The sequence below is a fragment of the Cygnus atratus genome, chromosome 2 (genome assembly GCF_013377495.2).
Source record: "Cygnus atratus isolate AKBS03 ecotype Queensland, Australia chromosome 2, CAtr_DNAZoo_HiC_assembly, whole genome shotgun sequence".
Lineage (NCBI taxonomy): Eukaryota > Metazoa > Chordata > Aves > Anseriformes > Anatidae > Cygnus > Cygnus atratus.
In genome coordinates this window covers 146,969,273-147,091,168 of record NC_066363.1, presented here as the reverse complement: position 1 = coordinate 147,091,168, position 121,896 = coordinate 146,969,273, and the positions used below count along the sequence as shown (strand labels likewise).

General features: G+C 39.3%; 3 protein-coding genes across 12 annotated transcripts in view; all 3 read left to right on the top strand.

Annotated features, from left to right (window-relative positions):
• The first annotated feature begins 586 nt into the window (after positions 1-586).
• Positions 587-14,497, top strand: DSCC1 (DNA replication and sister chromatid cohesion 1). Of its 2 annotated transcripts, none has more exons than XM_035556335.1 (9): positions 587-864; positions 2,336-2,504; positions 4,034-4,168; positions 6,983-7,073; positions 8,859-8,997; positions 10,221-10,273; positions 11,495-11,652; positions 12,209-12,357; positions 13,163-14,497. In XM_035556335.1, exons 1-9 carry the CDS (start codon positions 692-694, stop codon positions 13,269-13,271), a joined length of 1,176 nt encoding a protein of 391 aa, XP_035412228.1. In that variant the 5' UTR covers positions 587-691; the 3' UTR covers positions 13,272-14,497. The 2 variants fall into 2 exon arrangements, with proteins under 2 accessions (XP_035412228.1, XP_035412229.1); XM_035556336.1 differs by having other exon boundaries at positions 617-864; positions 11,498-11,652.
• Positions 14,498-15,708: 1,211 nt separating this feature from the next.
• Positions 15,709-73,087, top strand: TAF2 (TATA-box binding protein associated factor 2). Of its 4 annotated transcripts, none has more exons than XM_035556338.2 (26): positions 15,729-16,454; positions 17,950-18,004; positions 18,800-18,960; positions 25,499-25,617; positions 26,891-27,032; positions 27,403-27,634; positions 28,385-28,569; positions 29,139-29,252; positions 30,580-30,679; positions 32,307-32,392; positions 36,950-37,085; positions 38,642-38,796; positions 40,383-40,497; positions 40,597-40,706; positions 41,345-41,410; positions 42,757-43,009; positions 46,445-46,585; positions 47,924-48,034; positions 49,644-49,837; positions 50,320-50,459; positions 54,586-54,655; positions 56,178-56,287; positions 58,576-58,805; positions 61,482-61,634; positions 62,043-62,148; positions 71,438-73,087. In XM_035556338.2, the coding sequence occupies exons 1-26, from the start codon at positions 16,402-16,404 to the stop codon at positions 71,701-71,703; spliced, it is 3,603 nt and encodes a 1,200-aa protein (XP_035412231.1). In that variant the 5' UTR covers positions 15,729-16,401; the 3' UTR covers positions 71,704-73,087. The 4 variants fall into 4 exon arrangements, with proteins under 4 accessions (XP_035412233.1, XP_035412231.1, XP_035412232.1 ...); XM_035556339.2 differs by having other exon boundaries at positions 15,747-16,454; positions 25,502-25,617; XM_035556340.1 differs by lacking the exon at positions 61,482-61,634 and having other exon boundaries at positions 15,709-16,454.
• A 36,508-nt stretch (positions 73,088-109,595) lies between these two features.
• ENPP2 (ectonucleotide pyrophosphatase/phosphodiesterase 2) overlaps positions 109,596-121,896 on the top strand; it is a 58,627-nt gene continuing 46,326 nt past the window's right edge. For 2 of the 6 annotated variants that reach the window (XM_050708757.1, XM_050708753.1), the window contains exons 1-5: positions 110,145-110,177; positions 110,473-110,575; positions 116,391-116,546; positions 118,712-118,837; positions 121,220-121,280. In XM_050708757.1, the coding sequence (XP_050564714.1) occupies positions 110,145-110,177; positions 110,473-110,575; positions 116,391-116,546; positions 118,712-118,837; positions 121,220-121,280 (479 nt within the window). Of the gene's footprint in view, positions 109,733-109,917; positions 110,036-110,144; positions 110,178-110,275; positions 110,376-110,472; positions 110,576-116,390; positions 116,547-118,711; positions 118,838-121,219; positions 121,281-121,896 lie in introns of those variants that run through there. The other 4 variants (XM_035556237.2, XM_050708752.1, XM_050708754.1 and 1 more) reach the window with 4 other exon arrangements.

Genomic DNA, 121,896 nt, shown 5'->3' with positions numbered 1-121,896 from the left:
TCAGTTAGCTAATGGACACAATGCCAGAGAGGAGAGGCACACTGCCAGGCCCAGCGTTAACATGCCCTGCAGTAACACCTCGCTGAGCCCAGAAGGACCAGGTGGTCCTGGGTGAGGTGGAGACGTGTCAGCCTCTGCTGCTCCACAGACAGGACCAGTTCCCAGTATTGGTGAACAGCTGTCTCCTGACCCTTTTTTTTTTTTTTTTTCTTACGCTTTAGGGTTTTTCTTTGTGCTACAACATGAAACACAGCTGGAGCTCAAATCACAAGGGTTACACGAGCTGAACTTGGCGTGTCATGGTCTTCCCTGAGGGACAACTTGGCCACAGGAGAACTGGGTGCTTGCCCTCAGCAAGCTACCGGACCCCACAGCATGAGGGAAGGAGCACGAGTGGGTGACAACGAGCCATGGGGCAGCTGCTCCCCCACAGAATCGAGCCTTCCCTCGGACACTGTGGTAAAATAGGACATTTTATGCATTTGTATGGCATTTTATAGGCAGAGAGAGAGATTTTATTGCAACCAGTCAGATACAGGGTGGGTTGAGGTGACTTCCCTTCAGACCCGCCCGCCCCACCGATCACTCCGGACGCAGTTCAACCACAACCACAGCATCAAGCCACCGGGCGCAAGGCGCCGGCTGCTTCCCGCCTCTCGCCGCTGCGAGCGCGGGCGGCCGGGCGGGCGCCATGCGGAGCCGGGCGGAGGTGGAGGCCACGCTGCGCACCGCCAAGCTGAGCCCCGCCGAGCTGCTGCCGGCCGCGCAGTGCCTCAGCTTCGGGCCGGGGGCGGCCGGCGCCGGGGAGTGCTGCCTGCTGCAGTTGGAGCCCGGCCTCTGCGCCCAGCTGGAGGCCGGGGCCAGGTACCGCTTCCCCCTGGAACGAGTGGGGTTGGGGGGGGTGGGAGGCAAGGGGGGAAAGTAAGCTGCGTTCTGCCCCCGGTCCGGTCAGGGTAGCTGCTTTAGTAACAAAAATAGCAAATGTTTCCTAAATTTGCAGGGTGTTTTGTTGGGGAGTGTTTGCTCCTTTTGTTTTCTTTCTTTCCATGTGGAAAAAGTAGGTTTAGGGAAGAAATGCTGCTGAGATTTTAGCTGGAACAGTGAAAGGATTGCTGCCGGGCATCCTAAGGCAGACACCTAGAAATTTGGAAATCCTAAAAAGAGTCCTACAGACTTTTGAGATGTTCCTGCTGGAGCTTGAGGTTGAGCTGAGGCAGCAGAGCACCTCAAAACCCCACAAACAGGCCAGTGAAGGAGGCTTTGCCGCGTGTTGGGGTGGTTTTGTGACACTCTGTACCTCGGCACCAACACCAGAGAATTAAGTTTTTGAGATGGTTTTAAAATGTCGTCGTTTATCAACTGCAACGCTAGCCATATAATAAAAATGTTTTAGATGATACAACGTTAGAGCTCCCCCTTAAAAAAAAAGGTCCTCAGAGATGCCCGTCAGTGAGGCTGTTGGTGCTGGGTGGACAATGGCTGGGGTGCCAGTGGTTGGGGGACCACTCGGGGCATAGCTGGGCTTTGTTCACACATGCAAGCTTTGGGAATCAAAATTAGCAGTTTGATTAAATTGAAACTGAGCACTTAATTAACTGAGCACTTAAAATCAGTGTAGCCTAGGTGAGCTGTGGCCCTGCTTTGGTATTATCATGCCGTCGCTAAGAATCTCCATGTAGTCAAGTATGTGAGCTGAAGAAGGGGATTTGCTTTAGATTCTTTATCTGGAAATTTTATAAAGTCTATTTGTTGTTGTTGTTCTGTTGTTGTTTTTTTTCTTTGTGTGTGTATGTGTTCTGTTTTTCTTTGTGTGTGTGTGTTTGCTGCCTGGAATCAGTTGCAAGAAAATATATAAGTTTGTCTGAGGGAGTTATCTGAAGGACACTGCCCAACAGACAATTTCTACTTGCTTCTTGTTTCACAATGGGCTAATTCCTCAATAAGGAGCAGCTCTAGCTATAATCTGTTTTCTGGGGTTAGTGAGTTGGTTCAGATGTTAAGCATTACTAACTCAATGATTCGGGGGTTTTTGTGTGAGGAGGTTGGGCTGTGGTCTACGTAAAAGTCTACGTAAAAGCCTTGAATACCTATCTTTCAGAGTGGAAAAACTCAAAAAAGGAGAGGTAAAGACATAGTGTTAAGATATTTTAGATAAATTGATAATTACAACTTTACATTTTGGTATACTGTGACTGCTGCTACCAAATAGAACTGCAGTTTATAGTGGCTTTACCAATGTTTAAATATAAAGAAAAAAAATCACGTGTTTAATAGGTGTTCATCCAGAAATAGAGGTAAAAATACATCTTTATTTTTGTGCTTTTTTTTTTTTCAGCCTGGTAATCCGTGGTGAAAAGGATGAACAAGCAGTGTTGTGCAGCAAAGATAAAACTTACGACATGAAAATAGCAGATACCTCAAATATGCTGCTGTTTATTCCTGGTTGCAAAACTCCAGAAGAGCTGAATGCAGATGAAGCATCTGGCAGTGTTATTCATTCACAGGTATGCCTTTCTGGATTTTTGTTTGTTTGCTTTAATTCTCTAATCCCGTATTCTCCATATTTTTTTGTATTTTATACAGGAGGCTTATGTGAAACCCTGGGTAGGATTCAGTTGCCTAAACATAGACTTCCAATGCCACTTTAGATGATTTGTGGTCTTGGTCTAGCTACAAGCTGCCATTCCAGAAGGACATGGATCCCCTGTAGGTTCTTTGTATATCCATCAGTCTCAGGAGGATGTCTTCATAAACACACTTTATACACAGGGGGCACTCTGTACCTTAGGGTGTCCAAAATGGCTCTAGGGCCCTCGTTTAGGCAACCAAACTTTATCCATAATGTATGATAATTATTGTTTCTAAGAAGTTCAAACTCCGGTTTATTTTGAGTGTATAGTAATTACTTATGGTAGGTATTAAAAGTTTTCAAAGAATATCTGATTTCTTAGTGTTAGCAGCTCTTCTAAAAATAAGCTGTTTGTAAGCTGATTCTTATGAAAGCTTTCCCCAAAAGGCAGATTATACCATGTCACACTTGAACATTATTTTTTAAACACAGAAATATATTCAAAGGTTACTCTTTTTCAACTAGCATCTGGAAAGATTTGTTGGAGCGGATGATTTTGGAGTTCTGAGTTCAAAGAATTCATTGTTCTCTGCTCCTCTGAAGTGTAGTTAATAAAGTTCTACCAAAAAAATAGTTAGGAAGACGTTGTTACTAGTTCATTATTTGCTGTAATGGACATAATGACATCATTGAAGAGTAATCCTGTATGTCCTTGGATGAACATAATAATCAAAACATCACAATTTCTTTTGTGAAGTCAGCATTATTTCAAAGTTCAGGGGTCTTTTTGTTGTTGTATTTTTAATGGTGAGCTCTTTACCAAATAAATAAATAAATAATCTGATAAAGCGTTCAGATTACTCTGAAGGTAAAGATTATTAGATAGTATTCTTGAATCAGTTACACCTGAGCTTGTTGTTGGAGACTTTACATCTGTGTGTTGAATCAGAGTAAGACATAGAGATGTTCCGTTAGCTGTACGAAAGTGTAGCCTACTATCTCATTAATGTCTGTTTTACTTGAGCTTAATGATGGGATGAGTCATTGGGATGATTAAAAAAACCAAAGTAGATCCCAAAATGGGAAGAATCAGAGAAGATGGAAACAGGGTAATACAGGAGGGCTTTTATGGCAGTAATATAGCTTAGCATTAAGGGGAAATATTGACAAGGATTGTGCAGGATTATATCCCATCATGACAGCCTATCATTTATATGCAGAGATGAGCTGGTCCATTTGTCATATGCACTACAAATATTTTTTATCACACAACCGTGGACTTCTGTTCTTTGCTTCTGGTGGTAATTTTCTGATGGAAAATATTATGGTGATGTTTCATTCACCTGTTAATAGATTTTTTTTTTTTTTTCTCAGTGACTTGATTAAAACTTTTTGCTGAAAATGTTTTGGTAAGCTCCTGTGAATCCAAGTGGTACGTTAAAATGTCTGTGTATTTTCCTGTAGATTGCTGGCTTCTCCAATAACTATTGGGAGTTGCGGAGATGTCGGCCTAAACTGAAGAAACTGAGGAAGCTTCTAATGGAAGATCCATATGAAGGACCAGATAGTGGGAAAGATCAGACTTCAACAGTGTCACATGTAAGTCACTTTCTTGAAGTTGGTAATGGGCAAATAAAAGTAAAGAAACATTCTTAACTAGAAAAACAGCTTTGATGTTTCACAGTGCTGCTTCGAGTTAATTTTTTTAAGCCTACTACAAGTTGGTAATTATTAGCACTTCTGCTGACTCACAGGTAAGCTATCAGCTTTTCAGTAAGAAAAGGACGGAAGTAAGTAAGGAAGGACACTGGAAGAGGCTGGCGATTTCCCTTTTTATGTGGAGAGTTGCTTGAATACATGCTTCTGAACTTTCTCAAAACTCGGGGAGAGGTATAGGACTGTTAAGGTATAATACGGTTTTTCTTTCTCTGGGGCTGTCACGTATGACATGCTGTGTCTGACCTAAGTATGAGGTCCAGGATGCCCACATACAGGTCATCGGCCGATCAGTAGTTTATGATGACAAGGAGGAACAGGGAGTAGCAGAGAATGACAAAGATGATACAAGGCAGAGAGTGAGACTGACACTACAAGAAGGGAAGACACAACTAAAATTTTGTCCTGCTCCCCTTTTATGTTTCCAGGAAATCCAATTTAAGATCAAAATAACGGAGATAACTGCACCACCGCGTGTGCACACAAACAGATGGTAGCTTAGATGCATTTAACACTGAGGGTTAGTTGAAGCTGATGTTAATAAACCATCTGTGTGTGCTTGAATGTACAAACATAAGTGTTACTTTTTTTCCTTTAGAAGTTCTGCTTCTTTTGATTTACAGACTAATTTCTGAACTGTTATAGAATTGTTCACCCAGCATTGCCTTCTTGATCTTTCATTTTCCCACAAACTGTTCTAGGAAGGGATGTCAGAAGGAAAAAGGCTTAAATTATCAATGCTTATAATTTCTAGACAAAGGCTAGCAGCATAAAAAGACGTTATACGCAACAATATATATTGATAATATTAGATGAATGCCATAAAACCATGTCACTGTCTTTCCAAACACTAGTGCTTAGTTTGAAGACTGATCTGCATTTGTTTTGAAGGAGAATGTTTCATATATCGGCTTACTGAAGAGTAACTGGATGTATCAGATAAATGTAGACAAATTTCATCTATGCCATTGATGGAACTGTAAATGAATCAAAGTTCTCTATGGGACTGCTGCTGACTGGAATCCCAAATAATAGTGTAAAGATTTCCACTTTGGTGTTTGCTTACACTTAGTGTTTTCCGGGTGTTGGCAACAAATAAGCCACCTTTAATTTGTTTGAAAACAGATTGCTCAGTTTTAGTGGTTTAATGTGAACTTCTTATAGCTTTCAGTTGTCTGTACTGTGTCATACATGGAGAACCGTGGAGCCACTGGATGTGGAGCCAAGGAACCAGTAGCATTATAAGAAAGTACTGTAAGGAAGCCTGGCACATCGTGATGTGATTTAGCAAACTACATGAAAACTTAGAAACAAGCTAATACACAGCTTGCTCAGGATGTACCAAGTCAAAATCCTGGATTTTACAATGAAATGGCAAGGCATACTCAAATGATTGCGTGTGTCTGAGTTAATGTATTTAATGTGTTCCCTATCCTTAGCTGGAAATGGCTGCAATGGCCGCGATACTAACCTATTTCCTTTTATGTTTGCAAGGGTGATGCAGCTGATAAAAGCATCCTAGCTGAGAGCAGTGATTTCTTAAAAAGGGTGAAGTGATAGCTGGTAGAGTGCTAGCCTGGCCTCAGTGGACCAAAAGTGAAGAACTCCTGTGCAGGATGTTAACTGAATGGCAGTTTTGAACTCTCAAACACCCGTACTGGTCTGGGGATATATTTGCTCTGAAGTGCTGTCAGTATTTATTTAAGTACTGCTTAACAGGGCAACCCCTTGCTGCAATACTGTTGCAAGTTCAGCGCTGCGTAGCTTAATGATGCTTCAACATGCTGTCTGATGGGAATGGCATAGCAGGAAGAGGAGGCCCTTCTGTATTAAATGCTTTCCTAACATACAGGGTATGTTCCAAACTTAGTGTTGGCTTGTTCTATTTGTGTTCCTGTAGCAAGTACTTCAATCCAAATATTGTTTTTCTGATAGCAAATGTTCTTAGGCTATAATCAACAAAATTCTAATATTAGCGTTAATTAAAAAAGACTTGTCAGGTGAATAAAGGAATTGGTTAAGCCCTGTTTCCTATGGGCTTAGGTCTAGTGTTCTTTCCCTTTACTTTACTCCTCACGATACCTTCTGTTCCTCCCACATCTCGTAGATCTTTACTGGTATCCAGAGTGCCCTCCCTTTTCACAAACTGTTTTCCAAGAAGCTGCGTGTGCTGGGCTGCTTCTGTGCTATGTCTGCTAACTGGCTGGCAGACATCAAAACACAACACGTAACTCCTGAGGTCACGCCGGGGGCTTCTCCTCAGTGGAGGTACTGAGTTCTGACCTCCAAAGGGGATGAGAGATTTTGAGTCTCTGTAAACTTGTTCGAATATCACAGATTAAAATGTAATTTAATGAAGACAGAACGCATTCCGTTTTCATTCTTGCTGTGTTGCTTTACTTCCGATGCCTAGTTTGACATCCTAGTTTGACAATCCAGATGCCTTCTGAAGCTAGTTTGACATCCTGGGAATATGTATGCATGGCACAAAGGCTTCCCCGTAGTTAGGCTGTTTTTTATATTGGATAACCCTTTGAGAAACTGTTGGAAGTGACAGGAGAAGTGTCAGAGAGCGGTAAGCCTTAGAAATATCGATCTTCCAAGTCTTTTATTATTTCGTATAATGCATTTAGCATAGTTGATGAAACAAAGATGGAGTAAGGATAACCTGTTCTATCCTTTTTTTCCTTGTTGCAGTATACAACAGAAGATTTGTTAAGTATGGTTCAAGCAAGTGAAGAAGAAATAATGCACCAGTTGCAGGTTTTAGATGCCTGTAAAATTAAAGGTATTTGTCTCTAAAGAATATTCTTTACTCATGAGGAAATAACCCTGCTTTTTCTCCCAAAATATCTTTTTTCTCTAATAAGATCTTTTCATTCCATACCCTTGTCTTTCTGCAAGTTAGTTCAAGGTCCTAAAATCTGCTTCCTTATTTCTTATATCCTCTGCTGCTATGAAGGTGATTAAAAAGGTAAAAGTGGGCAGGCATCAGCCAGGACAGTTGAACAGAAACAAAAGAGGTGGAGAGTACACAAAGCAAGTTGCACAGTGCGACTGCTCAGCGCCCACTGACCAATGCCCAGCCAGTCTGAAAGCAGTGGCAGCCCCCCCACCCACTGACCCCAGCTTTACTGCTGAGCGTGTCATCAGATGGTGTGGGATGTCCCTATGGTCACTTGGGGCCAGCTGTCCTGGCTGTGTCCCCTCCAGCTCCTGGGGCACCCCCAGCCCCTCGCTGGCAGGGCAGCACGAGGAGCTGGGGAGTCCTTGGCTCTGAGTGAGCGCTGCTCTGCAACAACTGAAACAGCGGTGTGTTACCAGCATTATTCTCATCCTAAATCCAAAACGCAGCTCCATACCAGCTGCCAGGAAGAAAATAAACTATCCCAGCTGCAACCAGGATACCAGTGTAGTTCCTTCTTTAATTCTACAGGCACTGTCACCAGAGTTTCCCACCCATAGCATGAATATCTTTTGGGTGGTTGCCCCCTTCATGGATGAATGAGTACAGCTTTCCGCATTTCTAGAGGCAAAAATAGTTGATCTGTAGGTATAGCCAGCCCTTTGATAGTCCTTTCTTCCTCCCAAACAGGGCTTATTTCAGAAGTCTCTGTGCTATGCAAGGTAAGGTTGGAGCAAGTGACTTTAGGACAGCTCTTACTTGTCCTGTACTTGGCAAAGTCCAAACCCTCACCTGGATGCCAGGTGACAGCAATCCTAGAGTCATAGGGTCATTGTATGGGGTGGAGTTTTCAGGTCCAAACCTCATTTTTAGAACAGCGACAACTTGGAGCAGGTTGCTCAGGAATTCACCTGTTGGGTTTTGAGCATTTCCAAGGACAGAGGTGGCACAATCTCTCTGTCCAGGCCGTTCTGGGCTTTGACTTTCTGCAAAGTGAAAAAAAATTGTTCTAGTACCTGGCTCCATTGTCAAAGCTTGTGCTTGTTGCTTTTTGTCCCACCCCTGAGCACTGCTTGGAAGCTTTCTGCTCCATCTTCTCTATAGTGTCCCGTTAGGTAGTTGAGGACAATCTCACAGGTAACTTTGTCATTTTACAACTGCATGGCGCTGTTGTACCAGGTCTGTGCTTTGTCTCTTCTGGTTTTCTGTGCTCTTGGCTGGACCTGAGCTGACACTTTGCAGAACCAGTGCAGTCAGTTCTGTTCATGCAGTTCTGTGCTTGAATAATTATTTTTTCCAGGTCTGATTCATCTCAGGATGAAATCAGTGTCTTTGTATCTGTGGCAGTTAATCTACATAAACAGCTATGAAAAATTGAATTCATTTTATTGCTCCTTTACATTTGATCTTACTGTTCTGCGCTTACTCTTACATTTCACAGAATCACAGAATTGTAGGGGTTGGAAGAGACCTCAAGAGATCATTGGGTCCAACCCCCCTACCAAAGCAAGTTCCCTAGAGTAGGTTGCATTTGATCTTGGTCAATCCTCTGTAGTTCGTAAAGGTGTGACCGAAATGTCCTGCCTCCTGTAACATATCATCAGGGAAATAGAGTTAAGGTGTTAACCTTTCCTTCTAATGCTGTTTTGTTCTTTTTCTGTTTGGCAGGATATTGGAGGATTTTAGAATTTGACTATGAGATGAAACTCTTGAATCATGTGACTCAGCTGATAGACTCGGAGTCCTGGTCTTTAAGTAAGGTTCCCTTACGTACATGTCTTGAGGAGCTTGGACCTCTAGAGCCCACGTAAGCAATTACTTTTGGTCCTTAAAATTGTCTATAATCATTATTAGTTAAATCACTATTAATTATTTATTAGAATTACATTTTTATAACTCTAATTTTCAGTTACCAGAGTGTTAGTGATAAACTTTCTTTGGCTCTAAAATACAGAAGGGTATTAATAGTTCTCTGCTGTATTTACCCAGGAAAACACTACTGTTAGCGTTTTTGGAGGCACGGATTAGCTCCAAATGTAGTGTCTCGCTAGGTTGCTGATTGCTTATAAGTCACAACCATGATTTGTCTCCTTATTTCTTTTAAGTATGTTTTTGTGGCCAGACCCATAGACTGCTATTTATTATTGGTATTGCTTGAGATGGGTTAGGGTTAGGAGAAAGAAAACTTTTGCACCATTCAATTGGCTGCACTTATCTTTTTTTTTTTTAATTACAGCTGTTATTAATTCTACATAATAGAGAAGTAATGGGAATTTTATTTCTTTGTGCATACAGTGTGATTTGGGGATTACAAGAGATCGTGTTCTGTTGTTTAGACAGCAAGTTTTGTAAACTGATTTTAGTGTGTATTGGTAGTATACACGTACAATTGTAATTGGTTCAAAAGTAGAAACAGAATCACAGAATGATGAGGGTTAGAGGGGACGTAGGGAGTTCATCTGGTCCAACCCTCAGACGTTACTACTGAGTTGTAACTGATAGAAGTAATGTGTACTTAAGCCTAAAGTTGCTGACCACGTTGAAATACTAGTTTTGAAGCTATAGCTAGCCAAAAATGTTCAGTTTCTCTCGTCTGTGGTGTCTCGGTGCTGTATTTCTGATGTAATACTGAATTCAGTTCGTAAGAGCTGACTTTTAGGCTGACATCAGAAGTCATGAAATAATTTAAGGTTACCATTTAAACAATCTCAAGTTTGCAGTAGGGAGTGTTTTTATGTTTATTTGGCTTGCAAAAAAAAATAATTAAAATTTGCTTTTGGTGTTATATCTGCAGTTAGGCTATAATGTCCCATCCTCCATTCTCGTTTTTTTTTTTTACTGTACTTGTTTACAACTTCTTGGTAACTGTTTTTATTATGTCCTAATGAAACTGGTTAGGCAAACTCAGAAGAACAGTTCCAAGTGTGTTCACAGATATTTTTGAAACTGTATTGGTTTTGATCTAAATAGGAAATGGTAACATACAAAGGCAAAAGCAAGTTATAAAGTTTTTTTTTTTCTCCTCTCCAGAGAGATGATAGAACATATTCTTTTAAGCTATGGAAGGAAATACACCGATGATGGTAAGGTTGGAAAATCACGTATGTTTGAATTTTAAAAATAAAACAGTTACTCTTTAGTAACTGAAGATTTTGCGAGGATATTAAAATATTAATTTGCTACAATTCCAGTAAAAGGAGGAAGCAGACAGTGAACCAAAAAAAAAACACAGTAAAATTGTTAAGAGAAAGGTCATAGGAAAATGGACTGTTGAACTATATGAGACACTAGAGAAAACTCAGGAACCAAAAGAGGTACCTAAAGTGATCTATTAGGTGTCTACCAGCAATACTTTTTGTGACTGAAGACAGATTGCTTCTAAAATTCAGATGGAATTTCTCTTATATTCCATCTAAATATTCCATTGAGAATTTATATTCCACTTTATAAACCAATTTATATTCCACTAGGAGGTCTTGGATGTCATGTGTTTTAAGCAAGTAGTTGTGCTGTTGCAGACAGTCCATGGAATGTGAATTTGGCTTGCCTGAAGTAGACACTTAGACTGAGTCCCCTGAACTGCACAGCAAGATCCACTGATTGTATTGCCTACCTCTCCACTGCTTGTCTCACGTGCATACATCATAGTTCAGTGCCTTCACCTCAATTATTCCCCATAGCTGTCGTCATCTCACCTTTGACTGAAGTACACAGGTGAGCAGTTGTAGTGATACAGATTGTCTTTTTAGTGTATTAAGGCATGTTGACAAAGAATAGTTTTGAATTACAGGGAGTGCAGATGACTGAAAAGGTGGAAGGTAGCGTTCGTGCCTGACGTTCAGAGAATTTTAGCCAAGAAAATGAAGATAGATTCTCTTTATTTCCTTTGTCATACCATAATATAAAGATGATTAAGGAAATCAGTTTTGTTTAATTGTTCAACTACTGGCAGCAAACGCTAATACAAGCCAGTAGGAATGAAAACTGTAGGAGAAAGTGTCCCTGTGGAGAAGGGAAAAGATGATGATGGCGGGGGGAGGTTGCAAATATAGTGAGTGATACGAATGAATGCAGCAGCCAGACAGTGCTGCACACACACCTAATAATCTGCATATTTGTTCTTCAGAAAGGGAAGACAACAATCATTTTTCTGAAGTAATATGAAGTCAGGTTACTCCCCCAGAAAAATAAAAACAGAATAGCTGGTTTGTAGAAGACTGTAGAACAGAATGGATATTTGAGGCTGTTCTCTGTTCTGTTATCAAAAAGCAAGAACCCACCGTACTGTGTCTTTTGTTTCTCAGCAGGGGAGGTTTATTTTGAAATGCGTGAAGATAAAATATGCAGAGCTATAGCACAAATGCTTTTGCAAAATGCAGTTAAATTCAATCTGGCGGAGTTTCAAGAAGTCTGGCAACAAAGTGTCCCTGAGGGGATGACAACAAGGCTTGATCAACTTAAGGTAAAAACATAAAGAAGGGAGGAGTCTTCCATGAGTAGGCACAGCTGAGTGTCACATCTAGATGTTATCAGTTGCTGGGGATTGGTTGTATTATTTCTGCCAGCTTTTCAATACTGCTTCTGACATCCTCTGTGAGTGTCAGTAGTGCGGAATCACGATGATTCAGGCTTCTGTAGGTCTAACGTGTTTCTCTATTTGAAGAGAAGTTGCAGCTGTACAGTTAATACTGGTAAAGTAACTAAAGCAGAAGCTATTGTAGACTAGACTGTAGTGACAGCCTCTACAGTGGCAAGCACTAGGAAAATCCTTTTGCTGAAAGGAGACGGGGAGGTGTCAGAACTTGATAGGTTTCCCTTCCCTTCTTGTCATAAAGGAAATGATAAATATTCCCAATAAAAACAGCACCATTATGGTATTTTTTTAGTTTGCTGCTATCAGTGCAGTTCTAGAAGACTTTGGAGATGCAGAGGGCAACTCGTTATGGATTGTTGCTAGAACGAATTAAATTAAATTGTTTTGGTTTATTTAACATTTTCTCTCTGATGCTGATATACAGGGCTTGGCTCTTCTGGATAAAAACTCAAGACCAGAGACCATCTTCCTGCTAAAAGTAGAAGACTTACCTGAAGATAATCAGGAAAGATTCAACAGCTTATTCAGCGTACGGGAAAAGTGGACAGAAGAGGATATAACCCCTTATATACAGTAAGGATACATTAAAATATGATTGCATTTAAAAAAAAAGTGAGGCAGAATTATCATGATATAAATAGTGTTGATATTCTTCCCTTTTTGCATGGCTGACTTCTTATCAGCTATGACTGCCTTAGTACTTACATTTTGTTTTAAATTACTACAAGTTTTGTATGAATAATATCCCCTCTCCTGGGAGCTGTAGCTATATTTGTTTTTTAACTTGTTGATCCCACTGAATTTAAACAGGAGATAATTCTGACTGACTTGATTGAGGCAGACTTAACTTAGAGGATAAATATCCTGAAATTTATAGTTAGTCTCCATATTTACAACTGAAGAACTACAGAGCAGTAGAGCTTTGTATACTGGATCCTTTGCTTTTTTGTCTTAAACTATAATACTATCTGGAAGGCCCAGTCAGGATACACGTGAGCAGATGTAGATGATAAACCAGATTTAACTGCATTAATTCTTTAGGAGGATCTCTAAATTTACTCTAACTTTAATAACTAGTTAAAAAACTGTTTTGCTAGATTGCAAGCTCTCTAGAGAACAGTGGTAATAATAACAAACAAAAAAAAAGAACTACCAAACCCAATTCCTTGTTTCTCAAGTAAATCGTTTTTTTTTTCCTGTTGATTAAACTTCACAGTTCTAAACTTCAGGTAAGCATTGTGACAGTAACTCTTATGCTTTTTTTTCCCCCCAATACCTTAATCCATCTTGTTCTTCCTGTATTTACAAGCATTTCACTGAATCATTGTGTGTGAGAACACCTCTAATATCAGTATCATCTGCCTCATTTCCTTTGTAGAGACTTATGTTCAGAGAAGCAGACAGTTGGTGCACTTCTGACAAAATACGCTCGCTCCTCAATGCAGAACGGTGTTAAAGTTTATAATTCCAGAAGACCCATCTCATAACAAACACTGTTTTAAAAACTGAGACTTCTGAATGGAGTAACAGTGAATGCTGTTTCATCCTGCCTTCTGGGGGAAGGAGTTGTCAAATGTTATGTGGCATTCTTGAGTTGAAGCAGCTGAGTTTCTTGAACAAGTTCTGTTTTCTGCACAGCTATGTAGAATGTAAGGGGGGAATTTGCCTCTTCTAAAGCATAGTGTCTGCAGCCTGTTCCCACTTTACCTTGCCCACCTTCTTTTTCCTTTGCATTATAGTTATGCCAGGAACTACTTTTTGAGTGTACTTTAGCTGTCTATCCGTAAACCAAAGACTACCGTTAAAAATTAAAACCTTATTGATAATAATTGAATTAACTGTATCACATACATTTCAACAGCAAAACAGAATGCTTAATTTTTTGTCCATTATTGAGCATTCTTAAACATGCAGATTTTGTTACTGTGTTGACATTTGGAGTACTACGTGCCTTGACAAGCTCGTGAATGAGTTATTCCTGACTGAGGCTACGCTGGTCATTCTTTTGGAAACTGGTTCTTTTGTAGTCATACCTTTGTGAATAAGATTGGCGCAAACCCTTGACATTTTAACACTTGGCAAAATTGCCTTTTAAATATTACAAAGAAAATATCGCATAACAATCAGGTTTGTAAAATCAAGCTTGAAGATGTAAGAGACTTGTTTTGTGAAGTTCCTATAAACTGCTGTTAGAATGTAGTTGATCTAAAATTCGTCTTTTACAGAATACTACCTTTGCTTTAAAAAGAACTTGTAAAACTTTGTAATGGGACTTTCTAAAATTTTGGTAGGGAAAGTAACTGCACATAACAATTGTGCCTTGAAAACATTATGTTTTGAATATTACTTTGTTTGGAACGATGAAACAAACAGAAATTTGCTATGATATTTGCCATAAAATAGAGTGCCTGAAATCGAAGTTTCTTGATTATTTAAAAAAAGGTTTGCATTAGTCAGTGAACCAGTTTAGTATTAAATATTTTTCAAATATTTTTAACTGAACTATTGTGGTGTTTGGTTTTTTTACACAACAATTTTGCTGCATCATACTCAGATGTAAGGTATAAAAAATCTTGGAATATATAGCTTACTAAATGTATGGTGAGCAGTGGAGAGAGAAAGAAGCTAAAAAGTGTAACTACTAAAATGGATTTTGCATCCTTGGGATTTTGTTACAGATTAAAAAAGTTGAATAAAAAACCTACTTGATTGATTCCCTGTGTTTCGCATTTCTGTAGTGTACACGTGTGCTGTTGGCCCAGCTCCACTGAGACTCAGCTGGGCTTGCTTCCTGGAAGAATTGCCTTGTTCACTGTTTGGTTTCAAAAGCTGTGGCACTTTCTGTTAATAGCACCAGAAGGTTCCTTCTCAGAGTTGAACAGCAATATGAACTTCAAAGCCTTTGAAATAACTTCAGTTGCATCATTTCACTTCTTTACTTGAAACGCATAAGACAATTAGGAGGTTTGTAATCTGTGCTAGAACAGCCTATATTTAAACTGGGTCTTGTTTGTGAAATGAATAAGAATTTAAGTATTACATGAGTAGTGCTGTATCATAATACTTAGGGTAATTATTCAGTTTTATATAAATTGGTTTTCCATGTGAGATTCAAAATGAGATGATGCTTTCTGAATTTCAAGAACTGCTACTAAAAAAAGGTGAAAAGAATAAATAGCTTCTTTGATGTAAGAGCTTGCTTCAACGTAAAATAGATGAAGCAAAACTTGCTTATAATAGAACAAATATGGAGAAGGTTCATGGTGTGTCCTAATAATTCTAACTAAAAGCCCTCCACAGTACCAACTAGAGCATGAGGGAAGAAGACAGTGCCAGGAAATCATTTGTTTTGCTCTGTGGCAAGGTTTCAGCAGCATTGTTATTATCTTAAACTGTTTTTTGATTCAAAAGTGAGGACTGCAGTGTTTTGTTATCTTCCTGTTAGTGTTTGTCGGGTATGCCATTGAGTCTGGCCCTTGAGTAAATTAAGTTCAGGTACACTTTGTGCATTTCAAGTAGATTTAAATGTCTGTCAGGCACTGGCGCTTCTCTAGTGAAAAAGCAAGAGGTTTGCACGCAAGCAGCCAGCACGTTTTGGGGGTGATGCTGCTGGCTTTGTGCAGCTGGAGGTGTGACTGGAGGCCGGGCAGGTTTGGCAGTGACAGCTGGCACCTCACTGCTCCACAGCCGTCCCTGCACCTCACAAAGCTTCCAGCCAGCATCACCTCGCTGCGGATTTACAAGAGAGGAGCGAGACAACAGCTAAAGGCGCTGTTTCTGTTGAAACACACCCCACACTGCGGGTCGGAACCAAAAAAAGCCCGACCCTTCATGACTGAAGCGTGACGAGCCCTGTGGTGAGCAGCACAGCGGGAAAGCCGCGAGCGGGCGCCGCCATCTTGCGGGGCAGGGCGAGCCGCTGCGCACGCGCACGCCGCAGCCGCGGGGCTTCTGAGGGTGGGGAGCAGCGCGCATGCGCGCTAGGCCATGCCCCGACTCCCCCCTTACTCTTCTGGGGTTATTTCTCGAGTTTTATTTTCTTCATTTTTATTATTTTTTCCTTCGCTTATGGCCGTTTCCGACGGGCATTGCGGCGCCGTTTCGGAAAACGAGCTGCCTTTGCGTTCGCGGAGGGAGCCGGCCGTGACCTTTCAACCGGCGGGGGTTAAAGGCTGCCGACAAAATGGCGGCCGCTGCTGAGGCGGGGAGCGGCGGGGCGCGGCGGCGGCGCTGCTGAGGGGGCACAGCCTGCAGCCCCCCGGCTCCGTCCCGGCCTGCGGGGCTTCCTCAGCCCTGTCCTCACCGCAGAAGGGTCCCTGGGTCTCGTCTTAGCTCCGTCCCTCCTGTGGGAAGCAAGCAAGCGGCGCCCCCGGAGCGGTATCGTTGTGTGAGGGGTGCGTGTGTCGCCTCCGGGAGGCTCTGCGGGAAGGCTGGATGCTGGTCGTGGGCTAACCGTGCTGCTGGCGCCGGCCGAAGATGCTCGACTCCGGAGGCGCGGATCCGCTGCGGAGATGAGCGCTCCGGAGCGGCGGGACACGACGAGAAGAAGGGCCCATCGAGCGGGGATGGTGGTGATGGCGGTCTGACAGCAGTGTGTGCTTAGTGCTGCTCTTCAGGATGAATAGGAAGAAAGGAGACAAAGGATTCGAGAGCCCGAGACCGTATAAATTATAAGTATCCAGTTTTAAAAAATTGTTATGCTTGAGGCCGACGTGCATTTTGAAGCGGTCCTCAGGCTGATCAGTAATTGTCCACCTGAGAAGGTTGGAGCTATGGCTTACAGCGTAGCTTGCTCTCAGAAAATGCATGTTGTAGGGTTATGTCTAACTGTGTGATCTTGTAGCCAGAGTCTGTAAGCCCCCAGTCTCACCATACAAACATACTTACCTTGTGCTCTTCAGAGCTTAGAGATCTTTCCATGCAGCATCAGCACTACAGATCATGCCGTCAAGTTTCATTCTTCCTGCGGTGTCAAGCCCTTTTAGTCTTGCAGGCCTTTTCTGTATACGAACCCAAGTACATTTATAAATAAAAGCAAACATTTGTGTCAAGCAAATTATTATTTTTACACGGTTGTTATTCTGTTTGTAACCTAGCTGTAAAGAAATTGGTTGCAGATTTCAGAGGATCTTAGCCTTTGTTTTATAAAGAAATCATGGAATTATTAAATCTGCAACAGAAATGTATTTTTAAATAGAATTACAGATAGTATCATACACATTTTAATGTGTATGTAGGCAATTTGAATTCATCATTGGATACTGGCTTGTATCATTCTCTTGTAGGATTTTTTTTTATTAAGCTATGTTGCTGGAAGCCAAGTCATTTTTTAATACGCAGGGTACTTGAGTATGTTCATATAATGCGTGACATGGCGTAAAAGTTGCATTATTACAAGGTTATGTCTTGAGTCAGTACTCTGAAGTGCTGTGAAGATCCCATCTAGTACAGAAAAAAATTAGTGATAACTTATCAAGTTTTAAAAAAGTTGGAATTATTGTTTTATCTCTCATTTGTAAAATGAGTTTTATTTACCAGTGGGTCTAATACACAATTCAAAACTTAAGTAAATGCATTTGACTTGTTTAAAATACTATCTTGATTAATTTATTACCATTATTTTAAAAAATATTTTTATACTAATAGTAAAAATGCATACTTATATTTTTTTAATGTTTAGTACCCGCTTATATGAATTATGTATGAGAAGCAACTTCCCAGATAGATGTTCCACACGTTTCTGATCGCAAATGTTATGGCTGCATGCCATTTCCACTGCTGTGCATCACTAAAGTGTTAGAACTTGATTTCAAACTATTAGTAATACCATATTTTTACATACTGTTAATGTGATGTTCAAAAGCTGTGCTGTTATCTTTTTCTGTTATTAGTAATATTTGTTCTTATACTACACTTTGAGTTTATTGCAACTTTTCTGACCTTGCATGCTACATATACTCATTATTTGTTTTGGACCACTTATGTAAGAGACTTAGACCATCATTAATTCTCCTTTTACAAGTATATGCTCTATGTAGAATGTATCTATATATACATACATACCGTATGATCTCTCTGTTTTTATAAATGGGTTGAAATATTATTTAAAATACTTGTAATTGTGCAAAACCTTACTTATTTTAAATTATTTTTTTCTTCCAGCACGACTCACCAGGTAGTTTGTATCAACAACATAAATTTTCAGAGAAAATCTGTTGTAGTAAGTATTTTTTTTTAATAAAATATGAAAGTAGAAATGGAAAGCCTGGATTTTCTTCGTGATTTTAGAGGGAACAACTGCATGCATAAGCTGATTGTGTTCTTCTGCTTCTTTATATTTTATGCTTTCTCAACTGGTGCTTTTCATAAGTCTGTCGTTCCTAGAGATGCCTAAAATAAGATGCCTTGTAATAGTGAATACTTGAACCTCTGTGGGGAAAAGCTTTCAAAAAGAAAGAAAATAGCATTGCAAAACAACTTGCAATTAAGAATTAACTTTTAACAGCATTAGTTGGTGTTAAGGATGGAGTTATAGCATTTAGTAGCTTATACGTGAGTTCGTTGGAGGCTTGAAGAGCGACGTCCATGATTTTGGGCCTCAAGTTGCCAAGGCTTTTTGTGAATTTAGATGTGTGAGTACATGGATTCTGCTTAGGTTTTAAGAGTCATTGTCTCAAGCTTAGATGGCAAAACCTAAAACATGGTGATGGAAGAAAGGGTGGTAGTAACTTGAAATCTAGTCAGTAGAGGCAAATAATTTCCAGGAAAATAAGTATTTTGAAGTTCCGTTTTCTATCATTATTTATTTATTTCACAACTGGGGAAATTCACCTGTTAAATGATATGAAAAAAACGTATTTAAACATCTACAAGGGGAAAACAATTTCATTTTTATATATAACATCAGTTTTTACCTGTGATTTTCCTCTGAAAATGCATTAGATTTTTTTTTAAATATCTTTACATTGTGAACTGATAAAGACTTTATAGAAGGCTTTGATTTGTGTTTTCATAGGGTTATGTGGAACTGACAATATTTCCCACGGTTGCAAACCTGAATAGAATCAAACTGAACAGTAAACAGTGCCGCATTTACAGAGTAAGAGTCAATGACTTAGAAGCAGCTTTCATCTATAATGATCCAACGCTGGAGGTGTGTCACCATGAGTCAAAGCAGTAAGTGATGTATTTAAAACCTTGCAGATGCAGTGTTTTCTCTTGTTGTGAAGCATGACTTATTTTATACTGGCTAGTTTTACCTGGTGATTTCCTAATAACAACATAAGTTTCTATCAAAACAATTAACTTTTGTTATGGTGACTTATTTCTGGGAAAGTTTTTTGACTATAACTTTGACTCTTAGGTTATTCTTTAGAATTTCTTTCTCTAACATTTCTTTGTATGGTTTTGTCAAAGTATCACTTTTTTTTTTTTGTAAGTACTTTATGGGAAAGAAGTGGTAGGATGCCACTAGTGGTCTCAGTGCTTTCGGAAATTGTCCTTCTGTGTTTGGATTTTTTCCCCAGCAAGAGAATATCTTTGGCCGAAACGTTTTTCTTTGATAGACTTCAGATATAAGCTTCATCTGTGGACATCTTATGTGCTCGTTTATTTAAAGAGAAAATGGTGACGTTATTGTGCCAATAACATTTGTTCATACTCTCGTAGAGAATGTTTTACAGTGGTGTAACAAAATTCATACGAGAGTTGCATGTGATAGGATTGACCTTTTTTTTTTTTTTAAAACTTCAGCACAGTTGCTTAAATCACTTAGGTTGCAGCAGTGTAATATTATGTAGACAAAAACTATTATGTTAAAAATGATGATAAAAATCAGAACAATTTTGCAGGACAAATGATCATGTGTAATGTCAGATTTGGGTGGTCCTTCCCAGTGAATATGGGATCAAAGTTCTTAAATGTTTCCCAGTATTTCCCAATTTCCTAACAAGTTTTTGTAAGCAGTGTTTCTTATGTTACTAATATCTCCAAGTAGTTTTTCGTAGCATTAGTTTATTACTTTCAAACAAACTGTAGGAATAAGGCAAATCATGCAACTGTATAAGGTTAACTACTGGATTTCTAAATTAAGATGCTTATTACTATCTGTCAGACAGTTTTTGTATACCCTGGTGTCCCCAGAGTGATTGCTCTGAGAGATCTCCTAGCCAAGAAGATGGAGAAAGCTCAGTAAGCAGCTTCAGAGGTGATACCACCTTCGTTAACTCACGTGCCTGATGAAGACAGATCTGAACTAGCTAACCTACAGTTCTGCTGCTTAGATTTGTGTGAACAGTGACATTCTCGAACCGTGTAGCTAGATCTATAAGAGGGTTGCTTGTTGCCTTAATGACTAGAGTCTTGGAGATGTTATTATCTTATTTTTCAGGTTAAGCCTGATTTTTAAATTCTGTGAAAGCTAAAGTATTAGGATATCTTTTATTCTTACGTTACTGGGGTTCAAGTGCTATTTTTTTGAAGAACTGTAAAATACCCTGAGTTGGAAGGGACCCACGAGGATCATCAAGTCCAACTTCTGGCTCTACACAGGACCACCCAGAAATCAAACCAAGTTTTATACCAAGTTACCCATCTTTGAACTTGAGCTTCTTATTTATGATGCTCTCTATTCCTGTATTCATCATGTATGTAAGAGTTTCAGGAATTCAGTTTGCTAATGTAACGTTCATTTATGTAAGACACTGATCTAGATATTGGAGTTCTGAAATGTTGTCCTGATGCTGAACCACTTGAGTCTATTAAGCAGTTCCTGTCAGTTTTGTGACTTGATTTTGGTGGTGTTGGTGCTGTTATTAAGTCAGAAATTTAAAATCCTCATCGGGTGAAGCAGGGTAGATTCTAATTGTTCTGAAGAGCTAGAAGGTAAACCTCAAAAATTTAAAATAACCTCAATCAAACGTTCATTATTTATTAACATCATAGATTAGGGTCTAAGTCCTAAAACGTTATCAATACTATAACTTGAAAATTTGAAAGAAGTTTCAGATTTTCTCACTATCTGTTATTGAAGAGCAAGGTTAAAAACATACAGTTTTCCACTTGTTTTGAGGAAATGATACGGGAAGAAACTGATAAAAATCTGATCCTTTTGTTCTTCAGTAAGAGAACATAATGGGTAAATGTGTTCACAAAGTTTATTCGTCTTTACTGAAACTTATGTTCATGTTTTCACATTTTTTTTTCTGGTTGGTTTGGTCGAATGCAGTTTGCAGAATCGTTAAAGGACTTTTAATTTAAAGCACTCCATTTGTTTTTTTTAAGTAAGGGATCGGGAGAGATACCAGTGATAAAATTCTGAATGACATGTAAGGACGAGGCATGCGAAGTGAAACACTCACATAGGGTGAGAGCAGCCTGTGCTTTTCACTGGTGCAGGTTTTTACATTGCCATAAGAACTTGCAGAAAGTCTCTGTGTTAAATAGCTCCTGTGTTATTCATAGATTTGAAAGACAGAGGTCACCAAATGTTCTTCACAAACTGCTAGGATGCCTGATTTCTTTATCTCGGAAGTCAAAGACTGCATATTTTATGAAGTATTGTGTTGAGATGTGTATTTTTTTCACTGAAATAAATGGTCACGATCTGGTATCGAGCACGGTGGTAGCTAAGTTTTGATTAAATACAGCATTGTGCTCTTAAGATCATGAACAAATTCAAGAAATCTAAAAATTCTAAAATTTGTACAGCCAAAAAGAATTTGTCAGTAGCTTTCTTCTACCCTTCATTACAAGGAACTGCTTCTAGAAACCATTGTGGTTTGGCCTTTGGATCCAATCAGTTTTTTGCTCTGCTGAGCGTCTAGAGAAAATGTCGTTTGTACCTGTGTAGACAAACTAGGTATATCAATTTCAAGCACAACACAGATTAGTCATCAGATTTTGTTTCTAATGTTCCAGGGATAGTTACTTTTTGCAGGGCTTTCTTTAGTAGTCTGTTAAACTAGTAAATGTGAAATTAAGATGTATCTTGGCGACCTGTTTATTTAAAATCAATAGATTTAAAACTTTACTCTTTCCTGTGATGTGTAGCAAATAAAAAATTAGTTTAACCGTTAAGGTTTTCTGTCCAAATATTTTCTAGTTTTTGATGATGCTTTTGGTTTGTTACATGTTGATTTCTAAAAGAAAAATATAAACTATGTAGAAAAAGTTTTTACTTTAATGGGCACGTTCTTACCTTCTTTGTCAAAGGTAAAATATTTTAAAGACCTCTTGCTCCACCAGTTAGCAACAGAATTCAATTAAAAATGAAAAATCCTGTATTTAAAGCCACTGTAATTATTTCTGTGGGAAGACTTGCTCCAGCATCTATGACTTGAGATGTTATGTTCACTGATATGAGGTGAAGGTCAAGTGAAGTGGTTAAACGTTTGTTGTTTATGTTGTACAAATTTAGGCATGCAAGAACTTTAAGAGGGTTGAGAAAGTCAAGATTAAAGAGAGCTTTATCTATGAAATACAATCAAAGCCAGCTGAAATTGTTTCTGTCTCTTGATGAAGAAATTCTCTGCTGTTTTTTTTGTGTGACATTTTTTGTCAGATCAGTTTTGTGTCTAAATCTGGAATTCAACTTTTTTCAGTTCAAGTAATACTTCTGTTTTTTATCTTCTACTGCAAAAGTTATGGACATGCTTTCTGTCACTTTACAGTTTTGGTGTGGTAGAAGGTGGAACAATTTTTTTTAATCTTTTATATTGTCACTTCTGCTGAGTAACAAAAAACTCACTAAAAAGATAATTAGAAGTTAGTAAGTTCTGTAGAAAATGTTAGAAAACTTTAATGAGTACATTAAGTATATTTTCAGCTTGGATATCATTGCTAGTTTGTCCATGGGTCCCAAAACACCATTGAGATAACACTCCCTTTTAAGTGTTGTATGTCAGTCTTCAATCTTGTAATTTCTTCTTGAGTCTTCAGGACATCACAGCTTTTTGATACTGGTATAGATGGATTAGCTTAAGAAGGTCAGTTTCTACCTGACTGAACAGAAGTTAGGTATAAAATAGGTATAAAAAAATGGCATAGTTTTTCCCTGTGTACACAAGGTGGCAGAGAATCCCGTTTAGCTCATACATTTAAGGAGTTGGAAATCTTGCAGAGACTGCTTCCAACCTGCAAACAGTGTTGGAGCATGTCTGCTTGGGTCTCTTAGGACTGTTGCTGTACCGTTAGACACCTCTGTTGCCCCCTTCTTCCCTCTTTTCCTTGTAAATTGTCACTCTCTTGACTCTGTCAATATGAGAAAACCCCAGTAAACTGTACGTTTGCACAGCATAAAGTTACGTAGCATTGCTGCCACTAGTAGGAGAGATGCTATAAAAAGTTGACGTGGAGATATTTGGAATTGATGAGTAGCTTTAAAAAAAGTCTCTACGAGATCCCTTCAGTCAGTCAACAAGCATGCACTTGGGCTGTAATTAGCAGGCTTTTGGGTCAATTCTGATAATAAAACGTGTCTCTACCAGGAAAAAACATGAATGCATATTACTTTTTCATTGTCAATCTGTGCTTACCACTAGGAAAACTTACGTTTATTTCTTGGGCTGTAACTTTTGGCTTGTGCTCTGTTTTTGTTATAATGGCCACATCCAGTTTATTGAGAATAGTTTAACCTATGAAAAGATTAATTCGTGGTAGCAAGTCTTTAATGGATTCCTTTTACAGTGAATCACCCCTTTGAACTGGAACACTTCGCAAAAATAGAAATATCGGAATAGACTGTTTCCCATTAAATGTTAAGCCCTGTGGAGTCTACCTTTTGTGTCATAAAATCATAACCTTTTCCTGTCTACGAACCCACTGATGTTTAAAGTGTAACCACAAGTTCATCACGAGACTCAAACTTGGAAAAAATTCTTACAGATGTATTAGAAAGGAGTCCCCCAGAACCAGTTTACATTGAAATGAAAAACTTTGAGACTGGAGAATCTAACAGAAATGTTACTGTTGTTTTCTGTAGCTAATTTCTTTTAATTGCTAAGATAGTTTTCAGCCATACAGTATTTTTTAAAGACCTTTTTTCCAGTGATAATTATTTGCCTTCTTAGGATACTGTTTCAAGTCAGCTTAAAGCTGCATCCCTTGGGCTGGTCCTGATGTCCCTGCCAGTCTCCCGTGCCTCAGCATAAGCACTTCTCTGAGCCCTCAGCGTATCAGATCAGGGAGCTAGACCAACCCAGAGCAGACTGCCAAAAAAGACTGTTTTTTCCCCATTTAGCACTTCCAGTCGCATCACCGCAGGGTCACGTGAGCTATAGTATCCTTAATGAGGGAGGAAGCAGGAATGAGTGGCAGAGATGGGGACACAGAGCATCAGCTTGAGTTTCAGCTGGTTTGAATTGTTCTGGAACCATAATGAAAGTTACAGCAAGTTCAACCTTGTGTTTTTAAAACTTGTTGGTGTTACACTGTATAATAATACCCTATCTTTAGGTGCATTTCAGCTATGAAAAAAGAAATCACGGCTATATATTAAAACTTGTGATTTGGGTGTTTCTGTGTTAACATGCTCCCATTTACTATGAATGTCCTATTTTCAGCAGCTTCCAAGCAAAGTAGACAAGTTTAGTGCTCCTGACATTCCCAGTCATGGTCGTGGTGCCAGGGAATGTGTGCGCTATTATTGCCAAAGATCAAGAATTGCATGAAAATATGTTCTCAATATATTTCATTACTTAGCTACGTTTTTCAGATGGGGAAGGCAGGGAATATAACTGTGGCATTTGACTTATCTAGACTTCTAGGATGATTCTGGCATAGTTAATTACCCTTCATTCTTCCAAGTAAGGTACTGTAATTTGGGTTGAACGCTGTTTTCTCTGTGGGTGGTGAACAGAGAGTGGTTAGATGAAAGAAAGTAAAATCCTGAAATGAGATCATGTCTGCTCTGCGTGGACTTCAGATTCCATGGAAGGATGGAGCCCACAGCCACAAGTTAATTCACCCCATTGTGGTGCAGCAATGCCGCAGATAGCATTATGCTTGATTGCAGCTCTACCCCCAGAGTTGCCGGTTTCTCCCGTGCTACACAGCTAAATGCTCAGGATTCTTCTGAAAGGAAAGGTGATGAGTAACTGAAGCACTTTCACCTCGGGTAGAAATCTTCAAACGTTTGAAGAACTGCGTTTACTAGAGGGTTAGAGTTAAGATAGATGTCATGCCCGTGTTTTACAGAGTTTAAAAATCCATTTTGAAAGAGTATGAAAGTTGTAGCATAAAGATGCAAAAGCGAGGTCATTACTGATCTTGATGGTGAATCTTCTGGTATCTGAATATAATAATACTGAATAATAATAAGATAGCATTCTGCTTGTATCAACTACGACAGTGGACACATCCATTTTCTTGCTCATTTCAATAGAAAACAGTTCAAAGTCACAACTGAGGTAATGGTATTACTTTGGAATGAGACATGCAGTCACTGAACAGCTAACAGTCACTTAAACAGCTGCAGCCTGACTACAGAAATTTGTGTCTGCATCCTAAATACATGAATGACTGTAACTTTTTAAAAATTGTTTCTGGGGGCTAAAAGATGCTTTTCCTTTTACCCCCTGCTCCTTTAAAAACAGAACAAAATACTTGATTAAACATGCACCATGAAATTCCGTATAGAAATCATATCGCTTTAAAAGTTGTGGGTTTTTTTGTAGCTCAGCGTGTACTTTAAGAATTAAATGGCTATTTCTGACAGGAGGAACCTCAACTATTTTTCCAATGCCTACGCTGCCGCAGTCAGTGCTGTGGACCCAGATGCTGGAAACGGCGAACTCTGCATTAAGGTTCCCTCGGAGTTGTGGAAACATGTTGATGGTAAAGTAAAGAGACCATATAGCGTAAGCTTAACTTTAAGATGCCACAGAACTGTTAGCTGTGAGTTTCCATAGGAAGATACTAGATTTAAATAAATAGAAATAGCATTACATTATTTTATGAGATGGTGATTACTGTTTTCTTTTTCCTCACACATCTTTCCAGCTGAACACTGAAAAATACCTTCATGCTTCTTGGTAGTATGGAGAAATAGTTGCAACACCCTTTACAAACAAACTGGGGTGGTCATGAGCTCAAAAGTATACATGAGGATGTGGGCATAATGGAGTAAATTAGGTGCTAAATTATAACCATTTAAAGCTGCTTACAATATACATGAGTCAACAAAGAAAATAATTTATAAGGATCTGTCTGCTTACATGTTGTTTATAAAGCTATGTTACTTTCAAGAATGGTTGTTTTAAGATCGATTCCATAGTGACAAGGAGATGACTTTATAAACTGAAATACTAGATCCCAGAACAACTGTTCTAACAAGTCACTCTCCAGTTAATTTCTTGTGTTCATTTTCTTACATGGTTTTATCTGTTTCTCCTGTTGATTTGTGGGAACATGGAGGAAAAATCAACTGTCAGGAAGCTGCATCACGCAGTGTTGTCAGTTACATCTTACTGGGAAAGACACTTGTTATTTTAGTTCTTGTTTGTTTCTGTTGTGTTACTTGCAAGCCTAGAAGGTTATATTCAACAGGTATAGTTTTTCTTTCCCAAGTTTGAATGTTAAAATATGGTGAGACTTGTTGGCTAAATTTCACCATATGCTTGAATTTCTTTTCTTGCCTATCTATTCATAGGTGAGATTTCTGTGAAACTAAACCAAAGCAAAGACACTTCAGTTACAGGAAAAGCTTTAACAGTAATAAGAGGTTTTAAGAAACTGCAAATGACAATAACACGTCTTTTAAGAATGTGCCTGTTATGTGCAGTTTTTGTAAAGAATTATTTCAGCAAGGTGCAAGTGAGATCATGGTAAGGGTGTAATAACTGTATAAAGATTCTTTACTATCCAGGAATAGGGAGATTAAGTGTAAATCCAATTGCTGTTTTTTATCAATTAATAAAAATTCTCATAAATTCAAATTCTGTAAGTTAAGCCTAAGAGGCCTCAGTTTTGTAAAGTGAACCTGTACACCCATGAGAATGGAAGTAAACACATCATCTTGAAAGACCAATAGGCTAAAACTGAATGATTATTCTGAAATAACTTTCATGTAAGTTATGTATTTACTCTAATTTCTGTCTTGGTGCTGCAGAGTTAAAAGTCCTAAAGGTGCATATAAATTTTTCTCTGGACCAGCCAAAAGGAGGTCTTCATTTTGTGGTACCTAATATGGAGGGCAGCATGGCAGAAAGAGGTGCTCATGTCTTCTCATGTGGTTATCAAAATTCTACAAGGTAAGAACACTGTCTTTGAATGCCAGACTACATTTCCTATTTAATCTCAAAGCGTAGAAAATACAATTTCCCTGAGTTCTTGTAGTGTTGAACATTCAAAAACTTAACTTGTGCTTGAAAGGAGTTCACCAGTGTGAAATAGCATCTAATGATTAGTAGTAATAAGGATTTCTAGTCATTATAGCTCAGCAGGAGGTAGTGGCAAGGAAATTTGCAATGCTCTGTAAAGTCAGTAATACATACTGCCGTGTAGTGGGAGTATGTCAGCATTCACAATGTTTAAGGATGTAGTTTGGAACCTGAGAGAAAAATCGTCTGTGCAATAGAAGCATAATTGTTAACCATTTTTCCCCCATCCTGATTTCCCTAGGTTTTGGTTTCCTTGTGTTGATTCATATTCTGAGTTGTGTACCTGGAAACTTGAGTATACCGTGGATGCTGCAATGGTGGCCGTTTCAAACGGAGATTTGGTGGAAACTGTATATACCCACGATATGAGAAAGAAGACTTTTCATTACATGCTGGCTATTCCAACTGCAGCTTCTAACATCTCCCTGGCCATAGGACCTTTTGAAATACTTGTTGATCCATACATGCATGAGGTAATTATGTTCAGAGAGGTCTCCTTTTTTTGTAAAGAGCTAGTTACTATTTTGATGTTGATACCTGTGTATATTGATCAAATATGGGTATGTCTAGATATTGTCTCTGTCTGTACAAATATATAGTAAAACTTGTCTCATAATGCCTGTATTTAAATTTTTCCAAAGTAAAGCTTTTGAATGGGTACTAATTCCACTTATGCCTGAATTCATCGGGCTGATTTAGTTGGAGTTGTTAACAACATATATCTCAAAATAGGTTTAAATCCATCCTGTTGACAGTAGATGAAAATAAATTCTACACGGTTAACTAATCTTCTCAATGAAGTTGGACACAGGGTTTGCGTTTGTACCAGATTGTTGAAGTCCAATGACTTAAATTTACAGCTGTAGTTTCAGATTGGGTAGGGATGGACCTGGGAGGTTACCAGGCATAAAGACTCCCCTTTTGAAACCATGATAGGAAAATACTCGGAAATAGTTATGCTTTATTTGATCCAAAGGCAAACATTAGATTTTTGTCATCAGTCGTGGTATTCTGTTAAATTTTACTGGTGGGAAATGCTCATTTGTGAAAGATAATAGCTGTTTAAAAAAAAAATCAGTCATCACATCAGTTATCACAGCTTGAAAATACTGTTGTCTGTTAGATTTGTGGCAGCTGTGTTTTTGCTTATTTTTCTGTTGCATAACAAACTTGATATTTATGAATATATTCATCAATCCCATACCAAATTTTTTCCTTTGTAGGTGACTCACTTTTGCTTACCACAACTACTCCCATTGCTCAAACATACCACATCATACCTTCATGAGGTATTTGAATTTTACGAGGAGATTCTTACCTGCCGCTATCCGTACTCCTGCTTCAAGACTGTTTTTATTGATGAAGCGTATGTTGAGGTAGCTGCTTATGCATCCATGAGTATTTTCAGGTTAGTATTTGAGAAAATCACACTTTCTAAATCCATGAGCTTAGAAACTCTAGGTCCAAGACTGTTGAGAAATAGCTGATGCTCCTTTTATTTTTATAGCCTGAGTTTTGGGCTCCCTCGTTTGAAAAAGCTGGGTTTTGTTGACATTACAGGCTTTTAACGCCATTTCCAATTACACATATTATAGGGAAGTTGGATTTGAATCTTAAATTGGCGGAGGTTTTCTTTCTGAACGCCATGCATGAAATATTTGAGATTGACCTAAGTGCAGATGTTCAATAATGTTTTTGTTTTCCTTCAGCTGAGGGAAGGTACCATGAACCCAAAAGAGTTTCACCAGCTCAGTTACTTTGACTCTACAGAAAAAGTTGTGTATATATATGCAAATAGCACGAGATCTGTCTAGATAAAGGTTATTAAATAAAGATGTTAATATCTCCTTGGAAAGCTAGTGAAAGAATTATTTTATTTGTTTTGGCTTTTAAAATAAGGTCTTTGTTTTGCTGTTTTGTATTTTTTTTTGATTTTGAGCTTGTGCTCATATTGTGTTACTCTCTTTTTATGTCCAGCACAAATCTCTTGCACAGCGCAATGATTATAGATGAAACTCCACTGACGAGGAGGTGCTTAGCACAGGCCCTGGCCCAGCAGTTTTTCGGATGTTTTATATCCAGAATGTCCTGGTAAGTACTTTACGTTTGTACTCTCTAGAAAATGGGGGAAAATTAGGAAACTGAAACTTTAATGTGCATTTTGTATTTTAGCAGAAGAATAAGTGAAAAACTAGCTGTAGAAGAAAAGGAAGAGTAATAAAACCAGCTCAATAAATGAAAATCCAAGAGGATGAGGGGTTTTTGTTTTTATTTTTATTTGAAAGAGGAATATGAGATATAGGTTCAAAAGACTGTAGTGGTTGAACATGTCTTCTCTCAGAGGTTATTGTTACTGACTGTCATAGTGTGCTATGCCACCTGTAAATTTATAGAGGAGACTCTTGTATCATCAGTGAATTTCTGTCAGATACTTTGGATGAAGAAATGTAACCTGCACAGGAAGTACTTGTTGAGCAGAGAAGTAATAAATAATGGAGAAGTACAGGAGAGGGGAATACAGGAAGTAGTGCCAAAGGGACAAATTCACTGGGTTGGTAAACTCCCTGTAACTCCATCCCTCAGAAGATCACCCACAGTTGTCTCATGTAATTCTGATCAGTATTTATTTTGAAGTCTTTTGCATACACTTTATATTTCAGGCACAAGGGACTTACTACTTTTTTGTGGCAAAAGTGTATGTTCCAGAATATTCTTGGCTTTTTAAAAATAAAAAATAAAGTTAATTGATACTTACACTAGTAGAATTTCTCTTTCTCTGATGCTTATTACCAGTCTGTAACCATGGTCAAGACGGTTTTGTCTCTTGACTCCCTTTTGTGTTCTTCTGTTTACCTTCCTCATCATTATGGATGTTCATATACCTCATCAGATGACCTACCTGTCATTTTTATGCTTCAGATTCTAGCTCATGTTCATGGTCTGGTTTTTCCCCGTGTTTTTCTCTCTTTTAAAGAAGTATCTAAAGAGGTAATTAAATGAGTGTCCACCAGATTGTGAGATATGTACTTTGTCCACTTGCTCTCCAAATGTTCTCCGTTGCATTGATATGGTTATCAAGAAATAAAGATAATCATGCTAATCATGTAGATTAACAGTTGTTTTAACTTTCGTTATCTATCCACTCCTACCGTGTTTCTATTTCAGTTGAAATAGTTTGCTTTTATGTTTTAATCTGAGCTTCTGTGGTACAAGTTCAGTTTTCACTGGCTTTTCAGTTTTATCGGTCCCACCTAGGTGCCAAGTTACGTAAATGGGTTCACAGCTCATCAGACCTCTGTTGACTTAGAGAAGTTATATAACTTGCTGAAACTTGTGGCTTTTTTGAGCTGGTCAAAAATACCATCCCTTACAAAATACCTTCTGAAGTGCCGTAATTCATGCTGCTTTCTTATTATAGGTCAGATGAATGGGTGCTGAAGGGAATCTCTGGTTATATTTATGGCCTTTGGATGAAAAAAACCTTTGGCGTTAATGAATATCGCCACTGGATTAAACAGGTAATAACAGTAACATTTTCTATACATTTCAGACATTTCAAATCAAAGATGGAGTATGAAAACAGAACATAACATAGTTTTGCGTTACAATCTAAAGATACTGTAACAAAACAGGGCTAAAATATTTTTACTACTTGCTGCAAGGAGAAACACCAAACATATTAGCCAAAATATGTTTCCATGACTGGCTTACCAATAATAATTTTCATTGTTTCTCTCTGCAGTTAGTTTTCCTATTTTTCTTTTGATTTTTGTTAAAAGACAGAAAAGGCCAAAAGAAAAAGAGTACATTTTTTAGCACTCACAGCGGAATATGGGATTCATGAAGAGGTCTGTTTGGTGAATTAATGTTGCTATACTGTGATGGCCTTTCCTATACCTCAGAACAGCTCTGATGTTAGAGTGGATCAGTAGTGGGTCAGGTATCTTTTTAGCCTCATTTAAGTCCTAGCTTTATAATAGGCTTTTGATGTCCGTGGTGACAGTTCCTTATTTCTATTAAGATTTTTGTTTTCCATTGAGAGTCACCTATCTTGAAAAAGAAAGTTCTGCCTATAGCTTACATTTCTAAATGTAAAGCAGTGAGACGGGGACTTATTAGCCATAATGGCAGCGAGTCCTCGTTCTTTGTCAGTGACATTCATTCGTAGAAAGATCTTCCTCTTCTTTCTCTTGTCACATTTTCTTACTGTCCTTCTTTTCCAAATCGGAGTCCTAACCCCATGGGGCTTCATTTACCTACCTTACTCACACAGGGACCCAGTATGCTATCCTTATCTAAGATGTTTATCTCAGTCCTGTGTTGTGTGTGCTATAGAGAACAACAAAACTGGATGTCTTAGAGTCCAGTGCTGCATTCAGGGATGTTTCTGAGTATTAATTGCTCATGTTCTTTCCCTGTGGGTTAAGTGCTTCCACATAGAACTGAGAGGTGCTGCTTTCACAGCCTCCCATCCCGCTTTGAACATAATATTTCATATGAAAGGGTGCCAGTTGATACAAATCAATACATACAAAAATGTCAACACTTGGGAGCTCTTTGTCCAACATCGGGTTGCAGTCAGACAACAATTTACTCTCCCTGTGCTAAAACCGACCCGATTCGATCCAAAAGCCATGCTGACTGTTGGATGATAGTGAGCCCACGCAAACATCCTGCCTTGAAGTGTGCTTGTTAACATGGGCACAGCAGCACACAAATTCAGACACAGAGCCTGCTTCTGTCTGCATTGGACATAGTTCAGGGTGAGGTGAGCTTTTATACTTCGCAGTCTACTGCGTTGGTATAGCCAGTATTACTTTGCACTGCAAGTAAATGGTGAACACTTAACTTCCATTGGTCAGAGGAAACTTCCTCAGTGAGCAGTAATATTCTTTAGGTATGTTATAGGTAAATACCGTTGTGTGTTGACCCCCTATCCAGACCCAGAACAAGTATTAATTGCTAATTTCTACTATTTTATTATTGCTTGCCATGCTGAGGAAGGTCTCTGATTTTAAAATACTAGTTTGCGTTTGTAAAAAATGTTTCTTTATGAGGTATGGCTTGAACAATGATGTTAAAAGTTTTCAACTAATTTCTGTACTTTCCAAAATTATTCTCACTTATGTATGTTGTACTTTTTAGGAGTTAGATCAAATAGTGGCGTACGAACTGAAGACTGGTGGAGTTCTGCTGCATCCAATATTCGGAGTAGGAAAAGAGAAAGACAAGTATGTTTATTTAAGCAGCAAGTCATTACAGGGTATGTTTTTATGGGGCCGTTAATATATGCCTTGGGTGTGTTGTGCGGCATAAGGCCAAAGGCTGAAGAACTGCAGCTGCCCAAGGCATCTATTACCAGTCTCATAAAGTACATCTTGAGTATATTGGGTCACTGTTGTTTTATTTTTCTTTCACTTTAAATCCTGAAGGGAATAAAGTACAATGAATGTTTTTAATACTGTTATGAAACTACTTTTTAGTAAGAGGATGAGAGTGAAGATGGAGCCAGAATTTTGGCCTGAGCTATTTATAGAGTGGTTAGTAATCTTTAGGCTTTTTAAGGTATTATCAGTTTTCTTTTTCTTTGCTGTTTTTGTGTCCACTGTCAGTTACTACCTTGCAATCTTGCACGAAAATTGTCTTATCAATTGGGGGGAAAAAAGTATTAGATCAGTTGTCTATGAAGCACCACTGATAACTGTGAACTGGCTGAGCTGGTATTTTCATTAGTAACTGTAGCTTCAGTAGTGCTAGCTTAGGAATTTTCTCCTTGCCTGTTTTGTGGTACTCCTGTACTACCCACTCAGTAGCGTTGGTCAAAATTGGAAATTTTGGAGATTGAAAAGCACTACCAGAAGCCAGATCAGTAAGCTGGTCCAGGTGTCAGTGACACATTTTTGTCATGTTTTCCTTATCTTGGATAAATTAATCTAGTTGTGACACAGCCTTACAAACAGGTGCTCTTTGGAAACCCATGAGCAGCACATGCAAAACAGGTTGAGAATGTGCAGATGGAGTGGCAGAATATATCAGCTTAAGTTCTTACTGCAGCAGAAGCCCCCCTGTTATGAAAATCTGACCTAAATTGTCTGCAGCAGTGGTTCTCTTACTTTTGAGTACAAATCCTGTTGTTTGTTTTTTTTTCTCAATTCAAAATGAAAACTCTGCATTTAAGATTGAACCAAGTATACAGATAACCCACTTAAATATGAGTAATGATCTGGTTTAGGGAGAAGAATAAAGAAGAAAATGTTTTTTCAAATCAGGAATAGGAGACATTGGCCAGTTTCCCAGCCAGGTGAATCCTCAACAACTGCTCGTGATGGATTTTGATTTAGTTCGCTGTCCTTTTTCAAAGCGGTGAAGCAGACAAGTACCTAGGTGGTCTTGTTGCATATACCTCTGAAAAGCAAGTCACAGCTAATAGCATCAATTTTAGGTATCACATTGGTCATGACGTCCTTTTTTTCTTTCTTTCTCTTAAGGAAAATATTGGGTAATGAGTTAGGTCTTGGCAGTCTTTTTAATTGGCAGCGTTACAATTTGGCAGCGTATTCCCTCACAGAGAAACTAAATCTAGACTAATAGGATCAGAATAAACTATGGAAAAAGGCTACATTAATATAAATGCACTATAAGAAAAGTTACTTTGTAAGTGTTAATTTTAGTATTTAATTGTATTTAAACTAGAACTGGAGCCAAATAATGGACCGATTCCTGTTTAATCCCCTTAAATGTATGTTTCCTCTGTGTGATGTATCATTGTTAGACATTGTCTTCCCATGTGTATTTTGCTGCTTCTCTCTATTATAGCTTGATAATCGTAACATCACTTAAATATAAATTACAACTTGCTGTTTCTTATAGATTGCAAAGTTTCCTTGTACATAAATTAAGTATGTGTTCCTGACTCTGGGGAATGGTTCGTATTCTGGGAGGATATTTTCATAATGGTGATGTTTAGAGCATTTTTCTTCAACATATATTTTGCATTTCTTCATTCTGGTTGTTATGATAAGGTTTCCTGCCAAGCGTATTTGCATTAAAGCAGTCCCAATTCATAATAATATGAAGAAAAATTAGGTTGGATAATAATCTAATTTTCACCTGAATTAAAATATGGAAAGAAATCATTGGAAAAAAGTAACTTTTCAGATGAATTAATTTGTGTACAGAACAGCTATCACAAACTCTTTGTTTATATATGTACTGCAATACAAACACTGCTCTAGAATTTTGATTTTTTGAGAGAAAATCCCGGAGCCTGGGAAAATGAAGGAACGGAAATTGCAGGTTAACTGCTGTGTGGGTTGAAGCTTCAAAGTGAAGTGTTGTGCTTGTTACCTCTTCATTTTGTGTTCTTGCATTTTTGGTTTTCTTCAGTCTTTGATTGTGGTGGTACCACCCTGCTGTAAAAAAATTAAAAGCCTCAAGAAGTGTATGTGGATGTATTTCAAGTGGAAGAAGCAGATTGACAGGTTTGCACTGAATGACTGGATTGTGCTCAAGAGCATGAGGGTTATAAATTTCCATGGAAGAGCTACTAGCTTGCTTTTCACTTTGACAAAGGTCCTAGGCCCATATTGCTAATTTGAATTCTTACTTCTTGCCAATCCAGTAACAGCTTTAAAAGTCTAACAGTTAAAGAAAAATACAATGGGAAGAAATGTATTAAAACTGAATGAACTACAAAACGCAACTCTCAAATGCAATCAACCTGGTTTCGTTTGATTTGCAGTTAAATAATGTAACCAGTGCCGAAATCAATCAACGCTTAGTGAATTTAAGAAGGCCAAGAATGTGGGTCCTGGCTTGGTTATAATTTTTAAGAAAAGAATTTTACCAAAGTCAATCAAGTGTATAATTTGAAGCTGGATAAATAGTTTTATACTGAGACCAAATTATTATATAATGTCTGAGCCACAACCTCAGTTCCATTCTTGCATTTCAATTTCATGGCCGCTAACCCTTGCTTACCCTAGAACACAGAAATGTCCAAAATAACAGGACAATTTTGATAAGGGAGACTTCAATAATTGCTAACCAACAAGAAACAGCAAGTAGTAACGTTAAGTATGTTCTTATTCATATAGTCAGTACACCTGAAAAGGGTATTGCTTAAATTTAGAAAATCTTTTCTTTTTGTATCATAAGATGTTTATACAGATGTTCACGAGTAAAGTTAAGGGAATCTCCCAGTCTATAAAAGAATAGGAAAAGAATGCTGAGGTGTTATGGCTATCTTGGGCCTTGTTGTCTTCTGAAATCTTAAGAATTGCAGACAAGAAACCAAGTACTGGTCTTTTTTGTTGTTAGAAAGCTTCCTAATGCCATACGCCTTCCAAGTGCATGGAAAGGCTAGTCAAAAATATTTCTTAATAGGTCTATGAAGTTTCTGGAAGATACGTCTCTTTCTGAGATAGCTGGCATGAAAGATCAGGATTATACCTCTTGTCTTTGATAGTCACAATTCATGAATTATTTCATTCTGTCTTGCAATGTCTTCTAAAGTCTTTGGACAAATCTCTTGCCTCGCCCATCTTGAAATAGTTCAGTTAGGTTATCTATAAGTGAGAATCCCAGCAAAATCCCATTTTGAACCCTGGAGTTTTATGTGGTTGGTGTTTGCTATGGCACAGTGGCTAATTTATCATTCTCCACCAACCCTCATAAAATGAGTCTGGATTTCTGTTTCTTAAGAAGTTGGCCTGACATGGTGTGGGCCTTTTTTTTTTTTTTTTTAAGGTATTTGTTATTAGTTCATGGGAAAAAAATAATCAAGCGTGAAGAAGAAAAGAAGAACTAAAAGAAAAAAACAAAGCACAACACAATACAGTTTCCACAGCCTTGGTTCATCACTAAAATAAACTCAGAATTATCTTCTCAAATAATTGAAAAAGGGCAAAAAGGTCTTATTTTTCTAGGGAGATGCAGTATTAAAGTTACTTTTCTACTTTGAAACTGGGCTAAAGTTTGGAAAGTTCGTGTTCTGAAGTGTGAAACTTTAATTTTATAGTGCATCAAAATTAGGTCATATGGTGCTTTACTGCTGTACAGCCACTAAAGGTATCCAGAAATTAGTCCTGTTTGAAAAAAGTTTCAGGTTGTCTGTGTCTGTCTTCTGATGTGGAATGAAATTAGACTGTTTTAGATGTTTTGCTTATGGACACAAAGGGTATGTGTGAAGGAGCGCCACAGGAAGTTACAGAGATAGTGTGGCAGTGGTAGCGTGATGCTCTGCATAGTCTGCCTTGATATGATAGCTGATTTAGAAGGCATCTATTTGCCAAACTATTGAAAGCATAAATTTGCTAACTAAAATTAAATGTGATGACTCAGAGGAATTGATCATGAAAGTCTTTTTTGAATCTTAAAACTCCTACTTTCTTTAATTGCAAAAGTTATTTGCTTAAATGTAAAATATTAACTATGTACAGGCACTTAAAAGTGGAAGTGGAGCAGGGAGCATGCAATTTGAGTAATTTCCAGACTCAAGTCATAGATTCCCTTCTCTGTTTTTCACTGCTACCAGTCTTTTCGAGAAGTTACTGTGCAGCATGTATTACCTGTCATTATTCTCTATACAGTACTTGCTGTATTCCAGCTATGTGCACCCCAGTAACCTTTGTGTGTGGTCATTTGAAACGTCATAATTTACATCTTTAAAGCAGTAGAAGAGGTCCTAATGTTGGTGTGCCTATAATCTTAGTTGTTAAGTTATATTTTAGTTTTCATTCCATAAAATGCAAAACAAATTTTTTTTTTTTTTAATTTTTATTTTTCAGCCCTGCATCACACTTACACTTTTCTATCAAACACCCTCATACACTGTCCTGGGAGTATTACACTATGTTCCAGTGTAAAGCACATCTTGTTATGAGACTGATTGAGAACAGGATCAGCATGGAGTTCATGTTACAGGTAGGTAATTAAATGTTTATGTGGCATATAGACAGCTTTATATTTATTTATGTCGAGTATAGGCAGCTTTATATTATTTGCAAATAGAAATTTGCAATTTCTATTCATAAAATGGAGTTAAGAAAGAGCAAATCAGCTTTTCATAGGATTCCATTTATATTTTAAGTAGTAGTTTAAACAGCGTGGAACAAACATAAAATGTTGATCATTGCGTTAGGATAAGGTTAGCTATTATTCTTAAACATAACTAGTAATATTTTTATATATGCCTTATTCTTTGTAATATTAAGCTGTTTCATTGCTTTGAGTAAATGACTGGTTATTAACACTGAGAACCTGTTTTACTAGTAGTTTTGCAGCCATAACTAGTGTCATCATGAGCTAATGTAGTCAGATATTAATAATGAAAGTAAAGAGAATCTGGCTTCTGTTCTTTCCACTGCATAGCATTTTCAGTGCTAGAGGGAGCATAGATCTTTATATTAGAAGAAACAGTTGAATTGGAGATTGTCATTTTATTTTGAAATATTAAACTTCTGCAGAATTGTAGTTTTTTTTAAATGTTTTGTGACATGCCTTAAAAAGATAGGATGCTATAAAGAAACGCCAAACTAGGAACTAGGTGATACTTCTTCCTTTCAGCATCAGATTCCAGGTTTTTAAAGATAACATGTATGTGGATGTGCTAAAACTTCGTATAAGCAGCTGTTGTCAGGTTGAAAATACAGCAGATTTAAAGCTTCCATTAAATAAATTTTAATTATTCTTTGCATTTTTTTTAAAGGGATAGCTAGAAAGGTAAACAGAGAACCTCATGACTTCTGTTTCTAAACAGCAGATTTATTTAGTGATCTGTTTTACTGTAGATAATTTTAAAGCTTATGGACTTATAAGGGATTTTGTGTAAGACTATGGTAAGGAAGTATGTGAAGTGTTGGCTTAAGTTATAAAAGAAAAGAAAGGGTATGCATGTAACTCCTAAAAAGCTGGTTATTTGAAAAAGCTCAGGTAAAAAGAAGTGATTTTAAAGTACTTTGCTAACCTCTGCGTTTTATAATTTGGTAAATAAAGGCCACATGCACTTTCAGTGATTAACTTCATAAATTGCTTGTTTTTTGAAGTGTAGCTCATTAGAGATGCTTAGAACTAGAAAATGGCTACCAAAAATGTTTTGGTACGCTTTGTGTTCATCTCTATTTGTGAAAAAGCTGCCTAAGTTGTTCCTGCAGCCATTATGAGCAAAGACGACACTTTTAGTTTATTTTTGTTAAAACACACTTCATGTTATGAAGCTGGGGGTTCACCTCTTTTCTCAGCATCATGCGTAGTTTACCTCAAGTAAGGATGCATTCATGTCTGCAAATCACAATTTCTGATACGGGCAAGTAAATAATTTTCTGAAATATTTTTATTTTGAAAGACTTTTTTTGAAGTCCGTCGTCAAGGAATGAGTTTATTGGCCTTTAGTTAGAGTTCAATTGCAACTAATCAGGAAAGAAAGGCTTCTTTTGTATGTTGAAGTGCTTAATGAAAGTAATAACTTTTTATCATTTTAGGTTTTCAACAAGTTGTTGAGTCTGGCCAGCACTGCTTCATCTCAGAAGTTCCAGTCACACATGTGGAGTCAGATGTTGGTTTCCACATCTGGGTTTTTGAAATCTATCTCAAATGTCTCTGGCAAAGACATCCAACCTTTAATAAAGCAGTGGGTGTATCCTTTTTATTCTTGGTTTGGATTGTTAATATGGAGAATGAATTTGTTTTTTAATTGGCACTACTAAAGGAATGTGAAGAAAGATATTTCATGTCTTTGCTTTAAACATTTAAGTACATTATTCTTTGAATTAGAAATAAATGGGAGTCACAGGTTCATAGTCCTTTTATAGTCATTTAGAGTATGCTAGCTCTTTCGGGTGTCCTTTACCAGAAGGAATTGCTGCGATTTTAAGTTTTATTTTGCAGGAAGCACAAAAGCTCTGGTGGAATTCAAGGCCAAATTACACTAAAGGAATTCCAGAGGACACTGCCCATAGAAATATGCTGAAGTCTGACATGGAAAATGCTATAGTCTGGTGCATTTTTAGATGTGATTTCCAGTAAATCACCATGGAATGTGTAACCTAAAGCATGGATTGATGGTTTAAAATAAACTAGTATTTAACAGCTTGGTAGCTTGTGTTAGTGTTAGACCTTCAGGTCTAGCTCAAATAAAAATTTGAGTGTTGATGCTTCAAATTTCAGTGATATTAATCAAGAAATAGGGTTTCTTGTTTTGGATTGATGTGAGGGTAAATTTAAATTTGCTTCATTTAACAGGTTTAATTGGTAGTTTTAATTAAAGTGATTGCGGGTTAAAACAGTACAAGACTAAGTTTTACCCGATGGCAATGTCACGGACCTTTATGAAGGCAACCACCATGAACAGAACCAGTCTGTCTGAGGCATCTGTTTAGCCAAATGCATGTATCTGGGGAGAAGAGTTTTGTGTGATAGGAAGCCTGCTTGAAACTGGCAGCTCTCCCCTTAAATGTCAGGACATTAAAGAACAGGTTTTCTTTTCTTGCTTTTGCCATATGTCATCAGACACTTACTGGGAGCATGCCCTAGCCTAAAATACGTTTTCCTAGTGTTGTAGTTTTATTATAAATAAACTGTAGTAATGGATGTCAAAATAATAATGAATGCTGAAGCTATTCACAGAACAGTTTACCTGAAGTTATTGCCTGTGATAAAATTTGGAGTGAGATAATTATTTTTTATTGGTCACATAATGTAGTTTCATATATATGTGAGCTATTCTGTATACATCTGAACAACACGTGCAATGACTCATTTTTGAAAAACTGCAATAAAATAATTAAGTGCAGCACAGGTAGAAAACAGAAGGTCGCTATGTTTTCCTCTTAATTTGGTTTACCTGAAGTGTGTATTAAAACAAGTCATACAGAATTTACTAAAGATTTACTCAGTAACTTTCTCTGAGAGCATGTCAGGGACATTAGAATGTGGTAGGGTCCAGTGTAGTTTTTCATGATGAATTCTTTCTTCCTAGATAATTTTCACTGTACTTCCTTTTTTTTTTTCCTTTGTACATGAATGTACATTAAAGTACTGTTTAAAGAAAAAAAATGGAAATTCTTACGAAGAAACATGTTTTCATTTCCTGATTTTCTTGGGATAGGAGATTTTAGAATTAAAAAAGCATAAAGCAAGTGTAAAAAGTGAGTGAAAACCTTGAGAGTTATGATTGTTTATAGTTACTGCATTGTGCCGCAGAATTCCTATACTGCTTTGTAGAGATCAGAGTGGAGTGGTCAAATTTTACGGCAGCTTTGCATTTAATAGAAAACGGAATGTTTTGGAATTGGAAATAAAACAAGACTACACATCTCCTGGGACTCAGAAATATGTGGTAAGGCCAATTTCCCATATTTTACCTATGCATATAAGTGCGATGTGAGCATTAACGAGCATTATTTTTAATGCTAATAACAATCTTTTGAATTTTAAGGGTCCTCTTAAAGTGACAGTGCAAGAACTTGATGGATCATTTAACCATACATTGCAGATTGAAGAAAATAGTCTTAAGCATGATATACCTTGCCATTCTAAAAGCAGAAGGTAAGACTTAAAAATATATAAACTGCAAGCATTTTTTACTGTGGATACATGAAAATGCATAGGGCATTGATAATAAATACATGCTTTTTAAATTTTATAACTACATCTTGTTGCTCTTATTGAATAAGATTTGCCTGTGATGTAGGGGGGGGAAATAGAATTTACTACTGTTTGTGAACAGCAAGAAACCTTACATTTTATATGCAGTTCTGAATAAAGATCTTAAATTTTGTATAAAGTTTTATAGAGAAGTTTGTTTGTATAGGAGAGCAAGTTGAATGAAGGCTCCAGCTTCATCAGATTTTTCATAAAGGCTTTGAATGAGTTTTCTCACCAAGGGGAAAGACTAAAGAAAGGCAAGAGAAGAATCTCAAGTGAGGGTATATGAATTGAAGCATGTACATAGTTTTTGTTTTCTGTTAGAGTCCCCAGTGGTTTCTTTTCTAAATAAAACTAAGCATAGCTCAACTTTGATTTCTTTTAATTTTTTTTTTTCCTGGGTGAGCGTTGGTTTTTGGTTTGGTAAATTACTTTAGCAAACCTTATCTTCGTTTTTAAGCATATCTTAGCTAGTAGGATGATTTTCGAAATGCTTACCTTTATTTTCTTTTTTCTCTCTTTTTTTTTTTTTTTAACAGAAATAAGAAAAAAAAGATTCCACTGATGAATGGAGAAGAGGTGGACATGGACCTTTCCGCTATGGAGTAAGTTGGCTGAAGTTTCTCGGTGTGACACTGAGCCATATTACCTTTATTTGAAGCATGGTTTTTTGCTTGTTTTTTTTTTTTAAGAATTTGATAGTAGATTTGGACTTCATTGTATGACTGGCAGATTTCAAGACAAAAGTCAGCAGTTTTTGTTGGACCTCGATGAAGACCATTTAACTTAGCACTAAGATAAAGAAGTTCTTGAAACCTATGGTTAATTTAAAAATAATTCTTTTAGATTACAAATGAACGTTGAAATACTTCATACTGAAAAGAATATATTAGGGTGTTAAGCTCTATGGAAGCAACCTCTTGCTCAGAGTAAATACTCATTTTACCCTCCTTGAGCTGGAGCTGGTGTTGCTCTCAGAAAGGTGTTCATAGGTGTTGGTACTTTGTTTGCTTGCTGATGAAAGTAAATTATCTTTTCTTGAAGACTAAATGGTGTCTCATTGTAGAAGGATAGTTTGCTTGTCTCCTTTAAAGCGTTGGAGATTACTAGTAAATTAAACCTTATCTAAAAATGCCCAGAAATAATTTTATAGAGGGGATATAGTCATTGAGCAAGTCACTGTTATAATTTCTGTATTAACAGACATGAATAAATGATTTTTAGATTGTTTTTAGGAGCATTTAGCATCTAGCTCCTATTTGTGCTTGCTGTTCCCACAAATGACTCGTGCCGTAATGGTGCTGTCTGAATACAAAGTATAAAACACTTCCTTGTGTAGAATACAATTGAGTATGTTCATCTTTGGGACTAAAACTTTAATCCTGCATGATGATACTTTTGCTTTTATGATTGTTTGTCCTGACGGTTCTGTGCAATTGCATGGTTACCCTTGTCAGCTTTCAACACAATAGCATGTTTGTGGTTGTAAAGTATTTTCACGTCTATTGATGAAAGCCAGTACATAAAGCTTTAGGTGGTTACCATGGGATTTTCTTTGATTTTTTTTTTCTGGTAGACTTCAAGTGTAGAAGGTCATAAAGTATGCTTCTCAGCCATGACAGTTATGGTACCTGAGGAAGAAGATTTTAAGTATACTGAGATTATACAGTAGTTTACCATGAACTCACATCTGTTGTGTAAAAATAGTGAAACTACTGCTTTCACTGACATTTAAGTCTTGGGCAGATTGCCCTGAAAGGTTATAGAGTTGCCATCATAGGAGCAGGAGCCTGGATCAGATGACTTTCAAAAGTCCCTTCTGACTTAAATTCATGTATGGTTCTTGGACTCTAAATACTTCAAACATAACTCATAACAAGTCAGAACATCTTTTTGATTTCTAGAGTCTTGAAATGCTGTAAACTATTAATGTTTCTCATGTCTGTCTTAGTGCTGATTCCCCTTTGCTCTGGATAAGAATAGACCCTGATATGTCAGTACTGAGGAAGGTAGAATTTGAACAGTCTGATTTCATGTGGCAGTATCAGCTTCGATATGAGCGAGATGTGGTTGCACAAGAAGAAGCCATTCTGGCATTGGAAAAGTTCCCCACGCCAGCATCACGGCTTGCACTCACTGATATACTAGAACAGGAACAGTGCTTCTACCGAGTGAGAATGCTGGCCTGCTTCTGCCTTGCAAAGGTGAGGTTGTGTGGATGGGAATAAGGAAAGAAATGTGCTAGACATTGTAAACATTTGAAAATGGGTCAAAACTCACCACAGTTCTTAAATTGGCTTGATATTTAGCCTCTTAAAAGGGTTTGCCAAGTATTTTTAACTTGACTGATTTGAAAGGAAAGCTGTATTATTTTAGTCTGTAAATGGAGACTGCAGAAGGCTTTCATAATTGTCAAAATTGAGATGTCAGACATGAAAACCACAAGGGATTTTTCCAGATTTCATTAAGTGGCAGAAATAAAAGACTTTTGTTCACTTTTTTCAGAGCCAAAATTCATTTTTTTTATTTTACTGGGAAGTTCCTTGGCTTCTCTGAGAAATTTGGAGTTTCAAAATTCATCTATCTGTCTAATGTGAATTCAGATTACTGCTGTATATTGTTTCAAGTTGAATAGGGGCACAAAGTAAATAGTGTTGGTCTCTAATTAAATATTCAAAAGCCAGGTCATTGCCATTAAAAGAGAAGGTATTTTTTGTTTAGACACAAAATTAACATTAAGAATTAAACATAGAGATCCTGATAAAACAACTGGATGGAAACACAAAAGAGTAAGAAATTATTGAGAAGGCATGTTACTGACATACTTTACGTAAAGGCATGTTATTGACGGTTTGTAGAAGTTGAATTATTGGTATATAGCTTCATCTCTGCTGGCTACCTGTTAAGAGTAATTCAGTACCCGTACAGAAATATACCCTTTGGGCATATTTTGAAAATCAAAATACAAGAAATGCTTGTGATGGTGTATTTTAATATTACAAAATACTGATATAATGCTGCCAGTGTATGTGCTAGGAGCAATACTGCCACTACCTGACTTAAAATATGTGTATTTCATAGTGAATTTATTTGGAATATTTAAAAGTAAAGGTGGCTTCCACAGATGAATGTTAAAAGAGCAGTTGTTAACAATGTTGAAATGTATTTTTTTTTCGTTCTTCGAATTCACAGGCAGTTGGGTTGTAGATAACCATAACTAGTTTTTTTCAGTTGTATTTGTATGAAATTGTATTAAAAAAATCTGAGATCTAGAGATAAGATGGTTGACTCAGAAAATAATTATAAATCTATGTGAAAAGTGTGTTTGTGTTATTAAATCAAGGTGAAGGGGCATGGAAGGACGTGGTTGTAGATATGTTTACCCATGCTACCTAGGAGAAAAGTGTAATATATTCTATTAATGGTTCCAACATCAGGCTGTTAGTAAGAATCACTTCCTATTAACTCTGTTTAATTTTCACAGCTTGTAAATATTCAAGATTTGTAGACTTTATTGGAAAAAGTCAAGTCCTCCATGTTTTGTTAGTGGGAGGGTTATTTTGTGTTAATTTGCACCTTCTGGCTGGATAGTGGTTATTTAGGAGAAACATTCTTGGTGTACTTACATGGATACAGAAAAAGTGATAGTGTAATAAATTCAGTTCTAAAATTGCATTTTCAAATGTATGACTTGTTGTAAAACAGCACTTCAGTCAAGTATTCATGAAAAATATTAAATCCTCGTTAATGAATAGATGCCCGTGTGCATGTGCAAATACACACACAGACCACTGAGAAGTTCATGGCAAATGACCCTACAGAGAAAGGAGAAAATAATAATGTTATGATACTAAGTCCTGGGAGCAGACAGGCTGATTTTCAATCTATAGGTTTGAGTCTACTGAAGTGCCAGTGATGTTCCGTAAGGTTTAAAAAACCAACAAACATAAAAAAAAAAAAACCTTCACCATCAGAAAAAAACTCAAAACAATGAGGAGTTTTACAGCTGTGCGTTATAGTTATATCTTAGGTCAAATAAGTTGCCAGTTCTTACGATATACTGAATTGATAGATGCAGAAATAGAGTATACCTTTTTAAGTAAAATTAATGCAAGAGAGGTTTCCTGCCTTATGGTAAGGAGAATTTGCAAATACATTTAATTGAGATTGTGTAAATTGTCGATAGAATAAATAGAAAACTTGGATTCTGTCAGTATTTAAAGAGGAATGTACACGAGTCGGACCACATTGTAAGACCAAAAAATAATGAAAAGATGATGATTTTACTACTTTTGATTTAACTTGAAAATACCATTCTTCGTCTATAGAATTTGCAAAATGAAATATTTAAAATGATAAAAAAAAATAAAAACTTGTACCCCAATTGTAATGAGTTGTGGATATCTTGTAAATGCAGTAGTCTCTTGTAATGTTTTGGAGTGCGTTTTGTTACACTGCTACATAAATTTCACATTTTCAATTCTAAGTTCTTCATGGTTTTCGAGTAGCCTTTAGGATTAAAACTTCGTTTGTAGGAAAACTTGTTAAGTATGTTACACAAAAAGCCATACCTGCATCTGTAGTTAGAAGACTTCTGTTACTGCAAAAGTCTAGTCTGACTGCACTATTTTCTCCCTTTAACTTTCCTTTGAAAGCTGACTTAAAAGGAAAATGTCTTTCAATAATAAAGCCCACATCTTACATAAAAGAGATGGTGAAATTAATTGCTACCCATCTTTAAGTAGCTTCTATCTTTTCTTTCTCTTACTGCATATGTAACAGTCTTTGGAATAAAGTAAACTAATTTAGAAGGAGATAATCACGGTCAGTTTCATTTGTGTGAAAATGGTATTTTCCTTAGTTTGTGGAAGGTCTGTGACACTGGAACATCCAAAATTTTAGGGTGTGTTGGTCCCATTTGTTAATAAACACTCAGATATTCTTCTCTGCACGCTTACATTGTTCCATGCAACAAATATATAGAATCCCCAGGGTGCTGGCAAGGCAGAAAGACAGTTTTGTCCTTGTAGAACCTTGCTTCCTTACACCAAAACAGATCATAGCAATAAATTTGTCACTCTGCAGTCTTGTTGTGAATTAAGGTTATTTGAGGAATATTCTATTCTTCGTTCTGTGAAGATTAAAGCTGAGAGATAGCTGACTTGTCTTTTGCTTTAGGGGTGGTCTTTTAGTCTTAGGGTGGTTGAGACCTAGTTAAAGTCTAGGCTGAGGTTACTGGCAGGGTAAATTGGGGAAGTTGGTATTGTAAAAGCCTCTTCCATCGCTGGCTTCTGTAGAGTCAGAAAACTTGGCTTAATAAACACAGAATATTTGCCTAAAATATAAAAGAGAAAATAATTAAGAACAGAAGCTTATCACGGAAAGGTAATTAGTTGTTGACATCTTCCAAGTGAAACAATTTTATGAAAACTTACCTTTAATGTAGACAAGATGTATTGGGGATGGCAGAGAAAACTTAGCTAACGTAATACGTTGTTGAAAATAGGTACGTATTTGAAGGGCAGTATATTTTTGGCAATTATTCTTTTTTTATTATGGGAAATTTGTATTTCTTTACAGCCAACCCGAACTTACAGTGGTGATGTTAATGTGACTTGCCTTTCCTCCTAATTATACAGATTGCAAATTCCATGGTAAGTACATGGACAGGACCACCAGCCATGAAGTCACTCTTTACCCGAATGTTTTGCTGTAAGACTTGTCCAAACATTGTGAAGACCAACAACTTCATGAACTTTCAAAGCTATTTCCTGCAAAAGGTAAAATTTATTTTTCCACTGAACTTTTTAAATTAAATGTCAAAACACATAAATGTTCCTACAGATGACAACTGTAAGAATGTGAATAGCACAGTCCCATTTTACCCAGTCATTAAAAACCCAAAACAACTCGTTCTTTCTTATTTGGTATCTGTTTGTTTCATCTTTGTCAAAAAACACTTAACAAAACTCTAGCAATTTTTTTTTCTGGGTAGCTGAAGTTAAATTAGCAATTCCTTCAGGAGAATGGAGTACGTATAATGATTAGTTGTAAATATTTGTGAGCTCATTCTTACATACAGTTTGTTGCACAATAACAAGGCCAATCATTTTTAGGTGAATTCATCAACCGTCTTCATTACTTGCATTGATTTCGTACTACAAATAAAATCTCATAAACCTTATCTTAAATTGGTTGGCCTTTCAGTTGAAGGCACTACATAATCCTTCTTGCCCCCTCCTTTCCATTAGTTGTCAACATCATGTGTTGCTGCAGCTTGCTTTGATGACTTTTTTTTTTTTACTGGGACCTATAGTTGTTAGTTGTACAGTGAATAACAGTTAAAATAAATGACAGTGGTTTTCTCTCAAGGTTTACTTTATAATTTTTGGACGATTGAGTTACAGATCTCATACTTCTGATTATGGAGAAAACCTAAATTTTATTTCTCTGTGCAAGATTGCATCATCCTTTTTACCGCCATGTTCGTTCTTGGGCTGACTTTTCTGTTCTTCTGCTCTTTTTCTCATTGTTCATTCTTTCCCACTAAATCTTTTGCTTTTCTCCCTAAGACGTTTAATCCCATGTCCCAGATTTATAGTGCAAGGGTAGGATTCCTGAATCTGTGTGAGTTGAGCCTAGAGAACTGCTTAGCACATTCTAAAAGAAATATCTAGTGAGGTTAATAGCTATCTGGCTAATAATTCTTTAGGCTCCACTGACTGTTTTGGGTGTATACCTCTTAATGGTAATGGAAGCTTAGACATCAGGTTCACATGTAAGCACACAAATTAGGTGGCAATTTCAGAATGAATTCCACCATCATTTTCTTTGCTTCACTATTTTCCAATTCTTACCTTTTAGATAGTGCCTTGAATTGAGTCGTTTCTTGCATATACAGCTTTTTCTGTCTGCTATAACTAATTATCGAGTAATAATTGCATTGGTTTTGATCTGAAGATTGTGCAGCATATTGTATCTTTTTCAAAATGCATTTAAATAAAACTTCTTAGAGATTTGGTATTGCAAAAGTAATTGTTTATTTCAAGGGAGTAGCTCTTTTCAGGGCATAACTGTCCTTTCATTAACGTAAAAATGATGTTAATTTTATTACACAGACTATGCCTGTTGCCATGGCCCTTCTGAGAGATGTTCACAACCTCTGTCCCAAGGAGGTTTTAATGTTTATTTTGGATTTGATCAAGTATAATGATAACAGAAAGAATAAGGTAAAGAATGTGTTTATTTTAATCTCTCTTTTTTTGTTTAAAAAAGTCTTAAAGTTAATATACTATTTGATGTATTACGCCACTAATGTAAATACCCAGCAAGTAGAGTTGATAAAAGCTGATACACTAAACTAAACAGTAAATGTTACAGAAGATTCTCTAGCTGACATTTGTGGTGACATTTCTTGGATGTTTCTCTTGGAGGAAGCACTGTGCTTGTTGACTTACGAAGGACCTGCCTGTCTTCATTTGCGCACATGCTTTTCTTGATATTTTTTTCATTCAAAAGACCTGTTTTTTGAGAGAATGTGCGTGAAGGTTAACATTTTCTCAATAAATGTAGCATGCAAAGTTAAGCACTTGTTTCTACTTTGAGAAGATTGTCTGAAAGAGCAAGGAAATAATCTTGGTTTTTATGATATATGGGATTCTGGGTTCTGAATAACAGCTCTGGCTTACAGAACTGAATGGTCTTCATGTAGTCAAATAACAGCTGAAACTGAATGTAATGTTTCATCCCTAAACTGAAGTGCCTGAGTTGGAAGTGTCTTCTGAAGTTACCTTCCCAAACAGAGCACCTCTGAAGCATGGTTAAAGGACCTTTAGGATCCTGAGATGATACAAGATTCCACTTCCCTAGCTTTAGAAGAAGACCACAGCTGCTAGGATCCTAACATAATCTTCCAAATTAAATACTCAAATCTTAGTGGAACAAATCTGAGGTCTCTTAAACCTCATTTTCTAGTTTGTAGAAACACTAACAAGACACTTGTTGAAGAGTACTGAAATAAGAGGATGATAGAAGGTGAAGTGGTAAAGAGAGAATGTACACGCATGCCAGTAGTCAGAGGATGTACTGAGTTGTATTAACATCTCTCTACCACTGAAGGAGAGATTCCACTTTGCTTTTCCACATGTCATTTGCAAACATGTATTTGATACCTTCTGCAGGATTTAACACTCTTTGGGTTTGTTTAGATGAAATTAACTAATATGCAACCCAGTACTTTTTTTCTGCTTTTATAGTCGTATTTCTGCACTTTATGCTGTGCAGTAATCTGACAAGACCAGTAAGTGCCACAGTTAACACAAGGGAAGGGGTGAAACTGTGTGCCCAGGAAAAAGGAGCAAACGTAGAAGCAAGATTTTCCTTACTAAACAGCAGTGAGACATTAATTCACCTGAGAAGCACTTGAAGTGGCTATCTAGATGAAACCTGATTTTTTTCAGAGGTGCCAAGCACCCATTAACCTTGGTAACCTTGCAACTGAATATAGAAAGAGACAGGTAGTTTAAAGCTCACACTTGGAAGTAATGGCTTTTATTTTCCAAATCTCGAACATTTTCAGTACCCGATTTTTCTTTTTAGAAACCAATGTATTAATATGCTCTTATTTTATAAGTGAAGATTAATGCTTGATAGAATATCTGCTTGCTCAAACACTCTCAAATCTGTATTCAGAACAAACATGTTCAACTGTTTTGCTTTTTTACAGTTTGTCATACAGTTTCTGTTTTAAGATCTTGTTCTGTAACAGTGCTTCAAATTACTCATCATTAAGAACATATATTGTTATATTGCTTGTGTTTAAATGCTGTTTTCATCTAGTTTTCAGACAACTACTACCGTGCTGAACTGATTGATGCCCTGGCCAACTCTGTAACTCCTGCAGTCAGTGTGAACAATGAAGTCCGAACACTGGATAACTTAAATCCAGACGTTCGACTTATTCTTGAGGAAATTACACGTTTCCTAAATATGGAGAAGCTTCTTCCCAGCTACAGACATACCATTACAGTCAGGTGTGATTTAGTGATTGTTGTACGTACAAAAAGAGCGGACACATTAACACTACTTTTTTGTTTATAGTTCTGTAGTTACTGAGATTTTAGCTTACCTCCTTTAGTCTTACATGGCAAATTCCTTCTAATTTCCAAAAGTTGGTAGTGTGAGTTTGTCTCAAATGTTCTGTTCATGAAAGGTTCACAAAAGGTAGAGTAACAATTTCTGTAGAGTACACAACACTAATCTGAACTGTGTTTTCTGAGTAAATTAGTGAAGTTCTACTTCAATCAAACTGAATTTGGCATAGCAGAGAATTGTTTCAGTGTTCTGCCTAATTCAGAGTTAATGAGTGCTACGTGTTAATACGATGAAAATAATTGTAACATGTTAATTTAATTCTAGAAAAATGACAAGACTACTTGATTCTGAAGGAGATAACTGTGTACTTTGTGGCTGGCATTTTGGAAGCCTAATATAAATTTCTTTTTACCGCATCTAGCTGCTTAAAAGCTATTCGGGTGCTTCAGAAGAATGGTCATGTCCCAAGCGATCCTGCTCTTTTCAAGTCATATGCAGAATATGGGCATTTTGTGGATGTCCGAATAGCAGCGTTGGAGGCTGTTGTTGACTACACAAAAGGTACTTTTGCATGTCTTTTGTCCCTTTGTAACACTTCTGATATAGTAGAAAAGTGAAATAATTACCTCGTTAATATTATATTGAAGTAGCGTCCACCAGAAGAGCTTGTGTGGTGACAGACGTGTCGATAAGCGAAGCTGTGATTGCTATTAAGGTTTTGTCCTAGAGAATGCAAGTTTTACGAAGATGCGGTGAGCATTGTTTCTCAGTGTTCTGTAAACTGAATCAGACATCTGGAGTTTTGACATGATGAGTAGTGATAAGGGGTGTGGTGATTTCTTTAAACACCTCATGTTCAGTGATTTTGATTCAGTGAGTTCAGCCATAATTGCTACTCAAAGCTCTTGGTTTTGATTTGCCTTCTTACTAATCACTTTGTTTTGCTTTTTTTCATGCATCTTATAGCTATAAATTTTGGAAACTTAAATTATTTTAATGATTATTGGTTGATTCTGCTTTGCCGTTCCTTATACACAGCCTGTGTTTATGAGATTTCTGTTTTCTTAATATTTTCCTTATCTTGCTTGACTGTTGCAGGTCCTTGAAAACAAATACTGGGTAGCTTTTTTAATGACCAAATAAATTGAAATTCAATCCTGACAGATGTTCTATAGAGAATTGGAAACTAATGATTTGCATTTATGAAATGAATTTATTCCTAGATTAGCCTGTTCATTTACTTGAATTAGTCTTTCTATGTTCAGCAGATTTGTGACTGTTCTTGTGTTTGAAAGGTTATTACTGACCAAGTAGCTTAATTCTTTCATTCTTTCTCTGTGAGAAGCTTGGTGATTCTAGATTTCTAATTATTCCTCCTCAGATTTCATGTTTTCATTTTGAGGGGAGTAGTGTTTCTCTTGCTTTGTGCATGAGTTGTTGCTTTCACTTTTTATAAGGAGCTTTGCTTGTATCTTTCTGCTGTCCTTGCGTCCAAAGACATTTCAAACTAGGTAGGGAATGGGAGGTTTCAAGGCAATTTGAGTGAATGTATCTGAGAGAATTCAGACCTATCCTTACACACTGAAACCAAAACAAGTGGTAACTTCAAGGCATCGCCCTTGGGCTCAGCCCTCTTCCATGTCATTCCCTAGGCATTCTGGATCCATAACCCACTGCAAATGTACCGTTTGGTAACCCTGGGAGCGATACCCAGCTAGAATTCATAACTCTGCTGATACTGGGCATATCTCTTTCTGTTCTGGTGCTTACTTTGTTTTCCTCCCTTCATAGAGTGTTAGTGGAAAGATTTGCTGGAGAATGAAAAGCTTACTCATCAGCCTGCTTCCTTTAGGATAATCTCAATAATTCATCCCACCCTTTGGAAAGACAAACTGATGGAAATAATGTTTTCTTATTAAATTCTTGACCTTTTATGGGTGTTGTTTATATTTAATGATTGACTTGGGTAAGAAAGTGCTAGTATTGCAAAGTAGTATATCACATCTTTTAAAAAAAGAGCTGATCAGATGAGTTGCTGTGTAAGCAAGGTAGGGTATGTTGCTCAAAATACTCGATAGATACAGGAAGGGAAAACTTGAATGGTAAAAAGTAGAAGAAAGATTACCTGAAGAAATCAGTGATTGAGCTACATATATATTATGATTGAGCTCACTGTCAGGTCTGGAAATGATGGGTTAGAGTATTACTGTACCCAACTGCCTTGCCAACAGCTTTTTCTCTGACAAGGGGGTATCAGAGACAAATAGATGCATAGTCTGCTGTAAAATCAATACAGTTCCCAACACAGCCTCCCACGTTATTTAACCATCCGTGTCACTTCTCAAATACAACATTCCAGCACTTAACACGCTAGCTTCTGTTCCAGCTGTAAGACTGGTGGCTTACGGTATAGGGGTAAATCTGAAAGCTCAGTGTGCTAACTACCTTCAGCTAACCATATAGAAGTTAGAAGTGCTTGTCTTGCAGGGCCCGAAGTGTCTGGCTTTGGAAGAAGAAACGATTGGTCATCTGTTGCCAAGAGGTCTGATTCTCGTTGTTCCCGGTTACCTGGTTTCCAGTTCATACTGGATGTAAAACAGCAGCTATCAAATGCCTGTTGCTTGTGCCAAAGCTGGCTTTTTAACAGTTCTTGTAAAGGAAGCTGACTGATTTTGTTATTTCCATAAAAAGGAAAGTCTGTGTTTTCTGGGGCAGTGTGGAACTCCCATGTTTTTCTATCAACTCTCAGGGCAGGAATAGTGCTGCCTTTTTTTAAGTTACTTTAAAAGAAATCATTTCACCATGGAACAGAATAAGTTGTTTTCTTTGCTGTTAATAGTAGGCTTTTTTTGAGACACGGTAACTCTGTAAAATGCTTGAGGCAGCATATAAGGACTTGGACAGTTGATCTAAACTGGCTTGGAGTGAACAGGAATTACTAACTTTTTAAAGGAAGCGTTTGGTAGTTATATGACTGCTAGATGTCGTGTATACAACAAAGCAGTTGCATATTTGAGGAGATAAGAACGAACTGTTGTAAATAAGTATCCCAGATTACCTAATTGCATGAATGAAAACTTAAAGTCTTAGAGATGCTCTGTTGTAACTGAGAGCTGACATACAATCTCTTGTAATTTGAAAAAATGTCAAGAGGATTTTTACTTTAGAAAACAATCACTTGCTTTTATGGCTAGCAGAAGTATGAAGATCTACACATCATTCTTCAGGCTAGTAAGGTCTATTCTGCTAAAGGTCAGGGTTCATTTGTCATTGTTCCCCAAAATGGCATGTTGCTCTACAAATTTGAAGAGACGGTTAAAAGCATTAGTAGCAAAGCTTTGGAAGTCCAGCAGGCCTGCTTTACTCTAGCAGGTAAATGGCAGGGAAGAATTACTTTATTTCAAGCACAAATAAGATTAAGAAACAAAAAAAAATTTCTTTAACCACAAAAATACGGTGTTTCTTGGTTCTGTTATCCAGTACTATCAGCATAAAGGATTCATCTCCTAATTTGCTCATTCTCTAATCACAAACCATTTTAAAATCCATTTTTTAGCAGTTAAAATTATTTCAGCTTGCTTACTAGTGTTATTTAATTTGTTCACACGTGTATAACTATGCAGCAAAAACCCAGAACAATCTTATTTTTCTTCCATGCAAAACAACTTCTTTATGCGCTGTTCTCTCTGCCTTCTATCTCAAGCAAGGTAGCTGCCAGGAAAGGCGCTGTGCATGGACTCAAGCATAGGCAGTCACTGATCCTTTGAAAGCATGTCCTAGGCAGAGCTTTTTAAAGATTTCTCAGATTTTTAAGGCAAACCTGCAATTGTACTGGTCTGTGCAGGTACGGATTTGCTCTGGCATCATTCTGAATTGACCCACACTGGGTAGCTGTGGTCTGAATGGGGCAGAACGTGAGCTAGTGAACCCCTTTCAGAGGCAGAGGATGTCAGCCTGGTGCAGTGCCTCACCAGTGTAACCAGTTCTGATGTGGCTAGATTGCAGGAAGTGCAGAGCTAATTTGCAAGCTGCCTGCAAAGACCTATGTTCAACAAAATAGACTGTTTAAATTTTCAACTAATTAGATGATTTTGTCTTTGTGTCAGGTGGCATTTTCTAGAAGCATGTGCTGATAAGATTCAGAATATATTTTAATTACAAAGTATACTGACTTTAAAAAAAACTAAGGAAGGCTACTGAGATGAGTGTGCTTACAGTTTTGTGTAAGCCCACTGGTCTTCCTCTTTCTGTTTTATAGTTAATAGTCTGTCACTCGTTCTTGTGTATAAGAACTGTCTATTCTCAATTCCCTTTGGAAAATGTAATGTAGTTTCTTGAAGGGATATTTGGGTGTGTTGATACTGTGTGCTTCCTAAAGTAAAGAAGGTAATTTTCGCAGTGACTTTTGTAATCCGTGCTCATGAGCAAGTTATGTGCTAATAGTCATATTGGTAGTTACTGAACAACTCAGGCATGAAGGCATTATTTGCATGTTTCTGTTTTGGTGTAAAGTAAAATAATGTGAACTTCCTTATGTTTTGAATTTGCACCAGAATTAATGAAATTCCTCTTCAGTTGCAGTGATTCAAGCTCTTCATGTGCTAATTGAGGAAGCTGTGTTCGTCTTGATCAACCTTTCCAGTTTGTGTATAATTATACCAGTTTTATGTTATTTTATTCTTTGCAGTTGATAGGAGCTATGAAGAACTACAATGGCTGCTCACAATGGTTCAGAATGATCCCGTACCCTACATAAGGTTAGTGAGTAAATAAAGAGCCAGTTAGTTTTTACTAACTACTATGTAAATTCTTGGCCTGGACTTGCTAGAATCAATCAAATGCTTAGCTGATTAATTCTTCTACACAACTGTTTTTCTCCTTGTTGGTCCTAAGTTGAAATGTGTTGTGATTTTTTTCAGCAGTTCACGTCTCAAAAGTTCAAATACAGGGTTCTTAATCTCTGTTATTTTTTATGTTTTTATTTTTGTGTTGTGCTCCTCTGAATGTCTGAAGTTAGAGATCATTTCCTAATCACAAATGATGTATACAAGTCTCATGTTGAGTACGGCACAAAAAGATTTTATGATATTTATCAAAGACAAAGGTTGAGACATGACGCACGTGATGCTTTGCCAGCAAGGAATGTAAAGCAATTGTTAGACTGTAGATGGGGTGAAAGGATAACATATGAAAGTACAGTGTAATTTCTAGTATTGCCTGCTTCAACTTTGTTTTCACCAGTGAGTGATCGGGTATTTTGGCACATTCATTACCCACTTTTGAACACCCAGATTTGTAAGCATTCTTTTTCTGCAGCACTTTGTTTTTATGACCACAATTACAACAGTGAGTTTCAAAGATTAATAGTGTTACTTTTACTCTCTCTTTAGCTGATTTCTTAAAAAGCTCATAGTTGCAAGATTGTCTTCTTTTTTCTGCTATTCTTTTTAATGAAAGTAGGTACAGTTAGAAGTCACTAAGGGAGGTGTAGCTTCAGACTAGGAAGGAGATATTTCATTTGAGTCTTTTTAAAGAGGAGTGTGTTTACATTTTGGATAAAGTGTTACATGTAAGCCTCTTCTGAAAAGAAGAAGAAAAAAGAAAAGTCAGTTTCTTGTCCCAGATGTGTAAGACTGCAAGGGGAAAGCTTTCTATACAGAGAAAATAGTTGTAATAAGCAATGGACATACAATTATTCTCATTCATAAAATGTTTTCAAGTCCAGGTTTAAATAAAGAAAGTGGAAAAATGTATCTGCTTTCAGCTCAATGCATAAATACTGTAAGCAAACGTGGTAAGTGTGGAATTTTTATACACCAGTGTAACTTAAGAGGTGACAGTGTTCCTTTCCAGAAGGATGTGCAGGTCACTAGTTTTGTTCCTGTCATTTTGCATCAGTCATAAACATTTTAAATTATTTTCAAATTCTTTGATGTCAGTTCGTAAGCTTATATGCCAGGCTAGCTCCTTCTTTGCAATTACAAAGTCAGCATGCAAAAAAGATTGCTGTTAAACCAAAGAGCATAATACAGCCTACAATTTTGTATCTAACTGTTCAGAAATGATGATAATCGTTTCTAGTAATACACACTACAAATACTCGTCGTTGTTGCGCTTTACTTTTTAATCTTTAAATTATATTACTGGTGGTGAATCTGCATCTGTACATATTGTGTATTTGAAAAGTATAGTTCTATAAAAACATTGCAAATTGAATAGACTTCTTATTCTTAGTCTATTTATTTGTATTTAATAACAAAATTTTAATTTATATTTTAGGCATAAGATTCTGGATATGCTGACTAAGAATCCCCCTTTTACCAAGAACATGGAGTCCCCTTTATGTAATGAAGCTTTGGTAGATCAGCTTTGGAAACTGATGAATTCAGGTTGGTTTTTATTTTTTCTATATTGTAAGGTTTCTAGGACTTGAAAATTCAGTCTCTGAAGTTCCCTTTCACATATCTGCTGAACTTGCTTAGTGATGTACTAGTGGACTCCTTGTTTTTTGTTACTTCCTTTACTCCTGTAGTGTGCTTTGATACACTTTGGCATAAAATCATTCTTTGACCCAGATGTTCACGTCAAACATTTTCCCAAATGATACTGTATGTTACCTTTTTCTTTACAGTTTGCTCTAAATTAGGCAGTCTCTTTGTCCTCTTCTATCCAACTCTGAGAATATGAGAGGATAACATTCGCATAGGTAAACTTCTAAAAATCTCCAGTAAATTATTTTAAACCTAAGGCTTAATTTGCCTTGTATGATTAGGAAAGATCCTAATGAGAGGAGGGTTTGCATCTTTTACCATTGACCTGTTTTTCATTACTGAAGCAGTTTTATCCAGTCCTAACAAACTGCCCTTTAACATCTGGCACATTTCTGCAGATTACATGTAAACGTTTATATAGGTTTTTTAGGTCATTGAAAGCTGTCTGTTTTCTGTGTATCATTATTTTTAGTGTTTGAAAGTTTGCAGCAGCACTCCAGGGGCTGAAGCTGGGAGACTACTAGTAGTACAGTTTTGCAGGATTTGCCAAGTGTCAGGCACAGAAAATAAACAATTTTGATGTTCCCATCAGAGAGTTTGTTTTTGCTTTTTCTTGAGAGAAGAGTGTGTGCAGTGTTACTTACAACCATTACTTCTTCTTGCAAGTAACAAATAGGGTATACATTCTTATTATGATTCATGGGGCTTTAAGGACTTAAATTTCTATGTATCAAGATGACATAATGTTTCAATTTATTTTCTGTAAGGCATAACCTTAGCATTCCAGGGTGCCCAGAAAGACATTTGTTAATGTGAGACAAGTTAGTAGCCAGGTTTCAAGCTGCATGATTCTGGAATCATGAGTTGCTTTCATTTAAAATAAGCAAGTAATAGAAAATGGATTCTGATATATGTTTGTTTTTCTTTTGTGTTAATCTGCATTAAATTGATAACGCTTACAATTTGCAAGGATTGCAGAGAAATTCAGCAACCAGATGAACCAAATTCAGCTTTTTTGCTGGAAAAGGGGAGAGGTATTGAGTGAGAATTCATCATATTTTAAAAAGCTTTAGTTTAAAACATTGAGTAAATTATTTATTAATACACTAGAATAGATTTGAAATCATTATTTGTGAATGTGTCATTCTCTGGAGAGTATTTTAGTGTTAGAGATGTCCAGATTAATACTCATATCACTTTCTCCCAGCTGTTCATGAAATTTATCAGAGTTACTTGTAACTGGGTAAGTGTAGGTACAGCTAAACTTACACAAAATGCAGTTTAGTCCCATGATATCTGGTATTTACAGGGACAGATCTTAAAATTTTATTTTATTGCTGTCTTGCGCAGCCCCATTAACATGGCAGTTGGCACATCTGTGTCTTGTTTACCAGATACAGCCCTATTCCTGCTGTGGAACAATATGTTCAATAAACTTGCAATCAGTCAAGAGCTGGGCTGAGTTAACATCAGAATCGCTATATTTGCAGCGTTGCACCAGATGTTAGATGTCTCTCTGTTGTGAATGGTGCCAAACACACTTTGACTATTTGTGTATGAAGATGTAAAAGCAATACAGAGTTTGTAGTGAAAAATAAAATCAACGAAGCGGTGCTTTTTGTGCTACGTATCTCCAACTTGAATGCAAATTAAAGCATTGAGTATCCAGTGAAGTACATGACGCAGTAGTCAGTAGACATCAAAAAGCCCATTTATGCGTTGCTGTTTTGTGCTGTCCATCAGGGTGGTTTCCAGAGGTTATAGATCTTTGTCATACTTAAGGCTCCTACTGAATTTCATAAAGTAAATAAGCAATTGTGACCAAATCCACTGATGTGGGAAGCCAGTTTGGTAAGAAAATGTTCTGTTTTACTTGTCCAATACTAAAACCTAAAGAGAAACTTAAAAAAATAAATAAAAGCATTTCATTTTTCCTTATGTTATTATAACTCATAGTTTTCCAGTTAGGTATTGTACAGTTTATAATTTAAAACTTTTTAATTTAAAGCACGATCTGACAGCTGAGTTTGAGTAAATAAAAAGGAGGCTGGAGTAATGAGGGAAGTTGTCTTAGGCACAGCAGATATGTGCATACTTTGATGGATGCAGATTGGCTAAAACTATCTTATTTGCGGAGTAGGGAAGATTGTACCTCTGTATTAACAGTAATCTCGTTGGGACTTTAGGAACTTCACATGACTGGAGATTACGATGTGGAGCTGTAGACCTCTATTTCACACTTTTTGGCCTCAGCAGACCCTCGTGCTTACCGTTACCAGAGCTCGGACTCGTTCTTAATCTGAAGGAAAAGAAGGCTGTGCTTAATCCAACGATTATCCCTGAATCAGTGGCGAATAATCAGGAACCTGTGAATAGTACTAACAATCACGGACAGTCAGTAGGATTTCAGAACACCGTAAGCACAAACCATCTGCACACATCCCATTCAGCTGGCTCGGAGGCCTTGCATTGGTTACCTGTTTCATCTTGTGTCGTGTTCAAGCTTCTCATGATTTACCTAAGCTGTGTTTACACCTTGTTACTGTTTATTCCTTCCACTTGAAAAGCTGACACATACATTCCACATACCTCTTATGACTTTTTAAAACCGTTTCGCATAGGGTATGGAAGCTTTTGACTTCTTTTTCTTCTAGTCTCGTCATTTGTATTCCTTATAAAACTTTATTTTTCCTGTATTTTTTATGAGACATGAAGTGGTTCACAGAAATGTTTGATGCTGTTATGAAATTTTCTTTAATTAGACTAAGAACATTGCTTATAGGCAAGATATGCGATTTTCCCAAACAAAACCTTTTATCAGTAATTTCATTACATCTTAAAATGCATAGATGCACTTCTTTAATCAACTTTAAGAGATATGAAAGTTGGAACTTTAATGTCTTCATTGAACACTTCGATCTGACTTCTTAGTATTGTGCTCTGAAGGATTTGTAACAACTTCTGAAAAGTTGCATATTCAGTTTGATATCTTCCAGGCTTCTGAGGCTTCAGCCCTAACACGCAATCCATTGTGTAGTTAGAAAATGGATCTGACAAGCTATTCAAGTTGTACATTTCTTCAGAATAGCTGCCACTGCTGCAAGACTAAGTCTTTTTGTTAGGCAAAGTTAATTACGAGGCAAAAAGCTCAACGTATATGGAAATAATAAGTTATTTTCTTAACAGATTGAAAAACTATTTCACTGAAACTGCTTAGGAGTATATCCTGAAAGAGAATGTGAACATGCGATTAGCATGTTTGAAACTCCTCTTTCCACCCTTCTGAACAGGATTTTTTCCTGTTACTGTTTCAATCCATAGATAATTTCTGAATCACTTTTATTTCAGAGAAATACCGAGAGTGCAAATTATCGCAGTACCTTGCAGGCTGTTTCCAGTAGGGGGAGAAAATGATGGTGGAGTCATATCCGTAGAGCTACCCTACATATTCGCAGAGCATGTAGTAAATCCTGATTTGTTACACACAGACATCAGAATTAAATAACAGGAGACATTTTGTTGCCAGATTTTTAGGCTGCAGTTCAGTGGACATCCAAAATTACTTCAGCAGTCGGTCTATCTTAATCAAAAATATCCTCTCAACTCTTCTTTTTCCTATACTGTCCTCTCCCTCGTGCTAGTACAGTTGTTGCTACATAATGAGTTGGATCAGGGGAGGATCTGATTGAAAAATAGTTTTTTATGAACAGATATTTCCTGCTGAATCAGTTTCCTAGTTAGTTCATTGTGCAGTTATACAAATGCTTGTGGTGGCCCAGGACAGAAACTTGAGAAAGGGGAAGAGGCTGCTTCTGTTAGCAGCAGTGCTGCCTATAGCGTTAGTATAAGCCTCGATTCGCACTTCATCCTTTGTGTCTTCTCCTCAGCCTCATCTCCATTCTCCTACGGCTTACTTTGCTTAGGTGATCTTTTTCACTGTAACACACCCAAAATTCAGGGAATCGAGTTTCCTCATAGAAAAACAAACCAGAAATAACAAAACAAAGGAGCTCTCTTCCATCAGCCAAAGCTTAACCCAAAGCATTTCACAACAGCAGTGTGTTGGGTTAAATAATAAGGATTAAAAGAGGGAAATGAATATTTGAGGATAAAAAAAATAATCATAACAGGTGATAGAATGCATCAGGCTAACTAGATTCTTTAAAGCAGTATATTCTGAGAGCACAAACGAGCTAAAGTCAGTCTAATAGACTGCTTTGATGCTGAACGTGCTAGGGATGGTGAGAGTCACCCATTTTATAAAATTCAATTTCAGTTGCTCAGGGCAAGAGTTTGTGGGGTTGGAACACCCTGTGTGTAATAGGGGAAGAGCAGTTGCAGTTGGGCAGTGTATGTTCTTTCGAGTCTATCATAAGGTTTTTATCTAGGTTTTAGTGCTTTATAATGCTTGCTGCAATGGGCACTTAATTTTCCATCCATATTTTGCATACTAGACTTGTTGGAACACCTGTCTCCTGTTTTAATGACTATTTGTGTAACTTATTAGATTCTCCTGCTATTTTTATATTCCTCTGATCCTGTTTCTGTTGTTAATCTAAACATTAATGTACAAAGCAGTTTAACTCTTTTATAAATATTGTTGTGATATCAAAAATAATACCAGGTTATAATCGCTCATTCTGCCTTGTATTCAACAAAGAAAGCATTGGCTTTTAAAGCTAATTAAAAGAAGATTGAGCTAAATCGCATGCGTAGATCAGAGGCTATCACAGTTTTTCAACAGAGATTTGGAATGAGGAGAGTCTGAGAGGCACGGATTTATAGAAAGGCTATTCAGAGGCAGCAAATGTTGTTGCACACCAACAGTACCATGATTGTGAGGAGGGACAGAAAAGATGCCAATGCTAGATATGCAGAGGGAGCAGGAATAGAAGTAAAGAGAAACCATGTTTGTAGGAGAGGTTGGCACAAATCCATGCAGGGTTTTAGAAAACACTTCTTGCCAGAACTACAGGGAAAACTTTGTTCAAATCACCCACTTACTCAGAAGTGTTTTGAGCTATCAGGTCTCTCTTAGGCTGAAACATGGCTCTTGCTATCTTCTAATTTTGATCTTTTAATGCTGCTTCAGGAGGATGATCATCTTATTAAGGAAACAGCATCCAGCATTTCTGGTCATCAGCAGGGGGTGAAGAGGAAGGCTGATATGCCACTCGGGTCTCCATTGGAGCCGGGGCAAATACTAGAGAAGAATGAAGACAGTAAAGTCAAACTCAAAATCAGAGTAAGAAATGGAAATTCAACTTGCACAATATGCAGAGTATTCGGAATAACAGCAATGGCTTCTGCTGACTTTCCTTAAAGCTGTATTCAAACAAAAGACGTGTTGTGTATGTGTGTACAGTAGTTGTTACGCTTACCTTGGCAAAATCATTTCCCATCAGATTCTTTATTGGCTGGCAAGAACTGAAGTTGACAGTTAATGTTCTTGTTCACACAGCTTCACGGTAAATTAGAAGGATAGACATTGACGCCTTTTAATTTTATTGAATTTTTATTCCTTTGCAGTGGTAGATATCACTTCCTTTCCCTCTCACCCCCAGTTTACTTCAAAAAAAAGAAAATTTTATGAAGTGATGTTCCTAAGAATTAATTATTAGCATCTGCTTATTTTTTTTTCCTGGTATCTTAGTTCTCAAACTCTCAAGAAGAGGAGGAGATCGATATGGACACGGTTCATGACAGTCAAGCCTTTATTTACCATCATTTGAATATGTTGGAGAGACCGTCAACACCAGGTATGAATAAATTTATTGGCAAATGATAATAGGAATTTTTCAGCTGTTTCGGTTGTTGGTAAGAGTTAAATGTTAGCTGAATTCAAGGGAATGTGTAAAGGGTGCACAAGAACATTTCTTTAGCTTTCAGTGTATTTATAGATGATTGTGTACATGTGTGTTTTCATGCATATCTAAGTCAGGTAAGTATGTATGAGGCTTGTAACAATGAAAGGCTAAGGAATTAATAAAATAAAAAGTGAAATAGAATCTCATAAATGCTTGGGTGAAATTTATTTTGCAGTAGTTATGATTTAAAAAATAATAATTTTGAGGATTGTCTTAAAAAAAAAAAAGCAAGACTTCAAGTAAAAAAAAATCTTACGACTTGTAGCTTAACATCAGTAGTTCAAAAGAAACTTGCAAGCCTCAGAGATACTTAGAAGGGCTCTTTAAAGCTGAAGATACGGTTTCATTTCTGTACCTTTTTGCTATTGCTACTTCTCTTTGTCATAAAATATTGGACAAAATTACTTGTCAAAAAATGGTGTTCCTTAGAAACCTTAAGGCAGGCCTTAATAAATTAAATTAATTTAATATTTATAAATTGCGTATATAAACAATTTGACTAAACCTTCATTAATGAACTTTCACCTTCTTTTCTTACCTGTCCCAGGAAAGAAATGCAGTAGTCAGTCTTGGTTTCTGAAAATCTTCTGACTATGTTTTTAACTTTAGTTCCCAAATGTACTGGTGGAGCTAAGCTGAGGTAGTGTGACTGTGGAACAAACCTTTTGCAACATCTTGGGTACACACCAAAAATGAGGTGTTAAGATTTTCAGATTGCAGTCCCTGCAGGGTGTAAAAGCCAAGTGTTTGGCCCCAGATGTTGGATTCGGGGTACTCTACCCTCTCGCTTGTTTTTCTGTTTTTATCCAGTGGTTGCCTAATGTCCAACACAAAAAACCTTAACAGCAGGATCTGGAACATTGGTTTCCTGGGGTCTGAGCACTAGGTCCTTAGCTATGCTGACAAGTGACCTCATCTGCTTTCCCTGTGACCTGAGTGTTCCTGGCAGTTCGTGGCCCCGTTGAAGAGGAGGGCTGGTGGTTGTTCTGCTCCGAGTCTCCTGCTGAGCCTGGTGCCTAGGGTGCTGGCCAGGGATGTGGAAGCTGTAGGTTCATACTCCCATAGGGCCTAGAACTTAGATTTTACTTCCTTGGCAGATGCTCTAGCCACTAAGGTTTGTTTTTTATGAATAAAAGGTAACTGCTGTCATTGCTCAGCTAACAAATTAAGTTCATATGGGGACACAAAACACAGGGAGGTCTGGTTTCTGGATTCCAGATGGCCTTTAGTTGGTAAGTGCCTGTACAGCCAGCTCCACCAGGAGGGATTTTCTGTTAGGTATGGAGAATAGCAAACACACAACTTTTTCCCTAAATCATAGCCATCCCAGCAGAATGAAGGAGAAGGGGTTAAAGTGTTGCTCTCAAGAACTTAGGAGCCTAATTTTACAGAACCTTTACTTTTAACCTCTCAGAGCTGCTTTGAATTTTGTCCTTGGTGGTTACGGACAGCCGTCACATTTTCTGTTACGGCAAAGAATGATGCATCCAGGGCATGCAAGTGTGAAGCTGATCCACTGAGGATTAGTATTTATAAGTCTTACATGATATTTTGCAACAAATTTCTTTACTAGACTTACACACTCGACGGGATATAAAGTCATAAGCAAAACTCAGCCAAATACGTCACAAATAGGACTTACGGGACCCTCTGTCAGCCAGCTCTATGCTCGGGAATGCTCCGTGCTATAATTCAGAATGGGTGAAATCTGATCAGGAGGGGAGTAATGGCCAGTTGACTGCTGCATTTATAGATCTACGGCAGGCAGAAAAGCCTCAAGTGTCACTGAAGTGCTGAACCACCTTGTCACCTCTGCCAGTTAGGCCTTCAGGACACCGGAATACATGCTCTTTCCTAGGTATCACATGAGACAAATGCTGTTTTTTCCACAGAATTCATTTTAAGTAATAAGCCTTTGAAAAGCATTACTTTGAAACATTTCAGATTAATTTCATTTTCTTTGGTTTGCGCACTTAGAAGCAGTTCCACTTCAGATACTCCTTGCTTCTAAAATTTCACCTGTTTCTTATTCGTGGCATTTTTCTTAGAAGCAGAGATGTATGAATTTCAGACTGAGTAAATAAAGGCAGTTCAGTGTTTAGGAAATAGCATACTTCTGAGGAAAAAATGTCAAACAGATGGGAGGAAAATAAAAGCATACATAAATAAGATACAACACTTGTCTGTGAACAGTTTTACAGGGGGATCGCAGATAGTGTTTCCTGAGGACCCTTGAATTGTTTGCAGATGTGGCAGAGGATGGATGCGCTTCAGTGAGCGATTATTGTGAAACAGATCGATACAGGTTCTGAAATGCTCTCAGGATCTCGTTACTAAATCTGTGAGATCCTGTATCTGCCTCGACTCTGTGATTTTTTTACTTGGAAGGCAGCGAGCTCTTAGTCCATACTTAGTTTTCCTCTCACAGCTGTGGGTTATGTCCCCACATGTCACATGAAGTGTTAGGTCATCAGCCAAGCACAGCCTGTGAATAGCAGCTGCAAGGAGGAAGTTCGTGTTGGCTCTAAACGCTGCTCTATCTGCGTATTCTGTTTTTTACACGCCCCGTACCCCTCTCCTCCCCGAATGATAATTTGGATTTGTTCAAGTTGATATAACCCCTGTAAAGCCAGAAAAATATTATTTTCCTTTAAAAGCATTTTCTCTGTGGGCTTCTGCTCATGGATATGAAAGGTTAGGGGTTAGACATGCTGCAAGGGTGATTAAAAAGCCTTGCACTTCAAGTCTTTCAGGATTACAGGTTTCAGTACAGTTTACAGCACCTTTGTTCATATAGAAAATGGTTTTAATCCTACTAAAGCATCCTGCCTATGATAATAGAATTGTGGACTCTGATAGTTAGAATGGATTCAAAGTATTTTGCAAGAAGTTTTTAAAACAAAACAGCATTCTTCAGGCAATTCACAATTTCAGTTGTTTTGATTATTCTCTACGTACCAGAACCATGCTAGCCACTTTTGAACCTCTAAAGCTTTGCAAGGTCATGTTTCTAAAATGAAAACAGATTCTTATTTGCTACTAAATCATCAAAAATAGTAGCAGTGCTCCCTGCTCTGTTTTAAGATCAAAAGAATTTCAAGATTAGGTTTCATGTATGCAGTAGGTTTAACGTCTTGTTGCAGGCTGTAAGGTGACTCATGCATTGTTGACTTCTGTGAAATTAGATTAAGATGATACAGTTCTTTATTTACTGAGTATTTCACTCATCTCACAGCATTTCACTCATCTCAAAGTGCAGTGCTACTTCCAAATGGTGTGAGTACAGTAGCAAATAGGCGATGTTCTCTTCACGCACTGGCAGCCCTTTTTCTGACTGCATTCAGCAGCAGTGTGGTTTGACAACACATCCTCAGCATTCAGAGCTCAGATCAGAAAAACCCTTTGACCATTTTATTAATTCATTCGGTGTTTTCCAGAATAATCACACTTGAAGTTCTCACTCTGTTTACCATGTAGATATATGTGAAACTTTGAAGATATAGGCCACAGTCATACAGATTGTTTGGATTGTGGTCTTGCTGTCCGAAGCTTCAGGAAATAATGGTTTAGCTGGATTTGATTTTTCCTGGAATAATTTGAATAGAGCAAATTCTGCTGTAAAGTGTAGAGGGAAACTACTTCAGTGACTACCTACTGTTGGAAGTGTATTGTTTAAATATACGAGCCTGTGGTGCACATCACCATGTGTCAAATAGAGTAGTTAATAGGAATTCAGTCTGAACAGTAGAAATAGTCCAATCCTCTGCAGCTCAGCTAAGTTATCCAAGTTAGCTACATGAATACCTTTACCTTAAAATTCAACCACTAGTCAGTGGCTTCCTATCAAAAAGGGGTTACATAAACATCAGAATTACAAATAAGTAAATAAACTTCACTTCTTGGATAAAAAGACAACACTGACAAACAATGATTGATTTTTTGCTTTACTTTTTAGAGAGAAAAAAAGCAGTTATAAGTGTTTTGTTAGAATACCCTTAATAACATGAGTATTATCAAACACTTATATTGACTTTATTACCTAAAATATAACTGCTTCCAATCTGGTAACTTACCAGTTTTTAGGTTCTCTAGCTAATTTTGCCTCACTGAAATATCTGTGATTAATTTTGTGCTTCATAAGGCAGGGTGTTTTCAAGGGCTTTATCCTAAAACCCATGAAAGCAGCTTTAATAGAAGCAAGCCCTGTAAGATAAAGTGGCAACATAAATGAGAATTGCATCAGTGTGTGGCTGCAGTGCATCAGCTACATTATTTCATAAAAACAAGGTAATGTTGGAGCTGTGACTGGTCAGTTGGTTTCTTAGAAACACTCTCAAACCCAGAAGATGGGTAAGGCTGTCAGCTAAATATTCGAGTGAACTACCTATGAGCTGTTAGAGGCACAAAGCATTCTGAATTTACTTACTGATAGAAATGCAGTTTCTCTCTTGAAAGTTTTCTGGAGTATTAGGCTAAGTATGGTAAAAACATCACCAGAGTCAAGCTATTTGTTAATGTAAGGACAAATATAGTTTTGTTTTTTTTTTTAAAGTCAAATGAGGAAATTAATAAAACAATTACCAGTTACAAAAATATTTTAGTTAAATCACGAGCTTGTCTTTATAATGCTTAAGTGGAGTCTATCCTTTTTGTTATAGGCATAAGGAATTATCTGTCTGGTTATAAATCCAACTAAAAATTGTATGAAGTCAAATGAATCTGTAAACTGGAACTAGTTTTATTTATTTATTTATTTATTTATTTTTAAATTTTTATATTGGAGCCTATTTAATGGATCATGTTTAGCACAAACTCAGAAAACTTTTTTTAACTAAGCCTAACCTTCTCAATCTTAAACTGTAAGTTTTACAGTATGGTCATTAAAAGAACACTCTACTAGACAGAAAGTTGGTAACTTTTTTTCAGAGATGCACAATTTGAAAATTTTGCTTCTTAAGACAAAATGACAAAACACTTGCAGCCTAGAAGCTTGGGATATTTACACTTGGTGATTTCTGTGTGCGCTTCATTGATGATTCAAGGGATGCATAAACACAACATTAAATTAAAACACTGTGTGTCAGATGTTTCCAGGGCAATACTAAACAAGGAAAGTAGAAATGAGGAAAAACAAAATACTTGTCAAAACAGTTTTCAAGATCTTTTCAGCATTTTTAGTCTTAGCTCTTCAGAAAAAATGCTTGCCAGAGCTGCAGTCCAACTGCTAGTCTTAGTGAGTACATGATTTTTCTCTTTAGCAAGCTTTCTTTGGGTTCTGGGAGAGACTTAGTAAGTGCTAGCGTGCTCATGTTGATGTCACCTTCTTCCCAAAGGTGGTCGGTGTCAGGTTGTGGAACACCAGCCTGTCCTCAGCCAAAACACTGGACCCAGGGGCCTTACCCTTTGCTGTGATTTGTGAAGTTCGTTTTTTCCTCTGTGACATTTGAATAAATCAGGGTGTCAAGGGGGGGTCATTTTTAACAAGTGTCGATTTGGAAAAGTTGTATTTAAGCCAGTGGTTTTAAATAGATTGTAAATGCAAAGAAACAGAGACTGTAAGTCTGTGGTGTCCCACCCTCTTCACACGAATTCAGAAGTACAGGAAAGACCGTTAGGAAGATCTAATGAAAGCTTGTTAGCATGTTAAAGTCTCAAGTTACATTTTACCAAATTGTAAAGGTTCAATACGAAATAATATAGTTAAAAAAAACTTTACACAACAATATTGTTCACTGTTTGTGCACCGATGATCCTTAAAAATAAAAAATAAAAAACCTTGCCCTAACATAATTGATGAACAGGATGTTGTAATTATCTGACCGCAATTTATATTCATGTCAAAAAACATCACTTAAAGCCTATCAAGATCTAAAACCCATTCATTCTAAAACTAAACCATGAGATCTGTGTTTTTATCTTCTATTCTCCCTCATGGTATCTCCAGCATTTGTGTAGTTCCATGTGACAAGGTGTATACAAAGTTTATGGTCGTTCCCCCGCGGGATAGTAATCCTCTCTGGTTTGAAGCAACTACCCAGCCCAGCTAGCTGGAACACTGAGAAGCCAATAATTACATTGGAATATGCACAGCCAAAACAGAAGGAGATCCAAATGGACAGACACATGGATGTGCGTTTTCTTCCAAGAAATGCTACTAACCACTTCAGAAGTGAGCTCGTGGGCTTGCCCTCTCCTTATTGTGCATTTCTATTATTTGAGAAACCCGGGTTCCCATCCTGCTGCCTGTGCCAGGAGGAAGTGGGCTCCCTGCAGGAAGAGGGAACGCTTTGTGCCTCCTTGCAGCGGTCTCCCCCCCGTTGATACGAGAACGGTATTAATGCCCTTTAAAGCAGCTCCTCTTCAGCTTTGCTTTCGTACTTTGGCAGGTTCCTAGCATGGGCTTTGAATAGATATTTAATTTAAAAGAAATCAAAAAAAAATGAAGAAAGTGTTTTGCAAGTTTAAAGGTAGTTTCATTACAGAGTGAATTTGACAGGTACACATCTGTAAAATCTTTTTATCGAGCTTTTTACAGGTCTGTCCGTTTTACAGACAGAGTTCAGTAGTCTGCATACATCCACTCTGAGCCATCATCTGGGGCTGATGTATTTCATTCCTGCTTTCAAAGCACTCTTTAAAAGTTGGAAGATGTTTTCTGGGTAGCTGATGTTTTTCAATTAAAAAAAAAAAAAAAAAGAAGCACAACAAATTTTGATCCTCATTGATCTCTGAAGAAAATGTATGTGTACTTACTACTGGCTCAGGAAAAGCAGATTTCTGTAACAGTACTTTTTGTTACTGACATTTGTACCATATTACCAATGCTGATCGCTTCCTTAAGTGTCAGTAGCCCCCAAGCCACAGTTGGATCAGATTTCCCTCCTTTCCGAAGGATCTCCCTGCCTTTTTTGGTTTCCAGGTGTTCATCACCACCCCTTCAGTCCTGTTGGCTTGAAGGGCTGTTGTATATGTTCCCACTCTTGCTCAAGTTAATATTTTACCTAAGGGCTTTAAATACAATTTTTCTATAACCTAGCTGAAATAAGTTATGAAACGATAATGCAGGCTGTTTCTTAGCAGAGCTGGTAGTGCAGTAAACAGCAGAAAGTTTGCACAAGTACCAGCACAACATGTCAGGAGGGTCTCTTTGCATCCTTGGTGTCCACTGGCACTTGGCACTAGAACTACTGCTACATCAGAGAGACAGGTTTAGGTTCAGGTAGGAGCTCCTTAACAGAAATATAATCAGAAATAGTTAAATTGTGAAGCAGACTTTTTGTATCAGTACAGTATGTTTGCATTTTGCTTGCTGTCTGCATTGTTGAGAACTGCTCCAGGTAGCAGCGTAAAAAAGGTTTTAGTAACTGCATTAAAGTCAGCAAGCAGAAGTTTGAATTTGTGTGCATACCTCATATCTGCCATAATACCCTTCAAAAAGTACAGTCAGTGCAAGTTCTAACAATAAATCTTTGCGTCAATAATATGCAATTACTGCATCATTCTTACGAATGCGAAATTAAAGCTGTCTAAAAAATGTTTCCATATTAATTTTAGGTCTATAGGAAGCTTGTACCCTAGTCTGACCTCCATAACATGAGCAGAATTCTATATTGTGCCATATTCAGATGTTGTGGAAAGCTTAAACACATTTCTAGAAAGACACAACCTGTTTTTTTGTTTTGTTTTGTTTTTTTAAGACTTCAAACAGTAGAGATTCTGCCGTGTCACATAAAAAGTCACTGATTATCCTTACGGCATAAAATGTTTTATATTTCTATTTTGAATTTTAAATGCTGCTCACAGATGTAGATTTTTTTTCCACCTCTGTTCAAAAAACAAACACACAGCTGTACTGTGTAAAAACTTTCCCGTGTGTGTACTTGATTGAATCCATTCTTAATCTTTGGATAAAGCTAGAAAGACTGCATGGAAATCTTTCTCAGTGCTTACCATAGTACAGTGAGTTGGCTCTTCAGACTTCCAGGATTAAAGTATTACCACAGAAGAATCATTCTTGCTCTTAAAGTAAGATATAAAAAAAAAAAAAAAAGAGAGAGAGAGAAGCACTGGAAAAAAAAAAAAGTGTTTGCAAATATACAGGAAAAAGGCAATTATAAAGTATATAATAATTACCTATTATTGACCTGGGATATTTTCTCTGAAAACTGTAGGGACAAAGAAAGAAAAAAATTACTCAAGGGAAGAAAATCTACTTATGTAAAAGTGTTAAAGGAATAGTATCCTTCAAAAGTCTGATGGTGCTTTTACACATACCTAGTAGTTAAAGCACGTACATGCAATGTGAATGATTTGATTCAAATTCTACCTAAAGGAATTCAAGCCTTCCCACCTTCCAAGTGTTTCCCCTAATTGACTATATTATTCTTATATTATTTCCCCTTAGTTCCTACTATTGAAGCTATTGCAGTTTGTGTGAAATAATGAAATACCAAATATTCTGAAAAGAGAATGAGGAAGGGGCTCAGGAAATGAGAAGCCATGGATCAAATTTTTTCTACTCCAATTCAGTTATTGAGTTTACTTCACATATAAGTAGTTCTAGTGTATTTGTGAAATACACACTAATAGAGTTGGTGTAATTGTCTTTATTGGAATAGTTGTTTAAGAACAAAACTTCGTATAATCTTTCAAGTAGGTGAAACTGATTGTAAGATCCAATTCTGAAATATCAATTTAATTCTGCTGTTCAGTATCAAAAAGGTTGATATGCTCTTGCAGGGAACTTTCTGTAGTTCCTGACTAAAAGGAGTTCACACCCCAGAACTGCTCTTTAATGTATGTCAGTGTGTACTTTATGTCGTGGTTTTCATGAGCAGTTAAATTTTAATTACTCATGGTATTGTGACCTTCTTACAGTGTTTAAAATGTAATTTCTGGAAGCCAGTGTAACTTGCAGTTGCTTAGCTCTTTGCAATTCCTAATGATCTGGGATACATTTGTAGTTCTGAGGGAGGAAGGAGTTACCTCTACAGAGCTGTCAGTACTGTAGGAACATTAATGGCATGTTCAGAACCTTCTCTGAAAAAGCAGGAAACTAACAGCATCAGTATAGTAATGGATTCTGTTTGCATATTGAAATGATAAAGTAGGTCTGAACTAACAATTCAGAAAGTGCTGTAAGTTAAATATTTGTTAATCCCATTTTATCGATTTCTTTTAGGTAAAGAACAATCTTCAGGAGAGGTGAACATGCACCCTGTCTCAGCAGCTCCACTCTCTGTGTTTAGTAAGGAATCAAACTCCTCGAAACATAGTGATCACCATCACCATCACCACCACGAGCACAAGAAAAAGAAGAAGAAACACAAGCATAAGCATAAGCATAAACATAAACACGATAATAAAGAAAAAGAAAAGGATCCCTTTGCTTTCTCCAACAGTCCAGCCAGTGCACGATCAATCCGCTCCCCGTCACTTTCAGACTGACACCGATGGCTTCTCTGGAGTTCCACTTGCAATATTCTCTGAATACTTAGAAGGATGTATATAACTATAGCTTCTATCTTTTTTTATGGAAATAGGAATATGTGCATTGCCTCAGCAATTCAGAAGCTCTGCCACCACCCTCGTTTGAAGCCTTCTATTTGCATATGCAGTTGTTGAAATAATCTGATTCAAAAAATATGTTTTATGATTCTGAGTCATTTTGTATTTCAGTGTTCTCCACACCTCCCACTCTTTTTTCCATTTTAAACAAAGAAAACAGCCCTTTATGTAAGGGCCCCATGTCCACTGGCAACCCCCTGCACATCATGCTGACCATGTGTACTGCCAGAATCAATTATGTTTTAATCCTTTGAAGAATGTTATGAGGCAGAGTACGTTTTAAACAGAAGCCAATTGCCAGACCTTTGGTGAAGTGCTGTTTCCAGACTAGTATTGTATAACCAAACATAGACCTTCTGAGAAGACAAGGTTTTTCTGTAGTCTTCAACTGAGTTGTTTCTTGCTTTAACCGTTGCAATGTAACGCCAGAATTTTAAGAACATTACATAGAACATTTGCCTTTCTCAGATACTAAAACACTTGAAAAAAGTCTGAGCTGCTTTTAAGCTGCAGGTATTTATTATGGACATGACCATTTGAATATAATGACATTCTGCAATTATGTTTTTGTAATTTTAGCAAAATGCTTAATGCATGTTTTGTCCTGTAATAAGGCTTTTAAAAATCCAATAAAGTTTGCAAATTATTTTGACAAAGGCAGATTTTTTTTCTTCAGGCTTGACATTGGAATATGCTTGTGAAAGATGTCTTTGTTAAAATGAAAGAAATATTTTTGAAAGCTTAAGAATTAAAAGATTAAAGTATATGTATTTTGTCCTGCTGAAGGATGTTTTCTTGGAAGCATTCTATATTTCATGGGTTCACAAGATTCATGGATTCACAAGAACACATTATTAGGTTAACCTAGGTCTGGGACTTTAAATGATGGATACATGCAAATCTCTTCAGCTGTGTTTTATGCAGTGTGCTATTCCCACTCAGCAAATGTTTTATTTAAAAACTACAAGTTTTTAGAAGTTTTGCTAATAGAGATAAATCATCTCTGCCCCTTTTTATGTGTTTTCTTTCTTTGTTTATAGAGGCAGGGGTTTTTACTAGTTGACTGCTGTTGCCCAGGGTTCATACTGCATTTGGTTTCTACAAGATGGTTGGTTTGGGGTTAAGTATTTTCTCTAGAATTTTTCCCAAATTCCTGTGAGAGACTGGTTCTCCTTCTAGGGCAAAGAGAGAACTCGACAGGGACCCGTGAAGATTTTTTAAAGCCATATTCTGTTTCATGAAAGTTAATAAATGCTTTTATATTGTATACCTGCTGTTGAATCGTGTAGTTCTTGTGATGACAAGTTTTCTGTAGAACTGGAAGTTGACAGATGCATTTTGTATTGCACATACACTGATTTGTTATCCAAACACTATATCCCGTTAGTACTGTGAGAATCATTTTGCTAATTACTGTATTCAGAGCATGTGTTAAAATATGTTGGGGCTGGATTCGGGCATGGTGAAGCTGGGCAGCATCGCAGCCTTTCTCCTTGCATGATGCAGTGGCCGCTTGCTACCCTGCGAGTAGCCCTTCACGTCTGGGGCAGCCCACCTTGGCATCACTTGTGTCCTCTGCAGCCTGCCGAGGCTGCACGTCCCTGCAATCTCGATGAAGTAAATGCAACAGGAAAAACACCAAGCACGGGCAGAACGAGGGACTGAGCCTGTTTAGGGCAGGCTAACAATGCGCACAGTTCAGCTTACCGCCTCCCTCCGGCCAGAGAGCTGTTATGTTAGCATCGTGAATTGTGAATCGTGGGGAGAGGTTCAGGAGGCCGTACTAATAGCTCGATGGAAATATTTTTAGATGTTTTTCCCTTGGCTAAGGAGTGAGGTAACAGTGCCAAAGGTGTTTGTGGGAGTCCTGGGCTAATAAGCAATGAAAGCTGGCATTGTTTGGCAGAGCGAAGGCAGATGCATTTATGTTTTAAAAATGAGGTCATGGATAATTTAGGCTGGTGTTTCTACTTTCGGAGGCATGGATTTACACTCCTATGCTGTGGGGAAATGTATTGTTTAGTGATACAGGCACAGAACTGAGACAGAGCCGCAGCAGTAATTCTCGCGTCATTTATTTGGCTGTGTGACTCGAAGTGAATTATTTCATACAGTATGGAAATGTGGTGAAGACACAGTTACCAGAAAATTAGAGGGGAAAAAACTAAAGGGACTTTTTTCCAGTGCAGTTTATGAGGTTATGTCATGGTCCTGATTCAGCTTATCCATTGATGTGTTTGATGGGATACAAAATAGGTTTGAATTCAGGGTGTTGTGCTCGATGGACAGGAGTGCTCACGCGCTGGTAGGTACGACCAGAGGTCAGGATAGTTCGGCAGGTTGCACAGGTCACCCTGCAACAGCAAGTTAAAATGAATTCATCAGGAGTGGCTATGAAATACCGAGCAATTGGATACTATTGCAAAAAACAAATCTCACCTGAGGATTAACAGGATTTTATATAAAACATGGCAATAATTATTCCATCAAGTGCCAATGATTTTGAGCAGCAGTCTTGAAGAAACAGGTGGGCAAAGTCCCCCAAACGGAACCAACAGGTAGCACTGTGTATAAGAAGAAAAGAAAGGGAACCGAGTAATGGTCTAGAGAATAAAAGTCTGAGGAAGGAACTCTCCTGTCTAATACCTAAAAGACTGCTTAAAAAAGAAGAAAAAAAAATGTACCTGCTGTTCTTGGTATTTCCTCTGGGAAGGAAAGGATTAGCTTTATTTGTGAGAAAAAGAATTTTTGCAGAATGATGAAGTTAAGATGGAAGATAAACACACACCTCACAGTGAAGTGAAACTCTTCTTGTAGGCTTTTGAGCCATAAATTGGCAAGTATTTGTTGGGGATGTTTAGGGGGTGCTTTGCCTTGGCGCAGTGCAGGCCTTTGCATTAAGATACCTTGTCGTTACAGTTTGTCTGGATGGTTTCTTAGATCTTCCATTTTTCAGACAACAAAATTAATGTATTGACTCCTTGGATGTGATGGGGACTTACGGATGGCTTAGGAAGCAGTGGTCTTTGCCTGTCTTTACCTGCAGTCTTACTGATTGCAGCTCAGCGTGGGTTTTTCTTCTATTTAAAAACAGACTGTTTCAAAGTTATAACATTATGCCAATTCCATTTAAAACTTTCATTTGGATGGTGATGAACTTCTCATCCTCCCACCTTCAAACCTGATAGGTTGGCTGTAACCTCTATGGTTTATCTGGGTCTGAGTTCTGATTTTCAGTTCAAGCTCCTGGTTTGTAGCTTGCTTTTCTTGAAACAAAAGCAGAAGTGCTTGATGTAGGTGGGTGGCATCTGAACACTGGAAGAATACACATGACACATACAAAATAAAAACGTGCAGAAGAATTTCTTTTGATATTTCAGTTTTTAATATGAACTACTTTTTTTCATTATAAGCATAATACGCAAGTGTAGGTCAAAGTTGTAATATGAAAATATGCAGTTTTTAATTAGGATATAGCTTCTTTCTTTAAATTAGGATATAGCTTCTTTCCTTGATGTCCAAGTAAGCATTCATTGCAGCTCTGGTTGCTCTTGTCACTCTGTCCTGATGCTGTGAAGGAAGGACAGCTGCATACAACGTCTCTTTGCTCTTGGGTGAGCTGGCGCTGCCTTTCGATCATAAATTGTGCCGTCCCATAAAGTACTCAACCTGACATCAGGGCTTGTATCAATGGTAGCAGCATATCCTTACACTGCCTAGCTTTTTAGGATATAAAAGCTATTTCATTTTAATTGATTTTGTATTCATAGAGATCTGATCATTTGTGTAAATTTTACTATAAGGAAATTTAAGGCATGTCTATTTTCCATTCCTTAAGGCAGTTTATTCGCAGAAAATTAAGAACCTGATTTTTAACACAGTGTCAGTATTGCATAAGAGCCCTTAAAATATGCAAGGTAAATATAAATGTTTTGAATGAGATTTAATTACTTTATTTATAATTTATATCTATATTGACATATGTTCATAAAATATATATTTATTTCCTCTTTTTATGATGTAAAATGGCAATAATAATATACAAGTGTTTTTGTACACATTAAGCCATAGCAGCTAATCCATAAAGTCTGTGTTATTCCATAATCATCTGATATCTTGAATGCAGTTTTGCTAAATGCATTTCTAAGGTTTTCTTTTATTACTATTTTTGTGTGTGTGGATAAATGCGCAATGTTAGTGACCTTTGCTGATGCAGATGAGATGGGATTTCATTAGGACTTTGCATTTTACTGAAACGTACTTAATCTCATATGGTGCTTAGGAAGAAAAACAGTATTTTTGTGGTAAACATCATAAAATGGCAGCATGAAATTTAAGTGCACTTAGCTAGATTTTTTTTTCCCAATTCTAAGTAGAAGTGCAGCTGTGTGGTGTAGTTGGGGCTTGCTGCTGCGGGGAGCAGGGCTTCCTCCCCCAGCTCCTGACCCCGTAATCTCACCTTGGACTCATTGGGCTCTTCTGTGGCCTGACTCAACTCACCGACGGACAAAATAAGACTGATTTCGGCTGGATCCGTAGCTCCTGGGGCTGAGGATGGAGAGGGGAGCGGGAGGAGCGAGCCGAACAAAACCCTCTTGGCACCGACACTCCCGGTTTGGCTCGGCTCCTTCCTGCAGCTCCACTCGGGGGAAACAAAACGAGGCTGGATTCGAGCGCTGACATCTGCTCCTCGCTGGGACTCCGAATTCTGCTGTGAATAGGTTCGGGGGATGTTTTGAACCAGATTCATTTCAAAAGTTTTGGAACGCTGAAGTGAAATGAGCTTGTGTGACTGGCGGTTATTTATTTTCTAGGCTGGGTTAAAAATAAAAAAGGAATGGTCTCAATAGTCAGGGTCAAGAGCAACTCCCTTCAAAAATGACTCCAAAGGGTGATTTCAGGTCAAGGCGATTTTTTTAATTATTATTTTTGTTCTGTTTTATTTTTATCCCCTGAATTGAATGGCAGAAGAGTTTTAATATATGAAGTATTTCATTCTGAAAATGTCCTTTTCATTTCCTAAATGTTCCTATTTCTTATAAATTTATAAAGTGTATTGTGGAAAAAAAATATTTGATAAATGAAAATATATCCCCCATATGTCCCCCAAAGAAAATATGTCCCCAGGCTTGATGGCACCACAGAAGTGAAAGCGCGTTTCAAGACCCGATCAACTCTTCCCCTTTTCAAAAAAAAACTTACTTCAGGAAAAACCCTCTTTTGGAAGTTATCTGTTCCTCACCTTTCCAGGAAAAGGAGGGACGGTGACTCATGGCTTTGAGGCAGCGTGGAGCCGTGTGAGTGAGCCTCTGTTTGGGGCTGCGCCGGGGCGGCCGTGCCAAGGCTGCCGGCCCGGCGGGACGCAGCAAGGTGCTCACCAGCTGCACTGCATCCAGAAGCACCGGGGACCTTTTTTTACAGACTACCATAAGGTGCTGCTCAGCTTCTGGTTGCTTATTTTGCTAAATCTTCAAGCTTTTAACCGCATTAGGCTTTGGCACTGTCAACAGGTCTTTTGGTGGCTCCTCTCCCATCCAGGAGGCTAATGGAAGCCTGCGTGGGAAGGAGGTGTTTTTAGCAGTTTGGGAAATATTTGAGTACAGCTTTTCAAATTAGTATGGCAGCCATGAAAGTTCATAACAGTGTGTTATTGTCTTGCTAGTTTTAGTCATTTAATTCCTGATTTTTCTGTACAATAAAAAAATGGACATAGGGAAGAAGGAAGGGGAGGGGTGGCGATTATTTGTTACCACAGTGAAGTGAGGTTTGGGGAGATCAAAGCTCTCATGTCAGTTCTGTCACTCACCTTCCTAATGCTGTTCCTACTGTTCTGAGGTATTTTTGATTTGCCCATGGAGCTGCTGAAGGCTTCACTTGTTTCCCTCAATTTATTTCTTTATCTTCAGTTCTTCCAATTTGTCAAGGTAGTGGCCACCTGAGAGTTGTCCAAGCTTCAGGAGGGGCAGATCACAGCGACACCCACCAAAGCAGGGTTTAAACTGCTTTGGAATAGGATGATACCCTGTACTGAGGTTGGAGTGCCCTGTTTCAGTTTTCCATCCTCTTTTTCCAGCTACGTGGCCAGCAGGCTACTAACAGCTTATTTATCCTTCTGGAGGATCAGGCAGATATAATCCCCATCCCCTATGGTCAATGCAAACATCCTTCTTGTCTTCTTGCATTTGGAGCAGTGTGTGTAGAAAAAGTTTCTGTCTCAAAAGCTATTATCAAAGGACACAATAATTTTAAAATGTTGGGATTCATGTATTTGTTATTGAGTACTTGACTGATTTCAAAATACTGAGCACTTTCAATTGTTTTAATAGTCTGATTTTTAAAAACATAAATTTGTTTTTACAGCATGGAAAAACTTCCATGTGCTTAATAAAGCACTCAGTACTTACAACACAGGATAAGACGGAGGAAGAGAGAGAACAAAGCTTTTTTGTAGGTCTCTTAATTGAAGAGAGAGAAGTAATTATGTTGGAGGGCTGGTAAAGGACTTCAAGAAGTTGGTAGTTGACTACTGCTGTGATGTAGATGATGTGAAAACCTAAATGAAACTATGGAGAGAATAGTTGAAAACACTACTCTTATTTTTCCGTAAAAGCTCAACAATTTAGTTGGAGGAAAAAATAAAATGAGGAAATGAGGAAAAGACACTGATAATGTGTATAACATAACAACTTAATTTTGACCATTTTTCCTTGAGTGCTGTATTCCTTAGTGCTGAGAGTCTAGCAAGGGCTTTGGGTCCTTTGCGGAGTCGAGCAGCTTATTGTGACTGAATGCCTCTCATCTAACTGAAGCTAACAGCTTGGAATTTCTCTTTTATTTTTCCTTTGATGGTTTATGCTACTAAAAAATAGAGAAAGCTTGTAAATATGTCTTTTACAATCGTTTTACCAAAATTAATTATATACTTTGAATCTGATTTACCTGTTCTATAACTATGTATGTAATATGTACTTGTGCTGAACAGAAATACGACCAGAAATTGACCTTAGTGCACAGAGAAGCTACATTTTTTATCAATATTTACCTCTGGTAATGGTTCCTGAGCCAAGGCAGTGACTCCTGTCTGTCACCACTGGGAGCAGATGCTACCGGGCCATGCAGAGCCCCTTGCACCTTCCCCACTTCAAGTGCTGGTTTTTGTCATTCATCTGCCATCCTTCTGCTGCCATATGCCAGAGGCTCCACCCAAGGATGGCAGGAAGATTTGGTCTTTCCTGCTTGGATGATCCTGCTCAAGCAACCCTCACAAGCTTTGTGAAGCAACCTCTGACCCGTCCCTGTCTGCTGGGGACAAAGAGGGAAGCTTTACATCTTCAGGATTTTTTTTTTATCTATTCAAAGTAAGGTTTAGTTGGTATAAGATGTCCATAATGCTCTTACTGTTCAAAGAAACTCCAGGTGCTTAGCTATTGCATGCTCAGTACCTAACTGGGGGTTTGACATTCATCGGAGGGAGACAGCCATCCCAGTTTTTGGGATCCCGTTATCATTCAGGCTGGGGATATTTCTTCATCTGCAGAATCCCTCTCTGTCAAGACAACATCTCTCTCTTCCTTCAAATTATTGCTCAAGTCCTCCACCCTTCCCTGCTCTTTCGGGAGGCATGCTAAATTACCAGAGACACTTGAGCACACCCAAGCTGTAGTTGTAACTCCTGGGGCTTTTTCTCCTGCCTCTCCTTGTGCATCACGTCTCCCAGCCAATGCTGATGCATCAGGCACATCTACCGTATAGGTGAGCTGCTCAGGACATTTTGTGTGCCTGCTCATGCTGTCAAAGCACCTTGCCAGGCTGGGGAAGGGGCAAGGAGCAGAAGATGAATGATTTTGTTGCTCTTGCAAGCTGAATTCACTGCACAGACAAGGACCATCACAGACCCTGACAATTCTCCTTCTCCCCAGACCCCTCCCCTCTTCCTTCCCCACCATTTTCTTTCTCTACTGTATTTTTTTTTCTGCAGCTTCAAACACAGCCTGCTGAGGATGTAAAGGCTTTAAAGCCCATTGAGATCAGGAGCAGAACTGGGAGATGTATGTATTTTTCTGCAGAAGGTATCAGTACACACCATTAGATGGTCTTTCACACTCTGTAGATAATTACAGAGACAGTTAAAATCAGGCACCTGTGTCACAGCAGTCTGCTAAGTAGCTGCTGTCTACTCCCACAGTTTATTGTTTTACTTTTTCAGAGGCTTTGACTTTCTCCTGTGTGTTTTTTATTGCCTGGATCAATGGTGTTCTGCCCTTGGCTGCCAGGAACACCTCTGAAATTTTGAACAGATCAGAAAGGGTTGTTACCTGGGCAGTGACACCCCTTTGGTTTGACCAAAGCTGAAGCAGCGATTCACCTCTTCGCAGAGCCTGCTTCCAGCACCATGTTTCCAGGCAGGCCTGGCTGGGCAGCATTTTGAACCTAGAGGAAAGCAGGCAGGCTTGTTCAGGATTGAATATATAAGTAGTTTTTTCCTTTTTAAAAGGCCAGCCTTCTGTTAAACATATTAAGCATGTGGAGTTGAACCTGGTAATGCATTGTGTCCTTTGCATACAGAGACTAGATTTTTTAATTAAAATTTGTTTTGAATAATTGCAGGACTTTACATATATATGTGTGTGTGTATGTAAAGTATATAGAGATTGTATATATTATATATAAACATGTAAAGCATATATATATATTTATGTATTGCATATACATAAATTGACTTTATATGACAACGATCATGTTCTTCTGAGCTAATAATGCTCATATTAAGGCTTGATTCTGAAATATAGCAAAACCTCAGTAAGGCATATGGAAATGAGAGGCACCGTTGTGAGCTAATGACCTCTGAGAATGAACAAACATGTCAGCACCGTAAAATGAGATACACTTATTAGCTTTTTACAATGGATGCTTGTATACGATACACATCAGCGTTCTGTGAAGTGGCTTGTTATGATAAGACTATAATATAGAACTTTTCTGTTGAAATGGTTCTCTCTCCCTACTTCTTGGGAAATATTTGTTCAAATAAATATGTGGGTTAGTGAGGCAACAGATAGTTATTTGTCTCTCAAGTGTGAGTAATGTAATATGAACAAGCATTAATGACCTAACTCCTTAATTCAACAGGAGATCCTTATTTTTCTTACACGCTAGCTTATTTCTTAATATTTTGGAATCATTTGCTCAGTGTGTGTTGTGTGTTCCCAAGGGAGCTGAACACAAGCTACAAGCTTTGGATAACTTTCAGTTCTGTTCGGCTTTATCATCTCTTGGACTCTAGCTTGGACTTCTTCATCTCAGTGGCTGGCAACTATATCTATCTACTCCCAGAATCATCCTCTAACATCTGCATGAAATAATGTCAAGACTTGAAATTTTTAGTGGATGTTAGGGGTAGAATTGCCCAAACTGTCCATGTGGTTTAGAAGTTTTTGCCTAATTTCCAGAAATCTTAAACATGGCGAAATCTAAGCCCTGTGAACTACCAGGAGACTTACCACTTTGATCAATGGCAGAAGAAGGTCACAAAATCACTGCCTGTAGGGCAGAGGCAGCTGAAGGGAATGGGTGCTTTGGCCTCAGCTGTCCTGGAGTGAAATCTGGTGGTTTAGATTGACGCCTGATGAAGGTGAGTCAAATGTGAAATGGAAAGTTAAGCAAGCCTGGGGAGCAAGGGAACTAAATCCATGGATAAAGAACTGGAACAAGTAACTGCTGACAGAAAGTAGAAAGCAAAGGATGGTTGAGAGGGAACAGCAGCAAGGTAGAGAAGCTCAGCACTGAGGGACAAGGGGTAAAAATGACTGGACAAAATCCCTTTGAGTCACAGTCCCCTACAGAAGTTGGGTTATTACTGGAGATTCAGGAGACCCAATGCTCCTTGGCACCAGGTTACATAGCCATTTGCTAAAATGCTTGATGTCCCTCTCTAAGTATCAGTTACCAAGAATATGGCAATCTGCAACCCCTGTTAGCTGCCAGTCTCTTACCTAGTGTCAGCAAGGTATGTTCCAACGTTGGTGTTGAACCATGAAAGAGGCAACATGTGTCACGTCATTGACACAGAGTAGAAATTGCTCTTCTAATAGTTCAATATATATTTTTTTAAGTATTCTCTTCAGAGAATATGATTAGTGTTGCAAAGTCAAGTAGACAAAAGACCATCTGGGCAACTTTACCCAGCCCCTTGGCATCTACGTATGATGACATGATCTGAAAGCAGTGTCCTGAATGGGGCAGGAGGCTGCAGGGGGAATGCAGTCATGCTCGGCTGAATTTTGTTCTGGAGAGCTGTATCCTTTTTCCGTGTCTTCATAGACAGAATTATTATGGGATTCTGCCAGGTCATTTCAGCTATAATTTTCAGAAAAGGTCACTTTCAACTTCTCTGTTCAGCGCTTAGCTTGAGACACACAGCTCTGATTCAGAGAACTGGGGAGTCTTGATGGCTCTGGCTGGAGATAACAGCAGTCTGCACTTCATAAAGCCAGCACAGCTCGTCTCTGGTAATGCCTGTTACAGAATGCAGTAGTATCAAATACTGCTATGTCTTCTAAAAACTGGGATTCCTGAAGTCTTAATGAAGGATCTTGAAATTAGTGGAAATAGTTTGTTAATATTTCTCTCTCATCTGAAAATGGTGATAGTGCTGCCTTTACCTCAAAGGAGTAGAGTGACAGTATTTTGGAAACTGCTTGGACACTACTGCAAAAGTATCTCTTGAGAAAGTCCAGAGAACAGATTTGAAAGGTGTTCCGTAAATAAAGTCAGGAATTCATATGCAGTGACCATGCTGGGTCACTTCTCTGGGTTGTTGGTGTCACTGGTGGCATCATCTAAAAGGTTAACCTGGTCTTGCAGCCCCAGGGTGCAGCTGCACAGCACACGAGCAGCAAGGCTGTGGTACCATCTCCCTTTCTCCTCAGCAGCGTTTGGCTTTCAAAAACCAAGCTGGCTGAAGAGGAAGCTGGCTCAAAATTTCTGATCTGGAACATCTGTGTGGCTTGGGCTGCAGCGTGGTGTTGATGTGGGAAGGCAGATGGACCAAGGGGGCGGTAAGATCTAGTAGATCTACTTTGATGTGGACAATGTACTTTGAAACAAGGGTCTAGAGCAGCAGAACTTGTGCAGAAAGCACCTGAAGAATAAACAGGAGACGTTGGAGTCAGAGCAGTGGAGCCATCCATGTGTCTTTCCAGGGTGCAAACTCCAGCTGGAGTGAAGATCCACCCTGGCTTGAGTGACATGGAGTGCATTTTGGGTGATGTGTTTCTATTGGGTTTACATTGCAAGGTTTGGTAGTGGGGGGCTGCAGGGGCAGCTTCTGTGAGAAGAATCCAGCAGCTGCCCCATGTTAGATAAGGGCCGGTTTCAGCTGGCTCCAAAGGGACCTGCTGCTGGGCAGAACTGAGCCAACAAGTGATTTCTGTTTCTCACTGCTCTAGCTTGTGAGCAATAGATAATAATTTTTATTAATCTCCCTACACTGAGTCTTTTTTGTCCATGATGATAACAGTTGAGTGATCTCCCTGTCCTTATCTCAACCCTGAGCCCTTTTCATCGTATTTTCTTCCCCTTTCCCTCTGAGGAGGGGGAGTGAGAGAGCGGTTGTGGTGGAGTTCAGCTGCCCAGCTGGGTAAAACCACCACAACATTTTGCATCCAAGTGACTGTGCGGATACCTCTAAGAGCATGCTAAAGCTGGTTGTTGCAGAGATACAAACATACCAAAGCATTCAGGAGAATTCTTGGTGTCTTCTGCAGCACAGAACTGGTTGCTGCTTTGATCAGGCTCTGCAGCAAACACCCAACCAGCCAGGAGCTTCTTCCGCAGGGAAGAGAGGGCAGGGTGCTGTCCCTCAGCTGGGCTGCAAGCTCCCTTCGGCCTTGTGCTGCTTGTTGAACACCATGTGTCTTCTCCACATTGATTGCTGTTTGTATTTGACGAGTGACCTTGGAGCTGGGATGAAATATAATTCACATCAGTGGCTACTTGCCATCCCTTGTTATATCTGCCTGCCTTAAGGTCATTGCAAAACATGAGATGGACTTCTGGTGAAAATAATTGGTTTTCTCTTTGGACATCTTTCCAAATTTAGCACATCCTCTCTGAAGCTTAGCAAAGCCCTTTCTGGAGCTGCATCAAACTCCAGTGCTCGGAGTTTAGTGTTAATGCCTGTTGGAGATGATGTTGTAACAGTTTGAAGCCCCTGTCACATTTTGAGTGATGGTCTTGTTTTCTGGAAAGCTCCAAGCACCTTGGAGATGTCAAATTTTGGAATCACATGCTGACTTTAATGCAGGAATGTTCCCCATGGGCCCTGCTGTTTTATCCAGAAATCCAAACCTTTGTATACAACTGTTGCTGTTATTTCCAGCCTAGAGGACTGCCTCAAATTCCCCCTGTCCGGAGTTTGGTGTCACCAAAAACAGCTCGCATCTCTTTGCAGCTAATCAGATAGAAGGGTTGGGCATTAGGAGATCATCTGAGTCCAAAGACATTAAAGGAACCCTGGATTTATTGGCTCTGGAGCTGAAGATTTACAAAGTAGCTTTATATATTTTATTTGTTTTAGTGGAGAGACTGAATCCCTCTCTGACACAATGAGCCATCCTGTTTCTGCTTCTCTCCATTCTGTGCAGTTCATGTTCCCCAGGGATGGGAGGAGTTCCTACTATGAAATATAAACACACGCAAAAAAAAAAAAAAAATCAATTTTTGGTTGTGACATGGAAAATAGCAATTAGCACTTAAACGGTGAACTTTTAAAAACCTTTATATCTATTAACCCTCTTATTCTTGTCTCACAGGTGAGGAAATTGATTTGGCTTGAAAGGCCTGGGCAATCCTTCAACTGAAACACGGAATTTCTATGTGTAGTGGATAGGGCAGGAGACTGGGAGCCAGAAAGCACCAGTTCACAGACTGACTCCTCAGACATTTGAGGTGGGTATGGGTTAGTTGAGGGAACCTCTTGGTTTTGTTGTGATGTGTGAACTCGGCCATCACATTGCTGTACCTCCAGTTCAAAAATACGTTAGTAGAAGCAAACCCCATGTACCACTCATATCCAAGCTGCTTTGTGGTACAACACGGAGAGTAGGATTCAGTGTCAGTTGAAGGAAGGAATTCCTTTTCTGAATGAAGAGCCCAGCTGTGCCTGACTGCTGTGCCTGTTGTTAATGTTATTTCTGATGAGGCCTGTTTACTTACTTTCACCGTGACTGTCTGGAAATCCCATGGCAAGGAGCGTCAGAACGTTTGCCAAATCACTACTTCACCCATCAAGCTGATTGTTTCATGTTCTTCGGTCTGGTTCACATTAAGGGCTTTCTCCATCGCTGTCGTTGCTCTTTTGGGGTATATTGATTACTTGTGGTGTGTTTTATAACAAACAGGCTTTTTTGAGGGATTACTCTCACTGCTCCTATCGCTGAGCCTGTGGTGTGTTAGTAAACATAGTACTAATCTCTTTTGCTTCAAACACAGGCTTTCTAAGGCAATTCATCAGAAGTAACCAAAAGCAAACTCCTCCTATGCTTAATTGCTATTGTGATGCCTTTTGCAAAGCACATGCAAAAGGTACAGCCCACCAATAAAATAAAGGAGAGGTATGGAAGCAGAGGGAGGCCCGTGCTGCTCAAGAGCCCACTGGCTGTGTGAGGAGAAAGCCTGGCAGGCCGGCACCGCTGAGCCCTGAGCTCCCATAGCCAGGGCCCGAGGCCTCTCCAGGGGCTCCCCCAGAGCTGGGAAGAGGAGAAGGTCGGGCCGATAGTGACGGGCTTGAAAGTCTGCCTCAGGTCTGCTGTCTGCTGCCCCCGTAAAACACTGCCATGGTCAGAGGGGGCCTTTCACAGCTGAGATGTGGAAGCCTGGCGTGCTCCCTGGCCTGACTGAGCATTTTGGTCTTGTTTTCAGTGTGAGGTGAATGGTGAAGGCATAAGGGATTGGAGAGCGAAGGCTGTTGCTTTGCAAGAGAGAGACAACACCTTCCTGTAGCCCCGTGCAAGTCATATTCTTACTTTTGTTATTTATTTGCACCATTCCAAATTGATCCTGTTGCTTTTACCTATTGGTAAAGAATGAGCTGAATTAATAGAGGGGTGAAACCTCTGGAGAGTTTGTGCTTCAATAAGCTTTAAAAATGTTTTATTCTTGGTATGCATGAGTTGAGTTTATGCATAAGGTGTTTTTTTGTTTTGTTTTGGTATGGTTTTATTTTTTTCTGAGTGTCTTACAGGTGACTTGAGAAGGAGACGAGATGGGATTATGCTTTCCAAACCCATTAGGATGCAGGAAGACAAGTTATCTTTTAAAATGTATTTTGTGCCTGATTTTACTTTTGAAATTCATATCGGTACACTGGATGATGTACGAGGACCAACAGTTCAAAGGCAAAATTCTACTTCTGTAGTAATTAAATGTATTCTGAAGGTGCTGTGAGCACTTTGTAAAAGGTAAAATGTGATTTTTTGCACTAAGGTATATGCTAAAGAGTATAAAACTAATGGAAATGACCATCAGTGGGGCAGAAAGAGAAAGTGGAAGATGGACTGGTGTTGTCAGCAGTTAATTTGGGTTAGGCTCTCCTAGGTTAAAGGTTTCTCTCTCTCAAGCAGTGAATTTACGGCTGTTGTGTTAATAAAAGGCACAGGAGGCTGGGGCTGGAGGCGTTTTCACCTTTTCAGACAAAACTGTTGATAGGAGTATCAACACTGTACTAGGTGTAACAGACCTGGAGAAATGGAGTTACTGAACCTTAGAGATGAACCAAGAAATCTAATCTGAAATTAGGCTGTGATGGAGAGCTTTTTGCAGTTTTTCTGAGTCAGCTCAACAGCTTTTTGTTAATGAAGTCTGACATATGCTTATTTCATATCATGATCCATAACAGCAAATTCCAAATGGAAATGAGATGCTAAAGTGAATGCAACTTGGCAAGTTGTGGTGGTGTCTGAGTTTTATGTGCTCTTCTGGCTACGTGGGTATGTTGCAGAAGGTGTTATAGCAATTTAAACTGGAAATGCTCAAAGCCCTGATGAAAGTTTTGATATTTGAAGCATGGAGGGGGGTTCTGCTCTGGGCACATGCCAAAAAATGAGAGGGAGGAGCTGACACCACCTTACCTGGATTGGAGCTTTCATCGTTTGAGAAGAAATCAGCTGGGAGATCTGAGAGAAAAAATGCATCTCAGGAAAGTGCCTGCATTGCTTAGATCTTCTGCAGGGAGTCCTTGTCATACTGTCCTGTTCCCTGCTATGCCTGTCATGAAAGAAGCTGAGAGCTGTCAAGAAAAACAGTGCCAAGAGATGAGAAACATCATGTTATCCAGAGAGGTTGTGGAGTCTCCTTCTCTGGAGATACCCAAACCGCACCTGGATGTCATCCTGTGCAAAGTGCTCTAGGTGACCCCACTCAGCAGGGCGGCTGGACTCAATGATCTCCAGAGGTCCCTGCCAACCTCGGCCATTCTGTGATTCTGTGATAGGGAAAAACAAGGGTGTTGAGCACTCACCTGCCCAAAGCCTCTTCCCTGACAACTCACAAGACCATCTTGCCCATTTCAACTTCACCAGGCCCCATCCTGTGCACATGGACTGTAAAACTGAAGCTTTGACCCCTTTTCTTCAAGGAAAAGGCCCCTTTTCTTCATATCCTGCTCCAGACTCCCAGGGGAATGTGGATATCTCTGCTGGGCTGGTAGGCGTGCCCCTGTGGTGGCACTGCTCTGTGCTTCTCTGTGACCAGATCATTAAAACAGCCTGGAGAAATGGTTTTCAAATCCTTTGTTAATTAAAAGGTGGCTAAACAAATCAATGTGATCATTACTGTAAATTCCTTGTATAGGTCCTTGTCTCCTCTGGGATGTTTGGGAGCCCGGTTGAAAACAGATTTACAGAAGTAGCATTGATAGTAATAAATCCAGTGAGAAGTAAAGTAAAACCTCAGGACATGCAAATAAACATCCATTTCTATTCCCATACAGTTGCTTGCTGCTGTTCGTGAGCAGCATGGTGCAGCTAAGAAATCTGATCTCATTCCTCAGTTCCTGCTTGCTCTTCACCATCCTAAGTAGGGATATAGTGCCTCTGATTTGCTTCCATCGTTTAGGCCACCGTTCTGTAGTATTTCATCTCATCATACAGCTAATTAAGTATGCAAACACTTATTATAAGTTATGGCTCATCAGTGGGGAAATTCTGTCACAGATAAGTCTCCAAATTTGCTGCTGTAAATTTTGAATGGCTCATTGACGTGTGGTTAAAGCACAGCAGTAAATCTCTTTGTGAGACTTGCGGTGAGGAAGGAAACACACGAGGTTTTTCATGACAGCAGCTAGAAGGGGAAGGCTCAGAGCTCCTCGCTGCTGCCAACCTGACCCCGTAGGTGTCTGAAGCAATTAACAGATTCCTGTTTTTGTAGCATGGCTGGAAAGTGACAAAAAGCAACAATCGGGTCGCTTTTACCTTTATTCCCGTCCCTGAGAAGTGCAAACACCAATAAAAGCTGTCAGATGTTTTCACTTGAGTTCAAGTCAAACATTGCAAAGTTTACAATTCCCACCCCCTCCTTTTGATCTGGAGCATTACGTTATCACGCTGCTTGCATCTTTAAAAGTAGGTGCATAGCTAATGCGTACTAGCTTTGAAATATGCTTATATGCTGCTAAAAATCTTGCCAGCTGCAAAATATGACATTTTAGTGAAGATTTCCTGAAAACAATGTTTTCTCATCTTTCCGTATCATAAAATGCACATTCTCCTTTATGTCTGCCTGGAGATACAAGGCTGGGAGATATATGGAGATGTCACTATGAGTCTCTTTCCTCATCAGGGTATGATTTCGCAGCTAATTGATCCAGTACTGCTGAAGGTGGTGGTCCTGTCATCCTTCTGCTCCACTTCTGGGATTCCCATGCATCAGCCCAGAGGCTTGCCTTAGCGAGGTGAGTCAGTTGGGATATTGCCAGAAACCCAATCTAACTAAAATCAGGGGGGAAAAAATGAATATTTTGTGCCGGTTGGGAAGCCAAAGTCAGACTCCTGGGGTGAGGGAGGTCCGGTGGTGGTGCAAGGAGGAGCAGAGATACCAGCCTGTGTGCCAGCCCAAGAGCTGTTGGACTGTGGGTGAGACGCCATTGCTGGGAACCAGAGGGGACTGAAGTCCGGGGCAGTTTAAGCACGTGGTGGTGTCGGACACCCACTGGTGCTTTGCAAAAGGAGCCTCCCTTGCACCACTGACGTCTGCGGAGGTGCAAGCTGGAGGATTTTGCGAGCTGATTTCGAAGAGAAAGCGAGCATGTTTGGGAACTACAAGTGGGAGGCTGTTCCCCGAGTGCAGTGCGGGGATGCAGCTGTATGAAAGGAGGCATTAATCTGGAGTGCGGCTGCAGCACCGGCTCAGAAAAGCTGCTCGGTGCTCGCTTACATCCCTTCCATTTCATCAAAGCCTGAGCACTTCACTGAATAAAGGCATATGGGAGCAATAAAGCAGATTTAAGGAGATGGAGTCCAGGTGGCAAAAGGGTATAATGGGAAGTGACTTATGGGAAAATGTTGCATTCAAAACTCTTCTGTTGGTTTAGGTGACCCTGTAAATCCAGGCCCTGCTTTTAGTCAATGGGACTACTCATGAGAGCTAAATTGCTTATGCTGCAGGATTGAGCCTACTGAAAGGAAGACTTTTCAAGGAGGTCCAAATAAATGTTGTAACTCCTGCTTATAGTGCTCTTGTTTTTTAGCACCAGCCCAGTTGTGAACACAGCCAACCAATTTGTCATAATTTGTGTATTTGGTTGCCATGTGTTTACAGAGGGGAGATCTGGATTTATTTTAAAGAACTACTTTGCCCCCGGTTTCCGTATTCTTACCTTAATCCCTCTCCACAAAAGAACCTCAAACAAAACCCCCCAAAGCTCCCTCCCCCCACTCAGCTGAAAACTTAAAAGCAAACCCTGCACAGTGTACCTTTCATATGCACATAGGTACCTTGCAGTGAAATGAGAAACAGCAGAAGAGCTTTGCAATAACCATGACAGAGTGGATGAGGGAAAAACAAAAAGCCTTGAGTAAAATACTGCTTTGTTAGATCTTAGTAACAGAAAAAGTCCCCCTAGAAATAAATCCTCAACATGATTCTCATATGAAAGAGAATCCTTCCACGTTGAAACCAAATGTTCAAAAGCTCTGTGCTTTGTTTTATTAATGCCCATAATTTATTCTTCTTAGAAAACACCCCTCACAGGCTGCCAGAGCACTCAGTGTGGTGTACATCATAATAAAAACAACTTAGAAGGCAAAAACGTTAGAACAAAAACAAAACTCTAAAAGCTTTAGTGAATAAAACCATGCAGGGGGGTCTGGAAAAAGGACACAGATGTCGTGAGGAATCAAAAGCAGAAGATAAATTATAAGCAGGAATATAAACCAAGCTCTGCAAACAAACTGGAGTTGTATTAGAAGTCTCAAACAGTTATATGCACAATTCAAGTCAGAGACCTCTTGTGTAGCCCCAGAGCCTTCACTTCTCAGCAGCTCCTCTCGGCAGTGGCCAAAATTGACGAGGCCCGTGAGCTCTCAGTTTTTTCCCCAGAGCTGAGTGCATTTTGGTGCAGGAGCGGCTCTCACCGTGCTTGATACCTGTTCAGTCCAGCACTCAGAAGGTCCCAATCCACACTGCAGTGGAAAATGCACGTGTGAGTTGTCCATTCACTTGAATTAACTCTTATACTCTAGCAGTAGGTGATGAGAACCAAGACAGTTGCTGGGTTTCTTCTTCGAAAAAAAATCAACCAATGCCTCCCAATCCCCAAAATACTGCATTTTTAACACTCTCTCCAGATTATTACTTTCTTTACAGGAAGATAGAAATCCAGGGCTTTCAAACCCTTACAACCTGCTGCTGACACTGGATTTCCTGGAGCAGGTAAGAGCAGCCTTGAAATTTGTGCTGTTCCCTTTGGGGACACAGGCATGTCGGATTTCTTGAACTATTTTATTAACTTGGTCCCGAGTTGCAATTTGTAAGTTACTGTTTCATTTAAGAAATTTGTACATCTTGCTCAGGACGTGGAATTTGACATAGCTTGTACATATTGTACTAGAGCAGGAGCTTCAGAAGGAGGTGGAGCAGTGTCTTCTGCGTTAGCTACAGAAATGTTCAGGACATGGCCTAGAGCAAGAAAACTGGTGTGAGAACAGAAAGGAGGCATAGAAAGCAATGTTTTAGTGATATGGAAAGCAGATAAAGGAGTCATGGTGTCAGCCCTGAGTCAAGGAGCAGGATCTTGTCTGATGCCAGCAATACTCTGTTCTCCCCTACGGCTCTTTGCTGGCCTTATCTGGGATCTGGAGCACCCTGCATGATGGTGGGGTGATAAAGCTGTAAGCTATCTCAGCAACTTCATGCTTTCTCAGAATAAACCTTCAGCCTCGGCAGACCCTTTTCATGCTGATCAGGGAGAACTGAACTCTAGTTTACAATCCTTATAGTTTTTCACATCTCCATACCTTTTCTCCCTGCATGCATTTACCTACAGCTCCAGTTTAAGGCCATTTTTCATCCATCCCAAGTCTTGTGGCTCAATATACCCTCAAGAAGCTGGATCCTAAGGTGGTGCAAGTTTGTAAAGCTGTTTTATTTTATAGCTGTTCATAGTCTGGTATACTGCAGCTAGCAAAGCTCATGAGGGGAGGATTAATTTCTGACAGAGGCTCTTTAGATGGCTTTTCAAAGTGAAGATTTGTTTTTGCATAAGCTGAGGATGCCATAATATACCTGCTAGTGGGCAAACCGAATTGGAGATAAAACATTTCATGGCAGGAAAAAATGTTGAACAGGAGAGGTGGTAAGCCTTTGGAGTTTGAGCAAAACTGCATATGTTCTGCAGCTGTAATACTGTAAACTAAGGGTTAAAAAAATGAAAACATGCCAAAGCAAAGCCAGAGATACAAGACCACATCATCCATTCAGATTTCAGAAGGGGTAACTCCAGTCATGCCTAGAAGGTAGTCAGACAAAGTATGTTTTTTCCATTAGCTCAACTCGTGCAATTATGCTTGTACAGAATTACATATTTCTGCACAGTTTTGGCCACAGAAGCCATTTCTTCATGCTCAGACCTGTTTGCAGGAGGTGAAATTGAGCTGGGACACTGGAGCTGCAGAGAAAACTCCTAATGAAGCAAAACCGCATGAGGTTGTACTTTGCAGGGGGTGGATGGCTGGATTAGGCAGTATATTAAGTAATCCCCCGGGATATTTTTCAACTGTAATTCATGCTCAATCAACAAATATGGAACAGATTAACAGTAGGAGGGGTCATATATTTCTTGTAAATCACAATCTTCTTTTATTCCTGACTATCTCCAGTACAATATTTTTGAAGTGCTGTTTTTTTCGTGGTTGATTTTAATGCTGTGCTATCCATGGCATATTTATCTGCTGGTGTGATTTTCTGAAGAATTTATGTGAAACAATACTGCTCGAATGCAGAAAATGAAGGGATTAAAAGGAGTAATGTTCATAAGATCTTTATTTCCAGCAGACTGGGACATATGTAAACACAGCTTTTAAAAATAGGATCTTAACGTTAGCTCTGGAAATCCATATATAGGTGCTCGATGTGTGGCCTGGTTTAAGTATATAGCTGCTCCCTCTGATTGCACAGGATCAAGAGATGTTCAGATTTCCAGACTTCTCATTCTCAGGAGGAGAACAGCTGCTTTAAAGCTGAGCCCGTATAATCTTTTCTTCAGGTTCAGTCCCACCCACAATCATCTCTGTAAATTCTGAGTCCTTGAAAGGAAAGAATAATTTCATTCTTTCAGTTAATCTTCCAGCACAGCCTGGACTGGGATACATATGAAAACATGAGACTATGCCCCTCACAAAGTCTTCTTCTCGGTGCATTTCTTGTAGAATCAAATTCCTGAATACTCATTTCTGAATCTTAATGTATCTGGAAAACTGTAGTTTTGGTTTTCATTAGACTGGATGTTTCAAAGGTTTGGCATGGTCAAGATAGGGCTTGGGTGGATTATTAATTCCTCCAAGACTTGCAATCCAGTGTCTCTCCACCTGAGCTGCTGCTTCACACGGGAAGTACCTGCCTGTCACACCTGGAGATTTCCTGCGTGCAGCAGGAATATTCCTGTGTACGTCCAGCATTGCCCTGAGCTGAGCCGCTTTGTGCCTCGCTGCTGCCTAAAGCCAAGCCCACAAAGCAGATCCAGCACCTCTAGTTGTAGCTCAATGGAGATGATGCTGAGAGGAGATCATGTTTGATAACATGCAGTGATGGCCACAGGCTTTAAAAGAGTGGTGGTGACACTGCACAGACCCCACCTTATGGTATCAAAGTCCAGTGAGCTCGGGCAAGGAGCAGAATGAGCCTGAAAAGCCTCTTCCCGAGGAAAATGGCCCCTCATGCCTTGCCTTACTAATGTCTGGAATAGACTTGCTAACCAAACTGCCTAAACACGTTTTATTGCAAAACTAGCTCTTCAAATGCACACATATAAAAAGGATGTGCTTATGAAACCCATTAGAAACCCATTACTAAAGCCCTCCCTGTGCATTTTGGACCCCTAAGGACAGGAACCGGCCCGGGAAGTGCTGCATGCTCTTCTGGCTGCTGCCCTGCCCAGGGCCACGCGTCCCCTGCATGAACCGTTCCGGCTCCCGTTAGTTAATTCTGACCAAGCATCGTCCAAACTGAGCCCTGCTGCTCCCAGTGACAGCTAGAGATAGCAGTGTCTGTTTTGTTACACAGCCCGAGCTTGTTTATGCAGAATGAAAGAGGGTTGGCAAAGATTTATTTTAATTGAGTATGACTCAGAGAAGTGGATAGCTGTACGACCACGAATGCTGTGCTGTTAAACAGGGGTAAATATCTACTAAAATGTTGTCAGATTGCAATTAATATATTGGGGAATGTTAAGTCATGCTAGTACCTGCTGACAGTGCTGGAAGGAGACTAAGTGGGGAAGTTTGGGATTGTCTCCAAATGTTGGCAAGACATAAATTCTGTAAATGTGCAGAAACCATTTGTTTTCTTATGTAAACTTGTCTTTATTCAGCAGAGCACTTATGAAAATGTATTGTCCCTCTGCTGTAGAACTGATGCGTTCTCCTGGGGCAACAAATAACTAGAAGTGATAAGCTGAAATTAAAAAAAAAAAAAAAAAAAAAAAAGATTAAAGTCAGATGGGGATCAAAGGATAAAAAAAAATGTCAGTGGCACAACAGGCTGCAGGATAGCTTCTAAGGGAAACAAGGAACATCCTCATTTAAATGGAAATCAAACAAATGTTAGGGAGTACAATGCTGGGAACAGCCTGCTATGAGGTGGGGAGACCTTGTGTCAGTTTGCTAGTTTGTTTCTTCTTCTTCTTCAATACTTTGTTTGCTGCTCCCTTATGTTGTAGGATGTTCAGATATCTTGCTGCTAGACCTTGCAGAATATTCAGTGAAATAGTAACAATAAAATTTTAAAGTGCAAATGTTTGCAGTTAGCAATTATAATTCTAATTGGATTTGTAGTTAAAATTATTGGAGCTGACATACAAAGGTACTGGCATGATATTTTAAGATTTCAATATCAAGTACTTGAAATCTCTCTGCTTTGTTGGTCTCTGCATTATAGGGGACCCTTACGTTGTGTCTGTTCAACAGCTGCCCTGTTTCTTTTCCAGTACAGGACCCGCCACCCATCTAGCAGCTGCTCGAAGCACTGATGTTATCCTCCTCTCAGTGTGGGCATCTTGAAGGACCAGTTGTGAGGGAAGGGACTTTAAGAAGCAGGGAGGATGGAGTGGGGGTCAATGGGGAGATTTCACGGAGGGTTAGGTTTAGTTTGGGGGATGCTGCGGTATTTATTTCAGGACAAGGACTCTCCTTCACCAGCATGTACAATCACACACATTTACAAGAAAGATAGATGTGGGCAACTAGAACTGTAGCTGTGCTGGCGGTGGGGGAGAGTCCCACTCTTGCATCCATTTGTGACTGTGAGCACCTTTTAAGCATTTTTTTTCCCTTGAAATAAACCTGCAGTGCACCCTGTGGTCTGTAAGGGGCTCAAAGACACCCAGAGAAGATAACCTTCAGAGAGTGCAGTGGTTAAATGTGAGCAAGTCGCACACGGTGCTGAGCATACACAAAGATTTCTTAAAGATTTATGACTTGGCCAAATCCATTTGAAATTTGGTAGGCATGGATGAACATATTCACTTCAAAAAGGCCATTCTTCCCTGGTCCCCCAAATCCAATCTGTTGCTTCTAGGGTATATAAACCCTAGATTTGTTTATGGAAAGGACAGGGAAATGTGTTTAATGTCAGTAGAGCAGAGCATTCACCCTTTGTTTTATTCTGATAAATAGCTGGCATATTTTGTCTTAAATTAAAAATAGATTAAAAAATACCACACACTTTCCAGCACAAAAATGGTTGATGAAATTGTTAGCTTGCTGGAGTGATAAACAGCAAAAATCAAGATCTTACAATGGAAAATGTTATCTAAACTTAAAGAGGCATACTGCTATTAATCTTCCCTATAATGTAACAAAGAAGCACTCCAAGGGACCTTCCTTTGACCTGCCTCAGCTGCAATTTTTGCTGCAGTATCCCTATGTCAGGGTGATAAACTCCCTCGTCTCTCCTCCACCAGCCCAGCTATAGCAATATGTAGATTTCCTGTATGCTAAATACTGTTAGCTTCTATTTTATATCCAGTAAAGTAGGAAGCCTCAAAAATACTTTAAAGATCACATTTACAATATAGGAATTTTTATATACATATATTAAAATATCCTACAAATCCATTAAAAATCCAAAGGCTCTGTTGTTTGTGTCTGGGTGCATACATTTAAAACTATATGTGCTCTAGCCAAGCTGGCTGAGCTTGGGAGTGGCTTGCAGGATGTCTCAGGGTTGGAAGTTAGGACTCTTTGGTTTTGTAGCTAAACATCTAAAAGCAGATAAAAATGCTCCAGCTAGCTTTGAAAGTGAAGAAAATAACCCTATCAGTTACTGAACAGCACTACTAAATGATTAGAAAGAGCTCAGCACCACCTTGTTATATGCACATGACCTCTCCTGAGGCATCTGTGGCCAAAAAACAAAAAAAAGGGGGACAGATTAAGTAAGCGCATCAGTCCGCCGCATTTGAAAGCGGGTCTTCAGGACAGGGATGCTTTCCATAGAGTCATTTCAGGCAAAGGTCACATGTGTGCATATAAAATCAGTCCTGAAAGCAGCGCCTTTGTCCCCAAGCTATCTCCCAATGGAGCCATTGTCCTGCTGGGGCAGCTGGCACCCTGACTTCAGCTCCCAAGCCCAAGGCGGCCGGGCAGCCTCCTGCCAGCCGGACCAGGGCCAGGGCAGCCACTGCAGGGGCCAGGGCAAAGCGGAGTTTCCACGTCAAACCTCAGCCATGGAGAAAAAAGACCCGCTGGTACTGGTACGGTAGGCGCATCTTCCCTCCTTTCCCACCGCCCGTGTTTTTCTGGCTTGTTGAAGTAGTCTGAAGTAAATATAATTACAAGCAAAGGCAGGCTATGAAGTAGTGTGAGTGTATTTTTGCCAAGTGTAGCTTGGATTGGGATTTGGCAAGTTGAGTGTCGGTTCGATGTATGTTTAGGGGTGATGTTGGAAGTGCTCTGATTCATAATTAAAATAGAAAGCATTGTTTAATGCACAGAGAAGTAAGTCTATTTGAAAAATCACAGTAGATCTTTTAGAGCTTGTTTTACCTTATGAAGATAGCCTTCTCTCTTCATCTTTTAAATATAAACTGCCATTGGTATCGTTACCTTATAGCAATGTTAAAATTGGCATCCAGTACGTACACAAGCAAAGCAACTTGTTTTGTTTGTATTTACCTCCTGCAATATTAATATTATGCAAACAACTACTTATGAGTTTAGCTCCCGCACCACCTGGCTTTTGATTTATATTAAAATCTTCACTGTCTGGAGCTTCGCTAGTGAAATGTTGGGCTTAAAGGCAATCTCTCTCAATAGGGTTCCCATTACAGGCACCTCTGCCTAAGCCTTTTTTTTTTTCTTTTTCTGAACAAAATGTATGAATTTCTTTAATCAGGGCAATAACAACTCCAAGATCTGCATTTTTTTCCCTAACTCCCTATGCTACAGGTGTAAAGTTCTGATTAGAGGCACAAGTTAATAAGGAGTAAATAAAAGAGTGCATGCCTTGCAGTTCTTTGTATGGTTGGAATTGTGATGTTTTTGATTAGTCTGATTCTGAAGTAATAATCATTGGGTCCCTCTTTTGAGTCTCTTTTGCTTCAAATTTGCTTAGATTTTAATTGTAATTGTTCTAATTACTACTGATCTCTGCATCTTCCTTTCAGCACCCATCAGTACAGAATGTGCTGGGTAGGGAGAGGTTAGTGGGGGGCAGCTGGAGCTTTGTGTACCTAAAAGAAAATAAAAGAAAGAGGCTGACTCTGCCCCTTACAGGGGCTGCCCACAATTGACCTGCTGAACTGTTTGGAGATGAATATGGGCATTTTTAGATTAAGAAGAGCTTCTCTTGAAGTCCAAGGCTGTAGAAATGTTTTCTCTTAAAAAGCTGGCCTGTATAGGATGTTAAGAAAACAAAACAATACTCTATTTTGTATTTTACAAAATCTTGCCTTGCTTCAGAGGATGTAATATGATTAAACTATGAGTTTAAAGTCATTGAGCAGACAGGTTCCCAATTATTTACAAAGGATGGTAGCTACGTTTGAATACCAGATAGCTAAATATATGTTAGCATCATTCTTGAAAGCTGTAGCTGTTCCTAACAGTGTTCTCACATAGCAGGCTTTACCCGGGGATGCCAAATGTGATCCTTTTGACATCAGTTGAACTAGAAGTGGAGGTATCAACTAGTTCTGGGAGATCACTGAAAGGTGGTGGCATGAGACTGCTCCTGGCAGTCCTGAGGCCAGCACCAACTTGTCTGAATTTCCATATGTGGTATTTTAAGTGTTTTTTGTCTGAATTTCTGTATATGGTATTTTAAGCATTTATTCATGGTGCTTCACCAAATTAACAGGTTACTTATGGAAAAGGAGCCACACCTGTTATTGCTGGTACACCAGTAACACAAACTATTTTCCATGTGCTTGTGAAGCTGGAGGCATCCTCGACCTCTTCTGCACCTCGTTGAATGGGGGTGTTCAAAGCTCCCAGCGCAGACCCAGCCTGGGCTCATCACCTGGTGAAAAGGCGACCACGTTTGCAGGGTGTCAGACCAAATGATCTCACAGGCTTTCGTTGTCTCAAAACCCATGAAACTGTGTGTGTAAATGAGTGCACTCCACTCATTTAGACTAATGGAGAACAGGGTAACTGTCAAAGAAACGTAAACAGATAGATAGACACATAAAGGCCCTACTGGCATTGGAGAAATAGTTTGCTGTTGTGTACTGTTTAAATTCCATGAGAAAGATCCATGGTAAATGATCTTCTGTCCTAGCAGTCTTCATATTTTAAACTATTCATTTTGCCTCCAGAAATTAAGAAATGCTTAAAAGTTACAGTTGTTGGTGTTATACATGAATAATTGGAAGAAGAGCGATTAAAACTATATAATACTAGCAGGTATGCCCAGCTCCAGTGTTGTAGTCCCATTTGAGCCAAATAGCATAGAATGGATTTTCCTTACTTGTGTGACTAGCAGAGAAATTGTCTCCAGATGCTTCCTCTTCTAAATACAATTCCTGCCCAGCCACCCTCCACTTCTGTAGGAAACTTTATGCCTTCCTTCCACACTTTCTATTATGAAGTACCTCAAAAGTTTCATCTTCACACTTTCTCCTTTGTTTATCTGATTTCATACGATCGGGTGGAAAAGCTCGTGGGCTGAGGTAAGGACAGGGAGGCTATAAACCTGTTCCTGTGTGGTTTATGCACATGGTCTGCATGGGAATGCATGGGTCATGCATGGTCTGCAAGGGAACAACCTGTGCTACCATGGTCCTCTCCATGGGCTGCACCTCCACTCATTCTTTCCTGCACTGAACAACAGGGCAGCTTCTCTCACATTTTTCTCTATTCTTACTGCCTGTGCAGTGTTTTTTGCCCTTTCTGAAATCAGTTTTCACCGAGGCACCACCAGCTTGGCTGCTGGGCTCAGCCGTGGTCTGAAGTGTCTGCTGGAGCCAGCCAGAACCAGCTGTGTCCAGCATGGGGCCGGCCTACCCTCATGGAGGCCCCTCCAGGCCCCGCTGCCAAAACCCCAACACAGACACCCAATACAGAAGCCTAAAATCTTGACTTTGTATCATTATGCATGCATAATGCACAGTTTTACATGTTTCTGGCCTTTCACCACCTGATCTTCTGTTTCCATGTCTATTTTTTTCTATTTAAAGATTTTAACTTGGAAGTTTTCTGGTGTTGGAAGCCATCTTTGGCTTTGCTGTCCAACTCTTCATTGGCTTTTTTTTTTTTTTTTTGTATGTGAGAGAGTGTTCTTGGAAGCTCATCCTTGAATATAATATTATTTTGTTTTCCTATGTCATCTGGTGTAGCAATCTGCACATTATTTGCAGAACATGGCCAGACCTATTCCTGCCATTTTTCTGCTGAAACCCTCTCCCCCACAGCAGCTACGCGCCATCCCCATTACTACAATTTCCTTTTTTATTCTTTATTTCTTTATTTCTTGCTGTTCCCTGTTAAACAGTACCTTCAGCTGAGGTCCTTCCTCTCATCTCTGTACCACTCAAAGAACTTGGTTTATATTAACCATATTGGATAAAAACATTTTGTTCATGCAGGCTTTTTTACCTAATGCCAAATTTCAAGCTTCTGGCTTTGTATTGGCACCCGTCAAAACACAAACAGATATAGGGACAAGGCCAGGGCATGCTTCCTACGCTACTGGGCCATGCTCCTTGCACTTGGCCAGGGCCAGCCCACGGGAAGTGTTCCAGGACAGGTCCATGTGCTTCTGTTTATTCACAAGCTAACCACCAGGTCACTTTTTATTATTATTATTTTTTTTCAAGGGAAAAACACACGTACTGCTGAGTCTCCAAAGGCTCTTCCTAGGGGATCGCTCCATGTTTTCCAGAGATCCTGGTGCAAACCTGGTACAGGACCTGAACACTTCCCTCTGCACTTTGCAAGCAGCATAACAAAACGAAGGGGAGGAATACAACCTACAGATACCCCATCCCACCCCTGCGTATTCATTGACTTGACTCAAACAGCTCAGTTTTGCAGGATTGCTCTAAACTGCCGTATTTAAGTGAGAGTCCTTGAGGCAGGACAAGATTTTGGTGAAGTAGGACGAGATTTTGGTGCCGCAGCAAACACCAACACTCCTGACAACTAGCAGTAAAAAGGGCAAAGAGAATAAATTGAAATTTAAGGTAGAAATTACTATCTATAGAATATTTACCCCCTTATTGCTGTGTATTTCTCCTTGGAGAAGAACATTTTCAGTTGTATTGACTGTGTGTGTGCCTGGTAGCACTGATGAATGTGACAGTTTGAAAATATTTTCTGGGGTATGGAGAAAGTGCCCTGATGAAAGAACAATTTATTAATAATTAAGCTTGCATCATCTGTAGGTTTTTGCTTTCCCTTCTTTCTGTACTGCAGCCAACACAGCTGAAGTGGCAGTGAAGAGGACAGGCAAACAAGAGACAAGGTTGTGCCTGGGGTGGGACAGAGGGAAGGGATCACTACTCTGAGGTCGGCTGAAATTCCCTTGGAGCTGATGGCCCCTTCATTCAGCATAAATGTAAGAAGCCCTTAAGTGCCTTTTGGATATCCAGAACAATAGGATTCCTTTCTGTGCTCAGGGAAACAGCATTTTTTGTACATTCTTTGTAAACGACAGGATTGTACCAAAGAATTGCTTGATGCCACAATCTAAGTCCCCTCTTAAAGGAAACAACTTAAAGGGTCCAAATCTCATCTGGCTGCCAAGCCCCAAAGGATTTATTACTCAGGTCATTTGTGCTTGACCACATAAATTCAATGCACCTAAATAGGCTTCAGTTTTTTAATGTCCCTTAACTTATATTGGACTTGTGCATTAGTGCGCAACTGAAAGGGAGCAATACAATAGACTAGAGATCAGGCATGGTTTTCTCCCCTCTGGTCCCCCAGAAGATAAAACAAGAATGAGATATTCCCTCTTTTGGAGCCTCCAAAGCTCACCTCTCCTAAAATATTGTCTCTTCTTTCACCCCCAAATCCAAAATGACTTCTCCTGCTTTTCCATTGCTCTGCCCAGCCAGCCCAGCTTTTCCCTGTGGACGTCAGGATATAGCTCTGATTGTAATGGGACATTGGGTGCCTGGCAGTTGTTGCTGGTGGTGTCAAGCCTGGTTCATTTGCTGAAGCTTCTGCCTCCAAAAGCTTCCCATGCCTCTGCCCTGCGCCCTCTGTCCCAGCTCCTTAACACGGTCCTGGGGTCTGGCTGCACTTCCACCTGGCCTTATAGAATGGGGCACTGAGGTTAGTTTATTTATTTTATTTATAATGCGTCAGAGTAGCAAGCAATGAAAGCAGAAGCTTTCCTAATTTCATTTCTTAGTCTGATACCTTCCCAAAACATGCTGAATTATCAACAGAACGAAGCAGATGTTGTAGCAGGCTCAGGTTACTTACAAGCAGGGGTATGAACACGAGGTTTTGGTCTGATACTCATTTGCCAAACAGCTGTTGTAGCTTAAGCTACTATAGGGGAACCATGTACGTGCTCCTGCTCTTGTCTCAGTGCAAAGTGAACCTGGTTTGCGTGAGGGATAGGGATGCCCTTCTTCTGACTTCAGCTGTGTCGCCTGGAGATATTGCTGCTCCCTGCCTGCTTCAACTGCCCATCCCCTATCCCTTCTCCTTTACCCAAGGTCTGTTTTTTCCTTTTTTTTTTTTTTTTTTTAAAAAAAAAGGTGATTTAATCATAGTATTCCAGAGCACCAAGTAGATCAGCTGAGCATTGAAGCTCCTGCAGTTGGTGCTGTGTGGTGCAGAGGAGATAGAGAGAGGCAGCTGGGGTGGGCAATTTATCACCCAAACGGATGATTGAGTTTGTAGACTTGAGTGAGCACAGCAGGCAGAGGGAGGAGACCTTTCCTTCAGCTGGTAAAGCTGGAAAAAAAAGTTGGAAAATGAGGTGTCTCCAGTCTCTTCCCCAGATCTGTATTTTACTCGTGTCCATTTTACATTGCATTTGAATGGACAGTGCTCTCAAAGGTGTTTGGCTGCAGCATCTTAGAGAAGGGGCAGCAACAGACAGTGAAAGGACACTAAATTAAATAGCCCCAGCTGTTTTGCAGGCTCTCTGTGAGTGCCCAGGAACATCTGTCTCTGCTTTGAAAAGCTTCAACAAATATAATTTCAAGCTGGCTTCAGTGTTGTCTGTTATGGAAAAGGGATTTACTGGGGTGGGGAGGAGAAATATACGTCTTCTGGGAAGGCTGAGTGAAGCAGAGCTGCTTTTATTATACAGTAGTCAGCAATCATTAAACTGAGGAACAGATTATTTCTGAAAATCATGTATAGTTAGATGAAAAAATGAATTAGAGAAACAAAACTTAGTAAGATTATCTGCTTTAAAATACTGAAGAAATCTATTAATATTTAAGTGGCTGGTTTTGCTGTAGTCAACTTGTTTAATCCATAAAAATGACTCTATTCTTTTCCAAAGTTTTATGCTAAGTAGATGAAAAAAGAATTCGCAATAACAACCAAAAAAACGCTGATAATACTTATGCAAACCCATGCTAGAAAATTTTTGCTTTCTAGCACTTTCCTTCATGTTTTTTTCTTTTTCATATTGCACTCCTGCAGAGTTTGAAATGTATTCAGTTCCACATTATGATATGGGTTTAAAAAAAAAAATCTAGCAATGGATCTCATTGTTTTGTTGTTGAAATGTTGCTTATACTTTTCTCACCCTGAGAAAACAGGGAGTACTGTTCCAACAGGATGTTTTCCCCTTTGTGTTTACATTTGTCATCTTTGCACTCGGCCGTAATCAGAAAAAAAAGCTGGTGTGCAACTGAAGCGGTGCTGACACAGTTGAACTTCAGAAAATTTGTGATGCTTGGAAAGTGGCCCATCTGTCCGAAATGACCTAAAAAGTAATATGCAATTGTTTAAAGCTTTTGTGCTTTGCCATTAAAACAGGCAGCGGCAGATGCCCGGTCAGAAAGGCGGAGAGCTGAGCGTGTGCAGCGGTAATGCTGCTGCTCCCTGGCAGCACGTGAGAAGAGAAGCGCTGCTCTGTGCTGTCCCCTGGCCAAAGGATGCTGCTCACTGATATTACCCAGGTTGGGATTCAGAAGCAGTAGCAGCTTACAGCTCTGTGTATCTCACAGACACGCTGCTTCCAGGGCTGAGGATCGGAGCACTGAACTCATCCGACTGCAAAAACCTGTGAACGGGAGTTTCTTTTAACTTTTTTTTTTTTTTTTAACTCATCATGTGTTCCTAGGAGTGGCTTTTTGGAGTTAGAGGGATGGGAGTGATGGCAAGGACCAGCCAGTCTGCTAGGACTGCTGGTAGATGCTTTTATCTGGACTATACCTGCTGGTTTCATTTCTTTCCTAAAGGAAAAGAGCAGAAAATCCAGTTATTTCCAAGTTATTCAAACACCTCACTTCTTCCAGTGGCTGGGGATAGCTTAAGCTTGTGGTAGAAAGGTGTGTATTTCAACGGTTTTATCTCAAACAGTCCCCCCAGAATGAGCTTGCAGATGGATCTAAGTCTGTGACAGTGTTAGCTCTGTCCTCGTTTTATACGTGTTTCTTTAAGCAGAACCTTGTTCAGCTGCTACTGTATCCTCCTGCATGAATGTTCGTGAGGCCATTCAGTGAATCAGATCAGGGTGTTTGGCCAACTTTTAATAATTATTTTTCTTTCCTTCTCTTTTTCTTTTTTATTTCTAACACGCCCCTGCCTGCAGCCGTCTCTTCTTCAGGCTGTCCTGATGTCTTCAGGATTTGTTTTTAGCAGAGTTCCTGCTCTTTGTAAAGGTCCTATGGCTCTTAGCAAATGAACTAGCTCTGAGCTTGAATCAGTCTTGGGTTCATGTGAAGCAGGTTCAAGCCCCAGGTGGCCCGTAGCCTTTTTTGTTTTACAGCAACACTGTCACAGCCTGTCACTGGCCTGCAGTGCTGCAGTCGTGTTCACGCATCCCTTCACCATGCCAAAAAAGCTTTCATAGGTACAGACACTTACAGGTCACTGTAAGAGCAGCCAGTTCTTCAGTCTTGAAATGCCTCCTTGTGCAACTATAGAAACGAAAGAAAAATATGTCCAAATGCCCAAGCAGGGCATGTCCCTGTTTGCTGTGGAGGGATCCTGTTTCCAGCCTGATCTCACTTTGCTTCTTCCCCAGAACAAGTACTGATGCTGGAGAGCATGGATGTCCAAAGCTCCAACTACAGGGCAAGTTGAGAAAGTTATTCATAGTGACATATCTCTTTAAACTGAAATCAAATAGGATTTTGCTATTTAGAAAATACCAGTGGTTTTTTAGATTAATGAGAAGAAAAATATCAATTAAAATACTTCTTTCTTGATCCAAGTGCCAAAAACATTTTAAAAAAAAGAGATTTAAAACAAACCAATAGAAACTCTTGTTTGGCAAAGAAAACAACTGAAAGTAAACAGAGCAGTATTAATTATATCCACATTTTACTTGTAGGGAAGAGATTAGCACTTGGAAATTTTTTAATCATAACCAAGCCTTGAGCTTGAAAAGTGTGCCAAAATGGAGTTTGGGCTGAGGGTAAATATGATTAAGTAGGGGAGGGATGTTACAGGATTATTGTAGAAGTCCTCACAAGAAGTTTTATATACCCAGGAATTTCAAAGCTTATATTCCACTGAAAAAAGTTCAAACATGGTAAAGGATGTTCATACAAGTTACGTAAAGAAAGTAGGAACATGATTTGAAGTCTAGAAAACCTGCTTGCTTGCGTCTTTAAGAAACTACCAGCTTTGCTCTTTTTTTGTTTCTTTTTTCCTTTTTAGCTTTAAGTCATTGTTTCTAAAGGCCTATGGTTATCATAGAATGGAATAATTTGTGTCACTTGAAAAGCCCAAATAAGTGAACAGTGATTGTGTGGCACATGTATGGTACCCAGCAAGGCCTTCAAGACATCCAGGATATTGGCTGTGATGGTGGGTGATTTTTATACCATCCAAGCCTACAGCTCTTTTCAAAAGACAGATGTGAAGCTGTTGGTGGACGCCTGTGATACCAGGCCACCATCTCAACCAGCAAAAAGCAGGGATGAAAACCTGAAGATATACTTTGCCTTGCACAGGCTGCATTAAAAACACATGTGGGCTCTTTGGCTGCCTGTTTCACTCACTCTTACCCTCCATAAAGAAGCAATTTTTCATCGCAGAACAGTTTTCATTCTGCTGCATGCTAGAATTTTTATATCTGATTATCTTAAGAAATGTAGTTATGAACTCCCAGTGCATTTTAGTAGAGTACTTGTGCTGCTTCGTAATAATCATATTGTCCAGAAATTGAATTCAGAAAATGTTAGCTTCTTCGAAGATGATGAAAGTATGCGTGTTGGGGTAGCGTTAATGCTATTGCAGTTGTACGTGTGGTTCTCAGGGCGAGGTGTAACACCCTGTGGTGGACCAGCCAGTCTGTTAGCTGCAGTACTGCTGGAAGGAGAGCCAGGCTCTCAGCACACACAGCTTTCTACAGGTCATTGAAAACTTGTCTGGTTTTCATCTAATCTAGCTGCTACAACAGAAGATGTGGTTCTGATATAAACCTTGCTTTGCTTGTGTGTAACACATAAGCTAAATCCCTTCTTGGGCATCCCGGGCAGCTTCAGGACCTGCAGTGCTCTCACCAAGCCCACAGCCACTGAAGCTGTCATAGAGGATGTGAGGTGTGGGAGAATTTATTCCTGTATGGCATTATGCCCTCCCTCTTTCACCAGGCCACCACTGGTGTTTCAGTCCTCATCCCAGTGAGCATGTGAGAGTTTTACATGAGTAAAGCAGAGCAGGGATGAGGATCCCCCCTTTGGCCAGTGATTCTTCTTCAGTCTCAGGGTAGGCAGCATGTGTAGGCTCAGTTTGGGACAGGCACCCAACCCAACCCACCTGTGGTTCACGTTTGGTAGCTATCCCAGCAGGGCAACGTGAGGAGGACACGATGTGCACTGCTGGTCGTCCTCAGTGAGGTTCTGTACGGGTTCAGGCCCTCAGCTCCCAGCCCCGTGAACCCTGCAGGGGTGCTCAGAAATGTTGATGGGCCTGTAGGTGCCTAAGGCACCTTGTGCCTCAGGGGCTGGGCTGCGGCAAGCTGCAGTTCTGAAGACTTTAATTCGTCCGTGATCCTCCCTGAGGGTCTGGCACCCCTTTATGGATCTTTCTGGCCTAGAAAGTTTTTCTCAGCCCGCTCCTTGGCTGCACTTGAGAATACGGTTTGCATACCTTTCTCCTCAGGCAGTGATGAGCAGACAGATAATCAGACAGATAATTGCAGAGGTATTCGTTAGCTGTCAGGCACTGGCGGGTGGTGTTCTGAGGCACTTCATAAACAGGTACTTTCATGAGCACAGCCTGGGCTGTGGGTCTTCCCGGTCTTAAGGGGTAGCAGCAGACTGGTGTGGCCCCTCACCTGTTGATCCTGTGCCCTCCACCACAGAGGTCACCACCTTGGCAAAATGCAGCTTTTCTGTGTGTGTAAGAAAAAAAGATCCTTGCAGAAGCTTCTGTAACCCTCACATGTCAACAGCCCAAGCAAGGGACAGTCTGGCCCTTGTGTCTGCTAATATTTTATTTTCCTCTACACCCTGCTTCCCCCTTTACATATCCATATAAACATCTGTGTCCTCACCTACTCTTTATGATCGCATTCTATGTTTTTGTTTTCCAAGCCATCTTGCCAGACATTTGAAATCTATCACCTGTGGGAGTGTGCAGTCAAGTTTCGGGCTCCTGCATCCCAGGCTGGTCTCTGCTGAGGGGCTGCTCATCACAGGCCATCACCCTCCCTCCCAAAAGTCTTGGGGTGCTTTCAGTGAGTGCCCACATCTTCCCAGGGTTGCTTCAGCAAATAAGCCTAGGGAGGCTTATTTGCTTTCACAGTACTTGTGTCTGAGGGCACTCAGCATGGATACTGCTTGAGTTTTGCAACTGAATTCCTAGTTCATCAAAAGGTTTTGTTCTGTGAAGTTGACATTTCATCTACCTGACAAGCCTTTTCTTCTTGGCCACAACTATATGTGGAAGGTGTGTACATGGGAAGAGAGCTTTGAGACATTTTGGCAAAGTCCTTCACCTTCCTGCAGTTTATGTTGCTATCAAGGATACTGGAAACTTTCACCCTGGTCACCTTATGTGGCTGATGTGCTGCACCCAGCAATGCAATGTGGAGATAAGGAGCTAGAAAGGCTCATTTTGTTAGAGCCTACTCCATCCCCAGCCTGTGACTCAGCCAATATACTTGATTTCTCTGCATTCTCATTTCCCATTAAAAAAAAATAAGAAAATTTGATTTTATACAAGACTGCAAATATTGCCCTTCTTTTATTAACTCTGGAAAAGTAGAAGAGGAATTCTTGTAACTCTGTAAATGTCACAGCATGAACTTCTCATTTAAAGTGTCACCTAGTGGCTGGATGGAAGTTTTGCATTCTAAGTTAAATAATAATCGGTACCATCATATATATTTAACAGCCATAAAGGCCAATCCTTATGCACAATAATTGAGAAAGATGCATTTCATCTTCTGTTGATCTCGTTAAAATTCCTTTTTAAAGCATTTAATTCAAGCCCTAAAACTTGTACTGAACTGCATGACCAAAGGGTCAGGAACACATTATTTCTACTTTATTCTTTCTTCTTCTGATGAGTAAAATGGCAATTAATTGCTAAAAAGTTAATTGCCAGTGATCCCAGCAGTGAAATTTTCCCTGAACAAAATCATTAAACCTTGTTTATGCTAATAAGTTCCTTGTGCATCTGTGGGGTGGCTTGGGGCAGAATCCTTGTTACAAAAAGATGATTGTGCATCTGAGTATGTGGTCAGTTCAGAGCTACTGGAAATTGTGTCTTACATAACACATAAGAAAAATATTAGCAGTTTCAGAGTCATTGTCGTCTATAGTTCTCGAAGGATATTATGGAGGAGGTTAAATAATATAAGATACTTGTAGTGTAGACCAGAACACTTAAAATGAGCTCTGTTAACATGAGATCGTGCAGTTTACAAGCTCCAGAGATGTTATATGAATGAAAAAAAATGAAATGTGTATTTTAAATTCAGTAGAAGAAGTCTATGTTGCTGTAGGTTTTGGTTTTGTTTCTTGCTTCATTTTTCTGGGTGGTCATTTTAAACTTCTGTAGGAACTTTCTTTTGAAAGAACTGAGCACCTGCATGATAGGAAGATATGCAGGAGCTGTAAGGGCTCAGCGTCTCTGAAATTGAGATTGGATATATTGGCTTGGTCACTCAATATTGGTAACTAGATTTGAAAACTCAGTTGTGTTTTGCCTGGATCACTTGGTGACCTGAGGGTCCCAGGCTGGAGGAGAGCTCAGTCTGCTGATTCTCATGCTTTGCCCGTCAAACTGTGAACTTCATCAGCTGAGATATGTAACACCATTGTGTAATTCTGAGTGTGACACCTTTGGTTTCCCTTCTGCTGCTGTCATGCACTTACCTAGTGTACTTACCTAGTAAGTGGGTGAAGGTGTTTAATCACAGGATATACCAGATGCTAGGAGTGAATAATGTTATAGGAACTTCTAGTAAAAATTGTGGTCATTACTTTTCTCTAGACCTCTGTGCACAGCGTGCAGTTTTGTGTCTTTCTTTTTTTTTTTTTTTTCCCTAGAAAAATCTGCCTTCAGCACACAATGCAACCTATACTTCAGCTGCTTATTTCATTTTCCACTGAGCTAGTGATGAAGTGAACATCAGAAGATGGGTCTTGACTTCACACCCCTGCTCTGTGCAAGGAGAGGAATACACTGTCCTGGTATAGCTAAGATTGAGGTCTTCCCAGACTAATTGCATTTCCCTGAGGCTTGCAGTGCAAAGATGCAGCTCCACAAGGGAGCCACTTTGGTTAAGAAATTGCATAAAAAAGGATCAGCTCCTAGCCAAGGGTGGCAGGCAGATGAGATGTGGGTAGAAAGAGGAGCCTCTGCCCTGCAAAGCTACTTAGTGGGGAGGGACAGATATTGCAGCAGGTAAAAGGTACTTCTCAACAAAGCTCCGAATTGTATGTGCTTGATATTGCAAGATGGTTTAAAGAAAATTATAACATGTTCCTTCATGCCAGTATCAACATGACAAGGTCCCAGGGGAAGTGAAAAGCCCATCCATAGGCTTACCAACCCTGACTCTGTCCCTTTAAATGTCATTGTTAGTAAATACTTTGATGAAAGGAGCTCTCACCAGACAAAAAAGTGGCGAACTACACTGGTAAATAATTTGCCTTGGCAAACAATATTTAAGCCGCCGATTTCAACCATAATTGTGCTCAACATTATCATCTGCTTTGTAAATAGAAGTACTTATCCGAACAGCTGAGCTTTCTGCTGTCGTTGATGAAAATGGGAAAATGTGGGGCAGAGGGAACGTGCCGCTTCCTTTCCTTTCTGCAAAGCTGCGGTTTCCAGCTCTTCCGATAAAACCGTGCGTTTCCATCGCTCTGTGCCTTGCAGGAGGCTAGAGCTGTAAAAATACCCCCGTGCTCCCAGCACGTCCTCAGCTTGGGGCACTCGGTTCTGCAACCCAGCCAGGAACTTGAGCAGTGACCGTGCAGCATGAGAACAGTGCCCAGGTTGCTGCCCTGTGCTCGTCCCACCGCACAGAAATGCCTGCGACGTTTTGTGCCACTCGAGGATGGCGTTGGGGCTATTTTCGTTTCACAGCCTGGGTGAGCTTTCCCCCCTCCCCTTCTTCTTCTCTGAGCCAGATGGAGACACATTTGGTTTCTCTTTTACCCATGTTACTTCTGCGAGAAGAATAAAATGAGCAGGAACAGCTATTGGCCGCAGCAACAGAAGAAAGCCCTGCTTTGCCAGAGGAAACCACATAAAAGCGTGCGTGTGTGTGTTTGGGGGGAGGGCGCAGCGAGGGATGATGCCTGGAGCTTCTTGCACTCGGAGCTGCGATTTGTGAGTGAAACATGATGAAATCACCCCCTGGACAAATCACACGAGCCTGTCAACCTCACCAGGTGGGATTACTTGTAGCTAATAGCCCGAACTCCCAGAGCAAACAGAGCTCTGTGCTCACTATAAAGCAAAAGGGACGGTACTGCATGGGCTTTTCAAGAATCCTCTAGTATGGCTAAGAAGGGCTGCTTCCACTTACACCAGGTAGGGGAGGAAAGGAGCGTGTTTGCTTTTAGAGGAGGAGTAGCCCGTCTCTCCTGAATAAGGTCCTACAAAAAGGAGCGTTTCAGCTTCAGAAAGAGATGTTTTATTCATAACCCCCTTCTGGTTTGTGCTCCTCTGAAACGGTGACTGTCAGCTGCTGCTCCAGTGATGGGAACTGCAGTGCTGGGGAGCTCGAATGTACAGGGACCGTCTCTGCCCTTCTAATCATAACGCTCGTAGCTTGGAAGTCCTGGCTTTTGCACAGTTTGATCACTTTGCTGTTTTGCTTTTGCAGGTTATATCTTTATTTGCTTTTGCCTTTGGAGTAAATGTCTGCATGGGATTTACAACAAATCGCTTTAGGAGATCTGAAGAATGGGATGAGGGCCCAGTCTCAGGTACAGTAACGGATGCAAATTGTACATCGCAATACCCTTATGTTATATACGGCGGTTAGAAACCACTCCTACGCCAAAACAGTAGTTTGCTTGTTCCTTTTACCTCTAGGATATAGAGAAGAAATAACTCACTGAGCCTGAGTCAGTTGACCTTTGGGACTCACCTATAGGTCTCCTATTTACTTAAACTTTTGCTCTGTGTGCATGTGACTATGGAAAATCTAGCTTATTTTCAGATTGAGCGCCACCAGTATCGCCGAGATCAGTCTCCGTAGCTGCTTCATTGTGCTTGCGAAGTTTTGTGCTGCGTGCGGTTTCCCTCTAGAACTAACAGAAATGCCCCGTTTGCTTTAAGGGTGCTGGTTGCATTTTGGTAGCTATTGAAGCGGTTTCTCTAATCTTGAGTAATGCTTTCAAGAACGCGCTGGTGAGAAAAGCTTTTGGCATTTCTGCGTCTCCTGAGGTCATGCTGGTTTGTGAACAGTAGACGGCAGACATCTGACGGCGGCGAGGGCCGAGCAGGTGTTCGCGTCCCTCGCCAGCAGATGTGCTGTCAGGGGTCGGCTGTTTGCCTTTGGAGGAAAGCAAGAACATGCCACAGAAGGGACTGTTGTTCATGTTCTGGGGCAGTGTAGGGTTTTGTGAGCTCAGGCATAGTCCGAGTAGAAAAATATATAAAATGGAATACTAGTCCTTTTTCTTAAAAAATAAAATGAATGTAGGCTTGACTTGTGTCTCTATTCCTTCCTTCGGCAGGAGAAAGGGAACCTGTGGTCATTGACTTAGAGCCGGTTAATTTAACCGAAGTGAAAAGGATGCAATACCCATCTGTAATGATAGCCTGTGAATTTTCATTGTAAACTCTTTTATGGTGTCCTGAGGTTGTTGTGTGCCTGGTAACAAATGTGTGTCCTCCCCTTCCTTGTCTTTCATGAGAATTAGTGTCTAATCACAGCCACAGTTGGGGTTGCTGATCACTGAGCAGAAGCATTTTAGGTAACTGAAGAGATACTGGTGGTTGTTTTTGGTATTTATATAACAGCAAAACAAATTTGCTCGTAAATCAAATGTATTACTAATTTTATCTTCTAGTACATAAACTCTAGAGCGGTTGGGTGATGTGTGTAGTAGTGACATGAAGGATTTGCATTTCATGTCTTCAACAGCTGGCTGTCGATTGCTTTGCTTTTGATGGTGACTGTGCAGGCTTTAGGGCAGGGCTGCTTTGTACCGAAGTCCCAAAGGTCCAATCCTGGGGACTCACTGCAGCTCGACATTGCCAACTCTGCTGAGCCCACCAGCACCGTTCAGTGCCACCAGGGCTGGGAACAGTAGCTGTGTGCTGTTTCCAGTAGCTCACCATCCCAGGAGAATAGTAAGAAATACAGGATATCTCCCCAAAAGGCAGGAGATGTGGGTTATTTTGGGGCAGTCTATTGAAAAGGTGAATATGGCTGAGATTGAACCAGAACCTGGCATTGATGTAGTCCACTCTAAGGGGCAACAATGAGGACAAAACCCTCTGTTACTCTTTGTTTCCTTGTGCATTTGGGAAGCCTGGTTACTTTTATTGCAGTAAAAAAAATTGGATGTGAAAGCAAAGAATAAATTATTATTGCTACATCTGTCTGAAGAAGAAAGTAAACTGTTATGCTAGAAAGGTGTCTTTTTAAATAAAATTAAAGCACTGTGATCAAAGAATTTTTTTTAGGCATTAGGTTCGTGTAGTTGCATGACTTTCAGTTGTACTTCATCATAAGCCTAGTGCTGTGAACTATCCAGAATGAAAGATTGCTGTATGTTCTTTTTCAACTTCACTCTGCCTTGGCTTATTTCCAAGTTTCTTAGTGTCTAGAACTAATTATTTTGTGCTGGCAAAACTCTGTCTCTTTACTAACCATTGCTGTATATTACCAGTTTGTTACTTTTACAGGGGTATGCCATAATTGTAGGCGAACTTCAGTTTTTATCTAGTATAGAACTCCTCTACGAGTCAAACCGGTGTTTTATTTTGTTTTCCATAGTTCATTATACATGCATGTCAAAGAAGTACCATCATGCCTAAAAAGTTCTCTTGATCTCTTTTGATAGCGTATAGATATGTTTGATATTTGTACCCAATAAACAATTTTTTGACTTCAAGTCTTTAAAAAAAAGAAATTAAGAGTACCAAGGCTGCTGTTCTTCATAACTTTGCTTTTGTAAGTTACTTACTGTATGAACCTTCCAGACTTCTTGGTAAATACTTCCAAGGAAAATGACTTTAGCAGTCTCCTGAAGCATATTCCTTAGTCATGGTAGGATGATAGCTTCAATCTTGGAAGGAAAAGCATTGATGTTTTTCTGTTCCTTCTCACTGCATTTTTAAGCGTGACACTAAACCCAGAATTTATTGTCTTGGAACAGCTAGAATTGTTTTGTTTTCCTTAAGTGACTTTTCATTGAAACTTTATTAACTGCAATGACATAATGGAAAAGTGAAATGCAAATTCATAATTTGAATATTACATAGCAAAACTGGTGCTTTAGGTATTTTATGTAGGTATTTAGGTGATCCACATAGGTTCCATATAGGATCCCAAATGGCATACTCTTACCAGGTAGCCTCCTTCCTATAATGGCTGTGTAAGCATGTCTGTATTTTGTAGCCCTACAATTGAAATACTACTGGAAGTACATAGAGTTGATAATTATTTTTTAATGATGTAATTAGATTGAATCAGAGCAAGTAGTTTGATATGGTGCATTCCCAGGTGAATATAACACATTTACAATGGAATTGTAATAACCTTCATGGTCTGAATCAGGAAGGCAGTATTGCCCTATATAACTTTTTTCTCTAATATATGATGTGAGAGATAATACTTAGATGGTTACTTTGAGCCTAGTGGCAAGAAAAAAAAAAAAGGCATGGAAAAGGATATGAAAAGCTCTACGTATTAAAAAAGGAGGGGAGGATCTCCATGGGGAGGCCCCTCTGCATGCTGCATGGAGGCAGGTCTGATTGCAAGAGCTGTGGAGGGATGCAGGAATTTAGAAAAGTATTTTGAAACTGTGTAAGTTTGTTCTGTACAAAGTCTTCAGTGAATTTGAAAATGCTCACCATGAATGGAGCTCCTGATGATATATTTTCCAACTCTTCTACATGCACCAGTACCCATGCCATGGCATTGTGCACGACCTGAAAATCATGGTCTGGCTGCAAAGGCAAGGTCAGTCGTGGTAAACAAAGGATTGATCTTAATGTATTCAGAGATCAGGGGAGTTAAACCACATCCTCTTTTGTGTTGCTATGTGGAAGGTGTCCTGCATTGACTTAGGAGGTATAACTTGAATTTGCTAAGGAATTTGGGATAATTTGTCACATCGCTAATAAAGAGGATGCCAGAAGATGTGGAAAAAAATAGCAAATAAGGGAGCTGGGCTAAACCATTCTTATGTGAAATGGAAACCCTACTTGCAGTCATAGAAAGTGGAGCTGGAGGGGAGCTTGACCAGCTATGTAGACATTCTCTATATCCCAATACATGGGCATTTATTTCTGAAGTGCTCCTGACAGATCTTGGTATATAACTTGTTCTTCAAATCTCCAAGATCAGAGATTGCACAGCCTCTGTAGGCAATTTGTTCCAGTGGTTTCCTGATAAATGATTTGTACTTTACAACAGGTGGACATTCCTTGAAATACAGTTGACACTGTTATTCTGTAATCTGCAGTCAGGTTTACACCTTCTTTTTCCTAAACACATGCTGATGTGTGTTTCTTGACCTTCTGAAATGGTCTCCCTCTCATTCCTTCGAAATGAAGAGGGCAATGCCAGTGTAAGGAATATATAGTTTGTGGTTGTATGTAATACATTTGAGTTCAAATTTGCAGCTTACTAGATCTGTGGTTATATGTTACCTGGCTTCCAAAGGGAAAGTAGCAGAAGAGACTAAATAACAGAAGTGTTCTTTAGTAACAGATTTTCAGGAGCATTTGGCACAAAGCAGCTGTCCTTAAGAATAAGGAGCAAGACTACATCTCTCTGAAAATGTGAGCATTGACATACTTTGAAACAATTCTCATGTGATTAATTTCTAATGTAGATTTGTGGCCTGTTTATGTGACAGAAAAAAATACTGGTCTGTGTGTTGCCAGCATAGATAAGCCACCTTTAGCCCCTAGGAGCTCCCGATGGCCAGAATATTGATGGCTCTTTAAAAGCATCCTTGCAAAGTATGTACCTGCAGAGTGAAACTTCACTGTGGCTATGCTGGTACTTGCTTTTAGCAATGCTCACCAGACTGAAAGTCAAACAAAAGCAGAGAGACACAGTTGCCCACCATTACCTTTTCCAGAAGTCATATGAATGTGCCTTGCTACTATCATGATCCATGGCTGCAGCCATTGTAGGTTTGCTCCCTCCCCATTATATTGCTGTAGGGTTGATTTACTGCCCAGTTTGCTCCTTGAAGTGTTTTATGCTGGTACTGCTGGTGCCAGTACCACTCCAAGGGAAAAAATGGACCAGTAGTGCTGGGGATGGGAAGTGGTAGGATATAAGCTATGTCACCTCCAGACTTCCCCTCCATCTTCTTTCCCAGCCATTTTTACAGTGTTGGGATAAGGTCATCATGTTTGGAAAGAGATTTTTCCTCGGTTTATGTGGAGACTGAACTTTCAGCTATGTAAAAGAGTAGGGAAAAAATACATGAAAGAAAGATCAGAGCAACTGTTTCCCAAAAGTGTCATTGCATCAGTTCTCTTAAAATCATACAGCTAATCATGGTGAGGTTTGCCAAAACCAAAACGTGGTCTAAAAGAAAACAAACTCTAAGACAATTTCAAAGACTTAATTTTAATAGGTCTCAAAGAACAAATGTCATTGTGAAATATTCCTTGGAACACCTCTGCTTTTAAAGAATAACATGAATTCATCTCAGTTTATTTCATAAAATGCCATTAACCATAGAGAGTAGCACACAACCTTCCTGCTTTACATAAGCTTCTGTGTAGGACTCTTTGATAAGAAAAATGTATAAGATACTAAGTTTTGAGAAAATAGCAGGGAAGTACACACCAGCTCTGACAATAAGGGCCCTTACTAATTGGTTATTGAAGTCTAATGCATTATTCATGGTTTTCAGACTGGCAGTCCTCCATTTAGTTATACACATCAAATACATTGTCTTCTTTTATACTTATATACTTCTGTACTTTGTTTAATTTTATAGTTTAATGCTCTGCAGAAGTCCACCAAAAAGTTGTGCTTTACTTCTCCATTAACTTATAGAGCATCTTACAGTTTTCATTCATGCTTGACAGTGATTTGGCACCTTCGAGTAGAGCAAACCAAGTCCTGCTGACTGCATGTAGATTAATTGCAGTCCTTTACTATGCGAACTGCCCAGCCAGCCATGAAAATGTCACTTGGTTTCTGAAAACAAAGGCCTGCTTCTGAGGAATAGCTGCAGCTCCTGGAATTGGCCTTGGAGACTTCAATACATTTCTGCTAGTAATCTCTTGATTGTTATAGAGGTAAAGCCAGGTCCATTTCTTTGCAGGACATTATCACAGCATGCTGCTTCCTCATTCTTTTCCCTCAAAAAAGAGCTGCCTTTTTGGATTTTTAATCTTTTATATATATATATATATATATATATATATATATATATATTTTGGCTTCTGCAAGCAACCCTTCCCCTCTCCCCGCTCCCTTCCTCTCCCTAAGCAGGCAGCTAAGGTTTCACTCATCCATGTGGCTCGGGGCTGAGCCACCTGTCCCACCGCTGCTGGTCTGACAGATGTTGCCCTGTTTCTTGTTCCACACAGTCCTGTCAGATTCCCCCTGGATCAGTACCTCTGGCTCCTGCAAAAACAGATGCTTTGAACTTCAAGAGGCAGAGCCTCCTGGCTGCCGCTGTGACAACCTGTGCAAGAGCTACAACAGCTGCTGCTTCGACTTTGATGAGCTGTGCTTAAAGACAGGTACGATGGGTCTCCTGCCCTGCACTGGCAGGTGCTGATGACGCCTGGCTTATGCGAGCAGTTGGGACTGGCTGTTATAATACAGTGCTCCCTGCTGTAACCTGTGTCTCCTCCTAACCTTGCCTTGCCTTGCCGGCTAGGCTTGGCTTAGCCCATAACGCAGCCCACGTGTCCTTACAAGGAGCAGTAGGGACATGCACCTATTGCTCCTCACTGCTGGGCTTCTGCCATGGTTTCTAGGGCAGAAAAAGGCAAGGTACTATTTGTACTACCTGGAAAGGAGATCTGATACTCATTTACAAACAATAATCAGTGTTCAGGCACCAGTTGTCCCTCCGCGTTACAATGAAGAGAGCCATGGTACAGACTGGAGGCTGGTCTCTCAGTGTTATCCATCCTTTTTTTCTCCCAGGTGATAACTTAATATTAGGGCAATTCACACTCGCTTGTGGATTGTGCATTGTGAAAGCACCTCTGAAACTGGGAGTGTTGAAGCGGTGCAGGTCCCTTCAGAGGTGACAGGCTGGGTTTGTTACCATTGCTCCAGACTCTGATTTCCAGATGTCAGGGTGCATATAACACACTGGTAAAAACGTTTACCTTCAATTCATTAGAGCCTGGGGAAAGGAAATACAGCACTGTGTTCATTTTCCGTTTTTCATGACTCATAGGCAAGGGAAACTTCAAAGAGGTCCATGAGTTATGTTTTATTTCTTAATAGTGCACTTAAATTATTAGTTGTACCTATCTCCTTGAATGTTTGCTTAGTGGTCAGAGTTGACACAGGTGCCTTCTACTTCTGCTGTTAAACCTTTCCTTGCTTTATCAAGGAATTACACTTACTAAGCAGCCAGAAGAGAAATCTAATGACTGAAAATATCATTGTTCATGGATGGGCAATGTTTGAGAGTTTGAGAGAACTTCCTCATTTCTGTTTATAAGGATATTGTTTGAATAACATGGTACCAAATCTCAGTACTGTGATTCTGTAATCCAATATAAAAGAAATGGTTTGGTTCCAGGCCAAGAAGTTCTGAATTTTAAACTGATGCTGTTTTGTCCCAGTGTAAATGACTGTAGAATGTGAGGTTCTGAAGACTTTCAGCACATTGCAAGATGTTTGCTCCCAAAGAACAGACTCTCAGTTCCTCAGTCTCCTGTCCAGAGAGTACAATATGCATTTATATGTATGGTTAGCTGCATAGCACTTAGAACCGTGGTGTAAATTTTCTTATAATCCCACAAGCATTTATGAAGACAATTATCACATGTACAATCTGTAAATATTACATATTTATAGGAAAAAAAGCCCCAAATTAAGGAGAAATGGAGAATGAAAGAAATTGCTTGTGTGTGTGTTTTTTTTTTTAATTTTATTTTTAACTGGGTGCATGTTAACTGAAGTGATCTTTTCAGTTTCCTATTGGCTGGGACAGAACACATGTGGGAAACCATATGCTTATATTCTCAGGCCCTATTCTAAAGCGTAGCAATGTGCTGACCTGGAGAGAACGCCATAATTTAGACAGGCCCTTAGATCCTAACTTCATTTGCAAGATGAGAAGAGCAGGAGTGTTTTACAGCTGCTGCGCCATGCTTCTCCTTGAAGTGCTTCAAACTTTGCAGCTGGTGCTGAATCTCACCCGCTGAGGTATTAGAAAGTTCCTTCTGTCTCTGTGAAGAACCGACGGGAGTATAACATCAATTTGTATCCACATAGTCTCTTTTCATCTTTCTCTCATTTCCCACTGATTGAACTGGGGACTTGAATAGAATTGGGTGAAAAAGAATGAATTACCCAAGAAAAATCAGCATTCCTACTTTGTGTTCCAGGCCCTCCATTTATCTTTCAAGAGCCTTTCTTGACTTTTCCTTTCCACATCTTTTCTGGCATTCAGGTTGTACAAAGCCTGGAGTACAACACCCGAGGGTAGCAGAAGCACTTGTGTGTGGTTGGAGGAGCCCTCCTGCACCTGCAGGACACACAAGGGTCCTTTTTGTTTCTGGTTGACATGCTTACTTCAGAGGTCTTGAAACCACTAAAATGGGGCTATAAATTTAACACTCTACTCTACTTGAGGTTGGATGTAATCACTACGGCTAGAGTGAGTGCTTTTTGTTTTGATTATAATCTCTCATTCTTGCTTACTTTGTGAATATTTTAGCTCGGGGCTGGGAATGTACAAAAGATCGCTGTGGAGAAAACAGGAATGATGACAATGCTTGTCACTGCTCTGAAGACTGCTTAAGTAGAGGAGATTGTTGTACTAACTACCAAGTCGTTTGCAAAGGTACGTCTTTGGTCATTCTACCTCTTATCTTTCTGAATCTGATAGAAGGCAGCCCTGTGGGTAAAGAATTTTCTTCTAAAGAAGGAAACCTCTCCTTGTTTTGCTCTGATTTTGGGGAGGAGGGACGAAAAACAGGGGTTTACATTTGTGATTTTTTGCCTACAGGAAAGCTGCGGAGGGACTCTTTATCAAGGTGTGCAGTGATAGGATGAGGAGTAGTGGTTTTAAACTAAAAGACAATAGATTTAGATTAGATATAAGGAATAAATTCTTTACTCTGAGGGTGGTGAGGCACTGGACCAGGTTGCCCAGAGAAGTTGTGGATGCCCTATCCCTGGAAGTGTTCAAGACCAGGCTGGATGGGGCTTTGGGCAACCTGGTCTAGTGGGAGGTGTCCCTACCCATGGCAGGGGGGTTGGAATTAGATGATATTTAAGGTCCATTCCAATGCAAACCATTCTATGACTCTGATTTATTTTGGACACTAGTGGAGGTGAATGCTTCTCATTTGTTGACAGTAGAAAGAGGTTGTCTTTGCCTGTAGAGATACTGGTAGAACAAGAAGAGGAAAGGTAGACGAGTTTAAAACACAGAAATGTTTGGGTGCACTTGTCTGCATCACAGGGAAAGCCAGGTGTATCTGATGGTTTCAGAAGGAATTTAACATTCCTAGATACGTTGTCTCTGTCTCTAAAACCTCTCCTACCGCTACTACAAAAGCTCCTGCTCAAACTACTCGGGCCAACACCTGTAGGCTTTGATTCTTGTGGGACAGAGGTTGCAAGAATATGACAGCTGTAATTTTCAGGTGGGTGGCACGGGCTCCAGGTGACCATATCACTTCTAGGCACACAATGTCTGCAATACAACCTGCTCTGGCTGGTGGATTGATGGGCTGAGAAGGCTTAAGTTTCAGCTTGTACCCTGATGGTTTGGAGCATGTCCTGCCTTGCATACTGTGTCACCCATTCTGAGCAGGTCTTCTGCTGCTTGGTAATTAGCATTGTATCTCAGCTAACTCTTTGTCTTTTCTTGGTTTACTTTAACGGTGGAGAGTTTAAGGTTTGAAATTTTTTTCTTCCACACTCTTTCGGCTAACTGCATAGCTTCAGAAACTCGTAATAGTCCAGGTCCATACACTGAAAATGGGATTTTCTTTACTTGAGTTTTGCTGTTGGGAATCCAGGTGAAATAATGCATCTTCCAGCAAGTCCCTGCAGAGTACATTCTTCCCCTTCCCAATGAGACCCAAGGCTGATATTGCTTAAATACTAGTATGGTTCTCAGTTTCTGCCTTTTTTTTTTGAGCTCCCTCTTACAAGGGTCAAGACAGAGGAATTTACATGTCTTCTGCTTTAATGTACATAATCTTTGTTTAATTGGTTAATAACAAATGATCTCAATGACGCTGGCATCCTGACAGGAATAAGTGTTATGTGAGAACAGTTTCCTCTTTATTCGTGCTTGTGCCGATCTGAGGATAGTGTTTTTTTCTTTTTTTCTTGGAAATCGTCCCTCCACCTCCTGTCATGGTCAATTGGAATTGCTGCAGGACACATTTCCTGCAGATCTTTTCTATGGTGCTTTTTATTTTGTTCTTTTAATTGAGCTGTAGTTCCCTTAATAGTGCCAGGTTCAGGAAGTGAACCTCATTAGCTAATACTTTGTTTTTCAATTGACCTGTGAAAATGCAAGTCATAAGCCAGTCTATAGTCAGCATTCAGTAGAGAAAACCTTAAGAAAATAGTTGATTACATAAAGTAATTTTAACTAAGGTAGCTCTGAAAGAGCATTAGTGCTTTTTTAGCTGTGCCTGAGTCTCACCTGATCCATGAGCTGATCAACTCTGTAAACCAGCTGGAAACCATTTAGGGTTGTTTTTCTTCCACAGAATGTGTTTTGTTTTGTGTCTTTAGCCAGCTGAAGCAGCTCACCAAGACATCAGAGCTGGTGGGAAGGAGGGTATGAATTCACAGCCTGAAGCAGCGCTACCCTTTTTTTGGCAGATTGAAAATAATAAGTAAAACAACAACAAAACAAAACGTGACTACTGTGCCTAAAGCTTTTACCACTGTTTCCCTCAGGCAAAAGGATACTTTTAAGTCCAGTCTTAAGAGGCGATTCTAGCAGTGATAGTTTGGATATTTTTATCAAGTAGAATATAACCAGATCATTTGTTCAGCTTTGTGGAAGATACCTGGTCATTATTTGGTCATCATTAGCAAGAGCTAGACTTTATTTTTTTGAAATTTTCTCTGAAACCTGTAGCTGTGTCCATATATATGTTTATGTATATATATGCTTATGTATATATTATGTCCATATATATATATATGTGTATATATATATATGTTTTAAACTCTGATTTTACTTTCCTGGTAGGAGAAACCCACTGGGTGGATGATGACTGTGAAGAAATAAAAACTCCTGAATGTCCAGCAGGGTAAGTGTTTTGCTTGCAACCCCAAAGCCAAGTGCAAGAAGGCCAGTGGTCCAGCACTCTGAACATCATGTTTCTGCACTGGCCCTGTAATGCCTTTGCTGAATGGTTATGGGTTGGTTGCTTTCCTGCGCTTCACCATTTGTACAATTGGGCTGATAATATTGTAGCTCATTTGTCTTTGAGCTGTTGGATGAGTAGTGTTGTGTGAGGGCCTGCACTCTTGCCATTTGATCACCTGCTGGTGGGTTTGCCTGTTTCACTTAAATGTGTAGGGAAAGTAACCAAACTCTCTTGAAGACTGTGGAGATCTTTTCCTGATTTCACTAAAATTCAGACTGAGCCACATATGAACACAGCTCAGGTCATTTTTAAAAGCTGAATTTTGGATTATTAATACTGTCTTCCTTAGTGAAAGGATTTCAGAATTACAATGGGGATATACCTTGACTTAGAATAACAAGCCCAGGAATAGCACTGAAAACATGAGAAATTCTGAAACCATTTGGCTCACTATTATGCTTAATGGTAAGCATCTGCTTAGGTGCCATGTTGGGTTGCAGCTCAGTCTGTGCAATCAAGATAGTTTGGAGGAGATTGGAGCCTCTCCTTCTCCTGG

What these genes read in the sequence shown, in the direction of transcription:
- DSCC1 (XM_035556335.1), top strand. Translation starts at nt 692, where the DNA reads ATGCGGAGCCGGGCGGAGGTGGAGGCCACGCTGCGCACCGCCAAGCTG. An exon ending in CTTGGACCTCTAGAGCCCAC is followed by an intron (nt 8,998 to 10,220) that starts GTAAGCAATTAC and finishes TCTCCTCTCCAG; the next exon opens with AGAGATGATAGAACATATTC. An exon ending in CAAGGCTTGATCAACTTAAG is followed by an intron (nt 11,653 to 12,208) that starts GTAAAAACATAA and finishes GCTGATATACAG; the next exon opens with GGCTTGGCTCTTCTGGATAA.
- TAF2 (XM_035556338.2), top strand. Translation starts at nt 16,402, where the DNA reads ATGAATAGGAAGAAAGGAGACAAAGGATTCGAGAGCCCGAGACCGTAT. An exon ending in GTTGTGGAAACATGTTGATG is followed by an intron (nt 25,618 to 26,890) that starts GTAAAGTAAAGA and finishes TTGGTGCTGCAG; the next exon opens with AGTTAAAAGTCCTAAAGGTG. An exon ending in AAAGCTATTTCCTGCAAAAG is followed by an intron (nt 46,586 to 47,923) that starts GTAAAATTTATT and finishes TTTATTACACAG; the next exon opens with ACTATGCCTGTTGCCATGGC.